Below are 144,179 nucleotides of genomic sequence, written 5' to 3' on the forward strand. Positions count from 1 at the left end.
CATAAAAGCTCCTGTTGAGTGTACGCTCAGACCAAGGTCTTCCTTAAGAGGGCCACAGCTGGGGCAACTGAGTTGAGTTGATAAGAGTGTTCTTAAGTGAGGTATCCTTGGACATGATTGTTACTTAGCCAGTTGCGGGCTACCAAAAGTCCAGATCTGTGGTACTGGCTTGATCACAGTAGGACTGGTGAGGTTAAGGTATTGAACGAGAAACTAGAGTGCAGGAAACTAATAATAATAATGACATTTTTATATTTGGGTAATATTTTGATAATGTTATGGGTTTCCCTGTTCATATAGACAGGGTTTGAAATCCTGTGTGGGTAATCTTTGTAAAATCATTCTGTGTGGGCGAGGTAGGTTGACTCTGTGTGGGTAACCATTCAACGATGTTCTGTGTGGACATCTGACCATTCCTGGGTGGATGGTTATTTAGTAATGTTCTGTGTGAGCATTTCATCACTCCTGTGTGGGTGATCATTAAGGTTCTGTGTGAGCCTGAGAGAAATAACAATTAGTAGATAAGTTAATGATATGCAATGGTTTAAAATAGTTAGGTACATATGTGAAAGCTATAAACCAAATCCACCGATAGAAGTAAGAAAATATTCCTGCAGGTGATAAAAATGGATTAAGTGAAATAATATATAGACATTTGCATAATAAGATGATTGAAATTTGGATAATAAGTATTGATATAATGTTATCTTGGGGTTCTGTCCATCACTGCACATCATAGAATATCTCGGGGTGGTATTGAGAGCGGGATGTTAGCAGCAAGTCTATAGTTTCTGGGATGCTGGACTTTTCCGTGGTTTCTGGGAGGATAGAGAGCCATTTAGAATTCCATTACAGTGCTGGGCAGTGTCTGGGTAAGTTCCGTTTTTTCCCCCGCTGGGAGAATGTTTGTGTGCATGGATAGGTGGATGTGAGTACCTAAGAATTTCTAACATTCTATATGGATTCTGTGAGGAGTATGAAAATCTGATGTATTGTATGTGTGTATAATAGATTACTAGAGATTTAATAAAGTAATACTGGGAATATAATGAGATGTAACTTAAGCAACCCATACATACAGTAGACATACGTAGGTTCAGAGTTGGTCCCTTTGATGGATCATTTTATAAAGATGGTTTACACATTATTAAACTCTACAAAGTCTGGGCAATTGTCTCAGAAACTGATTGGAGTGTGTCCAGGCACGGCGCAATGATTATTTCTCTCCCGGGGCTAAGGGAGGGCTTGACCAATACGTGCGGGTGCTAAGAAAAGTCGATTTTCATGATTTCAGAGTTAAAAGGAAGTTCTCGCTTTTTCAATAAAAGCAGATATGGCACACAGCACATTCGATGTAAATGTAGTTTTTAATTGAATTTGACCAAAGAATATTCAACAAAATAGCTATAAGCCTAATACAAGTGACCACAAGGCAATGACAAAAACGTCAGAAATGAAATGAACAATATCCAAAGTGCAGCCACAACGAGAAGTGCAATGCATTTAACCTATGCCTGTTAACTGTGGACACACTTGTAAAACGAATTGGCTATCATCACAATCTTAGGGATTATATTTCTATTGCAAAAATCATTGTAGGCTGACAATATGCTGCGTCTTCTTGTTCCATCCAGATCAGCGCGATTGAATCATGTTCCCACCATCGGACAGGGGCACTCTGTCAATAAATAAAAGGCCTTTCAGTTACTCACCAAGTGTTGTTTTATAGAAGGACGATGCGGCTTTTGTTGTGGTTCAGTGCAAACGAGTCTATAATCTTCTGGACATCCAGGGCCTTGGTTCTCTCTGCTTGTATGGACATGGCAGACAAGGGTTCTGAGTCGAGGGTTTAACCCAGTATTTCATTCTGTATATCATGATGCGTGTACTTAGCATTTCTAGTATTATCTGAGATTTTCTGTGCAACTGTTTGTAGAATTTGCCTATGACCTGTAAAAGTTCAAGGAAGTTTCCGTGGTTGACAGCTGAGCAATTGGGGGAGAAGGGCCTTGGTCAGGGAGGTGACCAAGAACCCCATGGTCACTGACAGAGTGAGCCCGGACTTGAACCCAATTAAACATCTCTGAAAACACCAGAAAATAGCTGTGCAGCAACACTCCCCATCCAACCTGACAGCTTGAGAGGATCTGCAGAGAAGAATGGGAGAAACACTCCAAATACCAGTGTGCCAAGCTTGTAGTGTCATACCCAAGAATACTCGAGGCTGTAATCGCTGCCAACGGTTCAAAGTACTGAGTAAAGGGTATGAATACTTATGTAAATGTGATATTTCAGTCTTTTATATTTAATACATTTGCACCAAAAAATAAATAAAAATATTTTGCTTTGTCATTGTGGGGTATTGTGTAGATTGAGGGGAAAAAACAATTTAATCAATTTTAGAACAAGTCTAACTTAATAAAAAGTCAAGGGGTCTGAATACTTTACGAATGCACTGTACATTTTTATAGACTTGCTAAAGTGCAATTTTCACAAAAATGTTTTACTGCTGTGACTCCTAGGAAGATTTTAACCCACTTATCTTCAACATTTCTCCCAAGTTTTCACCATTTTTTTTTTTTACAAAGTTGCACTACCCAAAAGGTAGGCTATTTAATTGGTGGAACGACCCAGCTAATACCTAGTGCACGTGTGTAATGTCAGAGCAATAAGGATTACAAGCTGTCACGACTTCCGCTGAAGTCGGTCCCTCTCCATGTTCGGGCGGCGGTCGACGTCACCGGTCTTCTAGCCATCGCCGCTCCACCTTTCATTTTCCATTTGTTTTGTCTTGTTTTCCCGCACACCTGGTTCACATTCCCTCATCAGACTAAATGTATATTACCCTCTGTTTCCCCCATGTCTGTGTGTGGAATTGTTCTTTGTGTAGGGTGTTACGCTACAGGCTGGCTTGCGCTAGGTTTGTTTCAAACCTAGGTTTGTTTGTTTTGTTTAATCCGGTTCATGTTACCGTGGTTGTACTTTGTGCTGCCTCGCCTGTGCCTTTGGGCCAGGGTATATATTAAAGTTCTCCTGTTATCACCCATCTCTAGCTCTCCTGCGCCTGACTTCCCGGCAACCAGTCACTCACCCCGTTACACAATTCCACACCTGTCAATGGAGTCAGCAGGAGCGGGTGCCCCCGTTGTGGGGGTAGAGGAGCGCGTCCAGGAGCACGCGGCGATGCTTCACTATCTCGGCGCTGTCATGGACCGCGTCGTCCAGACTATGGACCGCTGGGAGAGACAGGGAGTCCCTCCAGCGCCCCCACCAGCACAACAGGGATCTCCACTACTCACCTCCCCTGCTCCCGGTCCCAGTGGGATTCGTCTCGCCCTTCCCAGGGAGTTTGATGGGACGGCAGCACGCTGACAGGGGTTCCTGCTGCAGCTGGACCTGTCCACCCGGCTCCTTCGGGACGTGAGAGGGTGTCCGCCCTCGTCTCGTGCCTCTCGGGGAAAGCCCTGGAGTGGGCAATGCCGTGTGGGTAGAAGAAGATGCGGCGCTGGACCACTTCGAGGAGTTCACCCGCCGCTTCCGGGCAGTCTTCGACCACCCGCCCAAGGGTAGAGCGGCAGGTGAACGTCTCTTCCACCTGAGGCAGGGGACAAGGAGCGCCCAGGAGTTCGCCCTGGACTTCCGGACCCTGGCCGCCGGAGCGGGATGGAACGACAGGGCCCTGATCGACCACTATCGCTACAGCTTGCGCGAGGATGTCCGACAGGAGTTGGCCTGCAGGGACACCACCCTCACCTTTGCCCAGCTGGTGGACCTGTCCATCCGGCTGGATAACCTGGTGGTCACCCGCGGACGTTCAGACGCGGTTCTGTCGGTTCCATCTCCCAGCACCACCGCTCCGGTGCCTATGGAGCTGGGGGGTGCTGCGCTCAGGGAGGCCGGAGGGGGGGCCTTCACATGCACCATCTGTGGCCGAAAGGTCACACTGCCGGTCGGTGTCGGGTTGGTTCCTCTGGGGGTCGAGGCAGCAGGCAGAGCGCTCTGGCGTCATCCCAGGTGAGCTTGCACCATTCCCACCCAGAGCCCTCTGTTGCCCACCTGTTTTTGCAAGCCAACTTTCCTGAGTTTTCCCCGCATTCCCAGCATCAGGCGCTCGTCGATTCAGGCGCGGCTGGGAATTTTATCGACAGAGCACTCGCCCATAGTTTAGGGATCTGTCACGTCCTGACCAGCAGATGGAGCTAGTGTTTTAGTTTTGGTCAGGACGTGGCATGTTTGTGTTGGGTATGTTTGTATTGTTGATTGGGACTTCCAATTGAAGGCAGGTGTGTTGAGTTGCCTTTAATTGGAAGTCCTATATAGGTGTGTGTGTTTTTCTTTGGGGTTGTGGGTGGTTGTTTTGCACTGCGTTTTTAGCCTGCAAACTGTTGCTGCTGTCGTGTTCATTATTTCCTGTGGATGCTTTACTCTTTTTTTGTTAATTAAAATATGAGTATCCACAACTCCGCTGCATTTTGGTCTTCCCTGCAACACAACGAAGGATTTTGTGACAGGATCCCCATTGTTCCAGTGGTTAGGCCCTTTCCAGTTCACGCGTTGGACAGTCGACCATTAGGGTCCGGCTTTATCAGGGAGGCCACCACTCCTTTGGTCATGGTGACGCAGGGGGGGTCACAGGGAGAGAATCAGTCTCTTCCTCATTGACTCTCCTGCGTTTCCCGTGGTGCTAGGCCTTCCCTCGTTAGCCTGTCATGACCCCACTGTTTCATGGCAATGGAGGGCTCTCACGGGGTGGTCGCGAGAGTGCTCGGGGAGGTGTTTGGGGGTTTCCAATGGTGCTACTATGGTGGAAAGTCCAGACCAGGTCTCCACCGTGCGCATTCCCCCCGAATATTCCGATTTGGCTCTTGCCTTCTCTAAGAAGAATGCGACTCAATTACCACTCCATCGTCGGGGGGGATTGTGCAATAAACCTTCAGGTAGACGCCGCACTTCCCAGGAGTCAGGTGTATCCCCTGCCACAGGCGGAGACGGCGGCTATGGAGACATATGTCTCCGAATCTCTGCATCAGGGGTACATTCGGTCCTCCACTTCACCCGCCTCCTCGAGTTTCTTTTTTGTGAAGGAGGGAGGTCTGCGCCCGTATATTGACTATCGAGCCCTTAACCAGATCACTGTGAAGTACAGTTACCCGCTACCTCTCATGGCCACAGCGATTGAGTCAATGCACATGGCGCGCTTCTTCACTAAACTAGATCTCAGGAGCGCTTACAACCTGGTGCGTATCCGGGAGGGAGACGAGTGGAAGACAGCGTTCAGTACCACCTCAGGGCATTATGAGTACCTCGTCATGCCGTACGGGTTGATGAATGCTCCGTCAGTCTTCCAAGCCTTTGTGGACAAGATTTTCAGGGACCTGCATGGGCAGGGTGTAGTGGTGTATATCGATGACATTCTGATATACTCCGCTGCACGCGCCGAGCATGTGTCCTTGGTGCGCAAGGTGCTTGGTCGACTGTTGGAGTATGACCTGTATGTCAAGGCTGAGAAATGCCTGTTCTTCCAGCATTCCGTCTCCTTCCAAGAATACCGCATTTCCACCTCAGGGGTGGAGATGGAGAGTGACCGCATTTCAGCCGTGCGTAATTGGCCGACTCCCACCACGGTAAAGGAGGTGCAGCATTTTTTAGGGTTTGCCAATTACTACCAGAGGTTTATCCGGGGTTTTGGTCAGGTAGCAGCTCCCATTACCTCACTGCTGAAGGGGGGCCCGGTGCGTTTGCAGTGGTCGGCTGAGGCGAAAAGGGCTCTTGGATGGGCCAGCTCCCGTGCTGGCCCATCCGGATCCCTCTTTGGCATTCATGGTGGAGGTGGACGCGTACGAGGCTGGGATAGGAGCCGTGCTCTCTCAGCGCTCGGGTACTCCACCGAAGCTCCGCCCCTGTGCCTTCTTCTCGAAGAAGCTCAGCCCGGCGGAGCCAAACTATGATGTGGGAGACCGGGAGCTGTTGGCTGTGGTCAAGGCGTTGAAGGCGTGGAGACATTGGCTTGAGGGGGCTCAACACCCTTTTCTCATCTGGACTGAATCCTCATCTGGACCACCGCAACCTGGAGTACATCCGGGCAGCGAGGAGACTGAATCCTCGTCAGGCAAGGTGGGCCATGTTTTTTACCCGTTTTGTTTTCACCCTTTCTTTCAGACCAGGTTCCCAGAATGTTAAGGCAGACGCACTGTCCCGGCTGTATGACACAGAGGAGCGGCCCATGGATCCTACCCCCATACTCCCGGCCTCCTGCCTGGTGGCGCCGATAGTATGGGAGCTGGTGGCGGACATTGAGCGGGCGTTACGTGCAGAGCCCGCTCCCCTCCAGTGTCCCGCTGGGCGTCTGTACGTTCCATCTGCTGTCCGTGACCAGTTGATCTATTGGGCCCACACGTCACCCTCCTCTGGTCATCCTGGCATCGGTCGGACGGTGCGCTGTCTGATTGGGAAGTACTGGTGGCCCACCTTGGCAAAGGACGTGAGGGTTTATGTTTCCTCCTCCTCGGTGTGCGCCCAGTGTAAGGCTCCTAGGCACCTGCCCAGAGGTAAGTTACACCCCTTACCTGTTCAATAACGGGCTTGGTCGCATCTGTCGGTCGATTTCCTCACCGATCTTCCTCTCTCACAGGGTAACACCACGATCCTGGTCGTTGTGGACCGTTTTTCCAAGTCCTGCCATCTCCTTCCTCTGCCCGGTCTCCCTACAGCCCTACAGGCTGCGGAGGCCTTGTTTACACACGTCTTCCGGCACTACAGGGTGCCTGAGGATATAGTGTCTGATCGGGGTCCCCAGTTCACTTCGAGGGTCTGGAGGGCGTTCATGGAATGTCTGGGGGTCTCGATCAGCCTTACCTCGGGTTTTCACCCCGAGAGTAATGGGCAGGTGGAGAGAGTGAACCAGGATGTGGGTAGGTTTCTGCGGTTTTATCGTCAGGACTGGCCGGGGGAGTGGGCGGCATTCGTGCCCTGGGCCGAGATGGCTCAGAACTCGCTCCGCCACTCCTCCACTAACCTCTCGCCCTTCCAGTGCGTACTGGGGTACCAGCTCGTTCTGGCGCCTTGGTATCAGAGTCAGACCGAGGTTTCTGCGGTGGACGACTGATTCAGGCGCACGGAGGAGACCTGGGACACCGCGCATGTTCACCTCCAGCGGGCCGTGCTGCGCCAGAAGGCCATCGCAGACCATCACCGCAGTGAGGCCCCGGTGTTCGCGCCGGGGGACTGGGTCTGGCTCTCGACCCGAAACCTGCCCCTCCGCCTGCCCTGCCGGAAGCTGGGGCCGCGGTTTGTGGAGCCATTTAACCTCTCTAGGGTCGGCGGGACGAAATCGTCCCACCTACGTAACAGCCAGTGGAATCCTGTGGCGCGTTATTCAAATACCTTAGAAATGCTATTACTTCAATTTCTCAAACATATGACTATTTTACACCATTTTAAAGACAAGACTCTCGTTAATCTAACCACACTGTCCGATTTCAAAAAGGCTTTACAACGAAAGCAAAACATTAGATTATGTCAGCAGAGTACCCAGCCAGAAATAATCAGACACCCATTTTTCAAGCTAGCATATAATGTCACATAAACCCAAACCACAGCTAAATGCAGCACTAACCTTTGATGATCTTCATCAGATGACACTCCTAGGACATTATGTTATACAATACATGCATGTTTTGTTCAATAAAGTTCATATTTATATCAAAAAACAGTTTTTTACATTAGCATGTGACGTTCAGAACTAGCATACCCCCCCCCCGCAAACTTCCGGTGAATTTACTAAACATTTACTAAATTACTCACGATAAACGTTCACAAAAAGCATAACAATTATTAAAAAAATTATAGATACAGAACTCCTCTATGCACTCGATATGTCCGATTTTAAAATAGCTTTTCGGTGAAAGCACATTTTGCAATATTCTGAATAGATAGCCCGGCATCACAGGGCTAGCTATTTAGACACCCAGCAAGTTTTACACTCACCAAAGTCAGATTTACTATAAGAAAAATGTTATTACCTTTGGTGTTCTTCGTCAGAATGCACTCCCAGGACTTCTACTTCAATAACAAATGTTGGTTTGGTCCCAAATAATCCATAGTTATATCCAAATAGCGGCGTTTTGTTTGTGCGTTCAAGACACTATCCGAAAGGGTAAATAAGGGTTACGCACACGACGCATTTCGTGACAAAAAAATTCTAAATATTCCATTACCGTACTTCGAAGCATGTCAACCGCTGTTTAAAATCAATTTTTATGCAATTTTTCTCGTAAAAACGCGATAATATTCCGACCGGAAATCTGTGTTTAGGTTCAGAGACGAACGAAAATAAAAACATGGGGTCGACTCGTGCACGCGCCTAAGCCCATTGTCCTCTGATAGAGCACTTGCCAAAAGCGCTAATGTGTTTCAGCCTGGGGCTGGAATTACATCATTCAGCTTTTTCCCGCCTTCTGAGAGCCTATGGGAGCCGTAGGAAGTGTCACATTACAGCAAAGATCCTCAGTCTTCAATAAACAGAGTCAAGAAGCTCAAGGAATGGTCAGACAGGCCACTTCCTGAAAGGAATCTTCTCAGGTTTTTGCCTGCCATATGAGTTCTGTTATACTCACAGACACCATTCAAACTGTTTTAGAAACTTTAGGGTGTTTTCTATCCAAAGCCAATAATTATATGCATATTCTAGTTACTGGGCAGGAGTAGTAACCAGATTAAATCGGGTACGTTTTTTATCCGGCCGTGCAAATACTGCCCCCTATTCCCAACAGGTTAAAGTCCTAAGGAGACTGAACGAGGTTAGTTACCGGTTACAGCTTCCCCCCGATTACCGTATTAACCCCTCGTTCCATGTGTCTCTCCTCAGGCTGGTGGTGGCTGGTCTGCTCCAGGAGTCTGAGGTGCGGGAGGTTCCTCCGCCCCCTTTGGACATCGAGGGGGCCCCGGCGTACTCCGTTCAATCCATACTGGATTCGAGGTGTCGGGCGAGGGGCCTTCAGTACCTCGTGGACTGGAAGGGGTACGGGTACACAAGCATGGCGTAAAGAAAGCTAATTTGCATTCCTTCTAAGTAAATCTATCAAGAAAAATAAATGGATACATACTGTACATACACAGCTGACTATCAAAGCCATCTTATTAACCACATTACGAAAATGCAAAACAGGGAGATTCCACTGATGACGAGTGGAAGGTGTGGCTGGGAAGAGAAGAATCTGGGCTTTTGTGATGGGCTTCACTTCTCATGCACACACACTAACGGTATACTCACTTCTCCTCAATAGGGTCTGGCTCCAACAGATACACTAGATGGCATCGAACATCTCATTCCAAAATCATGGGCATTAATATGGAGTTGGTCCCCCCTTTGCTGAAATAACAGCATCCACTCTTCTGGGAAGGCTTTCCACTAGATGTTGTAATATTGCTACATCGACTGCGAGCCACAAGAGCATTAATGAGGTCGGACACTGATGTTGGGCGATTAGGTCTGGCTCGCAGTCGACATTCCAATTCATCCCAAAGGTGTTCGATGGGGTTGAAGTCAGGGATCTGCGGAGGCCAGTCAAGTTCTTCCACACCGATCTCGACAAACCATTTCTGTATGGACCTCGCTTTGTGCACAGGGGCATTGTCATGATGAAACAGGAAAGGGCCTTCCCCAAACTGTTGCCACAAAGTTGGAAGCACAGAATCGTCTAGAATGTTATATGCTGTAGCGTTAATATTTCCCATCATTGGAACTAAGGGGCCCAGCCCGGACCATGAAAAGTAGTCCCAGACCATTATTACTCCTCCATCAACCTTTACAGTTGACACTATACATTGGGGCAGGTAGCGTTCTCCTGGCATCCTCCAAACCCTGATTTTTCCATCATTTACATTTACATTTAAGTCATTTAGCAGACGCTCTTATCCAGAGCGACTTCAGACTGCCAGATGGTGAAGCGTGATTCATTCCAGAGAATGCATTTCCAGAGTCCAATGGCGGCGAGCTTTACACCACTCCAGCTGACGCTTGGCTTTGTGCACAGTTATTTTGCCTGTGCTTAGCTTTATTATGTTTATTTTCATCCTACAAAACTCCCTAGTCCTTGCCGATGACAAGCACACCCATAACATGGTTCAGCCACCACCATGCTTCAAAATGTGAAGTGGTACTCAGTGATGTGTTGGATTTGCCCAAACATAACACTTATTTCTGTTTTTTATTTTGTGTTTCTGTTTTTTATTTCGAATACATTTGCTAAATAAAAAAATACAACGTTTTTGTTTTGTCATTATTGGGTATTGTGTGTAGATTGATGAGGGGGAAAAAACGAATTAATCAATTTTAGAATAACGTAACAAAATGTGAAAAAAGGGAAGGGGTCTGAATACTTTCTGAATGCACTGTATTGAATTTTCCATGTGGTCTACATTAAACGACACTTGTTTAATATAACAGGCTTTTAAAATTAAATATTGGTGCACAATTTCTACTTAAAATACCAAAATGTACAGAAAAGGCACTCTTCATGTAGTGACCCAGTTATTGCTCATTGCTCTCAAAAGTATTCAGAAATTTAAGTGGCAGACATTCTTTTTGTTTTTTGTTCATTGGAGGGCTACAGGTACAATATCAAAATGTTATATTCCGTTTAGATCATATTTTCCATTCATTATTTCACACATATACAGTATATTCTTGTTGTACCTGTGCCACAAAACATTTAAAAAAGGTACATAACTACAATTGATCATTTTTATCCTATTACAGATGAAGTAATAATAAAATTCAGTATGTACAGGAAAAGGAAACACAAAAGGAAGTGGATCTCCACCCCCAACTACCCATTCCAATTCTCCCAAATCCACCCAGCCAACATGTCTCCATCGAACATTTTAGGTGTCAACTTTCATTCCTTGAATGTATTTCTCAATTTAAACCTTTGGCCACGAATAATGATTCAAAACGAAAGTACATTTTCTGCTGTTTTATTTGTTGAGCAAACAAAAGTGCTGGTGTACTGCCAGTTGCTAGCTAGACAGTGAGATTAATTATATCTGTTAATTGACATGCAAATACTAGCAGCTAGCAAATACTAGGAGGCTACCTATTTCCCTCTCCCATTGGTCTTTGTATTCTTGTAATCATTTAGCTATGTGTTCATAATAATTTGTTTGTGTGTAGAACTTTACACTCGTACCCATATACGGGTTGAAAATGACACATTTGGGCACTAATACACAGGGGCGGAAATCCCGGGGGGGACGGGGGGACACGACCCCCCCCCATCCTGGGAAAAATATGATTTGTCCCCCCCAATATATCTTGTCGCTGATTGCGCCACCGAAATGTAAAGGTAATTTACGATTGAGCCGGTTATGCAGCGTTTACCGGGAATGTAGTCTCCGCCAATGTGGAAACATTGCCTTTAACTTTCAATCACGCTGTAGCATTGAACACGGATTGAATAGAGCCCCAAGTGTCTTTTCTTGTCAGGCGGCAATGGAAACAGTTATACATTTAATCACTGATGCTTACTTGCATCAATTTTCCCTTCATCATCGTGGCATGGCCTGCTTGTGCTCTGACTTACATGCTCTGCTAGCATTCTCTTTTTTTGCCTTTCAAAGTTTGCCTCATTAAATGACCATATAAAATACTGGAAACAGAGGGTATGATGCTTATGAGTTTCTGTAGATAACTTTTTGAATGTCAAATATCTGTAACAAAAATAGAAAATACATAAATTAAAAATAAGGCATTTATGGATAATCTTTTTTGTATTATTATGTGTTTCAAAACATGTGCAGGAGCTCATGTGAAATTAACCATTTAAACACATTTCAAATTACAGGATGTGCACATGCTAACAGAAATAATTGAGGTGGGTAGCTAGCTAAGTGTGTCATTGTAGCAAAGTAATTATAAGCAACAAATCAGAACTCTTAAACGTTTTGTTCATCTTTGTTCTTTTATCTATACAACAGGCTATCATTGATTTTGGCCCAATAGGGCTGACATATTACCTCTTTCAGAGTTTTCCGTTTTGATATGGTTATTTGGCCTAAAAACCTTTGGGCCTGCCAATAGAAAAAAAACTAAAAAAACAACTCTGCACCCATGCCCAGACTGGGGAATGATGTTTGGGTGTGCTGCTTTGAGAGAAGAAAAAAAAAGTATGTGACAAAAACAAGCTGAGGATTGATTATAAATATCGTTTGACATGTTTCTACGAACTTTTATGGTACTTTTTGGATTTTTCGTCTGTCTGTTGTGACAGGCAAAACGCGCCAACAAAACGGAGGTTTTTGGATATAAAGAGGCACTTGATCGAATAAAACAAACATTTATTGGGTAACTGGGAGTTTTGTGAGTGTAACCATATGAAGATCATCAAAGGTAAGTGATTCATTTTATCGCTATTTCTGACTTTTGTTACTCGTCTACTTGGCTGGTTACTGTTTGTAATGATTTGTCTGCTGGGCGCTGTTCTCAGATAATCACATGGTTTGCTTTCGCCATAAAGTCTTTTTGAAATCTGACACCGTGGTTGGATTAACAAGAAGTTAATCTTTAAACCGATGTATAACACTTGTATGTTTCATGAATTTTTATAATGAGTATTTCTGTTTTTGAATTTGGCGCTCTGCAATTTCACTGGATGTTGGCCAGGTGGAACGGTAGCGTCCCACAACCCCTAGAGAGGTTAAATGCTGGGCGCTTAATGTTCCTGCCAGCCTAGAGTGTTGCACTCGCAAATGCTTCACAATTTATTTATTTGTAGGCTATAGCCTTGAAATAAAAGGCAAATAAAATAGCCTAAATCATTCATTTTTGTTCCTTCTTAGGCAACCTGTCTGGCACCTGATCTTTTTAGGAGTGTTTGTATGCTGTTTAATACGACATGTAGCCTATTTGAAATGTTTATTAAAATATTTTCATTCAAATCATATGGTTTCATTTCAATACATCCAAATGTTAGGTCTAGGTAGTTACAAAAATAGATGGGTGTTGGTTAAATTGTGATTTTAATGAATGGAGCGAATTTGGAGCTGCAGTTTTTTTTCCTGTGAGCCAGCAGCGGTTTTTAGTGGAGAGGTTGGAAAGGACATGGAGCGCTGGAGTGGTGATGAGCGATGAGTGGGATTTTGGCCGCTCACATATTCTGATCTTGGCACTCCTCCACCATTCTAAAAATATTTTGGAAGCTATTGAAATATATGTATTAATGTACCACAATTATTCTATTACATAGCCTACGCCTCTATTTTGGAAGATATTGTCTTTATGGCCAAAATTAACCTACTTGCACTTTTTAGTCAATTTTGGTACTGGAATAAAGGTTTCTGATTAATATCGATGTCACATATGCCGTTTTCAGCAAGAGAAGTCAGTTCTCGAGTTCAGTCCTGCTTTAATGTTTCCCATCAATACCTCTGTAACCCACTATACCAGTTTTTAAAGTTTCCCATCAATATCTCCTTTCCAACCTTACAGAATCCTAGAAACATTCTACAAATGTCCTCATCAGAAGTGTCAAATGGCACTATATGCATCTCAGTATTCTTAAATGGATCTTACACTGTCTGTGCAGATCTGAACATACAGGATAAGGGAAGCCAAATGTCACAATACTTTCAAATATAAGTATGGGTAAAGGAAAGTATGCTATTTTAGACCATTCATAAGGAAAATTTATCCTTCCCTGTGGCTCAGTTGGTAGAGCATGGTGTGTGCAACGCCAGGGTTGTAGGTTCGATTCCCATGGGGGACCAGTACAAAAAAAATATATAAAAAAAGAAAATGCATGAAATGAAAATAAAATGTATGAATTCACTACTGTAAGTCGCTCTGGATAAGAGCGTCTGCTAAATGACTAAAATGTAAATGTAAAAGAATTCTCAATTTACAGCAGTGAGACAGATAAGCACAGCATGATATACACACACAATGCCAGATATCTCATGTCCTTGATCTAAAGCATTTCAGCTTTGGGTCCTGCTGTAGAGACCACATTGTCCACATCTCTGTGGGATTCAGTTTATGCACCACCATGAGCTCCCTGTAAATGCAGGGGTTGAAGTGTGTCACCCCCTGTTTGAGCCCAAAGGTCTTGAAGCCAGAGTGGTGTGTCAGCGTGATGTTCATCTTCTGTAGGCACAAGCCCACAAAGACATCATCAATGGGGAACAGGTCAATGCTGGACGCTGCCACTTCCAGACTCAGCACAGTCTGATTTGACATCAGGTAGCCCCCACCCCCAGCGTATAGAGGATATGGCTTGTTGGGGTACATCTCCACTGGTATGAAATATTTACTTTCTTTGTCCCGGACTGGATAGCCAGACATGATGTTCCCAGCATACAGTTGCTCAGAGGGCTTGTTGTCCTTAACATATTCCACCAGATTGCTGGTGTGAACAAAAACATCATCGTCCCCTTTGAACACATAGTGTGCCCAGCGGCACTCCAGGCTGAACCATTTGAGGAAGTGGATCTCCTTTAGGGTCAGGTTGAAAAAACTGTCATCAAAATCCCACTGCAGGATGTCCCCAAACTGTCTGCTCTCCCACTCCAGTACCTGCTGCAGCGGGTAACCCTGTATTGTGTCTGAAGACTTACCTACTAGGAACAATAGTTTCACATTTTTACCCTGAACATATCCCTTCTTCCCCCATGTGTTCCGAAGTGCAGACCTGCGATCAACCTGGATGGCTGTGGACTTAACGGCCAGCAGGAGAAAGAGGTCATTCTGACAGGGTGTAGGAGACAGCAGGCGGGAGAATGTCCTGCAGTGTTTGTACATGAGGAAGTTACGGTGGGTAGGTGGAATAGAGGATGAAATGTTGTTCACGGCGTCATTCAGGGAGCACTTGATAACATCCACAGTGGACTGTGACTGCGTGGCAGAGGGAGAAGTGTTCCAGTGCCTGTCTGTGTGGTTCATGCGCAATAGTCTGAGGACGCCAAACAACAACACAGTCCCAATGACAAGGGACCATCTACTGCGGCTTTGGATTCTGAAGAGGGTCCTCATGGTTCTGAAAAAGAATTGCAAGCACACCACTTTTTAGCCACAAGGAGACAGATTTGGAACTGGTATATGAAGTAGGCCTAAAATAGGCTACAAGTGGCACAGTTTATTTTGTCTCATACCAGAAGTATATATGTTATATATTGTTGTGCCTACGACAAGGAGTGGATACCTCAGAGGCTTTCTCAAGCACAGAATAATACACCTACAGTTGAAGTTGGAAGTTGACGTACACCTTAGCCAACTACATTTAAACTCAGTTTTTCACAATTCTTAACATTTAATCCAAGTAAAAAATACCCTGTCTTAGGTCAGTTAGGTTCACAACTTTATTTTAAGAATGTGAAATGTCAGAATAATAGAATAGAGAATGATTTAGTTCAGCTTTTCTTTCTTTCATCACATTCTCAGTGGGTCAGAAGTTTACATACACTGAATTAGTATTTGGTAGCATTGCCTTTAAATTGTTTAACTTGGGTCAAACGTTTTGGGTAGCCTTCCACAATCTTCCCACAATAAGTTGGGTGAATTTTGTCCCATTCCTCCTGACAGAGCTGGTGTAACTGAGTCAGGTTTGTAGGCCTCCTTGCTCACACACACTTTTTCAGTTCTGCCCACAAATTTTCTATGGGATTGAGGTCAGGGCTTTGTGATGGCCACTCAAATACCTTGACTTTGTTGTCCTGAAGCCATTTTGTCACAACTTTGGAAGTATGCTTGGGGTCATTGTCCATTTGGAAGACCCATTTGTGACCAAGCTTTAACTTCCTGACTGATGTCTTGAGATGGTGCTTCAATATATCCACATACTTTTCCTACCTCATGATGCCATCTATTTTGTGAAGTGTACCAGTCCCTCCTGCAGCAAAGCAACCCCACAACATGATGCTGCCACCCCCTTGCTTCACAGTTGGGATGGTGTTCTTCGGCTTGCAAGCCTCCCCCTTTTTCCTCCAAACATAACGATGGTCATTATGGCCAAACAGTTCTATTTTTGTTTCATCAGACCAGAGGACATTTCTACAAAAAGTACGATCTTTGTCCCCATGTGCAGTTGCAAACCGTAGTCTGGCTTTTTTATGGCGGTTTTGGAGCAGTGGCTTCTTCCTTTCTGAGCGGCTTTTCAGGTTATGTCGATATAGATCTCGTTTTACTGTGGATATAGATACTTTTGTACCTGTTTCCTCCAGCATCTTCACAAGGTCCTTTGCTGTTGTTCTGGGATTGATTTGCACTATTCGCACCAAAGTACATTCATCTCTAGGGGACAGAATGCGTCTCCTTCCTGAGCGGTATGACGGCTGCATGGTCCCATGGTGTTTATACTTGCATACTATTGTTTGTACAGATAAACGTGGTACCTTCAGGTGTTTGGAAATTGCTCCCAAGGATGAACCTGTGGAGGTCTACAATTGTTTTTCTGAAGTCTTGGCTGATTTCTTTTGATTTTCCCATGATGTCAAGCAAAGAGGCACTGAGTTTGAAGGTAGGCCTTGAAATACATCCACAGGTACACATCCAATTGACTCAAATTATGTCAATTAGCCTATCAGAAGCTTCTAAAGCCATGACATCATTTTTGGAATTTTCCAAGCTTTACATACACTAAGTTGACTGTGCCTTTAAACTTCTGACCCACTGTAATTGTGATACAGTGAGTTATAACTGAAATAATCTGTCTGTAAACAATAGTTGGAAAAATTACTTGTGTCTTGCACAAAGTAGATGTCCTAACCAACTTGCCAAAACTATAGTTTGTTAACAAGAAATTTGTGGAGTTGTTGGAAAACGAGTTTTAATGACTCCAACCTAAGTGTATGTAAACTTCTGACTTCAACTGTATATGTGGACAATATACAGGCCTTAGGGCAGCTAGGAAATGTGTGTGACTTAACCTTCTCAAACAGTATTTGATTACCCCTGCCCTATGCATGCTTAACAACCCAGCTAACAATTCTAGGGAGACATTATGTAACGTTACCCATAACGTTCCCCTGATGTTTGAGTGTCCAGTTTTCTGCTAGTTTTGGGAACATTCTGTTATTTATCAAAAACTTCCTGAGAACCTATTTTGCATGTTCTGGGTAAGTTCTGTTTGACATTAAGAGAATGGTCTATTGGAAACAGTCCTTGCACATCACAGGAACATTCATTTTGAAAATGATAGGTAATAACTTAATGAGACTCTTAAGGGACCGTTCTCTAAATATGTGGGAATGTTTGTTTTTGGGGAATTGGTGTCTACATGTCAGCTAGGCCTAGTTATTTCTACTAGTCTGTCTTGATTCCTTATAAAACAACAAAATATAATGTATGATTTAATAAATTGATAACAATTAATCCTATGAGCTCGAGCAATTTGGTTTCTTCTCATTTGTATTATACAAGGAGTGTGTCTAATCCTGGATGCTGATTGGTTAAAACCGCTTTTCGGGCAGTTGTCTATCCTGGTTGCAGTCTCTGTTCAGCTATCACATTCCACTCCTTGACATACCTGTCTTTGGAAAATGCCAGGAGTGGCAAGGAGTGGAATGTTAACTAACCACCCCAGAGGGTGGGCCTGGCTGCCAAGAGGGTGTGCCTATGTCCTCACAGTGCCACCCATGACTGCACAGCTGCCCAGTCATGTGAAATCCCTAAATTAGAGCCTAAGGAATTTATTTCAATTGACTGATTTCTTATATGAACTGGAATTCAGTAAAATCTTTCAAATTGTAGCATATTGCGTTTATATTTTTGTTCAGTATATTTCACAACTACCACCGGCAATGATGGCGAAATGCCTATTCCCTGTCCCATGCCCTTGCTTTTGGCTAGCATTTGGTTTGACCCACTGTCATCACAACCAATGTCACTGCTACACAGAGAATATACTAATCGTCAGTGACAATAATTTGGCCCAGGTGGTGACCTTCTTTCCCAGTCGGGGTTCTGCTGAGGTCCTGCTCCTAGTCTGCTTTCTGACAGATACAGCATCACCTTTGTGTGTGTGTGTGTGTGTGTGTGTGTGTGTGTGTGTGTGTGTGTGTGTGTGTTCTATGTGACATGATTTGTGTTATGTCCCAAATCTCTACCTCAGGGGTTCAGCTCGAGAACCACATGAGGAATTAACTGTCCAACGACCCAAATTAAGAACAAATAGTATGATACAGTTGAAGTGGGAAGTTTACATACACCTTAGCCAAACGCATTTAAACTCAGTTTTTCACAATTCCTGACATTTAATCAGAGTAAAAATTCCCTGTCTTAGATCTGTCACGTCCTGACCAGTGAAAAGGGTCATTTGCCATAGTAGAATGGTCAGGGCGTGGCAGGGGGGTTGTTTTGGGTTTGTTTTGGTTCTAGGGGAATTTGTTCTAGTTTTCTATTTCTATGTTTCGTTTTCCATGTTTGGCCGAGTATGGTTTCCAATCAGAGGCAGGTGTCTTTCGTTGTCTCTGATTGGAAGCCATATTTAGGCAGCCTGTTTTCCTTTGGGTTTTGTGGGTGGTTGCTTTCTGTTAAGTGTGTGAGTATACCTGACAGACCTGTTTGGCTGTCGTTAGTTTTTCTTTGTGAAGTGCTTCCATTCAAAATAAAAGATGAGCACTCAACACGCTGCGCCTTGGTCTGTTCACTACAACGCCTGTGACAGGTCAGTTAGGATCACCACTTTATTTTAAGAATATGAAATGTCAGAATAATAGTAGAGAGAATGATTTAGTTCAGCTTTTATGTCTCATCACATTCTCAGTGGGTCAGAAGTTTACATACACTCAATTAGTATTTGGTAGCATTGCCTTTAAATTGTTTAACTTGGGTCAAACGTTTCGGGTAGTCTTCCACAAGCTTCCCACAATAAATTTGGTGAATTTTGGCCCATTCCTCCTGACAGAGCTGGTGTAACTGAGTCAGGTTTGTAGGCCTCCTTGCTGACACATGCTTTTTCAGTTCTGCCCACAAATTTTCTATGGGATTGAGGTCAGGGCTTTGTGATGGCCACTCCAATACCTTGACTTTGTTGTCCTTAAGCTGTGGGACCTTACACAACCGTTCAAAAGTGTGGGGTCACTTAGAAATGTACCTTGTTTTAGAAAGAAAATCACATTTTTTTGTCCATTAAAATACCATCAAATTGATCATAAATACAGTGTAGACATTGTTAATGACTATTGTAGCTGGAAACTGCTGATTTATGGAATATCTACATAGGCGTACAGAGGCCCATTATCAGCAACCATCACTCTTGTGTTCCAATGACACATTGTGTTTCCTAATCCATGTTTATCATTTTAAAAGCCTAATTGATCATTAGAAAACTATTTTGCAATTATGTTAGCCCAGCTGAAAACTGTTGGTCTGATTAAAGAACCAATAAAACTGGCCTTCTTTAGACTAGTTGAGTATCTGGAGCATCAGCATTTGTGGGTTCGATTACAGGCTCAAACAAAGCACTTTCTTCTGAAACTCGTCAGTCTATTCTTGTTCTGAGAAATTAAGGCTATTCCATGCGAGAAATTGCCAAGAAACTGAAGATCTCGTATAACGCTGTGTACTACTTCCTTCACAGAACAGCGCAAACTGGCTGTGGGAGGAGTGGGAGGCCCCGGTGCACAACTGAGCAAGAGGACAAGTTCATTAGACTGTCTAGTTTGAGAAACAGATGCCTCACAAGTCCTCAACTGGCAGCTTCATTAAAAAGTGCCCACAAAACACCAGTCTCAACGCCAACAGTGAAGAGGCGACTCTGGGATGCTGGCCTTCTAGGCAGAGTTGCAAAGAAAAAGACTGGCCAATAAAATAAACGATTAAGATGGGCAAAAGAACACAGACACTGAACAGAAGAACTCTGCCTAGAGGCCAGCATCCCGGATGATAAACAGGAGAGTTTGTCACGTCCTGACCAGTATAAGGGGTTATTTGTTATTGTAGTTTGGTCAGGACGTGGCAGGGGTGTGTTTGTTTAGAGTGTTTCGGGGTTTGTTGGGCTATGTTCTGATTTAAGAGGGGTGTTTGTTTAGAGTGTTTCGGGGTTTGTTGGGTTATGTTAGTTCTAGTATGTCTATTTCTATGTGGTGTTTGTTGGGTTGACCTTCAATTGGAAGCAGCTGCTCCTAGTTGCTTCTAATTGAAGGTCCTATTTAAGAGGGGTGTTTTTTCTATGGGATTTTGTGGGTAGTTGTTTCCTGTTTAGTGTTTGTTGCACCTGACAGGACTATTTCTCGTCGATGTTTGTTATTTTAAGTGTTTACGTTTTTCTTCGATGAGTATACACATTCCCGCTGTGTTTTGGTCCAATTCATACGACACCCATGACAGAGTTTGAATGATGAAAGTTGAACAGAGGACCTCAATCTCTGAGCAATAAACACTTAGACAAACATTTTAAAAAACTGTTACACGGAACCCAAACCGGCTGTGCGCGTGTGCCATCGTGCATAAATGTATTTTGTCCCCCCACGCCAAACACGATCACGACACGCAGGTTAAAATATCAAAACAAACTCTGAACCAATTACATTAATTTGGGGACAGGTCGTAAAGCATTAAACATTTATGGCAATTTAGCTAGCTAGCTTGCACTTGCTAGCTAATTTGTCCTTTTTAGCTAGCTTGCTGTTGCTAGGTAATTTGTCCTGGGATATAAACATTGAGTTGTTATTTTACCTGAAATGCACAAGGTCTTCTACTCCGACAATTAGTGTACACATAAAACGGTCAACCGAATCATTTCTAGTCATCGCTCCTCCTTCCAGGCAATTTTCTTCTCTAGACTTTATATTGCGATTGGCAACTTTCATAAATTAGGTGCATTACCGCCACTGACCCCGTTCGTCTTTCAGTCACCCACGTGAGTATAACCAATGAGGAGATGGCATGTGGGTATCTGCTTCTATAAACCAATGGGGAGATGGTTGAGGCAGGACATGCAGCGCGATCTGCGTCACAAATAGAACTGACTTCTATTTTAGCGATTGGAAGCGCAGACGCTCGTTGGCACACGCGAGCAGTGTGGATGCAATAATTGAATAACATAGATTTCTACATTTATTTTGCAACGCTCGCGCACGCGATGCGAGTGGTGTAGTCAGGGTATTAGGCTATTTTCTGGCAATTGTGCTGTTATTATGTGCCAGATCTTAAGACTACAAACCGTTATAAATGGCCCATTTGGGAGATCGACTTGTCATTTCAATAGGCATAGACTACAAATTAAAATCTGAGTTTATGATTGTAATTGAATTTTGCCATGGTTTGCTTAGATAAAGGCAGTTAGCCTATAGCCCCTGATAAGCTTACACCTAATTTCAGATTACAGTAGCCTAGACAAGATGTAGGCAAGATGTAAACTGAACGATTTAGCAGCTTGCTTAGTTCAAATTGACAGACTAATTTATTCAACATGAATAGCGAGACCATTTCTGTGTTAAACACACAAGTAACTAGCAAGTTTGATAACTACAGTAGTGGTAACCAAGTAAACAGACTTGCTATTTGCTAACCAGACCATCAGTCCTAGCTTCAGCTTGCTAATATGAAAATCGAATTCAACAATATTAATACTGTTTTAATTTCGACTTTTGGTTTCAAAAGCAGCTCAAATAAAACATGTAAAATAAACTATAGGCATTGAATTATACCATGCAAATATACCAGGAGAAATAAGGAAATAAATCAAAAAAACTGGTAGGCTCTATCAGACATTATACCACAGGTATCACAAAACATGTATGTTTACTGTTCTAATTACGTTAGTAACCAGTTTATGATAGCAATACGGCACCTCGGGAGTTCGTGGTATATGCCCAATATCTACCATGGCTACGGGTTGTATTCAGGCACTCCGCGTTGCATCTGTAACATCTGCTTCCAATTTACTCTCAAACACGTAGATCCCCTGAACGCAGCCCACTCTCCAGATCCCAATCACCTGTTCACACACCTGTATGTCATTATCACACACTATTTAGTTCAGTTCTTTGCACCCCATCATTGTGAGGTATCGTTTGTTTTGTGACACTTCTATTCGGGGCCCTGGTTTTCCCCCGTAATTTACTCCTCCCGTGTATGATAGATAGTTTTTGCCTGCCTCACTAACGACACCTTTAGCCTATCGGATTTCCTGTAATCAACCTATCGCCTGATCTCCCAGACGACGTTACTAGCCTTTTCCCTGCCTGTACTGTTGCCTTTTGGGACCACCTGTGTATGACCTGCGGCCTGCCCCTGGACCCAGCTCCCTTCCTCCTCCTGTGGCCCTTTACAATAAACACCTGCTGCGCCCTGCGCTTGAAACCAGCTCTCAAGTCTCCCATCGTGTCCATTACAGCATCGTGCATAAGAACAGTACTTAGTCATAGTACAGTATATTGGCCATATGCCACACCACCTCCTTCCTTATTGCTTAAATATACAGCACCAACTACATAAATATCTGTTAGGGTCCATTATCTGCTAACTGGACAAAAAAAAGTATGCTTAACCATTTAAAAAATGTTTTAACTCAAAACAACATGGTTATTCACTTACTTGTTATTAAAAGAAGACGCAGTTGGACAATCAAAACGTTCGTGAGAATTGAAGTGTGCGTCAAACATCCATAGCACAGTCCAAGAGGTTGCGCAAGCAATGCTTGTACATCTGTCACTAAAACGCTAAATGTATAATTTGCTTGATACCGTTATGTATGCTAGGCCTACTATACCCGCGTTTTTAAGAAGTTATGCTATTCGTCTAGAGAATCGTTTGGAATTTACTTAACTATACTATATTCAATGGTTACCAGGTTCCAGTTGCCTACAGTCTGGAACGGAAGTTGCCGTTATAGTCAAATTGAGCAGACCAGAACCGAGTGCCTTTGACGTGAATGTGCTTCCTGAAAGCGGAAAGGAAGTTGCCTTTATAGTCACATTTAGCAGACCAGAAGGGCGTGCCTTTGACGTTAATGTGCTTGCTGAAAACAAGGCCACTCTAGCACACTTTGGTAATCTTTTTAGTGAGCTTGCTGAAGACAAGACACTAGATTCTTACATACTTATTAGTGTGCTTGCAGAAGGAAAAAACGATAGATTTCTTACATACTGTACTCATTATTATTATTTATTTTCTTTGGCTCACTTTAAGATACTAACACAAAACAAACTTTCATTTACTTTTTTATTTATGTTTCAGATTATTTTGTGCCAAGTAGAAATTAATGGTTTGCTTTGCTTTATCTTGGCCAGGTCGCAGTGGTAAATGAGAACTTGTTCTCAACTGGCCTACCTGGTTAAATAAATTTGAAAAAAAGGTATATGATGTAGTTTGTAAATAATCTAGTTTGAGAAACAGACGCCTCACAAGTCCTCAACTGGCAGCTTCATTAAATAGTACCCGCAAAACACCAGTCTCAACGTCAACAGTGAAGAGGCAACTCCGGGATGCTGGCCTTCTAGGCAGACTTCCTCTGTGTTCTTTTGCCCATCTTTTATTTTTATTGGCCAGTCTGAGATATGGCTTTTTCTTTGCAACTCTGCCTAGAAGGCCAGCATCCCGGAGTTGCCTCTTCACTGTTGACGTTGAGACTGGTGTTTTGTGGGTACTATTTAATGAAGCTGCCAGTTGAGGACTTGTGAGGCGTCTGTTTCTCAAACTAGACACTAATGTACTTGTCCTCTTGCTCAGTTGTGCACCGGGGCCTCCCACTCCTCTTTCTATTCTGGTTAAAGACAATTTGTGCTGTTCTGTGAAGGGAGTAGTACACAGCGTTGTACGAGATCTTCAGTTTCTTGGCAATTTCTCACATGGAATAGCCTTAATTTCTCAGAACAAGAATAGACTGACGAGTTTCAGAAGAAAGTGCTTTGTTTGAGCCTGTAATCGAACCCACAAATGCTGATGCTCCATATACTCAACTAGTCTAAAGAAGGCCAGTTCTATTGCTTCTTTAATCAGAACAACAGTTTTCAGCTGGGCTAACATAATTGCAAAATAGTTTTCTAATGATCAATTAGGCTTTTGAAATGATAAACATGGATTAGCTAACACAACCTGCCATTGGAACACAGGAGTGATGATTGCTGATAATGGGCCTCTGTACGCCTATGTAGATATTCCATAAAAAATCAGCCATTTCCATCTACTTTGTGCATGACACAAGTAATCTTTCCAACAATTGTTTACAGACAGATTATTTCACTTAATCACAAATCCAGTGTGTCAGAAGTTCACGTACACTAAATTGACCGTGCCTTTAAACAGCTTGGAAAATTCCAGAAAATGATGTCATGGGATTAGAAGCTTCTGATATGCTAATTTGTGTACCTGTGGATGTATTTCAAGGCCTACCTTCAAACTCAGTGCCTCTTTGCTTGAAAACATGGGAAAATCAAAAGAAATCAGCCAAGACCTCAGAAAATAAATTGTAGACCTCCACAAGTCTGGTTTATCCATGGGAGCAATTTCCAAACACCTGAAGGTACCACGTTCATCTGTACAAACAATAGTATGCAAGTATAAACACCATGGGACCATGCGGCCGTCATACCGCTCAGGAAGAGAAGACGCGTTCTGTCTCCTAGAGATGTATGTACTTTTGTGCGAAAAGTGCAAATCAATCCCTGAATAACAGCAAAGGACCTTGTGAAGATGCTGGAGGAAACAGGTACAAAAGTATCTATAGCCACAGTAAAACAAGTCCTATATCGACATAACCTGAAAGGCCGCTCAGCAAGGAAGAAGCCACTGCTCCAAAACCGCCATAAAAAAGCCAGACTACGGTTTGCAACTGCACATGGGGACAATGCCCCTGTGTGAAAAAGTAATTGTCCCCATACACTGAATAACTGGTTGTGCCAACTTTAGCTGCAATAACTGCAACCAAACACTTCTTGTAGTTGTTGTTCAGGAACATCGCCGTGAGGTATTTTTGGCACACCCTTCAATGCTGAACTGCTTTAACTCAGCGACATTTGTGGGTTTTTGAGCATGAATTGCTCTCTTTAGGTATTCCCATAACATGGGTTTAGGTCTGGGCTATGACTAGGCCATTCCAAAACTTTACATTTGTTGCTTTTCAGCCATTCTGATGTAGACTTGCTTGTGTGTTTTGGGTCATTGTCTTGCTGCATGAACCAGCTATGCTTCAGCTCACAGACAGATGGCCTGGAATTCTCCTGTATAATTCTGTGCCAAAAGTAAACTGATGACCTGGAATAAAATAAAATAAAATGTTTAAGCACAGGCCATTGTCTCCTCTAGTTCCTATTGCTTTTATAATGTTAGCAAAATATCAACAAGTGACTGAATGTTTGAAAATTATATATGACATTAGAATTATGAATGAATCAATTGACTTGGAGGATCATCTTCTCACATAAGCTTTTATCAACAGATTAGTGGTTAAAGATTATACATCTTTATGATTCTGGCAATGTTGACGCATGGTTCATTTTCAGAAATCTCAAACCTATAGCAATAATTATTCAAATTGACACAAACATGAAATTATGTCTAATAGTACATTTGTTTAAAGTAACGAGCATTACAAACCAGAAACATAAGACAGATATTGTGCACATCTCACCAGCTGTTACTTCCAATCCCAAGGCTGTGTTATTCCCACCCCACTGGCAGGTACAAAAGTAACATTGCGGTAGTTCTGTTCTCGGTATATTTAATAGAAATGAAATTACAGTTGATAAATGGTAGAGGACATATGCAAGTTGTTTGCCATAACATATGGTGTCTCTAGCGATCTGAGAAAATGGAGAAAAAAAACTAAAATTGTTACTCTCTGCCCGGTTAAATATAAGTCTGCTTACACAAAATATGTTTCTGTATACATGAGTTTTCATAGCACAAATATATGTTATAATGTAACAGAGACAGAGTTTTTTTCATCGAAGAAAAAACGGTGTGCTTATGACGGTTGTTATAGACTGTTTGCAAAGACAAAGGATAAAAAGATATTGCGATATACCTTGCTCATCAACTGATATTGGTTCCTACTACTAGCTGCACAGTAATACAAACAAATGTGTCACATTACAGTACTGTTCTTACTGGATTATCACAACGTTTTACACCAGTATAATGGATCTATAGTAAACATTGTGAAACTTCAATCTTCTCTTGCCTGGAGCTGTGAAACTGGTTATGTGACCTTTATACATGGTCTAGAATGTTCTCTTGCCTGGAACTGTGAAACTAGTCATATGCAATCTCCATACTTGTTCTAGATGGTTTCTTTCGCCTCAAGAAAACTCACACCTATTTAGGTGATGTAAGGGTCCTGTGTGTAGCTGGTGTAGAGAGTCAGGGGCAGGACAGCAGAATTGAGTAATCAACGTACTTTACTCAAAAAGACAAATATACAAAGTAATATCACGAGCCCACAAAGACGGACCGAATTACAACAAAAAATCACTCACAAACACAACATGGGGAACAGAGGGTTAAATAATAAACAAGTAATTGGTTGAGTGAAGCCAGGTGTGAAAGACAAAGACAGAACAAATGGAAAATGAAAAGTGGATCGGCGGTGGCTAGAAGGCCGGTGACGTCGACCGCCGAACGAACAAGGGGAGGGACCGACTTCGGCGGAAGTTGAACAATTAAAAAATGTAACGAGAGCCGCACACTCTAGGAGCTCAAATGCAATAATTTAATAACCTAATAGCCAACGTTTTGACAGACAAGCGGCCTTCATCAGGGTATGATGACAAACACATACCTAACATCACTCGTTTATATAGTGTCAAAGGACACACAGGTGTCTGTAATCATCAGTGTTGCCCACAAATGTTCAGGGTAAGTTGCTAGAGGCAGGTTGATATGTTGCTAAAAGTTGCTAAATGACGTTGACATGTCATTGCGTAAGCCAACAATGATTTGCAATTTGCTGATATTGCTGCTGGCCTGCTGCTGCCTGTGCACGAGCTGAGCGCCTGCCGTCACTCACAATGCACTTTTGCAGCCAGGCACGTGTTTGTGACTGAGTGTGTGACATAGAAAATCGTTTGTGTCATTTAGAGGGAAAATGTGTGCATTTTAGCATTTGAGTCACTTTACAAAAGTTGCTAAAAGTTCCAAATATATTTTTTTAAAGTTGCTAAATTTGTTGCTAGGTGCTGTTTGAAACAAAAGTTGCCAGGGTAGTCTGAAAAGTGGCTAAATCTAGCAACAAAATGTCTAAGTTGGCATCACTGGTAATCATGGCCGGGTGTGGCCTGATATCATTGGTTAATTCTTAGATATAAAAATTATGTGGGTAAGACAAAGCACGAATCAAAAGTACGAATCTCGGAGCATCGTAGCACCATTAGGTACAACTCAACTTACATATATTTTGAAAGCAAACAACTCGATTTCGTCCCTACATTATGTCGGCTTTGAACATGTCACCCTCCCTAGGAGAGCGGGTGAACTCGACTATTTATTGTTAAAACGAAAGGCTGCCTGGATCTTTAATTTAAAAGATCCTTGCTCCCTTCGGTCTCAATGTAGACTTTGATCTGAAGCCATTATTGATTTTGCTATTGTAAATGTTTGTAGGCCTATGCAGCCAAATTGTATCTATGATCGTATGCTTTCCATTCATGTTTTTGGTATGTTATTTTTACATCTGAGAATTAACCAATGATATCAGGCCACACTGGCCATGATTACAGACACCTGTGTGTGTGTCCTTTGACGCTATATAAACTAGTGACCCTGCAGTGTTTGTCATTATACCCTGATGCAGACCGCTTGTCTGTCGACACGTTGGATATTAGGTTATTACATTATTGCATGTCAGAACTATAATTGTCATGTCAGAACTATACCTATCATGTAGTGAGAAGGCACTGCAAAATGTAAAAAGCAACATTTGTTTTTGTCCATACAATCTACGTCAGCTGCTCAAACAATTCTGTATCCAGAGTATCCACCTAAGCGTCATAGCATGAGTTTCTTTCTACCTCAAAGCTTCAAAACACACTAGCAACGCTGTGTATTCCCACCAACAGACCCAAACCACCAATGCCCATACACACTTCCATGTTGGATCCTCCACTATTCTTGAACCATTTATGCTACAAACCTCAAATCAACGTTGACATGTGCAGACGGTCAACTTAGATTGCTTCAACACAGCTTTTTGCTACCATTCATACTGAACTATGAAGCTTGTTGTATCCCCATTCATTTCAATGGCGGAACTGCCACAGAACTGTCAGAATGTTCAAACTAAAGCTATTAACACAAATCAACTTCCAAAACGTACAGACTGACCCAATTTAGATTGCCTGAAAAAAATACTTTTGAAAGCATGTACACTTTTTGTACTACAACAATATTAAATGAGCTCCCAATGCATTAATGGTAAAAAAAAATAAAACATTCTAGACCCATCTCTTTCACCATTTAAGCTATCAACACCAAATCAACGTTGAGACATTCAGACTGAGCCAACTTAGATTGTCTACATTCCGATTTTGTATCATATTTATACTTTTTGAATTATAACGATTTTAAATTGGCATAAATTAACATGGATTTGAACCACAAGGTTTGAATGAGAACCACAGGAATACAGTGGCAGTTATTTAAAATGGTCCTGCTCCTTGGTCAATTAAGCAACACGACAAACTTTAGAACTTTAAGTAAACTATAAACGAACAATAAAATTTTTTTATAATACATTTAAAAAAGAAAATCGCCCGAGGTTCCTTGATATTAGGGAGTTTTTCCTGGCCACTGTGCTTTCGCCTCTGCATTGGTTTCTCTTTGGTGTCTAGACCGTGTAACTGTAAAGCACTTTATGTAAAAAGGGCTTCATGAAATGCATTTATTTACTTGGGCTTTACTGAGGGGACAAAAAGTTATTGAATCTTGTCGTGCATTCTGAAATGTATTTTTTTCTGTTCCTCGTATCTATTGATCTGCAACATGCATGTTGTAGCACAGGGATCATCAACTACATTCAGCTGTGGGACAATTTTTTCCTGAGCGAATGGTCAGGGGGCTGGAACATAATTACAAATCATTTGTAGACTGCAAATTGACCGCAAGAAACCCAAACAGATAAAATATTTGACTAAAACAGCAATTTCAAACCTTACATGTGTGGGGATACTTTGAAACAGATTTCCAAAATTGTAAATCACTTGGAGCTGATTTGCTGTACTTTTTATAGTCTTATGTCCAACAATAAAACAAAAATAAATAAAATGCTTTACTTAGAAAACGTTGGGCCACATAATATCAGCCGCGGGTCAAATTCGACCCATGGGCCGCCAGTTGGGGAACCCTGTTGTAGCATGTCTGTCATTCACCATGTCCATAAGAGCATTATTCATTTGGACATTTTGGCCATTAGCAGACACTTGTCCAGAGCGACATACAGTCAGGGCATTAAACTAAGGTAGGTAAGACAAGCGCATATCGCAGTCATTATTCATAAATAAGGTCATTTCAACAAACATCCTTTCCATTTTTTCTTTATTTCAATAGATTTTACACTATCTTGCTGGAACCAAAACATTTGACTATAGTAACATAAAATAGCACAAACTATACGCACAAAGAAAACAGAAAAATGGTTACATCAAAACTAAAAATCCAATGAGGGTCTTGTCTTTTACTCTCTCTCTTTGCAAAGTAGATGGGATACTGCATTTCTGATGGCAAAGCAGTCTCAATTCATTACCTGGGTAATATTCAATAGTGCACACTGTAGCGAAACGTTTTGCAATGTTAAACGAAAACAAGCGTTTCTTATTGGACAAGTTCAGTTAGTCCCTTCCGTTTCGGCACGTTTGCTTCCTAGTGAATACGACCCTGGCGGCAGTCCTTTTAGGGACCGACCATTCAGCATCGCATGTTGGCCACAGCCCTCATCGTCAAGCTCTCTACAAGGACATAATAGGGCCCTGTTCCAATACTTTAACAAATGCATCGTTCCTTCCCCCTTCCTTGAAGAAATACCTAATCTGACATGGCCGGATTGGGGAAAGCTACGTGATAGAACTGTTGCTTACACCTACCAAATTGTGTTAGATCAGAAAGTAAGTAGGGAAGGGTTTGTTATTAAAGTATTCGAACGGGGCTTAGAACACAAGACTGCTTTCTGTACAGCAGTCAATCCTTTTGGCCTCACCTTTTAAAAATGAAAAAAAGTAAAAACTTCAAACAATTTAATTCATGTATATAAATAAAATTAGTTTTAAGTTTACATTTTAGCATTATATATGAAAGTCTGTTCAGCAGAGACCACTTTACAGCCTTTAAAAGTTTATTTTTAACAGCTCTGGAACATAAAACCTTAAGCACGATGGACTAACGACAAGGCAAAGTGTTTGGATAAGCTGTGTCTGCTCAGCTGACCCAAGTGCTTATATATTTTTCTCTTATCATCAGTCAGTCAATGTCAACGCATTTCATATAAATAAATTACATTTCTCAGCACAATTCCATTCTCTTGGGCACAACCATGACCCCATTTGAGGACAACTTGGATTTTTGTCTCATGTGCAGACGATTTTTTGTGTTTTTCGGTATAACTAGAAACATTCAGTACGTTATCGTTTATTAATAAAAACTTTTTTTTTTTTCATGCAAGATGCTCAAAGGTTATTTCTCTGATAGGAACTGGTAGTGACTATTAAACAGAATTACTGTATTACTGGTGTATAGTAACTTTGCCATACCTAATGAAATTTTCATCGGTAATAATGAAATGTTTTACTTTACCGGAAGAAGTGCAATCCTTAACTGATGATAAACAATTTAACAAACTACATTCATAAATATTTTTCCATTGGTGTGCATGAAACCAGTGGTCCTTTCTCAGGGGAAAAGTTGTACATCTTAACTATTCAATTAATAGATCATTTGTTATAATTTCATCCTAAATATCATTGGTAACTTTGTCTATTACATCTTAAGTGTTAAAGTTACACCTTTACAGAGGCTGCTAAGGAAAATTGTCATAATCACGACAAATAAGAAATGTTGAAATCTGCTTTACAATCTAGTGATGTGTGCAGTGTTCTAGAAAAAAAGTAAACTTAACGATTAGATAATTTACAAAAATACAGAACTTTAGTAATTGCAACTTTATGTTGCCACAGCAACAACTTAATATTGTTATGAAATACTAGAGTGAAAAGTACATATTTTTAAAATTATTTTTTGGGTAAAATGTCACCTATACAATTAACATTCTTGTTTTCTTTTCTCTTTTTTTGTTGAACAATAGAAGCAATTCTAAAGCCTTGCTCATTACTGTAATGCGATGAACTGTGTTGATGACAAGGCAAGGGAGATCCAGTAGCATTCTATTGGTGGCTTTTTAAGACTCCACCCCCTTGCTCCTGATCTGCATCTCATTGGCTGACTAAAGAGACCAGACCTTGTAGGGACGCACAGCTCAATAAATTACATTCATTTCAAAATAGAATAGGTTACATCATTCTGACTCATTTGACAAAACAATAAAATACGATAACTTACCAAAAAATATCTTCAATCACCTTCCACACCAAAAATTACATTAAAACTGTAACTTTTTAGAAGAAAATCTCAGTGAACGTGAACAAAAAGAAAGAAAAAAATAATTCTAAGACCAGTGCCATATTATTTTGTTAACCAAAGGTGTCTCGTTGTGGATTGTCTGTGTTGATCAAGCACCATGAAAATATATGTCATGATTCTGATCTTTTTTGTTGAACACACATACACAAGGTAAATAATTGGTTGTGTAGTATTAAGAAATGTGATTTAGAGTCAAAATACATACATCTCATAAAACATATTAGGTAATAACGTGGAGGTTGGTTTAAAACAATGCTAGTACACAATTAACTATATCATGGCATAAAATAACGGATTGTTCTGGTGACACACATACCTTGATGCTTAACATCATAAAATAAATCATAAATCATAAAATAAATGTGAATACATTGCTGCTACAACCATGAATATAAACTCTCAAAGTATGAGACATGTTACATACATTACACACACACACGTCACAATTTCCTGTATTCTCAATCACTTTTTCCAATGTAAACTACTAAAAACCTATGGTAAGAACAAAATATTACATCATGAAATATTTATTAAACATTCTACCAAGCTATCTTGGTTAGTTTATATATTTTCTTTTCAGAAAGTTACTTTTTGTCGTGTTAAATATATGCTTACAATAACACTAGGGTACTACTTTAACCATGGCATCTGCATGAAAAGTGAATAGTCTTTTCTCTAAATAGGTCAACATACTTTTGGGAACTTTGCTTGAACCATCCTTTTGTATATTCTTATTTTTTCTTTGACAAAGTATGTTTCTCCAGATGCTTGTTGTTTTAAAGTTAAAGGATTTTTAGGCACTTCTACAGTTTTTCTCAAATAGAAACAGGATTCTCGGTGATAGCAGGGTGACGACTGACAGTCACAGATAGCCCTCCAGTCAAAAACTTCAAGTCATCTCACGACAATGACTAGCATCTTCGAACGCACCTTTTTTTTGTTGAGTCGTAGCACTTGTTTCACCCCTAGCCGATCTCACCCTTATCCCTCCTTCTAGCCCCACCCCTAACTCCCCCAAAGGCCTTGTCCCTGTGGTCTTGACTTTGGGGCCTCTGGTGGACTTACAATCTGTCTGTTGCAGACTGCTGGCAGATGTCCATGGCGTGGCCCATCAGGCTGAGGCTCCCTCCTGCCATATGCTTTCAGCCACCCGCAAGCTTTCGTTAAGCCCTTGGCACACAAACCGGAGCCATAAAGGCTAGTAGCACTCCCTGATGCCCAGTATAACTCTCCCCAACACCGACCCCTGTGAGGCTCCCACCCAACCAACCACATTCACAAATACAACCACAAGCCAATGTCAGCACCCATCCAAAAGTAAAACAGAAAATTTAACAAAGGAGAAGAAATTGAAATTCTAGGTTATTTTTCCCCCCCAGACGTGCACAAAAACGAGGCCCGACTGCACGTTTTGGCCACGAAGCTGTTCCACGTCTGTTTCCTTGCAGACCGACTCCGATCGCTTCTGTCCGTCAATCTGTCAGTCGCGATAACTTTCGTTTGGCAAGCCGTTGGTTTTCCAGAGATTAAATGTTGGCAAGTGGTTCATATGGAGCACATACCACACCGTTTTAAAGGGGTGGTGGTGATGGGGGGTGGGGGAGCACGTTCAAATCATCGTTAAGAGGACAGTCATTGAGTAAACATTAGCCTATAGTCTGCCCTAACATTTGTCTTTTTAAAAAGAATTAAAACAAACAAAAAGTAAAACAATCCCTTCTAGCTTGGTCTGGAGCGCCAGTTGCAACCAGGGGCTTCTCTGTGACTCTCCTGTTTAAAACAATTAAGCACTTTTGACAATAAGCACTAGCTCTCTTATAGTGCAAATAAGGTGTTTTCAAAGGGTGAACATTTGTGCAGATCGAGGTTCCGTTTTGAAAACAAAATATAAAAGGACCCATATAACTTTAACAGAGAAAACAATAGTTAAAATGAACTCATCACCATCTCTCCACTAAGTGTATGTCGTTCAGTACATATCATTTTTTTGTCATCATTTTCATGGCAATAGTTTCCTAGCAATACATATACATCTTTTTGTTGTGTGTATCTTATGGTTAATTGGTAGTATTACACTCTTAGCATGCAGGTTGCTGTAGTGGAAGGGGAAGGTAGTATGTACAGAAGGGCTGTTTTGGGCTTTGTAGTGCAGCTTCTTGACACTCCATTTCTTTCCTGACAGTTACTTCAGGATAATCTGTGGGAGAGGTGAAGAAAAAGAAAAATGGAGAACAAAAACATTAGTTCATTGTCTAAACTTTTTCAAATGATTGGCTCCATCTCATTTAATCTTTCCGTGATTTCTCACATCTGATCCCCTCTGATCCCCTCGCCTTCTTCTCAACCATATTGGAGGAGAAGATCCAAGTTCCCTCTGACCGAGAAGAGAGGATGCAAGGAATCCAGGAAAGATTGCACAAGAGCCAGATTGTCGTTGTAGGGTGGTTAAAAAGCCAATCCCTAACATACACTACATGACAAAGTATGTAGACACCTGCTAGTAGAACATCTCATTCCAAAAACATGGGCATTAATATGGAGTTGGTCCCTCCCTTTGACGTCAGGTCTCCATGCAGGCCAGTCAAGTTCTTCCACATCAATCTTGACAAACCATTTCTGTATGGACCTCGCTTCGTGCACGGGGGCATTGTCATGATGAAACAGGAAAGGGCCTTCCCCAAACTGTCACCACAAAGTTGGAAGCACAGAATCGTCTAGAATGTCATTGTATGTTGTAGCGTTAAGATCTCCCTTCACTAGAACTATGGGTCCTAGCCCGAACCATGAAAAACTGCCCCAGACAATTATTCCTCCTCCACCAAACTTTACAGTTGGCACTATGCATTCGGAAGGTAGCATTCTCCTGGCATCCACCAAACCCAGATTCGTCCGTCAGACTGCCAGATGGTGAAGCGTGATTCATTACTCCAGAGAACACGTTTCCACTTCTCCACAGTGCAATGGCAGTGAGCGTTACACCACTCCAGCTGACACTTGGCATTGTGCATGGTGATCTTAGGCTTGTGTGCGGCTGCTCGGCCATGGAAACCCATTTCATGAAGCTCCAGATGAACAGTTCTTGTGCTGACATTGCTTCCAGAGGCAGTTTGGAACTCGGTAGTGACGGTGGCAACCGAGGAGAGACGATTTTTACAAGCTACACGCTTGAGCACTCGGCAGTGCCGTTCTGTGAGCTTGTGAAGCCAACCACTTCACGGCTGAGCCGTTGTTGCTCCAAGACGTTCCACTTCACAATAACAGCACTTACAGTTGATCAGGGCAACTCTAGCAGGGCAGAAAATTGACAAACTGACTTGTTGGAAAGGTAGCATCCTATGAAAGTCACTGAGTTCTTCAGTAAGGCCATTCTAATGCCAATGTTTGTCTATGGAGATTACATTGCTATGTGCTCGATTTTATACACTTGTCAGCAACGGGTGTGGCGGAAGTAGCCAAATCCACTAATTTGAAGGGGTGTGCACATACTTTTGTGTATATAGTGTATGTAATGTAGATCCTGCAAGCTCATAATAAGTCATTTTAATGACACGAGTGGAGTCATTTGACTTATGAGCAAAAAAAATGATAAAAGAAAAGAAAAAGCTCAATGTTATATTGATGTTGTGTGATGTCCCGTTGGCTCCTAGTCGCTTACCGCTGGTTACCCAGACAGAGGCCCTCTCCAAACCCCTTGCCTCTACCCCCCTAGGCACTTCCGTAGATCCAAGAATACTAGATGGGTGTAAGTAATATCAGAGGAAAAGGTTGAGCTACATCTATCAAATTCTTTAAAATATACAAAATAGGTCAACTGTTTAGGTGGTAGGGTCTAGGGGTCGTTTTTGGACAGGACCACAGAGAGCAAATTATTGGCTTATCATGGCGGTGAAAGGCCTCAGTTAGAAAGCAGACAGACAGATGACCTGGCGGAAGCATAGAGGACCACCATGATGCGCTGTACCAGCTACGGCATTGAAATAATGACGTTTGCCTTTTAGACATTTTATTTCCATGCGTTACAGATCAATGCTAGCAAAGGCAAAAGGTCACTTCACACACAGAGGCTGGAGATGCATGCATGCTGGGAAATGGAGTACACAGATATCACTGATGAGGACAGAAGTAACAACAGATAATCAGTAAAATGGAGTGAGTGAATGGGTCATGATGGACAGAAAAAAGGAAATGACAAGTCAGCGGTGGATGCCTGGCCCACCATAAAAGAAAAGCCAACACCAGATGATGTTGTGCGTGACACTTGATTGCTTTTTGTGCCTATGATGGCACTTTACGGAAATCCTTATTGCAGACAGCAGCCCCAAAGGGGACATAGTACAATCATCCTGCAAATATGTGAACCAATGTCTACGCTAATTACTTTTTCTAACCAATGTGACAAAACCCACAACTGTATTTCCCAATTCAGCCAGAAGAGGGAGCCCCCACATTCGTGTCAGGGCAGTGAGAGGTTTGACCTGCAGGTACTTATGATCAAGACTATTGTCTGTGGGGCTGACGCCAATTAGTCGAAATGTAAAACAATTTATGCTTGATCTGAAAATGTGGTCGGAGGCTTCATATGGAGGGTGTGACGCAACTGCGGAGCCTCCAGACGCATCCAGAGGCCAAACTGAGCTCTGCGTCGCATCGTCATGCGCCTCACAAATTTTGTAACAATGTGGAGGGCTCTGCATAGCTCCGCATTGACATGATTGGTTGACGGTAGGTTGGGGCGGTACATCCTGCAGAAAACAAAACTCACTTCCTTGACAACAGCTCTGCACTGCTCCGTGAAGCGCAAAAAGTATGAATGCCCTGACTTCTGCTGAGGCTGTATCAACGTAAATGCTGCATGGCCAAGGCCAATGCCGGATTGACCATACGCCCAGATGCACAATGCACTTCTCACCAGAATACGCTCTCTCCCGCCAATTTGTGCACATTCATTATTTCATAACTTGATTGTGTGAATTGTTTGCATTTGATTATTAGTGTATAACAATTCTCCATTACATACAGTACCAGTCAAAAAGTTTGGATACACCTACTAATTCAAGGGCTTTTCTTTATTTTTACTATTTTTTACATTGTAGAATAACAGTGAAGACAAACTACGAAATAACACATATGGAATCATGTAGTAACCAAAAAAAGTGTTTAACAAATCAAAATATATGTTATATTTGAGAATCTTCAAAGTAGCCACCCTTTGCTTTGATTACAGCTTTGCACACTCTTGGCATTCTCTCAACCAGCTTCATAAGGTAGTCACCTGGAATGCATTTCAATTATCAGGTGTGCCTTGTTAAGTCAATTTGTGGAATTTCTTTCCTTCTTAATGCGTTTGAGCCAATCAGTTGTGTTGTGACAAGGTAGAGGTGGTATACAGAAAATATCCCTATTTGGTAAAAGACCAAGTCCATATTATGGCAAAAACAGCTCAAATAAGCAAAGAGAAACAACTGTCCGTCATAGCGCTTGAAGGTCAATCAATGCGGAAAATTTCAAGATCTTTGAAAGTTTCTTCAAGCGCTATGATGAAACTGGCTCCCATGAGGACCGCCAAAGGAAAGGAAGACTCAGAGTTACCTCTGCTGCAGAGGACAAGTTCATTAAAAGTTACCAGCCTCAGAAATTGCAGCTCAAATAAATGCTTCACAGAATTCAAGTAACAGACACATCTCAACATCAACTGTTCAGAGACCGTGAATCAGGCCTTCATGGTCAAATTGCTGCAAAGAAACCACTACTAAAGGACACCAATAAGAAGAAATGACTTGCTTTGGCCAAGTAACTCGAGAAATGGACATTAGACTAGTAGAAATCTGTCCTTTGGTCTGATGAGTCCAAATTTGAGATTTTTGATTCCAACCGCCGTGTCTTTGTGAAACGCTGAGTAAGTGAATGGATGATTTTTGCATGTGTGGTTCCCACCGTGAAGCACGGAGGAGGAGGTGTGATGGTATGCAGGTGCTTTGCTGGTGACACTGTCTGTGGTTTACTTTGAATTCAAACACACTTAACCAGCATGGCTACCACAGCATTCTGCAGTGATACGCCTTCCCATCTGGTTTGTGCTTAGTAGGACTATCATTCCTTTTCAACAGGACAATGACCCAACACACCGCCAGGCTGTGTAAGGGCTATTTTACCAAGAAGGAGAGTGATGGAGTGCTGCATCAGATGACCTGGCCTCCACAATCACCCGACCTCAACCCAATTGAGCTGGTTTGGGATGAGTTGGCCCGCAGAGTGAAGGAAAAGCAGCCAACAAGTGCTCAGCATATGTGGAAACTCCTTCAAGACTGTTGGAAAAGCTTTCCAGGTAAAGCTGGTTGAGAGAATGCCAAGAGTGTGCAAAGCTTTGATATGTTTAACACTTTTTTTGGTTACTACATGATTCCATATGTGTTATTTATAAAGTTTTGATAACTTCACTATTATTCTACAATGTAGAAAATAGTACAAATAAAGAAAAGCCCTTGCATGAGTAGGTGTGTCCAAACTTTTGACTGGTACTGTATATCACCAGTAGTACATTTACTGTTAATTCCTATAATTTCTTATCTACAAAGTTTGTTACTTTGGTTATGGTCATTTCTGTTAATGCATTCAATATCATTATTCCAGTCTTCCTGTTTTCATTGTCAGAGTGGACACATTGTTTGCAGAGTGCACAACCTATGCTACACTTGTAAGAAACAAGTTTTGGTTTATTTGATTCCATTTACCAGTTTTTTTCAATTGAATTATTGTCTTTTGTTTGGACCGCTCCTGTCAACGTTGAGTAAGGATGCGCACACATAGATGTAGACGTATAGGATAGCTGGCCTGCATGCAAATGTAGGCATATACATGTGCCCATTTGGGGATCTGATAGTATTTCTGATTGGCTTAACGCACCACCACTAATGACCTGTGGAGCTTCTCAAAGTAATGTGTTCTTCAGCTCAAACAGCAAGCAAACAACATCTGTTTTTACATCCATTGAGAATTACAATAGTTCCTTAATGCATTTGAAAAATCTTTCCTGCTCTCTCCCTTTCGATTATCACCCAGCGTGAAAGTGAAAAATCGCATCCTCTGATTCAGTGGAAACGTCATAAAATAGGGCTACCTGATTACAGCTTATCAGTGCTGGAGTTGGACTGAAATAAGTTCCGGTACTCATTTTGTGTGCTGGTACTGTTTATATTTAGGAGCTCCACAATTCCTTTTAGCTAATATTCTATAAGAGGAACAGGAGCTCAAGCAGTAGAAAATGTGAGGTGTCGGTAATCAGCTCCGGTGAGCTCCTGCCCAAGTCAAGCTCTGCTTCTTATCCCTTGTGCAAATAGCCTACAGCTGTGTCTGTCCCGAGCTCACTGGCGTGGGAAACTGAGGGCCCAGAATATTTTATACAGTTAGCTAGCGTGAGCTTCAGCCGGACCCAAGTTAATACAATGTTTCAAGTTAGTTGCAGTCAGGCCATGCGTAGCCAATGTGATTTATAGGATATTTATTTTGATCAGGATATTTTCTACCTGCAGGTTGCAATAGTTTTATTTGTTGGCTTTATGTAGGCTATTTTTACATAATTGGAAATGGCAATATAAGTTACTTTTTAGGCTTGAATCATTTTCATTTAGATAGAATTTTGATTAACCACATGACTTTGACAGTGACTTTCACGAAAATGTGCATATGAAAACCATAACTGGGAAGCAGATCGGTAGAAGTGGTAAGATAAAATGGCATGCCACATAAAAAAAACGATGCCGACTCCCTTCGTGTAGACTATCACCGGCAACTTCAGGAGAGTAATGGCAGAATCTGCGAAAGCCAGCAGGAGGAGAATAGGGTCAGGTAAGTTTTTTTTTTTCTTCTTCTGGCTATCTAGATCTCTGTCGCCCTCTTGAGGCATTTGTCTTATTTCATCAAACCGTAAGCTTAAAGCATCAGACAAGCTCAATGCATTTAGTTGATTTTATTAAAACACAGGGCTTGTCTATATATGGTAAAATAGAACCAACGATTTTCGGTTAACCAAGATTTTCTTTTGTTGGGGACAGCCCTAATTGTCTGTATTTCAAGATGACCTTTAGAAGCTAAAAACAGACTACGTCGATGAACGGTTAAAATCATCGGGTAGCATATTAAATCGCTACATGTTGAATCAGCACCGTTCGTCAACACCCAGCAGGCCAATATCAGTTATGGTGTGTCCTGTCCTTTAAAGGTCCAATGCAGCCATTTTAATCTCTATATCAAATAACTTCTGGGTAACAATTAAGTACCTTACTGTGATTGTTAATTAAATAAAAGAAATAGCACAAAGCAGTCTTGGAGAGGTCTGAGTGGGGATGGAAAAACAAATGAGCTATTTAATGGTTTGGAACTCTTCCTTATTGGTCTAACATATATTACCAGGCAGGCCAAAACTCCATCCCACCAAAACATGCTGAAATTTCAGCTAAAAGGGCATTATCATCATCTTCGCAATGTCACAGTATTATTCCAACCTCATAGTGTGGAAATATATAGAAAACACAGGAAAATCACATTGACTGCACTGGGCCTTAAAAAGAGAGTCCACTTCACCTATGTCAAACACGCTACGCTGTTTCAAACCAAACTATTAAAAATCTTACTGTGAAAACACAATGTATATGATATATTATAGATAGACAACTCATGTAATACTGTAGCTGGGTTGTGTCTGGACTGTGACGGCATATACCCTGAATCCCTATCCATTGCTTACACCTATGCACTCCGCTCAGATCCACACAAGTGCATAGGGGCTAGGGGTTGATTTGGGATTCAGGTTAGTCCCCCATATGGAACACTTTTCCCAGTATAGTGCACCACATCAGTGATTAGGGCCCAAACGGCTTTATGTGCACTGTAGGGAATAGGGTGCCATTTGGAACGCCCTCTGGAGAGGCTACAAAATGGCGATGGGTGTGTGTTTCTAAGGTAATCATTAAAAATCCTTAAGGGCAAAGTCATATTTCTCCCTGGTCATGGTCCAAAAACAGAACAATATCAAGGAAATTGCTAGTCATGAATGATAAATAGCAAGTGGGACTGCTTATTGAGTTTTGAGGAAAATGGTGGAGAGACCTATCCGCAATAGTAGACCTACAATAATAAAACATCATAGGCAGCAATAATAAGTCATGTGCCAGTAATATTATTAGCGTGGTTGGTCATACAGACTAGATGCTGGGAGGAGAATCAGTATAGAGAGAATATTTTTTAGAATATCAATTGAAATTCTAGAGTCTTGATTAAAGGCGTCTAACATGTTAAAGTTTCAGTGCCTTCAGAAAGTATTCACACCCCTGGACTTTTTCCACATTTTGTTATCACCGCCTAAATTTAAAATGTATTAAATTGTGATTTATGGTCACTGGCCTACACACAATACCCTATAATGTCAATGTGTAATTGTGTTTTTCTGTATTTTTTTTAATAAAAAAATGAAAAGCTGAAATGTCTTGAGTCAATAAGTATTCAACCCCTTTGTTATGGCATGCCTAAATAAGTTCAGGAGTAAAACATGTGCCTAACAAGTCACATAATAAGTTGCACTCTGTGTGCAATAATAGTGTTTAACATGATTTTTTAATGACTTCCTCATCTCTGCTTCAGTTCTTGAGTGGCCTGCCAAAGCCCAGACTAGAAGATTTCTGTTCAATGTTACTCCCCAACTAACTTAAGAGACCTTGAAAAAAATCTGCACAGAAGGGAGAAAACCCCCAAATCCAGATGTGCAAGATTGGTACATACCCAAGATGACTCAAAGCTGTAATCGCTACAAAAGGTGCTTCTACAAAGTACTGATGCAGGGGTGTGAATACTTATGTAAAGGAGATATCTGTATTACATGTTCAAAAAGATTGCGAAAATAAATATAAAACATTTTCATCCATTTTGAATTCAGGCTGTAACAACAAAATGTGGAATAAGTCAAGGGGTATAAATACTTTCTGAACGCACTGTATGATGTGTAAGAGTACATTTTCTGGTCCATTTTTTGACCAAATAAAGCCTGGGATTTAAAATATAATGATGTGAAACCAACAGAAAATCAACCATCCCTTTCTACACTGAGAATCTCTCAATATAAACCAATTTGAGGGAACAGTGTGAAATAATGAACATTCACCGGCAACCGGAAGTCTTGATGATCATGGAACGACGTCATCCGTCCAATACATTTCTGGGAAAGCTCACTGACCACTGAGATGTAAATCAAATCTCATCAAGCCTGTAACGTGGCCACCGCTCAAAGCCTTGCTAAGTGGGTTTAATGGGAGACTGATTGTTTGCTGCGGGCACTCCACCTGGCAGTGCACTGTAATTGTCAGGTTTAATAAACGAGGTTGTGTGTGTGTGTACGTCACCCGACTTACGCACCCAACTGCAACTTCCCGGCCCCTGCTGATACAGAGGCATGCGTCTAGCTAGTAACTGTGCTTATCTGGAGCCATTTTAGGTCTTTCTGGAGGCATCGTCCTGTCTCCTGTAACACTAATATAGCAGAGGTGGCCACCCTGGATCGACAGTTTCCTCAAGGCTTTCGTCCTCACCCATCACCGCCAAGCCGAACAAGGAGTCAGAGAGTGAAGCTGCGTTTTCTGACAGGAGCCAACATGGTGGATGGAGATGGAGTGGCTAGGCTTTTTTTAGGTGGAAAAAAAAGTGTATGTGCGTGCGTGTGTCACGAAACATACAGGTGATGTTTCTAACGCAGGTGAAGAGGGAAACTTGACATCAAAGTAAAGTGGATGAAAAACAATATACATGCAAAACAAAAACTAGGATCTAATGCAACACAAGACAACTATTATTTGCAAATGTGAGAGCTCTGAATAAGTGCTTCACTGGGTCATTGTGTGACACGCCCAATAAATTACTAAACATATACTTGTACAAAACGTACAGCAGTCCTCTGAAATAAAAGCCAACACATTCTGACACCTGTGGCAGACATTGAAATATACCACAGTAGCAGACTAGACTAGAGCATGAATGAGTTTCCCTGTTGGGACAATAAAGTTTGAATTTAATTGAAGGATGTTGAGGTTGGGCTCAGCCATAGAGTTGGATAGAGGGCACACTTGGCCCAAAGCCTGTTTTAACATAGGCAGCGCCATTGAGGGCTTTCACCATTTTGAAGTAGTCAACTCTTCTGCAGTCATAGAAGTAAAATAAGAAATTGACTACTTTAATTGAAATGATAGTAGATCAGCTCGATGGACTATGGTCGTCAAGCACTTATTTAGAGCTCTGGGACTGTATGAAAGAAAGCTTTAAAATGAGCAAACCTGATTGGCTGGCGCTGCTGCTGCGTAGGGGACACTTGTGGCAGGAGTTGTTGTTGCAGAGATAGTAGCAGGCGTAGCACTGTACATCATGGGTACTTTTTCAGGAAGGGGGGACCATGGAAGCAATGAACAGGTAGGCAGTGTGGTAACCATGGCAACGTGTGTTGATTGTTTGGTTGTTGTGGTTTTTGGGCATGAAGCATATTACAGAGAGGGGCGAGCCAACGTTAGCCCAGCGGAAGGCGTGCACATCACAATGCAAAAGCGAGAGAAAGCATGGGAGAAAAGAGAAAGAAAGAGAAAAACCTGAATTACAATCAAGGAAATTTGGCCCGACAATCAGTTGTTCCCAGAGGACTGAGTGAGATATGATGAGTGCTATTATAAGATTGAGATTAACTAGAAAACTATTAGAGCCCCATCAAGATCGAGAGCTTTTCTACCAATTGTGTTCACCCTCTTTCTATTTGTCTCTGGGATCAACACAGCACAGTAAACAATACAATATCTACTTTTCAACAAACAATTCATTTGGAATGCATTTAAAAAATATATATACTAATACTGATAATGTTAAGAATAACACTTCACATTTCATAATTAGGGTATAAGACAGTAAGTAGCTAATTAACAATCACCTCTTACCGGGGAGTTCAAATTGACATGTAGGACTTTGCAGCACTTTGTGACGCTTTTCAGTAAAAACAATCAATCATGCACTCTAGCCCAATGTTCTACAACCGTGCCTCTCACTGTGTCACAACATCCATGAACTTTGTGTCACCTGTGAGTGCTTACATCTCCCGGCCTGTTCCCGTTCTCCCCCCAATTTAAAAAGGCTCCATGGTGAATTTTCCCCTAGGTACAGATCTAGGATCAGCTTCTCCTCCCCCAATCCTAACCTTAACTATTAGTGGAGACCCAAGATCAAAGTCTAGGGGCAACTTCACCCTAAACCTTTAAAAGAATATGTGAGAGAATGAAAAAGGGACAGGAAGGAACCTACCAAGGCTGCTAGCAGGAGTCATGCACAAGACTGACCCTGTGTGATCATGCAGTGGAAGAGAGTGAACAGAGGGTTAATAAGGGAAGGAGAAAAACATGTTAGAGAAGAAAGACAGAGATTTTGGTGGTAGCCTGGTCCCAAATCGGTTTGTACTGTATGGCATGCCATTGACCATAGGAGCCGGCAAGAGAGCACAAACAGATCTGGGACCAGGCTAGAGATTTTGGTAGCTAGCTATATAAACAACATGCCTTTAAACAAATTTCACAAGCCTGCAATTGGTATAACTGGACTGTGCAGTTTGACTCCATTTGTAGTCTTATGCCATACTTTATGCTACACATCCAGGCTGTATCACATCCGGCCGTGATTGGGCGGCGCACAATTGGCCCAGCGTCATACGGGTATGGCCGTCATTGTAAATAAGAATTTGTTCTTAACTGACTTGCCTAGTTAAATAAAAGTCAAATAAAAAAAAAGAATGTCTGGTCTGTAAATAAATGATGAAAAAATGTGTTCTGGAGGGGGTGGGAAGGTAAGGTCACACATTCTACAAATGAAACTTCTTCAGTGTCAGAGGTTAATTAGCCTCAGATCGCAGATGTGTGTGTCATCTTGCCAACTCCTATGGTCTCTGTCACAGCAGACACATGGCGTGACAATGGCAATAGGAGCTGGCAAGACAGCACACACATTTCTGGGATCAGGCTAGAGAAGGTTAAGGGCTGGATGCTTGGGCCATGCAGTGAGAACGAATCAGACCTGAGTTCAAATAGTATGTCTTCTTTAAAATGACTTTATGCGTTGGATCTGGAGTGCCAGATGGGCAGGGTTTGCACTTTTGGTTCAATAAAGCACAGCTAGAGTTTTCATAGAGAAACCGATATTAATTGAACTCATGTGTGGTGTGTACACAGCATTCTGAACAAGCTTCCTACACTAGGAAAGGAGAGGAAGGGTGTAAAAGCCATGGAGGATAATAACACAACCATATCTACATGTACATACTACCTCAAATCAGCCTGACTAACCAGTGTCTGTATGTAGCCTCGCTACTTTTATAGCCTCGCTACTTTTATAGCCTCGCTACTGTTTTTCACTGTTGTTTTTATTTCTTTACTTACCTATTGTTCACCTAATACCTTTTTTGCAAGTAAGCATTTCACTGTAAGGTCTACCTGTTGTATTCGGCGCACGTGACAAATAAACTTTGATTTGAACACTAAAGAAAGGAGTAGGTAGGGAGGGATAGGGGGTTAGGGAAGGTAGTCTCATCCACAAGTGGCTTAAAGGGATTGTTTGGGATTTTGGCAATGAATACCTTTATCTACTTCTCCAGAGTCAGATGAACTCGTGGATACCATGTGTATGTCTCTGCGTCTAGTATGAAGGAAGTTAGAGGAAGTTTAGCGAGCCAATTGCAACTGGCGTTAGCGCAAGCTTAGTGCAAAGACTGGAAGTCTGCCGTTTTATAAGTAGGCCATAAAATGCCTAGTGTACTTAATATAATCATACAGCAATATATCCCATCATCAGCCACAAAAGAGTTTTACCGCTGTGATCAAAGGATATCCATGCCTCTACCTTGTCCTGGCACCTGGCTGCAATTACACATTTATATGAGAAGCGAGCATACCGTGGCTGCATTCCGAATGGCATCCTATTCCATATCTAGTGCACTGCACTATTTTGAACAGGGCCCATATCAACTTGATTTCCACTTGAGGAAAAGCGCTTGAGCGCTCTGTTGGTTTAAAGAGGGACTGGCCTCAAACTTTTGGAGAAAATATGGGGAATATCTTATTTCCTCACAAGCTCACCTGGTGAAACCTTTTAAGGGTTATATACTTGAATTTTGCCCTTTGATGCTTTTATGGGGAAACGGAAAGTTGGGGAAGCTCTATCCAGTGTGTGTCTACATGCTACATGGGTGTGTATCTGTGTACAAAAGTGTGTACAAACGTGGTGTGTGTGTGTGTACATAAATGTGTATAGGTGTGTGTGTGTGTGTGCCTACATACTATGTGTGTGTGTGCGTGTGTATGAACATGTGTTGCGGGCGGGTGTACCCCCTACCTGTGGGAAAGCCACAGAAAGCCGTCTGCTGCTGCAGCTGTGCGTTGGCCAAGGCCTGCTGGTAGTGCAACATACTGGGGTGAAAGAGTGAGCTGGCCCCGTTGCTCTTCTCAAGTGCTGGTCTCTTTGGTAGCGGCTGCAGGCAGCCGTGGGGGAACGCCTGTACGGGAGGGACGAGGAGACGTTAGATACAATGAGGCGGAGGCCTCAAAAATGACTACATTCACATGACTATTCTCTATACTATAACACGAGAAATCACACTGCTGCTCGTGGTCTTTTGTGGCTACTAGCTACAAAACAGCACAAAGTTACGACAGAGACGTCACAATGGCAACTTAGGTTTAAATAACCACATGGGGACAATGAAGGAACTACACACGATATCTAGCAAGGCAATTATAAAACAATGATTTACAGTACAGTAACAAACTAATTGATACTTGGGAATTAACATTCTCATTGTTGTTATACGATCAATCAAATGTAAAGCATACTAAAATAATAACTACAAGAATCATATTAGTGGATATTAATTGCATAATACAAATACTTGGGCATTTAAAACAGCAAAAAGCCAAATTAAAATTATTGTGAGTTGCTACAGTACATTAAAGAAGCTACATGCAAAGCAAAAGGTGAAAGGTCAAAGTACCAGTTCTACAGTTGCCTCGAGGGGTCGCTTCATTGCTTTGGCAGTCGACTGAGTCTTTAAATAGCAGGCAGCGAGCACATGATGGCAGTGGGCCAATGGGAGTCAAGCGTATTAACATACAGGTAACAGCAAGCAGAGGTGCGTCATGGGGGACAGCATTGCATTGTGGATAGGTGAGAAGGAAAAACAAAACAAAATAATCTGAATGCAGTATACCACGTACAAAACAATAGGCATGCACATAAACAAAAAATAGTTTGTTTGTTTAAAGAAACATATCGCTAAAGTTCTGAATTAGTACGAAAGCAAAAAAAGCATCTACTATACCTTTGGTTAAAAAGTTTAAGAAATACAAAGATTTTCAAATGTACTTATGAAGTAAACAAACTATTTGGATAGCAGTTATTAGTTCTGTAAAGCTAGCTACTTCTTTACAAGTAAATCAGCTATCTAATCAATCTATGTATCAAAATATCTTGGGGGTATTATTGATATAAACACAATCGACATTCAGTTGGGCCAAATCCTAACTTGAGATCTGTGCGCATAAGTCAACATTTTTCATAAATCTCCCTTTGACATCGTGATTTACGTGAAAGTTTGAGTTATGTTCGCAGACCTAAAAAGGTAGGATTCAGCCTCTTCTGTAAACACACTTGTACACTATCTGCTGTATGGAATATTGTTGGCTCTGTATTCGGTGCTTTGGTGTGTCTGGCCACCATGACAGAATAGGATGTGAGTGCAACATACATTTTTCACCGAAAAACCCTAGTCTTTGCTCTAGCCCTTACTATTGTGTTCATAGAGTTGAAAGGACTGGATAGGTGAAAGCAAACATATTAGAGGGCTAGGATGGAACCATCACCGTCGCTTAAACCTATCCAGTCCTTTTAGATCTGGGAAAACAAAAACAAGATAAGGGGCTAAGGGAATGGGCTACTAGGGACTAGATGTTCTCAGCAAGTGAGAGTTTCTGCTCAATGGACAATGGAGAATCAAAAGTATTGTTGATTGGACAATAAAGGACCACATGTCTTGTTGATTGGAATTATTAGCTTTTACAATAAAAGCAGTGCAATTTGGAACCAATGAACATTTCATGGAGACCATTATGACCAATGGTTTGATAGAAGATGCCCTATGGCAGACAATGGTAGAATGGACAATGTTTTGGAAGCTGGTCAGTCACATCCATTTCAGTCATGGGGTAGAAAAATTCTGATTTAGGTGGTAAAAGCAAAACTATTATTTTTCTTTCCATAACTGCACTAATACATGAGTGAACCCAAATGTGTAACTTGTTAGTGTGTGGTTAATGGGCAACTTTGGAGAGGTGAAAGTCAAAATGTGAATTGTAACAATATCTGTTATTAGGAAAGTCATCAGAATGTGGAGCTCTGTTTATTCTACATTCCTCTTGGATTCTACAGTAAAAAAAAAATAATGGATATTAGCTCAATGCAACAACATTTAAAGAAGATTTAAAAAATGACGTTTGTTTGTTTGCAAGCCTTCTGAATGAAACCAAATCGATGACATTGCACAAAGGAAACAGCAAACATCGATGGGACAACCAAGGCACTTATGATTACTAGACCATGCACAAGCCTTTCCTTTACGTGTAGGATAATACTAAGATTTTTCGGTAACACTTTACATTAAGGTACCTTTTATAAAGGTATTAGGTATTTTATAAAGTGTTACCATCATCCCAAATGAATACACCTCAGATTCGGTGTTAGATTCAGACTGAAATGTTATAGTTAATGGAAGCAAATGGAGGAGGGGGTAGAAATATTCTGTTTTAATTAAGGGGGGGGGGCAAGCAAAGATGACAGCATTCAACTTGCGACACGACAGGCTATGAAGACAAAATGGAGAAAAATGAAATCAAATGATAGTCTCAGTGTAACTGCAGACCGTAAAACTCAACCACCTCCACCTGTTGTTTATAATCTTATGTACTATAAACTTCGTTCTGATGGGGTATATTTCCAGATGACCAAATCTTTGGGGAATGTAAGCTCATGATACATGTATTGTTGGTACAGCTCCGGGCACTAAAAAGTTACACGATGCATGAGCAACATGGCACTCTAACTCCTTTTGATAGTTTGTCACAACAAACTGTACTATGGTACAACTTTTCAGTGCCCATAACTGTATCTAACTTAGGACAAGAGTCTGGTCGAGAGGTTAATCCTCTCGCTTCCGGAACCATATGCTTCCCCCTTCGGCAGGGATTCGGTTTTTGCTCCTATCCTGTCATAAAAATGATAAATATACATAAGTTCTCCTTTATAAAAAACTAAAACCGTATCTAACTTACTGTACCTTGTGTCAATACATTGTAATGGCTTTATAGTACATGATACATTTATTGTGAGAATTGCAGTGGGGAAATGCTCCCATAGAGCTGACTAAAAAGCTCTCTGTCCTCCGGTAAACCGTAAGCCCTGTCGCCCCAATATTTTATCTCACGTCACACCAGCTTAAGGAAACAGAGCGCGAGTTGTCAAACTCATAATCATGGCTTCAGCACTGGATGACGTGTGTTTTCCTATTGTTTATGTCCTTTGTCTTTTAAACCATAACTGTGCTCGAGTCATCTTTTCACCTAGTATCAGTGGAGGTGCGGTTGGGTTTTTAGAGCAAGCAGCGATGGACGAGCAAGCTGATGAGACGAAAAGCATGCTGGACGATGCCATGGAATCAGACAGCAGCGTGAGAGCAGTGACAGCACAGTGTGAGTGACAGCGGGCAAGACAGAGCCAAGTTCACCCATTCAACAGCGACTGACTCGGGCCAATGTGGACACGAAGTATAGTGAGAGGGGAGGGAGGGTCACAGCCTCGTGAAAGTCCTATTGCCAAAACCTGCTCCTGCCTGCCTGTCTCTCTGCCTGCCTTAGTGAAGGGGGAGGGTCCAATAATGAGGGAGTGGACCAATGGCGTCGCATTCTCATCCATCTCTCTTGATTCAATTTGTACTAATCTGCAGAGATCTACACTTATCATTGAGAGGAGGGTGGGCATCGTCTTTGTATGTATGATCAAGGGTGAAAAAAAAAGCTCCTAGCCTGAAGCTAATAATAGACTTCGTCCCAAATGGCATTCTAATCCCTATATAGTGCACTACTTTTGAACAGAGGGCTCTGGTCAAAAGTAGTGCACTATATATGGAATAGAAACCATTTGGGATGGGCCCTGGTCAAAATTAGTGCACTATATAGGGAATAGAATCCATTTGGGATGGTCCCCGGTCATAGACTGTTGTGGTCGTGTTATACATTCACTTTACCTTCTCTAAAGCCTGATAACTATAGAGCCTATACAATGACCTGAGGGTGGGTTGAGTGGTCACATTTCCGTGAATTGTATAGAAGCGTCCATTATAGTATTCTAGGAAGATGGTATATCAACTGTATGGAAAAATAAAACAGTGCTCCACATTTTATGTACTTGTGTTCTTTTGTAGATGTGTAAAGTAGAATTTTTAAGATTTAAGTTTGTGTACTTTACCAAACTAATCGTCTATAGTTGATTACATATTGTAAACATTAGAACAGATATTTTTTGATCTGGCCCTTTGTCAGGTGTGCTGTCTGACATTGCTGGGGCTACAAAAGTTTTGTAATTTTCCCAAAAGTCCCAGGTTTTCCAGAAATTACCGTTCAAGGATTTCCTCCTGATTTCAGGAATATTTCAACCAGGATTTTGGAAAACCAGGGAATTTGGAAAAGTTAGCAGATTTCTGCCACCCTACTCTAGTGTATGTGCTGTGAGGTGCTCACTACTCTACACTACAGGCTGTGAGGGGGGCGGAGGGTCTCACCATGGCGGCAGCTTGTGCGGCCACGGCTGTCTGGTTGGCCTGGTGCTGCGCAGCCTTGATCTTGGCCTGCAGGTGGGCCGGCGGGTGGAAGTACTTGCACTTCTCCCGGGAGCAGCGTGACTTGATGTAGTCCATGCACACGGTCACCGTGTTGTCGCTGGTGTCAATCATAGGGCTGTCGCTGGGGTGAGCGAAGCGGCAGTCCGTCTCGCCACGCGCGCAGTTGCCCCGCTGGAACTCCCGGCACACCTGGGAACGAGGGTGGGGTGCACACGGACAAACAGACACACACAGACAGACACACACAAATATTGGCTTAATATATCATACAATATAATACACATACCAATAACATAACAACAACTTATCATTGGGTTTATAACTATGGACTGAATAATGAACAGATTGATGTGTTTATCTATTCAGAGCCTGGGCGTAGTCAATCACAGGGGGCTTCACTCACAGCCTGGGATGTAAAACAACACCGCACACTCACTAAGTGTGGGGAGAACACTCACGCACATGTGCACGCAAACACACACTCAAATCCACACACACACACACGCAAAGACACACAAAGCAGAGAGAGAACACACACAGCCCCTCTACAAACACGCGCAGAAGGCGGTAAACAGTCTCACTTAGCGTGGGGAGTGTCCCCATTCCTCAGTGGAACGCGGCCTCTCATTAGCAACCACATGGCTCTGTTGCTAAGTGACGGTACTTTGAGATAAACACACAATACACCTACACTCCGAGGTCTGTCTGTGCTTGCCATCCTTCCAAGGCTATTCTTTGTTTTCATTACGACACAGTGGCCTGGGTGCTTTGTTGTTGTATAAACAAAACCCCCATTGAAATAACCTCATCTATCTTAAGTAGATTTAAACAACGGCGAGGTCTAGAATTCTTGGCCAGCGCTCAAGTTCTTAAAGTCATCTATTCTTTCAAAGTCAAGGTGTGTGGAAAGGGAGTATGTAAAATATACATGTTATCTCTCTGATGGGTGAGGTTAGGACTAGGTAAAATAAGATCTGTGTTAAAAGGGGTAACTTCTACCTCAACCTAGGTGGGTAAGGACGATGTCGTGAGATAATTATGGAGAGGCTTTCCCAACACCTCGTAGGGCAAACTCTCTTGATTCCTTGTATCGTCACTGCCCAGAGGCCGGCTCTCCTAACTCCTGGTATTGTAATTGGTTAGTTGGTGATGTCTCCTAACTACTAATATACTAGGACTTCTGGTATTGTTGTTGGTTAGTGGTGGTGTACCTCCAGCTTGTCCGTGCGTAGCAGCTTCTGGTTGGAGGAGGAGCTCTGCATGGAGCAGGGAGGGCTGCCGGGAACGATGATACTCTGGGTGCTGGGCTGGAGCATCTCGGTGGGCATCATGCCCATGCTGTGGGTCATGTGGGTCAGGTAGGGAGCATAGCTCAGACCCGGGCTGGAGCCCAGGCCCTGGCTAATAGGAAACGACTGCTACCAAGGAATAGGGGGTGAGGTGGGGGGAAGAGGGGAGACAGAGAGGGATAGAAATGTTAAAGTGGTGAGAGAGAGAGAGAGAGAGAGAGAGAGAAATAATCAAGTAGTCCATTACTCACCATGGTAGGCTGCATGGTCGTGCCAGGGAACATGAAAGGCATCTGTTGAGCCAACATGGCTGCTGCCGTCTTCTGTTGTATGAGGTTGTTGCGGCCGTTGATCTCGAGCTGAGTCTTGAGGTGGGCCGGGGGGTGGAGGTATTTGCAGTTCTCTCGCGTGCATCGGCCCTGAAAAATACAATAAAAAATACATTAACACAAGTTAAAGAAAGACCTTGTTAAAGACCTAGATTATGAATAAACCCTAAAGACAGGTCAGAGGTTAGGCATATGCAGACAGACTTCAATACATTGAATACTGAGGGGCAACATTGATATTCACAGCTGATGCTTTGCAGCGGCTAATGGGGATCCTAATATCAAAACATACGGGGAGTCGTGTGTATCGGCCTCAGCAACCCGGCGGGGCTGCGCGTAGCTAGCTCAGAGGTTTGAGCTCGCTAGCTAGCTAGCTGCTTCAATAAAGGATCTTTAAAACCTTACAATGTGTAGCTTTGGCTTCAACGTGTTTTAGCAAGATAATGACGCCAAAGACAGAACAAGGCACCAGATATTTTACTGGATGTAAAAATCTGAAGCATCCGGTATCTATCTTCTGCTGTTGAAATGCCTCACCTCCACACCACCAGGCAGTAAGGGGAGAGCAGTGACCTAATTAGCTGAGCGCCAGCTCCCCAGTCACAGGTTCATGCTGAAATAGGACAACCTCCCTACCAGTCCACTGACAAACCAGCATACAGCCAGCCACTCTCCATGCACACACTGTCTAGCTAGCTCTGACCTAGAGCTGCGTTTACTACTGCAGTATGGCACGTGCTCCCTCAGATTTGTCCTGTTTTAATTGCTAAACTTCATTTAAGAACACATTGTTTCATAATTTTTTATACAAATTTCTATCAGCGGTATTTTGAGGAAGGTGTCCACTGACTGGACAAGGCAAAGAGAATTAGGCATAATGATTATGGCTCTAGAATGCAGGAAAAAGCTGTTTCAGATGTTTGAAAAATTCTAAATTCTCAAACTTCCAGAAAGGAGTACCACCCCCCTCCATCCTCGCATACTTCGTGCCCCTTCTAAAATAATGGGAACACAATGCCTCTGCTTTTAGCCAAGGCAACATGTCAGAGAAGATGAAGTGGACCGTACTTTTGATGACCAAATATTTTTCTTCACATCACATGTCAACATCAATTCTATAAGGGTGGTTGTAAATCTGAACCACGCTTTACGGTTCCCCCGTTTCAACATCCAGCTTATTGTTCCGGTCACGAACGATAGCAGACCTTTAATCAAGGAGGGGTTATCGGACACCGGGGAGTTCGCAGAGCAAATAACGTGTAATCACGCTGGTCAGCCGGGTGTTGTCAGCCCGATACAAAATTAGAAACCTGATGGAAAGTGCCTGTTTTTTACCCCACTGTGATAAAAAAACACCAGTGGGAGCATCAAACAGAGAGCAGGCATTCACACGGATGTGATTTGGGATATGAAGTTGAGCTGAGCTGAGCCCAACAAAGCTATATGTGTGAAGCTATGCCTTATTTATGTAAGAAACTAGCTGTAGCTAGATATAATATGATTATAAGTACTAAACCCATCATACAATCATCTCTAAGACAAGTCTGGGGCAAAGTAGGCTACACTTAACAACAAACACCGATAGATAACTATCATCATGAGACTAATACGGAGTTATTTTTTGAGTCGGTGGATTAAAAACAATAGGCCTGATATAAAAGGAATGCAATCATGCACCATCCTTCAAAGAACTCCTATATTTCAGGATATGATCATCATTTTCCCTAGTGGAGGGGCACAGAGGTCTTGGTTTAGTGTGGGGGAAGTCAAGTCGCCAGTCAGATGGGGTGCCACAGGGCTGCACTCTACGCCCCCTTCAGTTTCTACAGCTAGTTTGTGCCAGTGCTGCACTGTACTCCCGCTCAGTTTCTCCACTGGCGCATAATAGTGCTATTGATATCCCTCCTCCGCTTTACTCCATCCACAGCCAAAGAGTAATGTTATCGCTGCGCCTCGCAGCCAAGAGCCTGAGAGGTGTGAAAACCAATCAAAGCCTCTCTCACTGACGCCGCTCTGGGCAGACCGATTCCATGGCGACTGCTGGGAGGGGAAGAGTGATGGGGGATGCGGTGCTGCTGAGGCTGAGCTTTGGATGCCTTCCCTGTGACTGTGAGGATAGCCTGAAGGGCATTAGATTGTCAGGGGTCAAAGCACTATCGCATGAGTAGGGCCGTGACCACCTGGACCAAACCCCAGAACCTAGTTATAGCCTATTTTCTGTGGTCAGGAAAAACTGGGTTGCTTGGTTAGAAACAAGGCACATGACAACAATGCTTTCTTTGTGACATTTTGCTGCTCGTGTCGTGATTGATTCAGTGCATTTGGTGCCAGTTTTGAGCATCTTTACTCGCCATTTGAGGGAGGAGTTAAGCAGCCATAAAAAAACACTTTGGGAGAGCGTTTAATTTGACACATTAGGAACTTATCAAATGTAGGGGGTTATATTCATAAGTGTGGGGCACAGCGGTCCATATGCTCTCCTCCTACACCGCTTTACTTCTGCTTATTAGCATTGAAGGAGCGGTGTACATTTTAATAAGCGTTATTAAATGATAATCACAGGGTCCTTTTCAGTCAGGTACTAATTAACTTAGAGCCCACCGGCTCTGGAAGTCACAGCGATGCTGGCTAGAACACTTGTGCAGTAGGTACACGTGAGATGACGCAAGCAGGGTCGGTCTGTTCAGAGGGAGTCGCGCCACTGACTCTGCAGATAAGAGACGACTAGAGGAGCGTTTCTGGCTGGCTCCCCTCCCTGAGTAGAGCTGCCGGAGAGTGCCCCGGAGCATTCCTCATGTAACAATGACAGTGCTAAAAAGCTGCCTGTCTCAGATGATGAAACACTGAGCGAGAGCGTCATTAGAGCTCGAGTCAGATGTTATCTTGCCCAGGGGGGGGGGAATAGAGAGAGGCCCAGTTGTCTTAACCACCCACCGCCCACATTCACGGAGCAAGAATCTATTCATCCTCACCATCACCTCGGAGCACGCATTTATGAAAAGGGGCTTTTCAAACCTGAGGCACATGATTACCCCGTTAAATAAGCCCATTTCAGCCGCTACATCGTTCCGATGAAATGACACAGTGGAACCCTTCTGCTAGCTGGCTCTGTTTCAAAATGTCAGCACAAAGTCAAGGATCTATGCATCTAGCTAACTGGTGATACTAGGCCTAATAATATAACAGGGTTAAGAAGATAATTATCTCTTAGGGGTTTGAAAAGCGATGACAATGAGGCAGGGAGTATAATACTACTAAATGCTATATTTGGGTGAGGTTTTTGTCTCGCCTGAGTAGCCTCGTTTCACTGCCAAAAATATAATTAAACCTTCTAGTGTTCAGTGAAATAACAACACAATGTCAAATACAGATAGCCTAGTGAAATAATGAACATCCAATCACATTAACCGTTACTCTCTCGCGGGAATTCCACTAACGGTCCATATGTTGCCAAACATAACTGCAGCTCATTCCGTTTGCTCGAAAATTGATAAATGGTTAAAAAAAGTAAGGCCCGCATCCATAGAGACACATACCAGCTCTACTGGAAGTACTGCTACTACCAGCAGTACTATAACCTGCACCTGTTGATGACACAAGCTGTTCTGCTTCCACGAGCACGTCCAATATTAGCATCAGTAATTCTACATTTGTTGTTAGCCCAGCTAGCATGGACACTGACAGTTGTGAATCTGATGCAGCTGAAGAGCTACTGCCCCCTTACCCGGGAAAGCACCTAACAGCAGACAGGGACGTTGGACCATCGAAGAGGAGCAAATATGATGAGAACTACATTGATTTGGGGTTCACTTATATTGGGCGTGTGTTATATGTGCAAAAGTACTCTTACACAACTCGATGAAACAACATTTGAGAGTGCGCTGACCCTGGTGCTAGAGGAGGTACGCTAGAGGAGGTTGAATGTGAAGGGGTACGGGACTATAAAAGGTTTGGGAACCACTGTTCTAGGGAGACTAAACCATCCTTTTTCTACCCAGTTAGAGGTCGCCCTTCCCTACCCAACAAAGTTTCTATGAACAGTCCATGTACATTATCAGTGGTTCCCAAACTTTTTATAGTCCGGTACCCCCAAACATTCAACCTCCAGCTGCGTACTCTCTCTAGCACCAGGGCCAGCGCACTCTCAAAATGTTGTTTTTTACCATCATTATAAGCCTGCCACACACACACTATACAATAAATGTACTAAACACAAGAATGAGAGTGAGTTGTCGTCACAACCCGGCTCGTGGGAAGTAACAAAAAGCTCTTATAGGATCAGGGCACAAATAATAATAAATCATTTTGCTCTCTATTTAACCATCTTACATCTAAAACCTTATTTGTTAATCGAAAATTGTGAATAACTCACCCCCAGGTTAATGAGAAGGGTATGCTTGAAAGGATGCTTATAACTCTGCAACGTCGGATTGTATAGGAGAGAGTCTCAGTCTTAAATCATTTCCCCACACTGTGGCTGTATTTAGTTGTTTTCATGCTCGTGAGGGCCTAGAATCCACTCTCACATAGGTACGTGGTTGCAAAGGGCATCAGTGTCTTAACAGCGTGATTTGCCAAGGCAGGATACTCTGAGCGCAGCCTAATCCAGAAATCTGGCAGTGGCTTCTGATTAAATAAAATTTTCACAGAACCGCTTGTTGCAATTTCGATGAGGATCTCTTGTTCAGATATCGGTAAGTGGACTGGAAGCAGGGCATGAAAGGGATAAGGAATCTAGTTGTTTGCATCAAACGTTTCAGGAAAGTACCTGCGGAATTGCGCACCCAACTCACTCAGGAACTTCGCTATATGACATTTGACATTGTCCGTAAGCTTAAATTCATTTGCACACAAACAAATCATACAATGATGGAAAGACCTGTGTGTTGTCCTTGTTAGCGCAGACAGAGAAGAACTCCAACTTCTTAATCATAGCCTCAATTTTGGCCCGCACATTGAATATAGTTGTGGAGAGTCCCTGTAATCCTAGATGCAGATCATTCAGGTGAGAAAAAACATCACCCAGATAGGCCAGTCGTCTGAGAAACTCATCATGCAAGCAGTCAGACAAGTGAAAATTATGGTCAGTAAAGAAAACTTTAAGCTCGTCTCTCAATTTAAAAAAACGTGTCAATACTTTGCCCATTGATAACCAGCGCACTTCTGTATGCTGTAAAAGTGTTACATGGTTGCTGACCATATCATTGCAAAGTGCAGAAAATACACGAGAGTTCAGGGGCCTTGCTTTAACAAAGTTAACCATTTTCACTGTAGTGTTCAAAACATCTTTCAAGCTGTCAAGGCATTCCCTTGACAGTAAGAGCCTCTCGGTGGATGCTGCAGTGTACCCAAGTGGCGTCGGGAGAAACTGCTTGCACGCGCGTTTCCACTCCTCTATGTCTCCCTGTCATGGCTTTTGCACCATCAGTGTACAGATGCCAACAGATCTTGACCACCAAAGTCCATTTGATGTCACAAAGCTGTCCAGTACTTTAAAAATATCCTCTCCTGTTGTCCTGGTTTCCAGAAGTCTTCCTTAATTGACCCCCCCATAAATGTAACGGACATATACCAGGAGCTGTGTCAGGCCTGCCACGTCTGTTGACTCGTCCAGCTGTAACGCATAAAATTCCCTGGCTTGTATGCGAAGCAGTAATTGTTTCAAAACATCTCCTGCCATGTCACTGATGCGTCGTGAAACAGTGTTGTTTGATGAAGGCATTGTCTGTATAGTTTTTTGGGCCTTTTCCCCCAGCATTGTCCCAGCCGTATCCACGGCAGCAGGAAGAATGAAGTCCTCCACAATAGTATGCGGCTTGCCTGTCCTAGCCACTCGGTAGCTCACCATATAAGGCGCTTCTAGCCCCTTCTTATTAATGGTATCTGTTGCTTTTATACATGTGTTACTACTCGAAAGTCGTCTTAATTCTCGCTCCAAAAACCCCCGTGGCTTACTTTTCAAATCGGCATGTTCTGTTTCTAAATGTCTGCGCAAGAGTGAACGTTTCATTGAGTTGTGAGATAGTACTTTTGCACATATAACACAGTGTGGCTGAGGAAAGGTACTACTCCCAATATAAGTGAACCACAAATCATCCTATTTGCGCCTCTTCGATGGTCCAACGTCCCTGTCTGTTGTTCGGTGCTTTCCTGGGTAAGGGGGCAGTAGCTCTTCGGTTGCATCAGATTCACAACTGTCAGTGTCCATGCTAGCTGGGCTAACAACAAATGTAGAATTACTGATGCTAGCAGAAGGAATTCCTGCAAGACTGTAACGGTTAACGCGATTGGATGTTCATTATTTGACTAGGCTACCTGTATTTGACATTGTGTTGTTATTTCGCTGAACACTAGATGGTTTAATTATATTTTTGGCAGTGAAACGAGGCTACTCAGGCGAGAAAAAAACTCACTCAAATGTATACCCAGATTAATCCCAGGGGGACAGAGATGAACGCCTGTTATTCATGAAGAGATTAGGATTATGCTCACTTAACCCATTTAGGCGTGTCCCCTTGGAGGCTAACTAATTACACATAATAATTGCCCATGCATACTACCTTACATCCCACTGCTGGCTTGCTTCTGAAGCTAAGCAGGGTTGGTCCTGGTCGGTCCCTAGATGGGAGACCAGATGCTGCTGGAAGTGGTGTTGGAGGGCCAGTAGGAGGCCCTCTTTCCTCAAGTCCAAAAAAGTATCCTAATGCCACAGGGCAGTGATTGGGGATGCTGCCCTGTGTAGGGTGCTGTCTTTCGGATGGGACATTAAACGGGTGTCCTGACTCTCTGTGGTCACTAAAGATCCCATGGCACTTATCATAAGAGTAGGGGTGTTAACCCCGGTGTCCTGGATAAATTCCCAATCTGTCCCTCATATCATCCCCAGCTTACAATTGGCTCATTCATCCCCCTCCTCTCCCCTGTAACTACTCCCCAGGTCATTGCTGTAAATGAGAATGTGTTCCCAGTCAACTTACCTGGTAAAATAATGGTAAAATAAAAAAAAAGTGAATCCAAAGTCTTTAACACTGAGAAATTGGGGTTTTGCATGTTGTGATTGAATCATGGCACTTTTCCCTTGTCGTCATATTGGGGTAGTCAAATGGAGCCAAAGTTGTTTCCCCCAAGAATCTCAATAATAAACTAGCGTAGTTAGTCTCTTCCCACAGCTGCTGTGAGTTTGGGGCAAGCAAGACTAGTACTATACTGCTGTTGCTTTAGCATTGTGCTACATTACCAGAAACAGAATGACACTGCTGTCCTCGACGAGGCCTTGGTGAGGAAGGAAAAACATGTACCTTTAAGGCAACACTGTGGCTGCCTGCTGCTGTATTGGCATGCCCTCCCCCCCCAGCCCTCATCCCTGCCTAGAAAAAAAAAACTCAGACCCTCCCACCTTCTCAATCAGCTGTGCCCTGAATCGAGACAGAGATGACTGCGTGTCTGTGGGTGGCACAGCACAGAGGGCCACTTTACCAGGGGCAGCAGAATGGCGCTTCAGTTGAGGCCTCCGCTAACTACTGGCCATTTGCATTTTCCTTTCAATGGGGCTCTATTCTGCCTCGCCCGAGACAGAGGTTCATCGTCTCTCCAGCCGACAGAGGTGCAAAAAAAGAAAAGAAAGTAAAGCTAGACCCTAATTCAGGGAAGGCTGGGTGTCCTTCCTTGTGTCACTATATATGTTTTATTACATTTTGCATCTTATATTTAACTCTGCATTGTTGGGAAATGACCTATAAGTAAGCATTTCACTTTTAGTCTACACTTGTTGTCTTAGAGGCATGTGACAAATTAAATGAAATGACATTACATCTATATGGCTTCGGGGGAGAGAGATGATATTAGTGAATGAGAGGGGGCTTTAGTTATGGAGGGAAGTGATGGGGTTCTCTCTCTCTCTGTGTGACTAGGGTCAGACACAAGCTACTCATTCAGCCTCAGGAGAAAGGTGCTGTACAGGGTTCACATAGCTGAAACCCACATTATGACATTATCACCATCCTGACAGCCAGGATCGATGGCCATTGGGAGAAGAGTGACAGACGAGAAGGCCATTAAGACCTAATGCCATTTCAATCAAGAAGAGTTAGAGAAAAAAAAAAAATGAGGCACTGGTGAGACATAGTGGAACACCACGGGCTCTCTCGCTGTATGTTAGTTCATGCGCTAAACATTATTTATTCATGCCTTTGCGTTTCCAGAAACATCCACAACACCTGAGATGACTGCACCTTCGGAGAAGCTCTGACAACACAAAGTCCTTTCTCTTTATCCTTTAGTTCTTCTCCCCGGCGACAAGGGGAGGGCTTTGATCGCTGTGAGAACTGACACTAATTTCTATGACAAGAAGCCAGGAATATCTGTAATCCCCTTACACCATATCAGAGGGGCTCGTGTCTCCACTGCCCTGACCGGATGGCCTCGTCTCTTCCTTTCAGTCTGTCTCTCTCTGCGCCTCTCCATCTGTCCGTCTTCCTCTCCCTAGGTCTCGCTCTCCATCTCTCGTTCTCTCTCTGGGCATTAATGGCTGCTGGCATGTCAACCTTATTCCCAGTCAAGTGTGACATTTTAGCGAAACCTTCTGCAATGAGAGAGAACCCAACAGGACGGGCACTTACAGAACACGTTAAGGCCCAGAAAAAGCAGGTCCCGACACCGCTCTGGAAGAAAGCGGAATGGTTCTCGTTGCTGGATGCACACAGACAGGAGGTCCCTTCATCCTCCTTAGGGGTAGTAGTGTCCCCTTTCTGGTGCCCTATTCCACTTAGGCCCACTGTAACAGGTTCACCTTAGCCATGAATACTACTCAAGGTGCCATGACATCCGTAAGCAGTGCTGGCCACCCTAGCTCAAGTTGAGGCATTCAACTCCATGCACACAGGTCTTCTAAAAGGAAATAAGCACTAACTGAAATGCTGTACTTCCATACTGAAATGATATCCTATGGCTTTTAATCTTGACATTTGAGAAGATGAACTATACCCATTAGCGTTTCCTTTAACTTAAGGGTTTCTTACACTATAGAAATAGTCAAAAGTACAATCGAAGAAAGAACGGTAGATATATCTGTAACAAACCTTGCCCATTTTGTGTCGGCCTACATGTCTGGCGAGTCTCATCATAAGGCTATTATGCGTCAACACAAATGAGAGTCACCATTAACAAAAATAAATTAGGGAACAAAGGACTTTGTTTTTGCTTTTTGTCTCACACACGTCTCCCGAAGCATTTACCCGCTGCCTACTAGATTCCAGTGTTGGCTCGACGGTAATTACATATGCCTTTGTTTCAACACCCGTAATCCTAGAGATGGGTAAGCGGTGCTACCGCTGACACGCCTGAGATTACCACAGGAGTGTGGCAAAGAGCCTCCTAAGCCTCCTGGCTTTCCACTGCAGAGGAGAGAAGAGCGAGAAAGAAGGAGGGAGAGTGAGTGAGAAAGATAGGTGGTGATAATTCCCCCCCTCCTGTTTTCTCAGACGCAGACACACACACACTGTCATCTGTGTAGGGACGCTCCTCAGCAGGGGTCCCTCTACCACAGGCCCACACACAAAAACACACATACACTCCCAAAAACACATCTCCATCTGGGGAGAGGGCGTTGTAGAAAAATGTGGCAGGCAGTACTGTGTGTGCATCAGAAATAGAACACTAACTCATTCTAATTCTTTGACTGTAACATCAATGAGAGTGTATTCAGAGTGAGGTGCTGCCTGGAACATTGAGCACGCACACAGTTTCTGTGAAAGACGAGGAAAGAAAACAGCTTGAAAAAAGCAGGGTGGCTCTTAATACAATGATGAACCTTGCGATACAGCAGAAATATACACACTTCATCTTTCTGACTAAAAGCAAGTCTAACTTATGCGCTTGTTGACAGAGGACTGTCTGACATTATATTGTTGTGGACCAGTTATGAGGGAGCGTCCAGACCTAAGAGCGAGGGAAAGTTCTTTGTGTGCATGTATATTACAGAGTTCTGTGTGTGTTCTGCTTGCCTGTCAACATAGAGAGAGATAGGAGTTGTGTGTGTGTGTGTGTGTGTGTGTGTCTGTCTGTCTTCACTGCTCTTACTGCAGGTGCCTCCCAGGTCTATGCTGTAGCCCAGTAGGCTGGGCTGGTAATCCAGTGAGCCGTGCCTGCTCCAGTTAATCTGATCATCTGTGACCTGCTGAGACATGAAACCCACCCTGTTGAGCTGCACTAATCCGACGACACACATACACACAGGCGTGCATACACGTACCATCCCAATCTCTGTGTTGACAGGCCGAGGTACAGGACAGAGGCAATATTCCTTACAACTAAGCCTAACTGTCATGAGCACTCAGTCCATTTCAGACACTTGCATACCAGTTGTAGATTGGCCTATTCGTCACTGACACCTTCTAGGAGGAAAAGGATTGTAGAATAAGTACTGGCCAACGTCAAACTGCAATTAGAGAAAAAAATTGCAGCCGGAAAGTAATTAGATCCCTTGATTTATTCCACATTTTCTTAAGTTACAGCCTTATTCTAAAATCGATCTACACGTTTTTAGACATTTTTGCAAATGTATAAAAAAACTAAATCTACATAAGTATTCAGACCCTTTACTCAGTACTTTGTTGAAGCACCTTTAGCAGCGATTACAAGCCTCGACTCTCCTTGGGTATGACGCTACAAGCTTGGCACACCTGTATTTGTGGAGTTTCTCCCATTCTTCTCTGCAGTTCCTCTCAAGCTCTGCCAGGTCAGATGGGGAGTGTCGCTGCACAGCTATTTTCAGGTCTCTACAGAGATGTTCGATCGGGTTCAAGTCCGGGCATTGGCTGGGCCACTCAAGAACATTCAGAGACTTGTCCTGAAGCCACTCCTGCGTGGTCTTGGCTGTGTGCTTAGGGTCGTTATCCTGTTGGAAGGTGAACGAACCTGCACCACAGTCTGAGATCCTGAGCACCCTGGAGCAGGTTATCAAGGATCTCTGTACTTTGCTCTTTTCATCTTTCCCTCGATCCTGACTAGTCCCCCAGTGCCACCACAGAAGAACTCTGGAGCTCTGTCAGAGGGATTATCGGGTTCTTGGTCACCTCCCTGACCAAGGCCCTTCTTCCCCGATTGCTCAGTTTTGCCGGGTGGCCAGCTCTAGGAAGCGTGTTGGTGGTTCCAAACTTCTTTCATTTAAAAATGGAGGCCACTGTGTTCTTGGGGACCTTCAATGCTGCAGACATTTTTTGGTACCCTTCCCAGGTCTGTGCCTCGACACATTCCTGTCTCGGAGCTCTACGGACAATTGCTTCGACCTCATGGCTTGGTTTTTGCTCGGACATGCACTGTCTGTCAACTGTGGGACCTTATATAGACAGGTGTGTGCCTTTCTAAATCATGTCCAATCATTTGAATTTACCACACGTGGACTCCAATCAAGTTGTAGAAACATCTCAAGGATGATCAATGGAAACAGGATGCACCTGTGCTCAATTTCGAGTCTCATAGCAAAGGGTTTGAATACATATATAAATAAGGTATTACTGTTTATTTTTAATTAATAAACATTTCTAAAAACCTGTCATTATGGGGTATTGTGTGTAGATTAAATAAATGTTTTGCTCATCAATTTTAGAATAAGGCTGTAAAGTACATGTGGGAAAAGTCAAGGGATCTGAATACTTTCCGAATGCGCTGTGTACGGTTGTTTAGAAACACAAACACCCCACGGGATTCAGTTCCAATCTGTTAGCTAGATGCTAGTTATTTCTTAGTTTTTTTAATTTTACTGAAAATGGTAGGGAAAACATGGGTATGAGTGTTTCCTGACATATACCTAGCACCTCTGGGACTGAGCAGCTCCTCTTTAAAGGCATCCTGAAGGACCTGGCCAAGGAGGGCTGTACACGACCTCCAGTATGCCTTAGTCTCCAACCTGGATTATACAATATTTGCACATTATTCTTTTTTAAATTCAAGCTCTTGATTGTTGATCATTGCTAGACAGCCATTTTCAAGTCTTCCCATAGATTTTTAGGCATATTTAAGTCAAAATTGTAACTAGGCCACTCAGGAACATTCAATGTCATCTTGGTGAGCAACTCCAGTGTAGATTTGGCCTTGCGTTTTAGGTTATTGTCCTGCTGAAAGGTGAATTCATCTCCCAGTGTTTGTTGAAAAGCAGACTGAACCAGAATTGAGTCTAGGATTTTGCTGGTGCTTAGCTCTATTCTGTTTCTTTTTATCTAAAAAAACTCCAGAGTCCTTGCTGATGACAAGTATACCCATAATAGAATGCAGCAACCACCATTCTTCAAAATATGAAGAGTGGTACTAAGTGATGTGTTGTGTTGGATTTACCCCATACATAACGCTTTGTATTCAGGACATAAAGTTAATTTCTTTGCAAAAATTTTTGAATTTTACTTTAGTGCCTTATTACAAACAGGGTGCATGTTTTGGAATATGTGTACTCTGTACAGGCTACCTTCTATTCACTCATTTAGGTTAGTATTGTGGTGTAACTACAATGTTGTTGAGACATCCTAAGTTTCCTCCTATCACAGCCATTCAACTCTGTAACTATTTTAAAGTCACCATTGGCCTCATGGTGAAATCCCTGAGCGGTTTCCTTCCTCTCCGGGAACTGAGTTAGGAAGGACTCCTGTATCTTTGTAGTGACTGGGTGTATTGATACACCATCCAAAGTGTAATTAATAACTTCACCATGCTGAAAGGTATATTCAATGTCTGCTTTAAAAAAGTTTAACCAATCTACCAATGGGTGCCCTTCTTTGCGAGGCATTGGTCTTTGAGGTTACATTTGTGTTTGAAATTCACTGCTCAACAGAGGGACCTGACAGATAATTGTACAGAAATGAGGTAGTCATTCAAAAAGCATGTTAAAAACTATTATTATAGTCCATGGAATTTATGAGACTAGTTAAGCAAATTCTCTCCTGAACTTATTTAACCTTGCCATAAAAAAGGGGTTGAATACTTATAGAATCAAGACATTTTAGCTTTTAATTAATTTGTTAAAAAAATAAATGTTTTAACCTAATTCCACTTTGACATTATGGGGAATTGTGTGTAGGCCAGTGACACAAAATCTCAATTTAATCAATTCAGGCTTTAACACAAAATGTGGAAAAAGTCAAGTGGTATGAATACTTTCTGAAGGCACTGCAACTATCACGTTAGATGCCTTTAATCAAGACTCTAGAATTTCTATTGATATTCTAAAAAAACACCAGTCACACAAGGGAGCCTCAGCAGGTACTCCTCACACCCAAACCATAAAAACCACAAACTTTGCACTGACACTTTTTTTAATTATCTCGAATATGGAATTTGTTTAAAAAATATATATATATTTTTTTACTCTGCCTTTGTTTTACCTTTTTATGTTTTGAGTACATGCATAACTCCATAGCCAGGTAATTTTTTTCTCTTACGCACCGGCCACCATTCACCCAAGCCTGAGCCCTCGCGCTCCTTTTCAAGATTCATACATAAAACGCTACATCTTCTTTTCTCCAATCCTCTGAGGCTATTGATAGTTTGTCGGGTGTCGAGTGTTTCACAGTGATGTAAATCCATAGCCCAGACCAAGGGGGATAATGAGATAGAGGGGGTAGAGGGAGGGATGAGGTGGAGGGAGAGCAGGAGCCGATCTAGTCATCAAAGCCCCTTTCCAACACACTCAGCAAATGGATGAGCATAGATGCGTCCCAAATGACATATCATTCCCTATTTAGTGTACTACTTACCCATAGGGCTCCGGTCAATAGTAGTGCCATAGGGTGCCATTTGGGACACAGACCAGGAAATCTGTAATATGGGAGACATGGCTGACACAGTCCAGTGTGTCCAAGGTTACAGTGTTGGGTTGTGTCATGCGCCTTTTCTATTCATTCACAATTCATTGAAGGAGAATGCTGTATTAGTCAATCACTCTCAGACGACGAAGTGGCGCTTATAAACAAGACATCAGTCATCCGTATGCATTGAAATGGCACCATATTCCAGCCTCAGGTCAAAAGTAGTGCAGGTAGGGAATATGGTGCCATTTGGACACAGACACCCTGATGAAGGATGTCATCCGGTAACGTAAAGAAAGAAGCATTTTTTTCCCATCAATGTCAACTGCCCTTCAAGAGTGGCTTAGTATATTCTCGCATAACCTTAACTCATGCACTTTGGTTAGGCACCTTTTCCTCTACCCTGTGCATTTCCGTCATCTTTTTATAATATGCCACTTTTTACCCAAAGCGACTTGCATTACAGTGAGTCCATCTTTATTAAGTTTATGTGGTCCCTACGGAAACTGAACACACAACCTTGGCATTGCTAGCATCACACTTTTACCAACTGAGCCACACAGGAGTAAGAGAGTGATTGGGGAGACACCTTGTGCGACCATGACAACCAAGCGAGGACAGAATGCATACAAAATGTTTTCTGGTTGGGATAGCGTTTCCCCTGGTGACAGATTTCCCCCTGTATGGCTGAACTCAAGAGCCTCTGAGGGCTTAGAGACGCAGTGGCAGCTCCTCGGCAGGGCCGTGTTCATTAGGCAGCAAAAAACATGACAGACTGAAACAGGGAGGGACTACCTGGACTTGTACAATGAGAAATTCTCATTTTTGTTTTCCTTTGCAAAGGGTTTTAAAATGATGCATGCCCTAATGAACATGACCCAGAGGTAGGTAGCTTGCTAGGTAGGTACCGTATGTAGGCTCTCTGGTGATGTGAGCCTTCTGGCTCTCAATATAAGCCCAAGGTTGCCTCGCGCTACAGGAAGTGAATTAGAGCCCAAGAGTGATGACTCACACAAGCCGCTCAAGTGGAGCTAGCACACCTTTTATTTCTACCTTCAGCGTACACACACGCCAGAATCACCAAGCAAAACACAGCTGTATCGGGAATAGAGGGAGAGTGGGGCAGAGCAAGAGAGAGAGCACCACACCCTCTGTAGACCAACATAGGGGTGAATAGAGGGAGCATGGGGCAGACAGAGAGTTTGTGTTTCTATGAGTATTCATAAAGCCTGTCAAACAACAGAGACAATACATTTGTCTCATCTCATCATTTGTTAATGAATGTAAATGCTGAATTGCATTGGTCTTTATTAAACGATGACAAATGGAAGTACTTTAGAATCTCTGCGTCACCGGAAGAGCACTCACTCCTTTCGCTCCATCCCTCCACCCTCTCACTCCTACCTCTCCCACCTACTTTTTTCCTCCCTCACTCCTTACATCTACCACTCCCTCCCTCCTAGGATAGTTATAATGGACTAGGATAGTTATAATGGACTAGAGGTCGACCGATTAATCGGAATGGCCGATTAATTGGGGCCGATTTCAAGTTTTCATAACAATCGGAAATCAGTCTTTTTGGATGCCGATTTGCCGATTAAAAAAAATAAATTTTACACCTTTATTTAACTAGGCAAGTCAGTTAAGAACACATTCTTATTTTCAATGACGGCCTAGGAAGGGTGGGTTAACTGCCTTGTTCAGGGGCAGAACGACAGATTTTTACCTTGTCAGCTCAGGGATTAAATCTTGCAACCTTACGGTTAACTAGTCCAACGCTCTAACCACCTGCTTTACATTGCACTCCACGAGGAGCCTGCCTGTTACGCGAATGCAGTAAGAAGCCAAGGTAAGTTGCTAGCTAGCATTAAACTGATCTTATAAAAAACAATCAATCATAATCACTAGTTAACTACACATGGTTGATGATATTACTAGTTTATCTAGCCTGTCCTGCGTTGCATATAATCGCTTGCTCCAACGTGTACCTAACCATAAACATCAATGCCTTTCTTAAAATCAATACACAAGTACATCTTTTTAAACCTGCATATTTAGTTAATATTGCCAGCTAACATGAATTTCTTTTAACTAGGGAAAATGTGTCACTTCTCTTGCAAACAGAGTCAGGGTATATGCAGCAGTTTGGGCCGCCTGGCTCGTTGCGAACTGTGAAGACTATTTCTTCCTAACAAAGACAGCCGACTTCGCCAAACGGGGGATGATTTAACAAAAGCGCATTTGCGAATAAAGCACAATCGTTGCACGACTGTACCTAACCATAAACATCAATGCCTTTCTTAAAATCAATACACAGAAGTATATATTTTTAAACCTGCATATTTAGCTAAAAGAAATCCAGGTTAGCAGGCAATATTAACCAGGTGAAATTGTGTCACTTCTCTTGTGTTCATTGCACGCAGAGTCAGGGTATATGCCGCCTGGCTCGTTGCGAACTAATTTTCCAGAATATTATGCAATTATGACATAACATTGAAGGTTGTGCAATGTAACAGGAATATTTAGACTTGCCACCCGTTAGATAAAATACGGAATGGTTCCGTATTTCACTGAAAGGAAAAACGTTTTGTTTTCGAGATGATAGTTTCCGGATTCGACCATATTAATGACCAAAGGCTCGTATTTCTGTGTGTTATTATGTTATAATTAAGTCTATGATTTGATAGAGCAGTCTGACTGAGCGGTGGTAGGCACAAGCAGGCTCGTAAGCATTCATTCAAACAGCACTTTCGTGCATTTTGCCAACAGCTCTTTGCTGTGCTTGAAGCAATGCGCTGTTTATGACTTCAAGCCTATCAACTCCCAAGATTAGGCTGGTGTAACCGATGTGAAATGGCTAGCTAGTTAGCGGGTGCGCGCTAATAGCGTTTCAAACATCACTTGCTCTGAGACTTGGAGTAGTTGTTCCCCTTGCTCTGCATGGGTAACGCTGCTTCGAGGGTGGCTGTTGTCGATGTGTTCCTGGTTCGAGCCCAGGTAGGAGCGAGGAGAGGGACGGAAGCTATACTGTTACACTGGCAATACTAAAGTGCCTGTAAGAACATCCAATAGTCAAAGGTATATGAAATACAAATCGTATAGAGAGAAATAGTCCTATAATTCCTATAATAACTACAACCTAAAACTTCTTACCTGGGAATATTGAAGACTCATGTTAAAAGGAACCACCAGCTTTCATATGTTCTCATGTTCTGAGCAAGGAACTTAAACGTTAGCTTTCTTACATGGCACATATTGCACTTTTACTTTCTTCTCCAACACTGTGTTTTTGCATTATTTAAACCAAATTGAACATGTTTCATTATTTATTTGAGGCTAAATTGATTTGATTGATGTATTATATTAAGTTAAAATAAGTGTTCATTAAGTATTGTTGTAATTGTCATTATTAAAAAAAAAAAAATTTAACAAATAAATAGATTAAAAAAATATAAATAAAAAAAATAAAATCGCCTGATTAATCGGCATCGGCTTTTTTCGGTCCCCCAATAATCGGTATCGGCGTTGAAGAATCATAATCGGTCGACCTCTATAATGGACTGCAACGATATATGCGCTGCCAAATTGTGTGTCCCCCCCCACCACTCCCATCCATCTTTCCCCCCCTCTGTACACCCTTCTCTCCCTCCATGAGGTCATCTGAGTCTGGGGAAGTGTGTCGGCGTCCCAAATGGTACCCTATTCCCTATATAGAGCACTTCTTTTGACTAGAACCCATGATGCTCTGGTCAAAAGTGGTGCACTATAAGAGGAATAGGGTGCCTTTGGGATACAGAAGTTTGTAGGCCCTGGCCCTGTGTGCGCTGCCAATTAGTGTCCCCCACCTGTCGCCGCGGGTCAGTGGTGCAGGCATCTGCCGGGTGTGAAATTGCCCATCTCAATTTCATCCCTGAACTCTGCATGCCCCCCCACCCTTGCCCCTACCACCAGCAGGATCTCTAGACCTTTACCACATGACCATACACTGGTGGGGGGGCATGCTGCATATAGCCTACTGCTGGAGTATATGGTGCACTGGGTCGTATCATTAGTACATACCAGTGCAACATTTTCAAATGAAAACAATTGTTTCTTATTGGACAAGTTCAGGTAGTCCCTCCCCATTTTAGTCTGTTTGGTTTTCTAGTGAATACAACCCTGGAGTGTGTAGAACACTGTAGAACATGGAAAACACTGCCGTTGACTGAAAGGCTTCAACCTCGAACGTTGAACCAAATCACTATAATAACGACTGGTCTAATCTAGTATTTGTACTTGGCAGTTATGTAATTACGAGGTACTTTGTTCCTGGTCAAATCATTAGGCACCCTTTGTGCAGTTGGAATGGTAATCAATCTGGCCTCTGTAATCACTGGATCATTTTCCACAATTGAAACGCATGTGCACAGTGCAGACTTTGACAGATGAACTTTATGTGACAGGATAGCAAAGCAACAGTAACCATGTCGTTCCCCACGAATGATGCCCCCCCCCCCAAGAAATACATTTGAAATTATTATTATTAGCAAAGAGGTTTGGAACTCTTTCTTATTGGTCTACTGACTAATTTACCGCTTGGTAATGTCACTGGGCTATGGAACGCTGTTTGGGTCTTTGCGTGTCAAAAAATATACACGTCAAATAACACTGTGACACGTTAAACAAGCTTTTAATTTGACACGTCAAATTGACACGTCAAATAACAGTTTAATTGTAGAATGTTGTGTTGAACCGCAACTTATGGGGTAGCTGCCTAGCTTTAGCTTGGTACCTAGCTAGCACCAATACAACCAGCCTGAAAACAATGACCAGTAGAAACTGCAGTCATTTTCATTATTCTTAGCAATGATTTCGGAATCCTTGTGAGTAAGTAATAGCTAGGTAGCCACTTGTTGTTCGCCTATTGAAATTGAACATCAGTTCATGAAAATAAATAGCTAGCCAGCTACTAAACCCTATTGCCCAAAGCTAACGTTATAAGCAGCCAGCTAGCTTCATGAGGCTCGACCGGACTGGGTTATGTGTTGTGAAGCTAGCCACAATAAGGATTAGGCACAATATTTTTTAGAATTTGCGGTTTGTCTTCAAAATAAAAGTACCACATTCAAAATGATGCAGAAGTTTACAATTGGTGGAATAATGCCATATTTAGACTAGATAATGTTAAACAAGGTTGGAATGTGAAGCAATGAAATGGGGTATCAGTCTACTTGGTGACACCCACAGAACACAACTGTGAAGAGTTTACGCAAATATTAGGGTTGTAGCTCTTATCGCAGGACTGTGACTGTACAATCACCTCCCCGGTCAGCCTATTATGTGTATTGACATTCATATTGCACTGTACAGCTTTACCTAAGGATTGGGGATCAATGAAATAGGGTATCAGTCTACTCAATACCCAAGATATTTTTTCCCAACGTCCTCCTCAGAGTTATCAGACTCCAAAACATCCACGCAGTATTGTTTTCCTCTGGAATAGTGTTCAATACACATAGGTTGACAATAAATGTGGCTCAATTCACAGTTGTTTCAGAGTCCCGCAATAAGAGCTATAATGCTAATGTTCTCTGGGTGTCACTGAGTAGACTGATAGCCCGTGTCATTGATCCATAATCCATAGGCAAGGCTGTACAGTGAAATAAGCCCCCAATGCAATTCTAAAGTCTAATACATCAAGTGTGATTTCAACAGATTTTTGTGAAATTAAAAAATTGTCTTTTGTTGATTTTATATAAACATGCCAAACTCGTTTAGCAGCATGATCTATTCAATTATGGCGTAATTCTACTATTTGTATTAATTTGCATCAGTGTCAATGACAGACTTGTATTTTGAAGGCTAACTACAAAGTCCACTATTGTGGGTAATCCTTATTGTGGCTAACTTCACATAGGTGGGTGTGACCTTTAATCAAATAAGAACTGTCTTATACATTAGGGTTATTTTAGATGACACCTAGCTAGCTACTGAAACAGATGTCATTTTGCTATGTTTTTGGGGAAGAACATTGTCAGCATCCATGAGCTAGCTAGCTTTTTTTTATGACCAGCACAGTAGGTGGGCGAGACAAGTTTACCAGCATCATAGCATACGTATCGATGAATCGTTGTGACACATGAAATACGAGTGATAGTGTAATCAATGTGTAATAACTACATAAAAAATGTAACAAGTTACCTTATAATGTGACGTGCAGTCATATTCAGGTCCTGATTGGTCAACAAGCTTATTTGACACGACAAATAGTGTTATTTGACGTGTATATATTTTGACACGCAAAGACCCAAACGGCGTTCCAAAATGGTCAGGCCAAAACTCCATCTCGCCAAAACAGGCTGAAATTTCAGGTGGTCTTTTCAATTAGCTCTTACACTAAAAGGGCATTATCATAATTTGCACAGTGTTATTACAAACTCAGTGTGGAAATACAGTATATAAAACACAGGGAAATCCATTTATTGACTGCACTGGGACTTTAAGGCTACCTCACCTGACTAAAACAAAAGAGTGCTTCATTTCAAGGCTTAAATCACTCCAAGATGGCCGCCTCACTTCCCCCGACATTCCCAGAAAGTGAAAGAAGAAATCATTCCGTCTCTTATCCATACAGACAAGTCATTCACTGGGCTAGTGATAAGTAATCTACTTAGGTCTCTTCCCCGTCTGCATCATATCAGACTGTCTGTCAGCACAGCTTTAGTCTGCATTCCAAATAGCTAGGTTTTTCAACTACACTATATGTACAGTTCCTTCGGAAAGTATTCACACCCCTTGACTTTTTATACATTTTGTTGTGTTACAAGGTGGGTTGTTGTCACATTTTTTTTCTTCTTCAAGCTCTGTCGAGTTGGTTGTTGATCATTGCTAGACAGCCATTTTCAAGGATTGCCATAGATTTCCAAGATGCTTTAAGTCAAAACTGTAACTAGGCCACTCAGGAACATTCAATGTCGTCTTGGTAAGCAATTCCAGTGTATAGTTGGCCTTGTGTTTTAGGTTATTGTCACACTGAAATGGTGAATTTGTCTCCCAGTGTCTGTTGGAAAGCAGACTGAACCAGGATTTCCTCTAGGATTTTGCCTGTGCTTAGCTCTATTCGGTTTCTTTTTATCCTAAAGATCCTAGTCCTTGTTGATGACAAGCATACCCATAACATGATGCAGCCACCACTATGCTTGAAATTATGGAGTGGTACTCAGTGATGTGTTGTGTTGGATTTGCCCCAAACATAATGCTTTGTATTCAGGACAAAGTGAAATTCTTTGCTAAATATTTGTTGTTTTACTTTAGTGCCTTATTGCAAACAGGATGCATGTTTTAGAATATTTATATTCTATACAGGAGTCATTCTTTTCACTCTCTCATTTAGGTTAGGTTACTTCACCATTCCCAAAGGGATATTCAATGTCTGCTTTTACATTTTTTACCCATCTAGCAATAGGTGCCCTTATTTGTGAGGCACTGGAAAACCTCCCTGGTCTCTGCGGTTGAATCGGTGTTTGAAATTCCCTGCTCGACTGAGGGACCTTAGGGATAATTGTATGTGTGGGGTACGAGAGTCATTCAAAAATCATTTTAAAAACACTAGTATTGCACAGAGAGTCCATGCAACTTATGTGACTTGTTAAGCAAACGTTTTTAATTAATTTGTAAAACACTCTAAAAACATAATTCCACTTTGACATTATGGGGTATTGTGTGTAAGCCAGTGACACAAAAATCTAAATGTAATCCATTTTAAATTCAGGCTGTAAAACAACATTTGGAAAAAGACAAGGGGTGTGAATACTTTCTGCAAACACTGTACATCTCAGTGGAGTTGGGTTGCGACAACTGGGCGGAATGTACCTCCGACTACATCAAGTCCCTGTCAGTCGATACGAGGAAACAATCAATGGTTGTATTTGACGAAAGGTTTATTTAAAGTATGTATTTCAGCAAACAATGAAAGGCACGCAGCAACAGAGGACAAACAGGTACAGAGTAAGGGTTTAAGAATATACATTTTTACTCGTGTCGATAGACAGCGACTCGATGTAGTCGGAGGTTCAGTCTGCCCACAGTCGTCTCCGCTCAACTCCATTGATGTGATGTACATCGTAGAGTTGAGACAAACTTGGCTACTTCCCAAATGGTCAAAAGTAATGCACAAAATAGAGAATAGGGTGCCAATTGGGATGCAGCCCTAGTCTCCTTTGGTAAACCTCAAAAGACCTCATAGCAGCTCTTACATCACATGGCTTTCAGTTGATAGCTTGTCTCCTGAAGATGAGTCAAACTGGTATGTCCACTAAGTCTACATTCGTACACTAAGTCACTCAAGGACTCTCTTGGGATATAGGCCTGCTATATAAAGCCATGATTGAACATAGTGTTTTGTCTGGATTAAAAAGAGGCTTAGATGGTGGGCGTGGCAGGGGTGAGGCAATGGGCGCGGTCGACTTGTCAGCGTGGCTGAATTGTCAAGAAAATTCTACACATGAAAGAACATGTTGCAGTTTAAGAAATTCCTGCAATTCTATGCATTTTGCCATGGCTAACGCTGTTATTTTCCTCAAACATAAAATCCATAGTGCTAAATTAATTGTTTTTGGAATATTCTATTCTCCCTGACTGAATGATATATACTGCTCAAAAAAATAAAGGGAACATTAAAATAACACATCCTAGATCTGAATGAATGAAATAATCTTATTAAATACTTTTTCTTTACATAGTTGAATGTGCTGACAACAAAATCACACAAAAATAATCTATGTAAATCCAATTTATCAACCCATGGAGGTCTGGATTTGGAGTCACACTCAAAATTAAAGTGGAAAACCACACTACAGGCTGATCCAACTTTGATGTAATGTCCTTAAAACAAGTCAAAATGAGGCTCAGTAGTGTGTGTGGCCTCCACGTGCCTGTATGACCTCCCTACAACGCCTGGGCATGCTCCAGATGAGGTGGCGGATGGTCTCCTGAGGGATCCCCTCCCAGACCTGGACTAAAGCATCCGCCAACTCCTGGACAGTCTGTGGTGCAACGTGGAGTTGGTGGATGGAGCGAGACATGATGTCCCAGATGTGCTCAATTGGATTCAGGTCTGGGGAACGGGCGGGCCAGTCCATAGCATCAATGCCTTCCACTTGCAGAAACTGCTGACACACTCTAGCCACATGAGGTCTAGCATTGTCTTGCATTAGGAGGAACCCAGAGCCAACCGCACCAGCATATGGTCTCACAAGGGGTCTGAGGATCTCATCTCGGTACCTAATGGCAGTCAGGCTACCTCTGGCGAGCACATGGAGGGCTGTGCGGCCCCCCAAAGAAATGCCACCCCACACCATGACTGACCCACCGCCAAACCGGTCATGCTGGAGGATGTTGCAGGCAGCAAAACATTCTCCACGGCGTCTCCAGACTCTGTCACATGTGCTCAGTGTGAACCTGCTTCATCTGTGAAGAGCACAGGGCGCCAGTGGCGAATTTGCCAATCTTGGTGTTCTCTGGCAAATGCCAAATGTCCTGCACGGTGTTGGGCTGTAAACACAACCCCCACCTGTGGACGTCGGGCCCTCATACCACCCTCATGGAGTCTGTTTCTGACCGTTTGAGCAGACACATGCACATTTGTGGCCTGCTGGAGATCATTTTGCAGGGCTCTGGCAGTGCTCTTCCTGCTGCTCCTTGCACAAAGGCGGAGGTAGCGGTCCTGCTGCTGGGTTGTTGCCCTCCTACGGCCTCCTCCACATCTCCTGATGTACTGGCCCGTCTCCTGGTAGCGCCTCCATGCTCTGGACACTACGCTGACAGACACAGCAAACCTTCTTGCCACAGCTCGCATTGATGTGCCATCCTGGATGAGCTGCACTACCTGAGCCACTTGTGTGGGTTGTAGACTCCGTCTCATGCTACCACTAGAGAGAAAGCACCGCCAGCATTCAAAAGTGACCAAAACGTCAGCCAGGAAGCATAAGAACTGAGAAGTGGTCTGTGGTCACCACCTGCCGAACCACTCCGTTATTGGGGGCGTCTTGCTAATTGCCTATAATTTCCACCTGTTGTCTATTCCATTTGCACAACAGCATGTGACATTTATTGTCAAATCAGTGTTGCTTCCTAAGTGGACAGTTTGATTTCACAGAAGTGTGATTGACTTGGAGTTACATTGTGTTGTTTAAGTGTTCCCTTTATTTTTTTGAGCAGTGTATATTATAAAAAAATATATAGGTCCATTATCTTTTCTACATACTTTATATGTGTTTTTAGAATACACTTTCTCCCTCCGGGAAAGTTGTATTTTTTAAGCCAAAAAAGGTGGAAAATTGTGTTCTATTAGGACAGTACAGATATTTTCCTTTTTGGGGTGAGACCATTAGTTAAGCACTGCTAGTTAAGCAGGAAAATTAGGCTTTTGCAGCCTGAACGGAGGATACTTTACGTATGAGCCGGGCTACGGGACACACTAGTGTTTTACATCAATCCTAGACAATAGTGCAGATCTAGCGGCCACTATTGGCTGCCTAGGCTAGCTCCATCCCAAATGGCACCCATTCTGCATTGCCCTAAAGCTTACCAGTCAAATTAGTTGGTGGTGGTTGTACCTCACATTACATTTTTTAAGGCCAATTAAAAGGAGGCTTGTGGCTCATTAAAGGGACTCTATCCTCTCTGAAGACAGCTGTGGCTGCCTCTCTCCTAGCTGCTCCCAGAGTGGTTACATTCTGTATCACCAGATCCCAAGGCTCACTAAACACAACGAGGAAAACAAAGTACCTAGGTGGAGTGTAGGTCATTGTACAAATAGTTGTAATTTAGACCCCCCCCCCCAAAAAAATACTATTTCTTTAACCTAATTTTAAAGTTGTGTAATAAATAGCACACTCAACTTCGTAACTAATACGTTTTCCCATCAAGAGGTTAAATATATAAAATACTATAAAAGTGACTATAAAAAGGGACAGGGTTGACTGTAACTGGGTTGACGATTATCTTAAAATCAGCCATTACTCCCATTGTGACAGGGGGGATGGAAGCTTGTGTGCAACATCAAGGGGAAATTGAATGCAAGCTTAAAGATGCATTCTCAAACTTTTGTATAATTTCAGCCAGTAGTTTTGAAAGTGGTGCTTACGAGCCAAGTGGTCCACGTTTTTTGTGTACTAAAAAAAAACAAATCAAAAAAGTTCCTTGGACGCGTACAAGATTTGCAGATGATCTTGCAGGTACAGCGAAAAGCTTGTTTCTGTCCCGAAGCCACTCCCTGCGTTGTCTTGGCTGTGTGCTTAGGGTTGTTGTCCTGTTGGAAGGTGAACCTTTGACCCAGTCTGAGGTCCTGAGCGTTCTGGAGCAGGTTTTCATCAAGGATCTCTCTGTACTTTGCTCCGTTCATCTTTCCCGCGATCCTGACTAGTGTCCCAGTCCCTGCCTCTAACAAACTGAGGAGTGGCTTCCGTCTGGCCACTCTACAATAAAGGCCCGATTGGTGGAGTGCTGCAGAGTTGGGTGAATCTTCCTGAAGGACAACCATCTCCACAGAGGAACTCTGGAGCTTTGTCAGAGCGACTATCGGGTTCTTGGTCACCTCCCTGACCAAAGCCCTACTCCCCAATTGCTCAGTTTGGCCGTGCGGACAGCTCGAGGAGGTTCCAAACTTCTTCCATTTAAGAATGATGGAGGCCACTGTGTTCTTGGGGACCTTCAATGCTGTAGACATTCTTTGGTACCCTTCCCCAGATCTGTGCCTCGACACAATCCTGTCTCGGAGCTCTACGAACAATTGCTTTGACCTCATGGCTTGGTTTTCACTCTGACATCCACTGTCAACTGTGGGACCTTATCTAGACAGGTGTGTGCCTTTCCAAATCATGTCCAATCAATTGAATTTACCACAGGTGGACTCCCAGGACCGGTCCTGGGAGCCATCATTAGGTACACCTGACATCAATCATTACGTGCACCTGCACGTCATCATGATAGTCACCTGGACTCCATTACCTTCCTTATATCAGTCACTCCCTTTGGTTCTTTCCTCAGTCAGTATTGTTTCTGTGTTTATGCGTAGACACCACTGTTATGTCTTGTTTCATGTATGTTGTTTTATTAAACATTGCACCTGCTTCTCGACTCTGTCTCCGTTACATATAGCTTGGAAAACAAATGTGACTCTGGATTACACCATTAGGGCTATTTTCCAAAATAAGTTAAATACACTTCGTGTTTTGTTTCCTTGCCGTCCCAGCCATAACAAAATCCCGTAAAAAAAGAGGGGGAAAAGGCACAATTCAAATGTGCATTAGGCTCCATTTCAGATCAATAAGTAATGACAATGGCAACGTCCCAAATGGCACCCTGTTACCTACATAGTGCTTTACTTTAGACAAGAACCCAATGAGCCCTGGTCAAAAGTAGTTTACTCCATAGGGAATAGGGTGCCACGTAGGAAGCAGACAATGGCAAAGGCCAAGCGTGTAGCGAGCTTCCGGCCTGCCTGCCTTGCACTCACTGGATCTCCCCTTGGTCTGCTGCAGTGCCTGCTTACCACAGCCCACAGTGGATGGATGGTGCAATTAACAAGTGTGAGAGATACTGTAGAGGGATACATTCTGCAGAAGAAATTATTCTAGGAGAAAGCATTTCTCAGAGAGCATGTTGTTTTATCAAAGGCGAGAGAATGATTTAGAGCCAGTGAGGGAGGACTTGGTAAAGCCGCTGTCCTACAGACAGTTTTTTTAATGCTCTCAGTCTCCCATTATTGGCTTGCTTGTAATACTGGGTCACTAACACCCTATGCTGAATCTTTGGATGACATCATGTGGGGGAAGAAATCAATACAAAATGGCTACGCTTTAGTTCCCAATAACAGACTAAAGCAGCCAATGCTTCAACGGCCTAGACCAGTTTTACAGAGGTCAGAGCTGGGGCTGTGCTATGCCAATGGTCTGACTTATTCTCACAGCATAATTTGTTTAGGAAGTCCATTCCAGGACTGTGGTTTCCAGCCCACAGAGACTGTCACTGGTCCTGCACTGCGCTATACTGCACTGTGGAGACTAGCAGGCAGGCGCGGACACACACACACACACACGGGTCAGAGCAGTGGCCCATTTAAGAGGGAAACACTGGCCTCATATCCACTGCAGCAACCGTCTGCGACAGCTAGACCTTCGCCTCGTCCTATCAACTGTTGGTCTGGGATCACAAGATGGTAGCAGGGAAGAGTGACGTCACAGGGACCAAATGAAGTCCGGAGAGTTTACGGTGTGGAGGGGATGCCGAGAGGCCTCTTTTAAGAGGGGGCTGCTGCCTGCGGGGATCATCAAAGCCTGGCCTCGTCCCTACCGGTAGCGCTAGCCCTACCGTTAAAGCTCAGGTCAGCAGCCAGCGCTTCTTTGTTGCTGTGAATGACCCCAGGGGATCACTAGCTTTACTATGCTTTGCTGCCTGCTGCGCGGCATACATTCCCCCCGTCCATGCATGTTTGCTCTGGCGAGGGTGTGGCCGAGTTTCGGGGATTACCCTGAGGAATGCATGTTCCTCCAACCCCCCACTCCCTAAAAAGTCTGCATTTTTTTTTAAAATTATTTTTACATTTTTAGTCATTTAGCAGACGCTCTTATCCAGAGCGACTTACAGTAGTGAATGCATGCATTTTTTTTTTTTGTACTGGCCCCCCGTGGGAATCGAACCCACAACCCTGGCGTTGCACACACCATGCTGGCGTTGCAAACACCATGCTCTACCAACTGAGCCACAGGGAAGACCACAAGCTTATATCCACCTGAGAAGTCAAGGCGAAGCATTCCTTCCTCGAACACAAACGTAGCAAATAGGCGTGGTAGGATTTCGATCTAAATTCAAGATCTAAGATCTAAATTTAAAAATGAGATTCAAAAAAGTGTGTTATACTATATCCATGTTTCCGCTGCCCAGATCATGTACTGAAGCATGAGGGAGCGGCTGCTGCACAGAGCTCAAAGATGTCTGTAAGTTTTTGGTTGAATTGGTTTAAATCCAGCACCAGGCTTCCTGCCTGACTATACACGCTGTGTGCACCGTAGGCCTTCCAGCCAGAGCACTCTCATACCTCCTCTTCCCCGCAAATCCATTTGTTTACAAACACTACCATTTTCACATTTCATAAGGATTAAGATGTTCTTACAGAGGAGAGAAAACAAGGGCATGTTCACGCCGAGGGGCTATGTCTGTGTCCCAAGTGGCACTATGTAGTCAATAGGGTGCCATTAGAGACTCAACCTGTTTATTTGACAAGAGGAAAACACATAACAATTACTACTAGTGTAGCTAACTGCTTCTGTATGAAAATTCTGAAATCTGTTAGGCTGAGGCAGCGTTGGAAAACAGGTTGGTTGTAAACGCTCAAGAAGTAGCGCTGATGGTGAAGATAACAGGCATGGAGGCGAGGGAGGAATAATCCAACACCTCACAACAGCATTCTGCTAGCGCTTTAAGAATCAAGCGCAGTTTTGACTGTTAAATCCCAATGAATATGATTATATGGATAGGGGGGACCTGTTCCTAGATCAGCACCCCTACTCTGAGACACTTATTCAATTTGTCCACTCGTTTTCATTCTAAGGAATCCCTTCTTGGTACCCATCTACACACAATACCCCATAATGACAAAGTGAAAACATGGTTTTTAGAAATGTTAGCAAATGTATTAAATGACATACAGAAATCTAATTTACACAAGTTCACACCACTGAGTCAATGCGTTGTAGAAGCATCTTTGGCAGCGATTACAACGGAGTCTTTCTGGGTAAGTCTTGAAGAGCTTTACACACCTGGATTGTACAACGTTTGCCCATTATTCTATTCAATATTCTTCAAGCTCTGTGAAATGTGTTGTTGATCACTGCTAGAGAACCATTTCCAGGTCTTGCCATATAGTTTCATGAAGATTTAAGTGAAAACTGTAACTTGGCCACTCAAGAACATTCACAATCTTCTTGGTAAGCAACTCCAGTGTAGATTTGGCCTTGTGTTTTAGGTTATTGTCCTGCTGAAAAGGTGAATTCACCTCCCAGTGTCTGGTGGAAAGCAGACTAAACCAGGTTTTTCCTCTAGGATTTTGCCTGTGCTTGGCTCCATTCCGTTTATTTTTTATCCTGAAAATCTCCCCAGTCCTTAATGATTTCAAGCATAACCATAACATGATGCAGCCACCGCTATACTTGAAAATATGGAGAGTTGTACTCAGTAATCTGTTGTATTGGATTTGCCCCCAAATACAAAGTGAATTGCTTTGCCACATTTTTTGCAGTACTACATACAGGATGCAGGTTTTGGAATATTTGTTCTGTCCAGGCTTCCTTCTTTTCACTCTGTCAATTCAGTTAGTATTGTGAACTACAGTAACTGTTGTTGATCCATCCTCAGTTTCCTCCTATCACAGCCATTAAATTCTAACTGTTTTAAAGTCACCATTGGTCGTATGGTGAAATCCCTGAGCGGTTTCCTTCCTCTCCGGCAACTGAGTTAGGAAGGACGTCTGTATCTTTGTAGTGACTGGGTGTATTGACACACCATCCAAAGTGTAATTAATCACTTCACCATGCTTAAACCTCCCTGGTCTTTGTGGTTGAATCTGTGTTTGAAATTGACTGCTCGACTGAGGGAGCTTACAGATAATGTGTGGGGTACAGAGATGAGGTAGTCATTCAAAAATACAAAATAATGTTAAACACCATTATTACACAGAGAGTGAGTCCATGCAACTTATTATGTGACTTGTTAAGCACATTTTTACTCCTGAACTTATTTAGGCTTGTCATAACAAAGGGGGTGATTACCTATAGACTCAAGACATTTCAGCTTTTAAATTTTTTATTAAATTTGCAAAAATGTCTAAAAACATAATTCCACTTTGACATTATGGGCTATTGTGAGTAGGCAAAAAAAAGTCAATTTAATCTATTTTAAATTCAGGCTGTCACACAACAAAGTGTGGAAGAAGTCAAGGGGTGTGAATACTTTCTGAAGGCACAATGTCAACGAAGACTTCCAATCTCACAATGAAACAATTGAGTCGAGTCATAGGCAGTTGATTGAAGAACAAACATTCATTTCCATAATGAGTGAGAAGAGCCCTGAATCCATGTCTGTGCCCAAAATTGTCACTGCGGACATGTCTAGGGGTGTAACAGTACACGTATTCGTACCAAATCGTTCGGTACGGGGACCCCGGTTCAGTCCGCACTGTGAACCCAAATTAATACATTTAAAAAAATATATACACAAAATAAAAACACTTGGCCTATAGGCTATCTGAGCTGAAAAACACATTTCTGCCTTCCATTAAAACAACTAGAGCTTATGCGTACATTGTAATCAAAATTCTTATCTGAATTGGCGCATTTAAAACTGTCCTTTTTTATGCGCAGCTGGGAACTAGTTCTGTATGATGGCGAGTGGTGGGGTCGATAAACCAGGAGGATTTCATCAATGTTTGAATCTCCAGTTTGGGAACATTTTGGCTCCCCAGTAGATTACAATGGCGATGGACAAAAATAGTATATTGCCACTGCTCAACGAGAATGGCCTACGTAGCTGCCAAAACCTCAAACATGTTGACACATTTACACTGAAATCACCCCATTAATCCTACCACCGGAGCAAGACAGAAACTCCCCAAAAAACACCACAACTTCGTCTTCCCACTGCAATCAAGCAGTGGATTCTGACTGGGACAAAGAAGTTATCAGTGTTAGGTATGTTTATAGCCACAGATAAGCACCCATTCTCAGTGGTTGAGAAGAATAGGGAAATTTGAGCACCTCGTAAAAGTGCTCAAGCCACCTTACGAACTTCGCCCTCTCGCATCCATTTCAGTAAAAAGGTAGTAGACTACCCACCACTATAAAGCCGAAGTCGTCAATGAATTGGCCAATGCACCCTGTATTGTGCTTACTACAGATGGATGGACCTCCATCACATTACCCCAGAGTGGGAAATTTAAATTACTGCGCTGGAATACCAACACTTTGGATTTTCTTAAATAATTTTAGTTTAACTACAGTAACGGTTGGCATTTCATTTTCCCGCTATACCGAAACATGACCCCAAAACCAAAACTGCAATATTTACCGAAACGGTGGGTTTGTTAAACTGTTATACCCCTAGACGTGACAGTAACAGGTGGCACTCAACAACAGGCTATTCACTCACAGCCATTATGACTCTGGTATTTATGTTTTCATAGTCCTTTGTTGCTGTCCCCCAACCCCTCCTCCACGGTCATGGTTCCCTTGGTTAGCATCTTGGACAGTAGTCTAACTGTTGTCAGGTTAGTTCAAAGCAAACCAGTAGCCTGTCACAAAGCGTGATAAAAGGAGTAAGTGAGCCAACTTAGGCCAATTCTGAAATCAAAACCCGATAACCGTTGTCACGAAGGTGGCTTACCTTTTAGCCAGGTAAATTGCTATGGCAACACATCCTTCAGCTCTAACCTGCTCTGGGGTAGGCTCACTCCAATTTGTGTCTGTTCGCTCAAACCAAACCTATTTTTAAACCCCCAAATTATTTTAAGGGATAGTTTTGCGTACAGTAATGATAACATATTGCGATGGACACACAAAGTGTCTATGCGACACAGAACTTCTGTCCATCGGGAGAGAAAAGCAACTGAAAGGACGCACGCAATCCACGAGACAGTACGAATTGCTGAGAGCAGCAAGACAAAGTCACGGCGGAACGGTGAATGTAACAAACGATGCCTGTGACAGAATTTATTTATCTTGCACTTCTTGTTAATGCAAAGCACACAGAGGAGGGAGAATGCAAAGCCTGCTGTTCAACCTGCCTCTGCAGGTCAAACCTGCCAGTGTTTATCTGGGCTCTGCTGCCAGTGGCCTGACTGACCTCTGTCTCACTGCTCTGTCCCCGCCCCAGAGGACACACTGTTTCAACACAGATCGTAGCCTTGCAGTTTGTTTCTTCATATCTGACCCTCTGGCATCTCAGTATCTATTTTACACTTCATATGAAGAATAACACCGCATTTAAATGTCAGTGACAAATCAAACGTTTCAATGCAGTTTGCATCTCGACAGAACGTTGGCGAACACCCGGAGAACGGACATCAGGTCCTTACGCGGCACGATTACAAATCGATCCCAATTGGAGTCAGCTGTAAACCCATTAAGCTGTTGCAGGGTTTGACGGAGCCGGGCAGCTGTAATAGACCGCCAGTCAATTGGCCGATTACTCTGCAATAACTCAAAGGGGCTTTACAAATAACAAGGGGGTTGCCAAGAAAACAGCTGATGGCCCCATAAATACAACGCCATTTTCAACAGCGGGTTGCCTCTAAATGATGTAGAGCTGACAAGACTCATGTAGTTATAGAGTGGTTACTGGGTTTGGTTCTGAACTGAAGCAGGCAGAATTCCACACATGCCAAGGAGGTGGTGATCCTTACAGATGATGACATTCACAATTTGCAAATGAAACGTATATAGCATTTTGGCCCTAAATCTTGCTGGACAGAGATGTATCATGTAGAATGCGCATTGCTCGTAACTCACACTCTTATAGGGTCAGCGACAGTGGGAACAGCACCAGAAAAATAGCAGACCCCCAGTGAGTTCTCAGTATTGGTATCACGTAAAAAGCGCATCTGACTCTTATGTGTGAAACTCAAGCCTCCACCTTTGACCCAAAGCATGACCTTGAAGACCGTGTTATAAACACTGCATAACCTTATGGTTGGTGTCCCTTTAAAATTGCAGCAATAGCTCACACTTTCATCTAAAAAGCTGAAGGCATTGTGACGTATGACTATTGTTCGGCAAGATACCTGCTCCAGTTTTTCTGGTCATTCATCATTGTCACTGGGTAGGTTTCGTCGCAGCTACTGCTACCACTGTCTTAAAAATAAGGGAGCCTGCACTCCCCCGTCCCCACTGCAGTAGTTCGCTGTGTAATGTTATGCAAGGGTTCTTAGCAGGTTTTTGTCAGGTTCTTTAATCTGGAAAGTTCAGGGTTTTATCTGCATTTTATTTTTTATTGATTCACTGTTGAATTATTGGATTACGAGGCAGCATGACTCCAGTATCGGCCTAGGTCTTCTCAATGTCTGAAACAAAATGTTTACACAGTGAAGGAAAAAAAACCTGGATAAATAAATATAAAGCATAAATCCTTGAATGTGCCAGGTAACACTATCTGGATAGTCCCAAGTAGATGGTTTGTAGATGTTCAATAAGTGTCAACAACATTTCAACAAACTATCCCACCAACCCTAACCCTTATCCTAAACTTAACCCTTAAGCTAGCCCTTACCCTTATTCGAAACCAAACCCTAACCATCGCAAGCATTTGCTTATCTACAGATAGTGTGTTTATCGTATGATTATCTGTACATCATCTATATGGGACTACCCAAATAAAGTGTGACCACGCACCATACTCTTGTAGTTTTATGCTATTGCTAATACAACAACTTCTAGCATAAGCTAAATATTCAACATGTCGTTTTATGTGTAACAGCTGACACAGTCTAGAAATAGAACCATCGGACACCTCTACACCGATCAGACATTGGTCACTAGTATAAAGGATGGACGTGGAATGGTAACAGAGCTAAAAGTATTAAAAAACCCACCCACAACAGGCGGCAGAGATCACGACAGAAGACCTTGGACATTTCGCTCTATAGGTCAAGCTTGTCTGACTCTGGCATTGCATGGAGAACTGACACACTAATTCGATTGCCTCCTACCATCGTAACGGCAAAATGTTAAAAATCAGGTGTACTTACATGATACTGTGGTATGAATGATCTATAGCGCATGCAGTTTACACATTACCTGCTCCAGATTGAGTCCCCTCATTACAAAATTGTTACATAATAGGCCAAGCTAATTTGCTTGGATTGAAAAGATATGCTACCTTAACTGACCCTGAGCCTTCAACAGGCTCTTTTAAACATACTATAACTAAGGAGTTGTTTAACAATGATTAGGCCTACAGCAAGACATATCTATTCAAACCAGGGCAAAAGTGAAGCCATTCTGAAACAAAAACTGGTTGTAGCAAACTTAAAGGGTCTTCACTCTGTAGTGCCCAATTTAAATACAGTAAATCTGTCCCAATTTAATGAGCAAAGGATTTGGAGAGCGATACCACAGAAGCCCTTAGAATAGTGGAGTCAAACTCAATCACCATAAGGGCCATATTGAAAAAACAACAAATTCGCGAGCCAGATAAAGCCTGTTTGTATTTAGATTTTTTTTTTGCATATAACTGCGACCCAAATTGGCCATTCTTTTATTTGAAAAAGTATGCCCCTTTATATAATGTCCATTAAAAACATACATAGTATGCTGTATAGAGCGTTTTAACATTAAACAAAAGATAAATCATATTTGTCCAGCCTTTGCTGCTATGCTTGCAGAGGTGCATAATATGCTACAACCCTAAAAGTATTTCAAAACTGCAAATAACAAAAACGTACCTAGGTTGTAGATTTTTTGGCGCTGCATGGATCACAGGTAGTTGAAAGCAGCTGTATGTTGCTGTAACAGGCCTACATGTTTATTCTTTGCATGGTGTTTTGTTGCAGGTTTAGTTTATTCATTGTCAAGCTTTCATTTTAGTAGCCTAGGAGTGGCATGTGTCCATGCACTTTCCCTCCGCTGCGCACTTTGGGAGCGTATCAAACTGTTGACTCATCATACTCACGTGTGTCCGAATTTATACTCGCATGTGAATCCTTTATCTAATAACTTTTTGACAACCAATATGACATTGTCTGTAGTACAACAATGACCCGGGTTCCTACAACACGCTTAAAAAAATCAGTCAGTACCATTAAGAACAACAGTTGGGGATGCTGCAAATGTTTAGTGATGATATGATACAGCACTCTGGCGGGCTCATGGATGGGTGTGTGTGTGTATGGGTCTCTGGGAGGAGGTGTGTGTGGCAATGTACTGCCTTTGGTGCACAGCTCGGCCTGGATAGAAATGTGTCACGGGCCGGATCCTGCCGGGCGGGCCTTGTTTGACACATGTGCCTTAGAATAAATATATCCCCTCTATCTCTGCTCTGCATTCCTTACCTTTAGTGAGTCAAAGCAGGCAATCACCCTTCCGTTCTCCACCTGGCAGCTTTTGGGTGGGTGCGCAAATTTGCATTCCTCGTCACTCCGCGAACATGTCCCTCTCTGGAACTGCCGGCACACCTCCAGCGTCAGCCATTTTGTGTCTCGCATCGAAGCAATATTTAAAGCCATAGCAATGCCGGGGTGGGGTAAAGCTAGCCACTTGTTTAAGGAGAAGCTATACTCTAATGGCTCTTCAGTGTGCTAGAAAAACAACTAAAAGTGTAGCAAAAAAATTGTGTGGATCAGTGAAAGTCGTTTGCCCTTGCGGACTTCAGAGCAGCAGAGTTGGTGGACTTGCAACCCGGATGTGGTCGCTGCTTGGGAGATGGCGGCTATCAGAGAAGCTGTCAATCAAGAGACGTCGCTCGTCAATCAGTTAGTCCCAGGTGCAGGCCACTGACAGGGCAACGGGGGCATGCTCAGAGACAGGCTGGACTGACGGTAGTGGGAAGTAAGGGGTGGCGGGGGAAGAGAATTGAAACTGGTTCTATTTCGAGGGCGATGGCACTGCCTGGGCGAGAATATTAAGTGGGTGCAGACGTTAGGTTGGGTATTGACTAAACTTGTCCGAATGAGTCAGTCAGCACTCTGTTTTGGCAGAGTGGCCAGACAGTTCCCCCAACCTCTGCAGTTAAATCTTTCTGCTTGGGTTTCTCTAGTGCAGCGATGTAGCCTGAAAAAAATGAGTTGGTAGGGCAGGGGCTGAGGTTGAGCTAACTTCTGTCACAGCGAGGGAGGGAATGTTGCAGGCTCGGTGGAGGAGACGTGCAGGCAGGCAGCTCAAGTAAGAATGTCGAAGGCACTTTCTGTCGACGATCTGAGAGAGAGAGAGAGAGAGAGAGAGAGAGAGAGAGAGAGAGAGAGAGAGGTTATTTTCAGAGACAGTAGCTAAACAACTGACTGAAGCAACAGTCTGCTTTTTTATTTAAAGCTAAAACACTTTTCTGGGGGCAGCATTATTTCCCCAAAACTCCTTTCAAGAAGAGTGAACAATCAATTAGAAAACTCTAGAAAAATAAATAAAATAGCAATAAATCCACTGTTCACAAGATAAAGCTGTGAATGTTCTTTAACAATACAGACCCATTGGCAAAAGTATTCAGAGATTTTTCTCCCATTGTAATACTTGGGTGGGCCGCTAAATAGGAGATTATTTCATGCATTCATTTGGGATGGAAAAACGCTGTCAGTGTAAACTTGAACGACTAAACCAGGCTATGTAGAAATTAGAAAAAATTACAATAAATGTAGCAATATTATATTATACGCAAGCAAAATAACACAGCATTAGCCATTGCAAAATGCATAGAATTACAGGAAACTAGCTTTAAAAATCATCAACAAATATATTTCAACTCGATGGAGAAATTTGTAGAACTGCAGAAAATTTGCTTAAAAAAAAGGGAACGTTTCTATACACCGGCAAGATGAGGAACTCAAAGATTTAACCTGTTAGGGCTAGGGGGCAGTATTGACACGGCTGGATAAAAAACGTACCCGATTTAATCTGGTTACTACTCCTGCCCAGTAACTAGAATATGCATATAATTATTGGCTTTGGATAGAAAACACTCCAAAGTTTCTAAAACTGTTTGAATGGTGTCTGAGTATAACAGAACTCAAATGGCAGGTCAAAACCTGAGAAGATTCTGTACAGGAAGTACCCTGTCTGACCATTTCTTGGCCTTCTTTGTCATCTCTATCCAAAACAAAGGATCTCTGCAGTTACGTGACACTTCCTACGGCTCCAATGGGCTCTCAGAAGGCGGCAAAAAGCTGAATCGTGGCTTTGCAGGCTCTGGTTGAAAAAAAGTAGCGCGTTTGGGTAGTGGCTGGTTACAGTACTGTGAGACTCAGGCGCGTGCCCACGTCGACCGAATGCTTTGTTTTCTTTCCTCTGTTTACCTAAACGCAGATTCCCGGTTGGAATATTATCGCTTTTTTACGAGAAAAATGGCATAAAAATGGATTTTAAACAGCGGTTGACATGCTTCGAAGTACGGTAATGGAATATTTAGACATTTTTTGTCACGAATTGCGCCATGCTCGTGACCCTTATTTACACTTCGGATAGTGTCTTGGAACGCACGAACAAAACGCCGCTATTTGGATATAACGATGGATTATTTTGGACCAAACCAACATTTGTTATTGAAGTAGCAGTCCTGGGAGTGCATTCTGACGAAGACAACAAAGGTAATCAAACTTTTGTAATAGTAAATCGGAGTTTGGTCGGGGCTAAACTTGGTCGGTGTCTAAATGGCTAGCCGTGATGGCTGGGCTATCTACTGAGAATATTGCAAAATGTGCTTTCACCGAAAAGCTATTTTAAAATCGGACACCTCGATTGCACAAAGGAGTTCTGTATCTATAATTCTTAAAATAATTGTTGTGTTTTTTGTGAACGTTTATCGTGAGTAATTTAGTAAATTCACCGGAGGTTTGCGGGGGGTATGCTAGTTCTGAACGTCACATGCTAATGTAAAAAGATGGTTTTTGATATAAATATGAACTTGATTGAACAAAACATGCATGTATTGTATAACATAATGTCCTAGGGTTGTCATCTGATGAAGATCAAAGGTTAGTGCTGCATTTAGCTGTCTTCTGGGTTTTTTGTGACATTATATGCTGGCTTGAAAAATGGGTGTCTGATTATTTCTGGCTGGGTACTCTGCGGACATAATCTAATGTTTTGCTTTCGTTGTAAAGCCTTTTTGAAATCGGACAGTGTGGTTAGATTAACGAGAGTCTTGTCTTTAAAATGCTGTAAAATAGTCATATGTTTGAGAAATTGAAGTAATAGCATTTCTAAGGTATTTGAAAATCGCGCCACTGGATTACACTGGCTGTTGCGTAGGTGGGACGAATTTGTCCCGCCTAGCCCAGAGAGGTTAAAAAAATTTGGTGCGCAGACAGGCCGATCACGCTCATTGCCACGCCCCCTAACATGCCCACCACCTAAGCCCCTTTTTGATCTATAACAAAAACCCTGGTATTGATGCAATAACAAGATTATAATCAAGTTTCGGTGGAAACAATATCATTCTAATCCATTATCAGGAATTGCGTCAAGCCCTCCAAATCAGCTTAAGCTATAAGAAAAATGTTCTCAATTTCATTGTGTACAGTTCTAACTTTAACCCCAGTTGTTAGTGCTCTAGCAGACTTTACCAGCGGTGGAAAAAGTACCCAATTGTGATACTTGAGTAAAAGTTACCTTGTAGAAAATGACTCAAGTAAAAGTCACCCAGAAAAATACTGCTTGAGTAAAAGTCTAAAAGTATTTGGTTTTAAATATACTTAAGTATCAAAAGTAAAGCTAATTGCAAAAATATCCCTAAGTATCAAAAGTAAAAGTATAAATAACTTCAAATTGCTTATAATAAGAAAATCAGATGGCACAATTTTCTTTTTTCTTTACGGATAGCTAAGGGCACACTACAACACAGACATCATTTACAAATGAAGCATTTGTGTTTAGTGAACTAATTGGAACCCTTTCCTTGAAAATGTAAGGAGTACTTTGGGGTGTCATGGAAAATGTTTTCTTTAGAAATGTAGTGAAGATAAAAGAAAAGTAGTCAAAAATATAAAAAGTGAAGTAAAACACAGATACCCAAAAAAAAATAAATTTTTTTTAAAATACTTATGTAGTACTTTTTACATAAGTACTTTACCCCCAAAACTGAAGTTTGTGCCCTAGAAATGTAGGGCCTAAGCCAAACACTGAGAAATGGTATAGCAGGGTTTAGCCACATAATAACCAGGAGAATAACAGAACTGTCAAAAACGCATTGATATAGAGACGTCTGGCGCCCTGTTTTTAGTGGCGTGTGTGTGTGTGTGCGCGCACCCTTGTTTGTGTGTGGGGCTAGGTAGGAGGAGGCTGGCTTGAAGTGTCGTGTAAGCCAACAGAGGGCGGTTGGGAGGTTATTCAGCTGCCACTTGGTCTGAGTTCCCAATGATTACTTTACGTCATTGTGCGCCAACTCGCCCGGCGCAGCCCTCAGGCGTGTTGAATACAAAACAGAGCGGAGAATGGCAACGACCCCTGTGCAATGAGACAGCAAGAGTGCAGTAAGCCAAGCCAGTGCGGGACAGGAGGGATAAAGCCCCCGGGTCCACCCACCCTGTCGAGTAATGCCGTGACGAGAGCCGCCAGCTAATAGAAAACGTGCAGCGCAGCAGTATTCCGGGAAGCCATCCAACAGGCAGAGCGAGAGAGACCAAGACAGATGCATGTGCCAGACACGATTACGCCACTGCCCGGGTACCTAGAGCGCCTCAACACCCACCAGACACGACCAGTCAAATTAGACGGCGGATCATTGATGTGGCCAGTGGATGTTCAATTCATAGAGAGATAATATAGGTCTCACAGCTCTCGCTCTGCATCTGTTTTCAGGCACTGTCCTCTGTCTACTGGGGTTGTGGAATGGGGGAAAAGGACTCACTAAAACCAAATTAAAAAAAAGGGACATAGCCTAGCCTTTACCTTGCTTTTTGAACCCATTACAAACCGACTACCGCGCAGGGAGCCTGTTACCATTAGAACATCTGGAAATATTTTCTGGTCATAACTGGGAGAGGGAAGTGGGGGTGGGGCAGGCGAACGAGGGAAGGCTGTAAAAACCTGCAGCTGCTGTTTAAAATTCCCTTCATTTTTTCATATCCCACAGATCCCTCCATTCAAAGGCATGGGGCAAAATAAGTACAACAACACTAGCATATTGAGCATACTGCACTCCACAATGAACAAGAGACATTGGTCAGACATTGGTCAAACAAATAGACCTGTGTGCAAATCATAGTCAAAACTTTGAGGGAGTAGCTTTAGTGGTCATGAAAGAAAGCGAGTCCAGACAGTAAAAGCCATGGCAGCAGCCTACTGTAAGATAGATGGTCTATCTTTGATAGCTTGGTTCGATATCATGGGCAGTTGTCACATTCAGGTCTGCTTCAATATAAAGTTTGAATTAAAACAATTAAGAAAAAACATCACATTTCCATATCTATGACTATAACCATGCAACAAGCTGCTGGTGCCAAGTTAAAGTAGGCCTAACCATCATCAGCCACGATGCTCCATTTCTGGACCTGGAAACCAACATATAGGCATACTTTACGGGCTAATTTACAATATTATAGGTCACATTCTCATGAAATAATCTTTAGAAATTAATGGTAAATAATGTAGTGTGTCATTTTGGAGACACTTTTATTGAAACAAGAATAGTATGTTTCTAAACACTTCTACATTAATGTGGATGGTACCATGATTACGGATAATCCTGACTGAATCGTGAATAATGATTAAGTCAGACACACAAATATCGCACCCCCCAAAACAATGCTAACCTCCCCTGTTATTGTAATGGCGAGAGGTTAGCATGTCTTGGGGGTATGATATTTGTGCATCTGTTACTTTCTCATCTAGTTTAGAAACATATTCTATTCTTATTTACACTAAAGGTGACACTGCGTGCTAGGAACATACTACCCTTTTACTACTTTAATACAGACAGATGAATTTCTCCCAATACTTTTGGTCCCCTTAAAAATGGGGAGATAATGTACAAAAAGTGCTGTAATTACTAAACTTTTCACTCGATATGGATGAAAATTACATGCTGACCACACGAGCATTGCAAAATAAATTGACACAAACATGTTATTCAAATCATTGCACCCACACCGCTCGCGCGCCCGCCCGCCAACGAGCGTCTGCCCTTTCAATCGCTAAAATAGAAGTCAGTTCTATTTGCGACGCTGAACGGGTTCAAGTCCTGCATCTCCCATCTCCTCATTGGTTTATAGAAGCAGATACCCACGTGCCAACTTCTCATTGGTCATACCCACATGGAAAGATGAACTAAGGTCAGTTGTGGTAATTCACCTTATTAGTTAGTTGCCAATCGCTATATAAAGACCAAAGAAGAAAAGGCCTGGAAGGAGGAGAGATGACTAGAAACTATTTTGTCTGTGGATTAATTGTCGGAGTAGAGGACTTTGTGCAATCCAAGTAAAATAACGCAACGTTTAGAGCTCCATTTTTATAGAATGGTCTGCCTACCCATGTGAGACACAGACTCAGTCTCAACCTTTAAATCTTTATTGAAGACTCAATAAAGAGTCTTCAATAAATGACTACACTCCTATGACTGAGTGTAGTCTGGCCCAGGAGTGTGAAGGTGAACGGAAAGGCACCGGAGCAACGAACCACCCTTGCTGTCTCTGCCTGGCCGGTTCCCCTCTCTCCACTGAGATTCTCTGCCTCTAACCCTATTACAAGGGCTGAGTCACTGACTTACTGGTGCTCTTCCATGCCGTCCCTAGGAGGGTGCGTCACTTGAGTGGGTTGAGTCACTGAAGTGATCTTCCTGTCCGGGTTGGCGCCCCCCCCTGGGTTGTGCCGTGGCGGAGATCTTTGTGGGCTATACTCGGCCTTGTCTCAGGATGGTAAATTGGTGGTTGAAGATATCCCTCTAGTGGTCTGGGGGCTGTGCTTTGGCAAAGTTGGTGGGTTTATATCCTGCCTGTTCGGCCCTGTCCAGGGGTATCATCGGATGGGGCCACAGTGTCTCCTGACCCCTCCTGTCTCAGCCTCCAGTATTTATGCTGCAGTAGTTTGTGTCGGGGGGCTAGGGTCAGTTTGTTATATCTGGAGTATTTCTCCCGTCTTATTTGGTATCCTGTGTAAATGTAAGTATGCACTCTAATTCTCTCTTTCGGAGGACCTGAGCCCTAGGACCATGCCTCAGGACCTCATGGCCTGATGACTTCTTGCTGTCCCCAGTCCACCTGGTCGTGCTGCTGCTCCAGTTTCAACTGTTCTGCCTGCGGCTATGGAACCCTGACCTGTTCACCAGATGTGCTACCTGTCCCAGACCTGCTGTTTTCAACTCTCTAGAGACAGCAGGAGTGGTAGAGATACTCTGAATGATCAGCTATGAAAAGCCAACTGACATTTACTCCTGAGGTGCTGGCCTGTTGCACCCTCGACAACCACTGTGATTATTATTTGACCCTGCTGGTCATCTATGAACATATTGGCCATGTTCTATTATAATCTCCACCCGGCACAGCCAGAAGAGGACTGGCCACCCCTCATAGCCTGGTTCCTCTCTAGGTTTCTTCCTAGGTTTTGGCCTTTCTAGGGAGTTTCCTAGCCAACGTGCTTCTACACCTGCATTGCTTGCTGTTTGGGGTTTTAGGCTGGGTTTCTGTACACTTTGTACACTTTCTGTACACTTTGAGATATCAGCTGATGTAAGAAGGGCTTTATAAATACATTTGATTGATTGATTGATTATATCCCTGGACAAATTAGCTAGAAACTGCAAGCTAGCTAGCTACATTTCCATAAATGTTTCATGCTTTGGCCGGTCTCCAAATTATATAATTGGTTCAGAGTGTGTTTTGATATTTCAACTTGATAAATTCAGGGCAGCAATATTACAGAGAGCAGTAGCAACATATTTGCAGTTCTACATGTCTAAAGTTATATCTTTAGAAAAAACTGCAGTAGAAACGATGCGTATGATAATCCCGTCTCATTTTATATGCAAGACGCTGCACCGCAGAACAATCTGAAATGTATCTCTCGGCCCACTCATTATCTCAGCCAATCATGGCTAGCGGGAAGGTTGTCTTTTTCTTTGGCTAAACCAACTAGGCTCTTAATTTAAAAACTTTATTCGTATGTACAGATGGCATAAAAGTTGGTTATTAAAGGCACATGAAAGTTCACATGTTCGGGGAAGGCATTTCTGCCAAAAAACGTATTTCAATAAAAATAAAAATATGTACGTTCAAACGGCTCTCCTGTGAAGTCGTGACTTGAGACATACGCCTAGTTTCCTGAATCGGGTTACATATCGGCCCAACCCTAGTGTGTGTGGTAAAACACCATCCTGTCATCTCGGAAATTGGCCCACTTTAGAACCATACTGCAAATATGAAATGAGATGCATTCTCTCTCTGACACCAAGCCTGCAGTCTCAAAGGCAGGATTTCATTCCACAGCATCTCCCCGGGGACAAGTGAGTCGCTATGAAAGAACCAGGTAAGAACCATGTCAGACGTGACCTTTCACTATTAATACCTTTTTATTTTTAGAATCATCTGCCCGAAAAAAAAAAAGGATGGTCTCATTTTATTAGGGGTGCAAGACGGTTAAAGGATACTGTTCCTGGCAGCGAAATTACTTAGCCTCACCTGGGTTTGTTTTACTAGTTGGTACAAAGTCAAATGTATGTGTTACAGTGTAATATACTACGCCACTGTATAATTCAAAATTTAATAGGCCTTAAAGGGAAAATTCAGGATTTTGGCAACGAAGCCCTTTATCTACTTCCCAAGAGTAAGATGTACTTGCGGATAGCATTTGTATGTCTCTGCATGCAGTTTGAAGGAAGTTGCTAACTAGCATGAGCGCAATTGCTAACTAGTCTATGGATATGCTAGAATGCTAGTAGATACAGTACCATACATAGACTTTGAGTCATTATGCTAACACTAGTTAGCATTGGCTCGCGAAATTACCTTTAAATTCCTTCATACTGGATGTAGAAACATTTTCATGTGTTTTTAATTCACAGATAGCCATGGGCACACTCATATCATTTACAAAACGAAGCATCTGTGTTTAGTGAGTCAGCTATATCAGAGGCAGTAGGGATGACCAGGGATGTTCTCTTGATAAGTGGATGAAATGGACCATTTCTTGTCCTGCTAAGGAGCATTCAAAATGTAATGAGTACTTTTGGTAGTCAGGGAAAATGTATGGAGTAAAGTACATTATTGTCTTTGGGAATGATGCTGGGTCAGTTTAAAGTTAGGATTGTGAATTTAATCACCAATCGTTTATATATCTTTTTATACGTTTCTAATTGGCTCAGAAAACATTTTTTGCTACCAAAATCATGACAAAGGATGAATCATCATCATCATCATCATCATCATCATCGTTTAGAAGCCAAGTATTTCTCAATTTCCTGGCATCAGCAATTCCCACAAATCAATGTGTTATTTGAATAACTGTCTGGGTTACAGTGTAAGCTGGGGCAAAGTTGCAAAATGCTCTAAAGCTTTTATTGTAATGGAATTTTGCTAAAAGATTAAAACAAAATTACAACAGTGTCGTATTTCAATTGTGTTATGACCCCATATCAGGGTGAGATAGATAAGAAAAGCAGAAAGACATTTATAAATATCAGATTACCAGTGTAACATTTTATTGGCCTACTCTAACACTCTTCTTTCCTGGTTCAGAAAATACAAAAACACAGCTAAGATACCTAGTAGCCTACATATCATGAAGAATGGCCTTAAAAAAATAAAAAATAAAAAATCTGGTTACTTGAGCGAGAGAGAGCTCATACAGCCATATGATATAGCTTAGCCCTAGCATATTACTGAGCCCCGTGTTTGTACTGTAGCCTGGCCTAAGATTGCCCATGTACAGTATATAGGCTACATATACAGTGCCTTAAGAAAATTCACAGCCCTTGACTTTTCAGCCTGAAAATGTTGATTTTTAGTCACTATGCACACACACACACACACACACACCATAATGTCATAGTGGAATTTGGTTTTTCAAAATGTTTACAAATGAATTAAAATGAAAAGTTTAAATGTCTTGAGTCAATAAGTATACAACCCCTTTGTTATGGAAAGCCTAAATAAGTTCAGGAGTAAAAATTAGCTTAACATTGCATGGACTCACTGTCTGCAATAATAAAGTTTACAATTATTTTTGAATGAATACCTCATCTCTGTACCCCACACATACAGATAATTGTAAGGTCACTCAGTTGAGCAGTGCATTTCAAACAGATTCAACCACAAAGACCAAGGAGGTTTTCGGATGCCTTGCAAATGTAACCTTCATTTAACTAGGCAAGTCAGTTAAGACCAAATTCTTATTTACAATAACGGCCTACCCCGGCCAAACCATGACGACGCTGGGCCAATTGTGCGCCACCCTATGGGACTCCCAATCCCAGCTGGATGTGATAAAGCCTGCAAAGAACACCCATTGGCAGATGTGTAAAGAAAAAAAATGTAAAAGCAGACACTGAATATCCCTTTGAGCATAGTGAAGTTATTAATTACACTTTGGATGGTGTATCAATACACCCAGTCACTACAAAGATACAGGAGTCCTTCCTAACTCAGTTCCCGGAGAGGAAGGAAACCGCTCAGGATTTAATCATGAGGCTAATGGTGACTTTAAAAACAGTTAGAGTTTAATGGCTGTGGTAGGAGGAAAATGAGGATGGAGCAACAACATTTTAGCTACTCCACAAAACGAACCTAAATGGCAGGGTGAAAAGAAGGAAGCCTGGACAGAATAATAACAACCTGTTTGCAACAAGGCACTAAAGTAATGCTGTAATTAGATATATATGTATTTAATTTTCAATAAATGTGCAAACATTTCTAAAAACATGTTTTTACTGTCATTATGGGGTAAAAGACAAACAAATATTTAATCAATTTTGAATTCAGGCTAACACAACAAAAAGTGGAATAATTCAAGGGGTATGAATACTTTGAGGCTAGCCTAGCAGACACACCTCCAGGAAAGAGTGCTGATAATGACGAGTGGAGGGACAGATGGTGCGCAGATAGGTAGGGCCAAGCGACACCCTTGTTGTGACCTGCACAGATTAGTCCTGTATGCCCCCGCCCAGCTCTCTCTTGGTGCTTCCAGGACAGATTGATGTGCGCAATGCTCAACAGTCAAGCTTTTTTTGGCTTTCCACTACAAAATAAAAAAATGACATAGGCAACAACAAAAATATCCCACTTGGTACACTGAAATGACAGGCAACCTTTAAAAACTGTAGTCAATCGCTCTGTCGCTTGAAAAGAGGCAGGCAAAGCCATCCAGTAAAAGTGCAATGTTTTACCAAAGAGCAGCTACCCTAACCAGCCAGGAAAGGAGACCTAAGAGCAGGCCAAAGATTTGTGGGAACTGGGGAACGCTCCATGTTACGACAAGACCTTGATGGATTACAGTTACCAAGGCCAGCTGGCCAAGCATTATCTTGGTCATCTCCGAATTTGAATGAGACCAGGCCAGTGCAGGGTTCTCTCAAGTGAAAGTCATTAGCTTGACCTCTGAATACCACCCATGTATCCTATCAGTTGTGTTAGTCTCTCCTGGATGTTGTCAACCTGAGAGAAAGGCCTAGTCTACACTTTGCATTGTTTTCCAGCCTACAAACGATCTTATTAAAGCACCAGCTAGGTGTTAAACAGCAGGTCTACAACAACCAAGCAAATGAATACCTGCTCTTTTGAATTTATTACAATGCAGACATGGCAATCCACCATATATTTGCATATGGCCAAGAGGAACACAAGTAGGCCACATTTTCCATGGCAGCAGAGTGCGAGTGTGCTTCAGTGTAATAAAAGCGAAAATGTCCAACGATTGGTTGTGGAAAAACAAGAGTAATAGTGTTGTTTTTTATGATCAGGCTAGTTAAAAAACGATTTCTGTCGTGTTTACCATCCTAATAATAATGATTCTAAAGAGCATATTTGACGACGGTATTTTGTTCTGAATTTCCATATGGTCAACTGCCGTATCGTGCAATCCATTTGCTGAAAATTCCATCAAAAATATAGCCTTGGCTACTTATTTGATCTGCAGATTTCTCTTAAAAATATCTTGTTAAACTCACAAATTAAAAGTGCATTCACATCACAAGGGAACGTATTTAAATAAGCTTAACTTGTATATCACAATTTCCTGCAAGTCTACACAAATGTCTTACCAATGCATATTTTCGAAGCTCAACTCATAGGCCTGCTATTCAAATATCAGGCTAGGATAAAATGGGTGTAAATTAAAGTATGCCATCCTGCAAATTGATATTGGCATTAGGTACAGCTCCTGGAGCTTCAAATTATCAAATGTCATTAGCGTAAGGATAAATGAGTGACACTAGCTAAGCAGAGGTTAGCGGACTAAGCTAAGCAGGGCAACTGGGAAGAGGCAAAGCAGAGAACATTTAACAAAGTCAGCAGAAATGTGTGCCTCATATCCTAATTGCCTTAACTAAAACTCGGTGACCGCAATGGTCATCTCATGCCACTGACACAGGGAACTGGCCTATAGGATATTTAACCAATCCCCTGCCCCGATTAGCCCATCTACAGCTCAATATAGATCTGATAGCCAATGAGAGGGCTGGATTTGAAGTGTATGTAGCCTGTGACAGAGAGGAGACCTATTTGCTGTGACCGTCATGGACTTTCCTGACTAAAGTACTAAAAGATGTAGGTGCAACTGTACATTCACACAAAAGTTACTCAGGAAGAAATGTTGTAAAACTTATATCATCCAACTTCAGATAATGCTCTAACAACCCGTCTGTCTTTTAAAATTGAGCATTTAGCTAGCATTTAGACTTTTCAGTAGTTCTGGAAAAGAAAACAACTCAACTGTCAAGTTATGACTCATGACCAACTAGCAGGCTAATTCTCAAATGACTTCCAATGTGGCCTGTTCATTTTAAAGCAGATGCATCCTTTCACTGAAAAGCCATGCTAACGTGAGGGCCAAATGATTCAGCTTTCTTTTCACAGCACACACACAAAAATCAGTGCTTGGACATTTAAGAGATAATTTTCAAGGTAACGTAGATTGTTGTTAATGTTTAAAAGGTCTGGAGGAATTTTTTTTTCTAAAAGCTAAAAATTCCCTAAAAGCTCCCAAACCTTTAAAAAGGCATGGCTAATTACCTTTCTGTGTCAGCAGTGACAACTCACGTGTGAATCAATTTAGGGAGGGAGTTGCCTTGCAGCCCTGTGGCCTTGCAGCCCTGTGGCCTTGCTAATAAAGAGCCATTTCATGTCTGTGACGTTACTGTTTTTTGTTGTTTATTTTTGTAACAGGAAGGGCTGAACGGTCTTCCATTTCAGAAAACACCCACTTCCTCCTCCACTTCCCCCCGCGACTGCCAACTGTTAGACAGACACCGTTCTAGTGTTTTCCTGCTTGTTTCCAGGCCGCACCGGTCAACATGTACAGCTCCCTCCCATACTAACACACTACAGAGCAGTGGATAAAGAGCTTACTGTGGAGTGTGGCTGTGGACCTCCTATGTGATAATAAATACGTGGGACCTCCTTAAAATAGTAAGAAGCCCAAGCAAGGCTAATTAGGGAGCCAGCACTCAGCTCTGTGTTTCATGTCCACCTCCAGTACAAGAGAAAAATATTTTAGCTACGCCTATGAACTAACTGCATTGAAATGGCAAACAATATCCTGGCATAAAAGTAAAGTTTGAAACAGCCTATGGAGCAGACTACACATAACTGACAATTATTTCTCTCTCTGGCTAGTCCACGTGCTCTGAACTTCATGGAGAGAGATGTCTGCATAATTTTTCTGCATCATGAAGGGAAGGGAAGGGAGAGGCACTGTCTGTCTGTGGTAGTTCCCCTCGTCATCAACAAGTCCCAATACAGGCACTCAAGCGGCCGTAACCCGCAAAAGTGCTTGTTAGACCATATCAGCGAGCTCCCCTCACTCTCACGCATTTGTGCTCCCCCTCTTTCCCTCTCTGTAGCTCCCTCTCCCACACACACTCTCTTTCTTTCCTCCCTACCCACCCAGGATGGTATGCACCATACTGCAGCAAACTACTTGAAAAAAATAGATCAGAGAGACGTTCTTCCCACCTCGTTTTTTTGCTGAGTCCCGTATAGCTCTGTCGTGCCTCTCTCTTTAAGCCTCAGCATAGATAGAGACACCAGGTGCAGCTGCTATGCCTCGGAGTAGTTCCCCTGCTTCAGCGTCTGGAGCTAATGACCACGTGAACTGTTGTCATTCCCTGCGAGGAGCTGCCGAGTGCTGCAGCAGCCAGAGTCCCATGCCTAGACAGGGATTTTTTTCTCTTTCTCTCTCAGCCACGGAGGGGAGCGGAGCAGGCAGACAGGAAGCAGAGCAGTGTCTGCTCAACTATCTGGCAGAAACACTTCCAGCCATCCCCCACAGCCAGCCCCTTCCTGCCTGCCTGCCCAACCGCCTCCAGCCAGGTCCGCCCACTCACGGCGCGGCCCAATAGGAAAAGGGATATCAGGTCATAGAGCTTTTCTGGTTGGCTCGCAGGGTACTGACTGGCAGAGGCAGGCAGAACTCAGAACAATCCAATGACACAGACACTGCTGGATCTTAAAGGTATTTCCCCAATTTCATGCCCAGCTCAACTGTTACAAGCCTTCCATCCCCCTTTTGGGCATTCCAAAGGACACAACATCTAGTCTACTAGGCAACCAACATGAAAACAGCACATCCTCCTCTGTATCAATATAGGTAAAACAAAAACACAGAGTTTATATAATAAAGCTAAATACCTGTATGTAACCTATTTATAAAGTAGTAGTCTATTTTAAAGGAGTATTGTTTTTTTACACCTGTCTGATGTGAAAGGATCTGATGTAGAGCATAAGCTCTCCCCACCTGCACTGTAACATGACATAAGCTTTGCAGCATCCCCTCAGGAAAGAGAACATTGTCTCTCCTCTTCTCCCCACCCCACCCTGGTGACGACACACACAGCAGCCTATTTACTATCACGTGAGACCAAGTGGATGGAGCGATGGCAGCACAGAACTGATGAGTCAGAGCCCCGGCTTCATGATTTTTCGATTCCAATACAACACAACAACTGTATTCTCTCCCCTTCTCTATCCAACTCTCCCTCTTTTTATCTCGCTCACCCTCTCCCTATGTGCGTTGAGCTCCCACTCCCATACATGGACTGAAGATTATGTGGTAGCCTGAGTGCTTTATCAACAACATCAATGAGGCTAGACATGCTCTTTCCAGTCCACTGCCAAATAAACCTGATAACCCTCAAGGCTAGCTCGGACAATAACACCTAGTGCTCTTAAAAAAAAGAAAAAAAAAAGAAAAGAGGAACAGATGTTTGTTTTTTTCCACCACCCAAATCGGTGGTGTGGTGTTAATCTATCCTCCGAAACAAAGTGAATTGTGTATCCTACCTCAGCAGTTGACAGGCTAAAACAATTATGTTAGCGCCATCCACAAACGTCATCTTTGCATGCGAACCACCCATAGACCGTAATAGGGGACCCAAGTTACAGGGTCGTATTCATTAGTGAGCATCGTAGCAAAAGGTTTTGCAAACAAATGTAAACAAGCATTTCTTAGTGGACAAATTCAGGTAGGTCCCTCCAGTTTCAGCCTGTTTGTTTCCGTTTGGTTTTAGTGAATAGTGATATAGAATCAGTTGGTGCTCCACTCTGATCCCTATGCTGAGAGAAGATGGGGGGGGGCTGGAAGTGACAGTTTGCAAACTGTCACGATACAGCTATGCTTGACAACACTAGAAAGTGCTTCAGACAGAGGTGGAGAGGAGATGACTGCAGGAAAACATAGCCTAGGAGCCTACTGGGGAGCAAGTGGTCCTAAACGAAGTCCAATATTCTACCTAATCCAAATCACTTTGTAACGATGGGATACTAGCCATAAAGAAGGTAATGTTGCAGAAATAGATTTCCAACAAAAAAACAAAGGCCTTGCGGACAAACAAGTCAGGCTACTTCCTTCCCACCATGGTATCCCCTCCCTAACCTCTGTCCTGGTTCACCCTTGAGCCCAACTGTGATATTAAATAACAGGCTATTAACTCCACAAGTGACTTTCCAATGAGTATGCTAAAGAAACAAAAACAACCAACACAGATATACAAAGGTATTTTTTGATAAAACAGGGTTAAAAAAATATAAAATAGGAGGAAAGTTTAGAATTTTTGGGGAATTTTTTTTGCCCTTGTTTTAAAAGAAATTTACAAGAGAATGTAATGAACTTTATATTGCATTTTAGCACGAAAACATTGTTAGGCTAAATTCTTATCCTGTTTTCATATAGCAATATTCTATTTTTTTAATTGCACTGTTGAGGAAGCTTGCAAGCATTTAATTGCGCCATTTGACAAACACTGATTTGAATTTGATTCGATTTTTATAGCCTATGGCTAAAAGAGGCAAGCACACCAATCGTCCACATAAAATAAAAGGTGTGGTATATCTCCATTTCCAAGATTTTAATAAAGAAAATAATGGAAACCAGTGAAAGCTCAATGGGAAGCTCATGGGATGCTGCCTTCCTGTAGTTGGCTGTAATTAAATAGCAAGAGGCAGAGTTGTGTTTCACTTTGAACCCCCTGGATGAAGGGCTTTCTGCCGACCAATGAATACATGCCTGAATAAAATGTACAGAACACTACAGAATAGAGTGAAATGAGATAGGTTTACCCTACATCCGAATGCAGCTATGTAACATCGTTCAGATGACTGACAATACAAAGAGGCTCCATCTTGTTGAATTGTTCATTTGCCCCTGCTATGTTGCAGAGCTTCAAGTCTCAATCAGCAGTGGGTTTCCATGGCTACCTAAGATGGACAAAACAGATCCATGGATAGACCTATATATCCTCTGTGAATCTTATCAACAGTTCTTTGCAATGCATATTCATTTCAGGATCTCTCTTTTTGTAAGACACAATAACCTGCTATTTGAAGGCTAGGCTATACCATTAACTACAGATTTCTAAAGTCCATTGCCTAGCAATTCTCCAGGACACTGAGCAAAATAACATTTGTTAACCCGATTAAAAAATAAAATAAAAAATTATATATATATATATATATATATATATATATATATATATATATATATATATATATATATATATATAAGAAATCGGGGCTCGGCTATTGCATTAGTTTGAAATCTAGTCTGAAATCTGTATTCTGCTCTGCAAACGGTAGCCTGTCTGCAGTGCACACATGAACATCAGAACATGGAATAAAACAATTATGAGTCACACATGCATAGCCTAACTGTTTATTGAGCCTTACTAAATCATCCTCGATCAGCATCAATCATCTTTGGCACATTAACACACAAGCATAGCCTACTGACCTTCACTCACACTGTACAAGAAAACTGTGTGAGTGAGTTTTTGTATGTCTAACTCATAAAATATATGTTAAATGTCAAAGTTATATAACCTACATTATGTTTACTTAACCTACAAAATGATGTATGTACTGTTACTGAGGCTGATTATGTCTGCAACACACTGTCATTTTGCACCTGAAAGAGCCATCTAGGAGGATGCGCAACCTATCCTAGAATTGAATAGATTACTTTTCTCTCCCCCTTTAAAATTGGACCATGACGTGGCCATGGAATTTAATTTAGGTAACTAGCTCGTTTGCATCGGCTTTGGTATGGCAACATTGGCTTGCCAAAGCCAACTATAGTTAGCTAGGTACAACGACTATCTAGTCAATAACAACATAAATAACATTAGTGACACTGACAGCCACCTGAAGCTTTGACAGCTCAATAACATGTTCGCATGCCGTGAACTTAGGAAACAGTTCTAGCCAATAGTTGGAAGCTACCTCGTAGGGGCAAATTAGTGCTAGCTGACAACATTGGCTAACTGAAGCAATATTTTCAACAAAATCTGTCAACTCACTTTGAAACCCTCCGAGATGCTCGCTAGCTAACGTTAGCTAGCACTCTTGTTGGAGTAGCTGCGGCAAAACGAACTAACGTTAGCTCGCGCCGGTAATAACATAGCTAGCAATCTATCCATGTTGGCAACCACATTCACAAAGCCAAGCACAGGGTGGCGAGGTAAACAAACTGGCTAGTTAACAGAAACTAAACAAAATCGTAACAACCCAAGTAAGAATTTAGCTAGCTAGCTATTCTATGCTAGCTGGCTACCTGCTCACCTGTCGCATCCAGCTGTACTGGTCACGGCGCGCAGTCAAGAAACGTTCATCGGCCCACGCGGAACTACTCCCAGGAAAGGTAAAATAATATTGAATATCAAGTTGCAAACATTCTAGTCGGAAAATAAAAATAGAAACTCGGTAAAGGCAGAAATTACTTTTTCTCACCACTAACTACTTTACAGTAAGGCTATCGTGTTGCACAAGCAACAAGCTCTTTTGCAGTTCAGTCACAGACAGAAGGGGTAACCCAGACACGTCACAGGGGCTAAAAAGCTGAAGCATCCGTTTAGAACGTTTTCTCTTCACCAAATATGGTAGTCAGAGGAAGTCCTGTGGCAGTAGGAGAGGATGGAACAAGGTGAAATTGGTCTGACGTTCTTCTAATTCTCTCATCGATTAAATATCTGATCTCAATGTATTTTTCTGTTTCCAAAACTATAATCTGTTACGAACACAGTGCACTAAGTTTTATAGACTTGACGCTTTTCCAAAGTTTAAAATTGCGTTGTTTAGAAGGGGTGCAAGGTCGAATTGAGTTTGTGCACACGCGCACTTTACAGAGGCGTTCCCTAACGGAAATATACAAACGCGCGAATGGGATCTCGCGAGCTCGTGCTTGGATTTGCCCACCTCCTTGCTTGTTCTGCCCCCAATGCTTCATTTGCTCCCGCTGTAAACGACACAGATGAAATATCTTAAGTTAGTTATAAATATCTTTGGTTCAGGGATGGCCAAAGAATGGTAAAGAAGGACTACAGGGGGTAGTGGTATTATTATGCATTGCATGTATTAGCACTCAATTTAGTTTGCAGTAATTCAAATTTTCACAATTATTAATGTCAATTGAATTTGTTGTCCAACAAATTGAAATAGATTATGTTTAGATAAATATCACCATCATCCTACCAATAGCTGTACTTGGTATGGTCCAAAATGAACGTCAGCAGCACAGAGAAGGGCAAGGGGTTCGCTTGTTGCCTAGGAAACAACTGTGAATCTCCCGGGACAAAATATGTAGCTAGCTACTGTGGCTACAGATTTTAATAAACAAGAAGCTCTTCCAGTGCCACTGAGATTGATATTCAGGATTTTTGCAAATCATTTAATATTCATCATTTCGTAATGTAGTGTAGTTAATCGACACTGAGCTCAACACTGATAAATCAAAAAATGAAAATCACAGCCCATCTTCTCTGCAAAACTGTAGGTGTTGATTAGTTATTAAAAAGATATTGGTTATCAGAGCACTTTTATTTTTTCATAATTGTTTTAGTTTCTGTACAGTTTATTGACTGAGGTTCTATTTCTCTGTGTTGAGTATTTTTTATTTTATTTTACACACACAGCCTACACACAAACACACACAATCCCCCCACACACACACAATCACACACATGCACACACAGACACACACACAAGTTCAAGTCCTTTACTTTCCATTTGCAAGTATTAAGTAATACATACATTGGAATTTTTTGTTGGAGCTCTCTCGCATATAGGACAGTACGTACTAATTCAGTAAAAATATAAAAAGAACAACAATTTAAAAAGTGCTAAGTGGTAAGATCATTAAAAACTGTCCAGTCATGTGCTAAAGTGCTACAAATAGGATGAAAACAGCTCAGGTTGTTTGGTTTAACCACATAATTAGGAATTAGAATACTAGAATGGAAAATAACCTTGTTATGATGGTAATAAAGGTCAGCCATTTTTGTCAGGGGGTTGGTCAACCATGGTTTGCCAGTGCTGTGATAAGATATTGTGTAAAATAATGAATTTGAAGGATTTATCTACATTGTATGGTTGTTAGCTAGTTAGCCAGCCAGTTTAAGAGGAATTATTTCATAAATGTTTCAAATTAACTTCCAATATGCCAACATTCCATACAAACAATGCAGTCAGTCCACAGCCAAACACTGGCTGAACTCAATTGATGATAGGATTTAAACAAGTTGTAAATGCAACAAGAAAACAAAAATGTAGACATTTATGGTCTGTTTACATATATTTTAGAGGCTATTTATACAGAAAATCTGTATTAAACCCATATAAACTGTATTTAAATTATATTACAATATTTTAGGTTGACAAATATTCTATTACACAATTTCTGATCTATCACATACCTTACTTATTTTTCTGCTAAGTAAAATCAGGATTATGTCTATACTGTCATTCATACAGACTGGTTTGGATTTCTCCCTGACCAATATTGCTGCCATTTTAACTGCATTCTGGTACTGCGTTCTGGGGTTTATGACATAGCCCCTAAGATCTCTATGGGTTTAACACAAACACACACACGCACACCTGTGTGTGTGTTCTTGTAGTCACAGTAAGGTTTTGACCTGTAAGGCCTCGCTAAAAATGGACACCTCTGTCACCTCTGCTCCTTTTCCCTTAAGTCAGCATATTCCTCATGCTCAGATGCTCTGCAGAAGCACCCACTTGTTATGATATTTTGCAATATTGCCAAAGCTGGATTTAGCATCCATCTGCTACACAAACACTAACTGCCCTCAGCAAGTAGCACAAGTCAGGGAGGACCATGTCAAAAATATTAATGGAATGAGCAGGGCATGGATTTGGCTCCTCTGAGTCCTGCCCATGCCATGCTTAGCCTATTGAGTGAATGAACAATGAGCCAGCTAGCGCTAGCCTGCACTGTGCTCAAGGCCAAAGGGCCAGCATAGTGAAATATGTGTGAATGCTAACCTAGCACAGATGAAGGGGGAACATTGACTCATCTTTAGGGATTGTTGTAACGCCCTGGCCATAGAGGGGTTTTTTGTTCTTTATTTTGGTTAGGCCAGGGTGTTACATTGGGTGGGCGTTCTATGTTCATTTTTCTATGTTTTTGTATTTCTTTGTTTTGGGCCGTGTGTGTGTGTGGCTCCCAATCAGGCACAGCTGTAGTTCGTTGTTGCTGATTGGGAGTCACACATAAGGAGCCTGTTTTTCCTTTGGGTTTTGTGGGGGGATTGTTTCTATTTAGTGTCTTGCACCTGACAGTACTGTTTGGCTGTCGGTTTTGTTGTATAGTGTTCTTACGTTTATTAAAACTCAAGATGAACACTAACTCTGCTGCACCTTGGTCTACTCTTTCCACAGACAGCCGTTACAATTGTCAAGGGCATGCTGTACAACTGTATAGTAAAGGCATGCTTTTTATGGTTAAGAAAATAGAATGAATTATATGGGCAAAACACTGAATATTCATCAATTTAAGAAGGTTATGGAATAGTAGCCGACGGCGACACTATAATGTCCCATGCGGGTCTCGAACCCAGGTCTGATAGAAAACTTACTAACTGTTCCAATAGGCTTAACCCACTAGAGGGCGATCAAAACTATCTTACCTAGATAAAGATCGCTACACTATCCCCTCCATTCAGAAGAGCATGTCCCTACATTTCCCTATAGCGTGTCCTCCATATACAAGCCCCTCTGACGGCCACACGGCCACCAAATTCCACTTCTGACACCAATGTAGCAAATGGTGCCAGTGCAATGCCATTGAAACTATGTGAGGGTCCCATGACGATATTTTAAGTCTTACACAATGTCTGCTCATTATTTGTTGTGTAAACAAAATTAGAAAAATCCTTTTGAGAAAGAGTCATAAGCTGCTTATCAGGCCTGTGCTATTGCTTGGCAGACATCTTGTATTGTCCTGAGCATCTTGTCAACGTTATCTTTGTTATGTTGTTGTCAGTTTGTATTGATTGACGATACATCGCTATTTGGTTATCAAGCATATCTTAGATAATTAGGCACCACAGCAAGTGACCACAGCAAGTGACCGTCTCTGCCATTTAAGTAAGCCTAATTCACAAATGGGACCTCGTTACTTATCAGTTTGTCATTGGAATTTCCTTAGCAAACAGAGCAAGTCAGTGGCTGTGTCCCAAATGGCACCATATTGCCTTTATAGTGCAATACTTTCGCATGGCACCCTATGGGCCCTGGTCAAACGTAGTGCACTACAAAATGGAAAAGGGTGCCATTTGGGACGTACACAGTGTCAGATATGTGGAAAGTCTTTTACAGTAGTGCTAGCGTTTGAGGGTACTAGAGTAAGATGTAGTTTGATTCTGCTGACTGTGACCTCTCCCTTACATACCCTTACATACACAGCCTGTTACTTCTAATGTGCACTCTTAGAAAAAAGGGTTCCAAAAGGGTTCTTCAGCTGTCCCCATAGGAGAACCCTTTTTCGTTCCAGTTAGAACCCTTTTGGATTCTTTGTAGAGTCCGATATGGAAAGGGTTCTACCTTTAACCAAAAGAGTTCATCTACCTGGAACCAAAAAGGGGTTTTCAAAGGGTTCTCCTACGGGGACAGCCAAATAACCCTTTTAGGTTCTAGATAACACCTTTCTTTCTAAGAGTGTGTGTGTATTCAGTGTGTGTGTGCGTATGTGTGTGCGTACGTGTGTGCGTACCTGTGTGTGTACGTGTGTGCGTGCCTGTGTGTGTCACAAGTTAAAAGGTTTCACAAATAATGTGTCACGTCCTGACCAGTAAAGGGGTAATTTGTCATTGTAGTATGGTCAGGGTGTGGCAGGGGGTGTTGTTTTTGTGTGTTTTGGGGTTTGTTTGTTTCCAGGGGATATGTTCTAGTTTTCTTTTTCTATGTTCATTTTCTATGTGTGGCCGAGTATGGTTTCCAATCAGAGGCAGGTGTCTTTCGTTGCCTCTGATTGGAAGCCATACTTAGGCAGCCTGTATTTTCCTTTGGGTTTGTGGGTGGTTGCTTTCTGTATAGTCTGTGAACCTTACAGAACTGTTGATTGTCGGTTTGTTATTTTTGTTTAAGTGTTCACTCGCTTTAATAAATATACGAAGATGAGCACTATACCCGCTGCGTTTTGATCCCCTTTCATCGACGCTTGTGACATAATGTGCATAGAAACCTTGTCAGTTAAGGATTTCATGGCAGTGGAAAAATAACTCTTTATTTTGACACAATGTGCTGAATTCACCTCTGAAAACTCAAAATGGGGCTCATGTGCTTTTACTTAAGTGGAAAGTAAAGAATGTCCGACAATGGAAATTAACAAATACAATCCTGACCTTTAACCCCAGAGATTGACGATAGCACTTAAATGGTTGAATATTTGATATACACTGCTCAAAAAAATAAAGGGAACACTTAAACAACACAATGTAACTCCAAGTCAATCACACTTCTGTGAAATCAAACTGTCCACTTAGGAAGCAACACTGATTGACAATAAATTTCACATGCTGTTGTGCAAATAGAATAGACAACAGGTGGAAATTATAGGCAATTAGCAAGACACCTCCAATAAAGGAGTGGTTCTGCAGGTGGCGACCACAGACCACTTCTCAGTTCCTATGCTTCCTGGCTGATGTTTTGGTCACTTTTGAATGCTGGCGGTGCTTTCACTCTAGTGGTAGCATGAGACGGAGTCTACAACCTACACAAGTGGCTCAGGTAGTGCAGCTCATCCAGGATGGCACATCAATGCGAGCTGTGGCAAAACGGTTTGCTGTGTCTGTCAGCGTAGTGTCCAGAGCATGGAGGCGCTACCAGGAGACAGGCCAGTACATCAGGAGACGTGGAGGAGGCCGTAGGAGGGCAACAACCCAGCAGCAGGACCGCTACCTCTGCCTTTGTGCAAGGAGGAGCAGGAGAAGCACTGCCAGAGCCCTGCAAAATGACCTCCAGCAGGCCACAAATGTGCATGTGTCTGCTCAAACGGTCAGAAACAGACTCCATGAGGGTGGTATGAGGGCCGGGCGTCCACAGGTGGAGGTTGTGCTTACAGCCCAACACCGTGCAGGACGTTTGGCATTTGCCAGAGAACACCAAGATTGCCAAATTCGCCCTGTCCTCTTCACAGATGAAAGCCTTTTCACACTGAGCACGTGACAGATGTGACAGAGTCTGGAGACGCCGTGGAGAACGTTCTGCTGCCTGCAACATCCTCCAGCATGACCGGTTTGGCGGTGGGTCAGTCATGGTGTGGGGTGGCATTTCTTTGGGGGGCCGCACAGCCCTCCATGTGCTCGCCAGAGGTAGCCTGACTGCCATTAGGTACCGAGATGAGATCCTCAGACCCCTTGTGAGACCATATGCTGGTGCGGTTGGCCCTGGGTTCCTCCTAATGCAAGACAATGCTAGACCTCATGTGGCTGGAGTGTGTCAGCAGTTCCTGCAAGAGGAAGGCATTGATGCTATGGACTGGCCCGCCTGTTCCCCAGACCTGAATCCAATTGAGCACATCTGGGACATCATGTCTCGCTCCATCCACCAACGCCAAGTTGCACCACAGACTGTCCAGGAGTTGGCGGATGCTTTAGTCCAGGTCTGGGAGGAGATCCCTCAGGAGACCATCCGCCACCTCATCAGGAGCATACCCAAGCGTTGTAGGGAGGTCATACAGGCACGTGGAGGCCACACACACTACTGAGCCTCATTTTGACTTGTTTTAAGGACATTACATCAAAGTTGGATCAGCCTGTAGTGTGGTTTTCCACTTTAATTTTGAGTGTGACTCCAAATCCAGACCTCCATGGGTTGATAAATTGGATTTCCATTGATTATTTTTGTGTGATTTTGTTGTCAGCACATTCAACTATGTAAAGAAAAAAGTATTTAATAAGATTATTTCTTTCATTCAGTTCTAGGATGTGTTGTTTAAGTGTTCCCTTTATTTTTTGAGCAGTATATATATGTTATTGCATGTCAGGTATGCAACTGCAAAGTATCAGCCTATGAGCATGGATAACAACACAACAAAATCCTATGAATCCCATCTGTAGTGTACTTTTCTGTTGTGTGTTACAAGAAATAAGTACATGAATGGCCTCATGGTATTATAACAGGGAGTTATTGTAAATACTTTGTTAAATTCATTTGAAGGTAGGTTTAAGGTTTCCTCTTCATCTCAGAAAGCCCCCTAGTGACAACTAGACCACCTACTAGGCTACCAGCTAGTGAGAGGAATCCTTTGTACTGGAAGATATAGATTCATCACAACACCTTCAATATCCATATGTTTGACATTGAAATTAGAGTTTGATCTTCAAATATTATAATGAACAAAAATAGAAACACAACATGTAAAGTGTTGGTCCCATGTTTCTTGAGCTGAAATAAAAGATCCCAGAAATGTTCCAAAATGTTCCAAAAGCTTTTTTCTTTAAAATGTTGTGCACAAATGTATTTACATCCCTGTTAGTGAGCATTTCTCCTTTGCCAAGATAATCCATCCACCTGACAGGTGTGGCATATCAAGAAGCTGATTAAACAGCATGATCGTGACACAGGTGCACTTTGTACTGGGGACAATAAAAGGCCACTCTAAAATGTGCAGTTTTGTCACACAACACAATGCCACAGATATCTCAAGTTTAGAGGCAGCATGCAATTGGCATGCTGACTACAGAAATGTCCACCAGAGCTGTTGCAAGAAAATGGAATGTTAATTTCTCTACCAACGTCATTTTAAAGAATTTGGCAGTACGTCCAACCGGCCTCACAACCACAGACCATGTGTAACCACGCCAACCCAGGACCTCCACATCCGGCTTCTTCACCTGCGGGATTGTCTGAGACCAGCCACCAAGACAGCTGATGAAACTGAGGAGTATTTCTTTCTGTAATAAAGCCTTTTTTGGGGGGAGAAACTCATTCTGATTGGCTGGGCCTGGCACCCCCATTGGGTGGGCCTAAGCCCTCCCAGACCCACCCATGGCTGTGCCACTGCCTAGTCATGTGAAATCCATAATTTATTTATTTAAATTGAATGATTTCCTTATTTAATGAACTTTAACTCAGTAAACTCATTGAAATTGTAGCATGTTGCGCTAATATTTTTGTTCACTATATATTCTACTACAGTACACTCCAAAAATGTTATTTGATTGTCCCCATATGAGAACTCTTTTTGGTTCCAGGTAGAACCATTTTTGATTCCAGGTAGAACCTTCTGTGGAAAGGCTTCTATGTGGAAAGCAAATAGGTTCTACCTGGAATCAAAAATGATTTTTCAAAGGGGGACAGCCGAATAACCCCTTTAGGTTCTAGATAGCACCTTTCTTTCTAAGAGTGTACTACACAGCATATGAGAATGTAAAAAAGACTCAAAACACATCGATGAGAGACAAAAACATCAGGAGTAGTTTTATACTGACAGTGGCAGGACTGTAATAATGATGAAGAAAAACTGCCTATGCCTGAGTCACGCTCATCCCTAAGGGTCTCCCGATCGATTTCACTGCAGAGGAGACTTTACCCTAGTTTTGCATATACCCCTCTGTGCAGCTATGTTTTCAGGTGATGAATTGTAATTGTATGGGTATGGATAGACAATATAATTAAAAAGAACACAGAACAGGAACATAGACCATATAATTAAAAAGAACACAGAACAGGAACATAGACCATATAATTAAAAAGAACACAGAACAGGAACATAGACCATATAATTAAAAAGAACACAGAACAGGAACATAGACCATATAATTAAAAAGAACACAGAACAGGAACATAGACCATATAATTAAAAAGAACACAGAACAGGAACATAGACCATATAATTAAAAAGAACACAGAATAGGAACATAGACCATATATTTAAAAAGAACACAGAACAGGAACATAATGTACAGTATCTCAATATCTAAATATCAAAATGAACATTGTATGGTTCTCCATAACTGAAATACAGCACCCGTGAATGATGGGTAGCACCTCTCCCATTTGACATCCTGATATACAAGCCTGGACTACACCGGCTCCGACGCTTGTCAGATGTGGCAGGGCTTGCAAACAATTACAGTCCCACTCCAATTTGCATACCGCCCCAACAGATCCACAAATGATGCAATCTCTATTGCATTCAACACTGCTCTTTCACACCTGGACAAAAGGAACACCTATGTAAGAATGCTATTCATTGACTACAGCTCAGCGTTCAACACCATAGTGCCATCAAAGCTCATCACTAAACTAAGGACCCTGGGGCTAAACACCACCCTCTGCAACTGGATCCTGGACTTTCTGATGGGCTGCCCCCAGGTGGTAAGGGTAGGTAACAACACATCCGCCAAGCTGATCCTCAATACGGGGCCCCTCAGGCGTGTGTGCTCAGTCCCCTCCTGTACTCCCGGTTCACGCATGACTGTACGGCCAGGCACTACTCCAACACCATCATCAAGTTTGCCGATGACACAACAGTGGTAGGGCTGATCACCGACAACGACGAGACAGCCTATAGGGAGGAGGTCAGAGATCTGGCCGTGTGGTGCGAGGACAACAACCTCTCCCCCAACGTGATCAAGACAAAGGAGATGATTGTGGACTACAGGAAACGGAGGACCGAGCACGCCCCCATTCTCATCGATGAGGCTGTAGTGGAGCAGGTTGAGAGCTTCATGTTCCTTGGTGTCCACATCACCAACAAACTAACATGGTCCAAGCACACCAAGACAGTTGTGCAGAGGGCATGACAAAACCTATTCCCCCTCAGGAGACTGAAAAGATTTGGCATGGGTCCTCAGATCCTCAAAAGGTTCTACAGCTGCACCATCGAGAGCATCCTGACGGGTTGCATCACTGCCTCGTATGGCAACTGCTCCTTCTCCGACCGCAAGGGACTACAGAGGGTATTGCATCCGGCCCAGTACATTACTGGGGCCAAGCTTCCTGCCATCCAGGACCTCTATACTAGGCGGTGTCGGAGGAAGGCCCTAAAAAAAGAGTCCAGCCACCCTAGTCATAGACTGTTCGCTCTGCTACCGCACGTCAAGTGGTACTGGAGCGCCAAGTCTAGCTCCAAAAGGCTTCTTAACAACTTCTACCCCCAAGCCATAAGACTCCTGAACAGCTAGTCAAATGGCTACCCAGACTATTTGCTTTGTTCCCCCCACCCCCATTTTTATGCTGTTGGTAATCTCTGTTTATTATCCATGCATAGCCACTTTACCTCTACCTACATGTACATATTACCTTAATTACCTCAACTAACCGGTGCTCACACACATTGGCTCTGTTCCGGTACCCCCTGTATATAGCCTCGATATTGTTATTTTACTGCTGCTCTTTAATTATTTGTTACTTTTATTTCTTATTTTTTTAGATATTTTCTTAAAACTGCATTGTTGGTTAAGGGCTTGTAAGTAAGCGTTTCACTGTAAGTGTCACGACTTCCACCGAAGTCGGTTCCTCTCCTTGTTCGGGCGGCGTTCGGCGGTTGGCGTCACCGGTCTTCTAGCCATCATCGATCCACTTTTCATTTTCCATTTGTTTTGTCTTGTTTTCCTACACACCTGGTTCTCATTTCACTTATTTAGTGTTGTGTATGTAACCCTCTGTTCCCCCCATGTCTTTGTGTGGTATTGTTTGTTGTAAGTGCTTGTGCACGTTGTTTACTGGTGCGTGGTCGGTTTTGTACCCATGTTGGTTATTTCTGTATGCCGTTGGTTTTGTAATTAAACTTACCTAATTCTGCTCTCCTGCGTCTGACTTCACTGCCACCAGTTACGCACCCCTTACAGTAAGGTCTACACTTGTTGTATTCGGCGCATGTGACAAATAACATTTGATTTGATTTTGATTTGATTTGGAGCCGTCTTGATCAGTTAACTCAGACCCACCTACATCGCCATTTTTCTGCCCCTCAACAGAATGTTTCCTGTGTAAATTGTAGGCCCTAATTGAAATCGTCCTTGTTTCCATGAGGTAAGCAATGACGTGGAAACAACGCTGAGTCAACCAGTGTGCGCCCAGTGGGTAGGAAGGAAGGTTGCATTTCTGAACTATTCAAACAGGGCCTAACATCAGACAGCAGGATACAGCATTCTATCCTCAATCTCTAGAACTAGAATCCAATCTCTAGAACCATAATCCAATCTCTAGAACCATAATCCAATCTCTAGAACCATAATCCAATCTCTAGAACCATAAAAAGAAGAAGCTGCAAACAAAACAACACGCTACCGATCTCTTATGGCAGGCAACTCAATACAGTATGCATTGTGCTTTACATATGATGCATGCTGTCAAGGGAGGGTTATTGAGGTCATTTGAGGAGGTGTTGAGCAGGATCTAGAACTGCACTCTATCCCCATGATTAAACAGTGGGCATAAAGTAGATTGGGTCTCTACTATAGGGTGGTATTCATTGGAAAACGAAAACAAGTGTTTATTACACATTGACTCTGTACCGGTACACCCTGTATATAGCCTCTCTACTGTTGTTTTACTGCTGCTCTTTAATTATTTGGTATTTCAATTATTTACTTAACTTTAGTTTTTCTTGAAACAGCATTGTTGGTTAAGGGATTGTAAGTAAGCATTGTCACTGTCACTATATTCGACGCATGTGACAAATACTATTTGATTTGATTTGATTAGGTGTGGTGAAACGGTTAATGTGTGATTTTGTGTGTTGTACTTAGTCAATTGAAAATGTGCTTAAAGTTTTGAAAAAAACAGCCTTTTTGATGATCTGAGTTTTGTAATAAGCGTTGTGAAATTTGAACACAAACTTGTGAAAATAGTACCAAAGCGATGTTTAAAGAGTTTAAGGGGGCCATACAGGGCAGAAGTGAGAGGTGTGTGTGTGTGAGTGTGTTTTCATGTGTTATGTGCATTTGTGTGTGCGTGCATGCGTGTTTGCATTTGTGTTTGTGTGCATGTGTTTGTGTGCATGTGTATATGCGTTTGCGTTTGCGTGTATGTGTGTGTGTGTGTGTGTGTGTGTGTGTGTGTGTGTGTGTGTGTGTGTGTGTGTGTGTGTGTGTGTGTGTGTGTGTGTGTGTGTGTGTGTGTGTGTGTGTGTGTGTGTGTTGTGGACATCTATCCTCTGTCAGTCACTTTGATTGATTGAGCCTAGCTCACCTGGGTATTCCACATCCTAGTTTTGCTATTCATGTGCTTTCCCCTAATCACTGTCTAAGTAATGATGGATTTGCGATTTCCCCATAGTCATTCCTTATGCTCCAACGATAGCTGATTTGCTGTGAATGTTGAATTCTTGTCAAATGGCACCCTGTTCTCTATATATTGCACAACTTTTGACCATGGCCCATAGGTAAAAAAATAAATAAATATTAAAGGTAAAAAAAAAAGAGCATTTCTTATTGGACATTTCTAGGTTGTCCTTCCCTGTTTCAACAAATTTTCTTCCGTTTACTGCGTGCTGAACATGACCCTGGAGAATGAATTCAAGAACAGTGTCACAGCAGATGAGTTTCAAGTATGGCTGCCTTCCTCCAGGCTGTTCTTCATACTTTTTGTAAGACCTCCTCTTCTATGCAGGTGTGTGTGTGTGTGTGTGTGTGTGTGCACGCTTTAACTCCGTATGTGTGTGAGTGTGTGTGTGCGCGCGCATGCTTTAACTCAGTGTGTGGTGTGTGTGTGTGTGTGTGTGTGTGTGTGTGTGTGTGTGTGTGTGTGTGTGTGTGTGTGTGTGTGTGTGTGTGTGTGTGTGTGTGTGTGTGTGTGTGTGTGTGTATTCGTGCCTGTGTGCGTGTGTAATGAGTACTGACATTTACAAGATGCTAGCTGGGCAATTAGACTGGTGTAATTGGAGGAAGACACTCTCCCTCCCCCAAAATGTTAGTGAAAAATGACGCATGCTAATGTCAACAAAGTGAAGTCTGTATTGTTTTTGTCGCAGGGTCGTTAGTGGAGCGAAGTGTCTGCTCTCAGTGTGGCACCCTGATGCTGCATGGCCACCAAGAAATGTCACAACACACAGCTCAGAATCAGGGTCTACAGTATATTACCGTGAATTCATTTGATTGGGTAAGCACTTTGAGCTCAGGAAAACCAACTTTTAAATCCAAGAAACAGGCAATATGTGTACTTGTCACCATTATCAGTGCCCACTTCTGATAGAAGTCAATAGTAAGCTATACAAGACACAAAAAAATCTGTGGCCGTTGTTGAGTTCCCCTCTCTTTCCCAAAGAGGTTCCATCCACAATGTACAGTAAACCTCTTTATATTATGAATGTATCAAGGTTGCATTAATCGTTGAGAGCCTGGAAGTGACTGTGCTCCAAAACCCCACTTCTTCTGTTCCTCTAAGTGTCCTAGATGGCACCCTATTCCCTATCTCGCGCATTGTTTTTGACCAGAGCCCTATGCATATCAAGGCTGTGAATGTTACACTGGGTGGAGCAGGTGAACCAAAGTGCAGACTCAGACGAGGAGACAGGGATAAGGTAACCAAGGTATTTATTGAAAAGCAGGGGGAGATGGGGTGCAGGCCAGGGGGAGCTTGGGCGGGTAGCAGGGAACTAGGCATTGAGGCTGCGGGGGGGCAAGGGGAGCAGGGGCAGGGTAAGCAGGTCCGAAGCGGAATCCAAGGAAGCAGTAGAGTGGGGGTCCAGGGCTGGGAAGCAGGACTGACAAGATGAGGGACTGGCGACAGGGACCAGAGTCAGAGCAGACAGAATGAGCAGAGGCTACGATCTGGCAACGTGGAAGTGGCAGGACTGAGTATTTGTAGAGGTCTTGATTATGGAACAGGTTGCAGCTGGTAGGGATCTGCTCTGACTCCAGCACACCTGTCTCTACTCACACAATCACATACACACACAGAGAGAGAGAGAGGGAGAGAGCACTGGGGGAGTGGCGGCAGGTTAAGGAGACACAGTATGAGAAGTAGAGGGCATGGCAGGGGCAGATGTAACAGTGAACCCTGCTTAGCAGTCTCCACTTGGCCCTCAGGATTTAGCTTATTTTTAAATATTCAATAAAGCATTAGGATCGGAGAGAATTCGGCTAATTACAATCTGTCGACGTCGCGCTCACTCATGCTCACTCTGCTCAGCCAAACAGCACACTATGATGTAGTACAGTTTGACAGCAAATACTGACTGGCGACATGGGTTTTTGTGAATGAAAAATTTATGGACGAGTGGCTGAGGTTATGCATAATGAGTGTGTGTGTGTGTGTGTGTGTGTGTGTGTGTGTGTGTGTGTGTGTGTGTGTGTGTGTGTGTGTGTGAGAGAGTGAGTGAGTGAGAGCACGCTTGTATGTGTGTGTTTGAGTGCACGTGTGTGTGCGTCTCTGTGTGTGTGCTTGAGTAGATGACTACTTATATGCCATGCACAGTCTGAGAGACAATAATATACAGTTGAAGTCGGATGTTTACATACACTTAGGTTGGAGTCATCAAAATTCGTTTTTCAACCACTCCACAAACTTCTTGTTAACAAACTATAGTTTTGGCATGTCGGTTAGGACATCTACTTTGTACATGACACAAGTAATTTTTCCAACCATTGTTTACAGACAGATTATTTCACTTATAATTTACTGTATCACAATTCCAGTGGGTCAGAAGTTTACATACAGTTGACTGTGCCTTTAAACAGCTTGGAAAATTCCTGAAAATTATGTCATGGCTTTAGAAGCTACTGATAGGCTAATTGACAAAATTTGAGTCAATTTGAGGTGTACATGTGGATGTATTTCAAGACCTACCTTCAAACTTGCTTGACATCATGGGAAAATCAAAAGAAATTAGCCAAGACCTCAGAAAAAAAATTGTAGACCTCCACAAGTGTGGTTCATCCTTGGGAGCAATTTCCAATTGCCTGAAGGTACCACGTTCATGTGTACAAACAATAGTACGCAAGTATAAACACCATGGGACCACGAAGCCATCATACCGCTCAGGAAGGAGACGCGTTCTGTCTCCTAGAGATGAACGTACTTTGGTGCGAAAAGTGCAAATCAATCCCAGAACAATAGCAAAGGACCTTGTGAAGATGCTGGAGGAAACAAGTACAAAAGTATCTATATCCACAGTAAAACGAGTCCTATATCGACATAACCTGAAAGGCCGCTCAGCAAGGAGGAAGCCACTGCTCCAAAACCGCCATAAAAAAGCCAGACTACGGTTTACAACTGCACATGGAGACAAAGATCGTACTTTTTGGAGAAATGTCCTCTGGTCTGATGAAACAAAAACAGAACTGTATGGCCATAATGACCATCGTTATGTTTGGAGGAAAAAGGGGGAGGCTTGCAATCCGAAGAACACCATCCCAACCGTGAAGCACGGGGGTGGCAGCATCATGTTGTGGGGGTGCTTTGCTGCAGGAGGGACTGGTGCACTTCACAAAATAGATGGCATCAGGGGAAGGGAAATTATGTGGATATATTGAAGCAAGATCTCAAGACATCAGTCAGGAAGCTAAAGCTTGGTCGCAAATGGGTCTTCCAAATGAACAATGACCCCAAGCATACTTACAAAGTTGTGGCAAAATTGCTTAAGGACAACAAAGTCAAGGTATTGGAGTGGCCATCACAAAGCCCTGACCTCAATCCTCTAGAAAATTTGTGGGCAGAACTGAAAAGCATGTGCGAGCAAGGACGCCTCCAAACCTGACTCAGTTACACCAGCTCTGTCAGGAGGAATGGGCCAAAATTCACTCAACTTATTGTAGGAAGCTTGTGGAAGGCTACCCGAAACGTTTGACCCAAGTTAAACAATTTAAAGGCAATGCTACCATATACTAATTGAGTGTATGTAAACTTCTGACCCACTGGGAATGTGATGAAAAAAATAAAAGCTACTATTATTCTGACATTTCACATTCTTAAAATAAAGTAGTGATCCTAACTGACCTAAGACAGGGAATTTTTACTAGGATTAAATGTCAGGAACTGTGAACAACTGAGTTTAAATGTATTTGGCTAAGGTGTGTGTAATTTTCCCAATTCAACTGTACCTGTCTCAAGGTGCTCCATCAGTTTGAAATATTGATGGTACTGCGGCTGCAAAGCTGCTGCAATAGGTTACATGGACAGTTACTATGACTAAGGGAATGAGAGAGACAGAACCAAAGACTATGTGGGAAGGACGATGTGCAAGAAATAGACTAGTGACATGAAATATTACAGTAGAGTGACCTTCATCCCTTTAAGAATAGAAAAAATCTCCAATCGATCTCTAATGTAATGAGAATAGCTCAGTGAATAGAACAAACACCATTTTTTTGTGGCTTTAAGTATGAAAATAAAGTATGTTCTCACAATCTAGCTCTCTATCCACATTACTGTGAGGATTGATGTTGCTGTGCATTCCATTGCTCACTGAATACAATAAACATAAATGAAATCAAAATAAGGTATGTTCTCTCACATAACTGCATTGATGTAGCCACGCATTTAAAAGGTCAGTGAATGGAAAAATATTAACATTTTCACAGTCATTAGTGTGTATTAGTCATCCATCAAGACATCTGTCACGTCCTGACCAATATTTAGGTATTATTTCTATTATATTTGGTCAGGACGTGGCAGAGGTATATTTGTTTTGTATTATGGGGTTTTGTGTGTGGTGTAGTGGGGTGTATTAGTTTGGTATAGGTTCTAGGTTTGTTTTTCTATGTGTAGTTTTGGGTGCTGGACTCTCAATTGGAGGCAGGTGTTTCTAGTTGCCTCTGATTGGGAGTCCCATAAGTAGGTGTGTGTTTGTTTGGTTTTCGTGGGTAGTTGTTTTTGCACTGCGTGTTGTGTGCCTGCAAAACTGTTCCTGTCGTGTATATTGTTTTCCAGTGGATGCGTTACTCCTTTTTTGAATTAAAACATGAGCACCCATATTCCCGCTGCAGTTTGGTCTATTCAACACGGCTCTTTTTGTGACAACATCATTAAAGTCCAGCAACTACTGTAGTGTATTACTGTTTTTCTGGTAATATGCAACAGGTGATGTGGACCAATAAAATGGCTATATTTGATTTAAAGCTAAATGTACACTCTTGCCGCCACATAATTCTCTAGTTTTTCAATAGACATAATATAGATACAGTATACAGACGCTAGTGGATACAGTATGTATGCAATGGATATAGTAGCAAATGCTTGCAGTATCTAATGATGCATACAGCACCTTCAGAAAGTATTCACACCCCTTGACTTTTTCCACATTTTGTTGTGTTAATTAAATTAAGGTTTTGTTTCACTGGCCTACACTTGCCACATAATGTCAAAATGGAATTATATTTTTTGATATGTTTACAAATTAATTAAACATTTAAAGCTGAAATGTCTACAAAACATGCATCCTGTTTGCAATAAGGCACTAAAAGTAAAACAGAAAGAAATGTGGCAAAGAAATTGACTTTATGTCCTGAATACAAAGCGTTATGTTGGGGCAAATCCATCACAACACATCAATGAGTACCAGTCTTCATATTTCCAAGCATGGTGGTTGCTGCATCATGTTAGGGGTATGCTTGTCATTGGCAAGAAGTAGGGATATTTTTAGCATAAATGGAATAGAGCCAAGCATAGGCAAAATCCTAAAAGAAAACCTGGTTCAGTCTGCTTTCTAACAGACACTGGGAGATTAATTCACCTTTCAGCAGGACAATAACCTAAAACACAAGGTAAAAAAATACACTGGAGCAGCTTACCAAAACGTCATAGAAAGTTTCTGGTGAGGCCTAGTTACATTTTTGACGTACTGTGGGGGAAAAAAGTATTTGATCCCCTGCTGATTTTGTACGTTTGCCCACTGATAAAGAAAGGATCAGTCTATAATTTTAATGGTAGGTTTATTTGAACAGTGAGAGACAGAATATATCCAGAAAAACGCATGTCAAAAATGTTATAAATTGATTTGCATTTTAATGAGGGGAATAGGTATTTGACCCCCTCTCAATCAGAAAGATTTCTGGCTCCCAGGTGTCTTTTATACAGGTAACGAGCTGAGATTAGGAGCACACTCTTAAAGGGAGTGCTCCTAACCGCAGCTTGTTACCTGTAAAAAAGACACCTGTCCACAGAAGCAATCAATCAGATTCCAAACTCTCCACCATGGCCATGACCAAAGAGCTCTCCAAGGATATCAGTGACTAGATTGTAGACCTACACAAGGCTGGAATGGGCTACAAGACCATCGCCAAGCAGCTTGGTGAGAAGGTGACAAGATTTGGTGCGATTATTCGCAAATGGAAGAAACACAAAAGAACTGTCAATCTCCCTCGGCCTGGGGCTCCATGCAAGATCTCACCTCGTGAAGTTGCAATGATCATGAGAACGGTGAGGAATCAGCCCAGAACTACACGGGAGGATCTTGTCAATGATTTCAAGGCAGCTGGGACCATAGTCACCAAGAAAACAATTGGTAACACACTACGCCGTGAAGGACTTAGATCCTGCAGCGCCCGCAAGGTCCCCCTGCTCAAGAATACATATACATGCCCGTCTGAAGTTTGCCAATGAACATCTGAATGATTCAGAGGACAACTGGGTGAAAGTGTTGTGGTCAGATGAGACCAAAATGGAGCTCTTTGGCATCAACTCAACTCGCCGTGTTTGGAGGAGGAGGAATGCTGCCTATGAACCCAACAACACCATCTCCACCGTCAAACATGGAGGTGGAAACATTATGTGTTTTTCTACTAAGGGGACAGGACAACTTCACCGCATCATTTGACGGGGCCATGTACTGTCAAATCTTGGGTGAGAACCTCCTTCCCTCAGCCAGGGCATTGATAATGGTCGTGGATGGGCATTCCAGCATGACAATGACCCAAACACACGGCCAAGGCAACAAAGGAGTGGCTCAAGAAGAAGCACATTAAGGTCATGGAGTGGCCTAGCCAGTCTCCAGACCTTAATCCCATAGAAAATCTATGGAGGGAGCTGAAGGTTCGAGTTGCCAAACGTCAGCCTCGAAACCTTAATGACTTGGAGAAGATCTGCAAAGAGGAGTGGGACAAAAACCCTCCTGAGATTTGTGCAAACCTGGTGGCCAACTACAAGAAATGTTTGACCTCTGTGATTGCCAACAAGGGTTTGCCAACAAGGGTTTTGCCACCAAGTACTAAGTCATGTTTTGCAGAGGGGTCAAATACTTATTTCCCTCATTAAAATGCAAATCCTTTGATAACATTTTTGACATGCGTTTTTCTGGATTTTTTTGTTGTTATTCTGTCTCTCACTGTTCAAATAAACCTACCATTAAAATTATAGACTGACCATTTCTTTGTAAGTGGGAAAACGTACAAAATCAGCAGGGAATCAAATACTTTTTTCCCCCACTGTAAATCACCTTAAAAATATATGGTAGGACTTGAAAATGGCTGTCCAGCAATGATCAACAACCAGACTTTGAAGAACTAAAATAATAATAATGTGCAAATATTAAAAATATACTTTCTGAAGGCACTGTATATACATTTAATCGATTGATGTGAGAAATAGAGCAGATACTAATCAAATCAAATGTATTTATATAGCCCTTCTTACATCAGCTGATATCTCAAAGTGGTGTACAGAAACCCAGCCTAAAACCCCAAACAGCAAGCAATGCAGGTGTAGAAGCACAGTGGCTAGGAAAAACTCCCTAGAAAGGCCAAAACCTAGGAAGAAACCTAGAGAGGAACCAGGCTATGAGGGGTGGCCAGTCCTCTTCTGGCTGTGCCGGGTGGAGATTATAACAGCACATGGCCAAGGTGTTCAAATGTTCATAAATGACCAGCATGGTGAAATAATAATAATCATAGTAGTTGTTGAGGGTGCAACAAGTCAGTAACACAAGAGTAAGTGTCAGTTGGGTTTTTCATAGCCGATCTTTGAGAGTATCTCTACCGCTCCTGATGTCTCTAGAGAGTTGAAAACAGCAGGTCTGGGACAGGTAGCACGTCCAATGAACAGGTCATGGTTCCAGCAGGTCTGGGACAGCATGTCTGGGACAGGTAGCAAATCCGGTGAACAGGTCAGGGTTCCATAGCCGCAGGCAGAACAGTTGGAACTGGAGCAGCAGCACGGCCAGGTGGACTGGGGACAGCAAGGAGTCATCAAGCCAGGTAGTCCTGAAGCATGGTCCTAGGGCTCAGGTCCTCCGAGAGAGAAAGAAAGAAAGAGAGAAAGAGAGAATTAGAGAGAGCATATTTAAATTCACACAGGACACCGGAAAAGACAAGAGAAATACTCCAGGTAGCCGGAAAGTAGAGCATTGCAGTAGTCCAACCTAGAAGTAACAAAGGCATGGATTCATTTTTCTGCGTCATTTTTGGCCAGAAAGTTTCTGATTTTTGCAATGTTACGTAGATGGAAAAAAGCTGTCCTTGAAACAGTCTTGATATGTTCTTCAAAAGAGAGATCAGGGTCCAGAGTAACACCGAGGTCCTTCACAGTTTTATTTGAGACGACTGTACAACCATCCAGATTAATTGTCAGATTCAACAGAAGATCACTTTGTTTCTTGGGACCTAGAACAAGCATCTCTGTTTTGTCCGAGTTTAAAAGTAGAACGTTTGCAGCCATCCACTTCCTTATGTCTGACACACAGGCTTCTAGCGAGGGCAATTTTTGGGGCTTCACCATGTTTCATTGAAATGTACAGCTGTGTGTCATCCGCATAGCAGTGAAATGTGACATTATGTTTTCGAATGACATCCCCAAGAGGTAACATATATAGTGAAAACAATAGTGGTCCTAAAACGGAACCTTGAGGAACACCGAAATTTACAGTTGATTTGTCAGAGGACAAACCATTCACAGAGACAAACTGATATCTTTCCGACAGATAAGATCTAAACCAGGCCAGAACTTGTCCATGTAGACCAATTTGGGTTTCCAATCTCTCCAAAAGAATGTGGTGATCGATGGTATCAAAAGCAGCACTAAGATCTAGGAGAACGAGGACAGATGCAGAGCCTCGGTCTGACGTCATTAAAAGGTAATTTACCACCTTCACAAGTGCAGTCTCAGTGCTATGATGGGGTCTAAAACCAGACGGAAGCGTTTCGTGTACATTGTTTGTCTTCAGGAAGGCGGTGAGTTGCTGCGCAACAGCTTTTTCTACAATTTTTGAGAGGAATGGAAGATTCGATATAGGCCGATAGTTTTTTATAATTTCTGGGTCAAGATTTGGCTTTTTCAAGAGAGGCTTTATTACTGCCACTTTTAGTGAGTTTGGTACACATCCGGTGGATAGAGAGCCGTTTATTATGTTCAACATAGGAGGGCCAAGCACAGAAAGCAGCTCTTTCAGTAGTTTAGTTGGAATAGGGTCCAGTATGCAGCTTGAAGGTTTAGAGGCCATGATTATTTTCATCATTGTGTCAAGAGATATAGTACTAAAACACTTTAGTGTCTCCCTTGATCTTAGGTCCTGGCAGAGTTGTGCAGACTCAGGACAACGGAGCTTTGGAGGAATACGCAGATTTAAAGAGGAGTCCGTCATTTGCTTTCTAATGATCATGATCTTTTCCTCAAAGAAGTTCATGAATTCATTACTGCTGAAGTGAAAGCCATCCTCTCTTGGGGAATGCTGCTTTTTAGTTAGCTTTGCGACAGTATCAAAAATAAATTTCGGATTGTTCTTATTTTCCTCAATTAAGTTGGAAAAATAGGATGATTGAGCAGCAGTGAGAGCTCTTCGATACTGCACGGTACTGTCTTTCCAAACTAGTTGGAAGACTTCCCAGTTTTGTGTGGCGCCATTTCCGTTCCAATTTTCTGGAAGCTTGCTTCAGAGCTCGTGTATTTTCTGTATACCAGGGAGCTAGTTTCTTATGACAAATGTTTTTAGTTTTTAGGGGTGCAACTGCATCTAGGGTATTGGTCAAGGTTAAATTGAGTTCCTCAGTTAGGTGGTTAAACCTGTTAAGAACAGACGTTCCGCTAGCGGAACCCCTAGCCAACAGCCAATGGCATCGCACGGCGCGAAATACAAAACCAACTAAAATACAACAATTTAATTTTCTCAAACAATCAACTATTTTCGTCATTCCACTTTCTGGCGCCTTCTGAGAGCCAATGGAAGCCTTAGAAAATGTCACGTTAAAGCAGAGATGCTGTATTTTTGATAGAGATGCCCCAGAAGGAGAACAAATTGTCAGACAGGGCACTTCCTGTATGGAATCTTCTCAGGTTTTGGCCTGCCATATGAGTTCTGTTATACTCACAGACACCATTCAAACAGTTTTAGAAACTTTGGAGTGTTTTCTATCCAAAGCCAATAATTATATGCATATTCTAGTTTCTGGGCAGGAGTAGTAACCAGATTAAATCGGGTACGTTTTTTATCCGGCCGGGAAAATACTGCCCCCTATCCCAAACAGGTTAGCTGATTTTTGTCCTCTGATGTCCTTGGGCAGGCAGAGGGAGTCTGGAAGGGCATCAAGGAATCTTTGCGTTGTCTGAGAATTTATAGCACGACTTTTAATGCTCCTTGGTTGGGGTCTGAGCAGATTATTTGTTGCGATTGCAAACGTAATAAAATGGTGGTCCGATAGTCCAGGATTATGAGGAAAAACATTAAGATCCATAACATTTATTCCATGGGACAAAACTAGGTTCAGAGTATGACTGTGGCAGTGAGTAGGTCCAGAGACATGTTGGACAAAACCCACTGAGTCGATGATGGCTCCGAAAGCCTTTTGGAGTGGGTCTGTGGACTTTTCCATGTGAATCACCAAAAATGTCCGATAGGAATTCAGGGAACTCAGTGAGGAATGCTGTATGTGGCCCAGGAGGCCTGTAAACAGTAGCTATAAAAAGTGATTGAGTAGGCTGCATAGATTTCATGACTAGAAGCTCAAAAGACGAAAACGTCGTTGTTGTTTTTTTTTTTGTAAATTGAAATTTGCTATCGTAAATGTTAGCAACACCTCCGCCTTTGCCGGATGCGCGGGGGATATGGTCACTAGTGTAACCAAGGGGTGAGGCCTCATTTTACACAGTAAATTCATCAGGCTTAAGCCATGTTTCAGTCAGGCTAATCACATCAAGATTATGATCAGTGATTAGTTCATTGACTATAACTGCCTTTGAAGTGAGGGATCTAACATTAAGTAGCCCTATTTTGAGATGTGAGGTATCACAATCTCTTTCAATAATGGCAGGAATGGAGGAGGTCTTTATACTAGTGAGATTGCTAAGGCGAACACCGCCATCTTTAATTTTGCCCAACCTAGGTCGAGGCACAGACACGGTCTCAATGGGGATAGCTGAGCTGACTACACTGACTGTGCTAGTGGCAGACTCCACTAAGCTGGCAGGCTGGCTAACAGCCTGCTGCCTGGCCTGCACCCTATCTCATTGTGGAGCTAGAGGAGTTAGAGCCCTGTCTATGTTCGTAGATAAGATGAGAGCACCCCTCCAGCTAGGATGGAGTCCGTCACTCCTCAACAGGCCAGGCTTGGTCCTGTTTGTGGGTGAGTCCCAGAAAGAGGGCCAATTATCTACAAATTCTATCTTTTGGGAGGGGCAGAAAACAGTTACTATATGTTGATGTTGTTATTGTTGTCATGTTTTCCATCGCTCTCTCTGGCCAGGCACAACACCAGTGAGGACGGGGTGGTGGGTGGCAGGTCAGTGTGAGAGAGGAGCCAGGAGCGAAACCGCCCACACACCTCCCACAAGCCCTGCCAGACCTGTCAGTCATACACACACACACACACACACACACACACACACACACACACACACACACACACACACACACACACACACACACACACACACACACACACACACACACACACACACACACACACACACACACACAAACACATGCATGCACACCACACCCACGCACACACCTACACACATTGAACTTATATGGTGCCAATTTCTCTGTTGATTTTCTTCTAGTATTAATGCTATAGGAGCATCATAAAATCTACATGCAAAGTTACCATTCTAGCCTGTGATACCTGGTACATTAATGACAATGTGTTACTTGTGATATGTAGACCTATCATCATTTAAATGAGGCTTAACCACCGAGTGTTTTTCAAGTTAAGTGTTGTAGGATCAAATATTGAATTGTATCTAAAAAGTCCAATAGTTAAATGTTGCTGTTTAATTTTCCTAAATAGAGTCTAATTAAATATACTGTTTCAGATACACACAATAGTATAATTCTACTATTGAAAGATGTTTATAGCGAGCTGCAGAAAGCTTCAGTGAACACTTCCATGTTGACTGTTCCCCATCTAGTGGGCAATTCTGGTACTTCTTGTATCGTATTGTAAGCTCTCGTTCAGGTGTCCCCAATAACATTCAGACTTGGGACGATTTTTCCTTGAGGGGATGGTCAGGGGGCCTGAACAGAGTGCAAATTGTACAGTGCAAATTGACTGCCTCTCTATTTATGCGTGGGATTATTTGGGAACCACAGGAGGCTGCTGAGGGGAGGACGGCTCATACTAATGGCCAGAACGGAGTGAGTGGAATGGCATCAAACCCATGGAAACCAGGTGTTTGATGTATTTGATATCATTCCACTTACTGTGCTCCAGCCTATTCCAAGACCCCGTCCTCCCCAATTAAGGTGCCACCAACCTCCTGTGTTGGGAACAGATTTCCTAAATTCAAATCTATTTGAGCTAATTTCCTGGTGATTTTACAGTCTTCTAGTCCAAGAACAAAATTACTCCAAGAACAAAATGTTATTTATATATAAAATGGCACCGGAGGAGATGGCTGACATTTTACGGGCTCCCAACCAATGGTGCTATTTTATGTGTTTTTTCACTTTGTAACTTATTTTGTACATAATGTTTCTGCCACCGTCTCTTATGACCGAAAAGCTTCTGGATATCAGAACAGCTTCTGGATATCAGAACAGCGATTATTCACCTCGAACTGGACTAAGATCTTTTCTTTAACAAGTCGGACGCGAAAGATTTACTCCAGATACCGGACCAGGCCCAAATCCCTGTCATTCACATGAAGAAAAGACGCCGATACAGGGGATGCAGGTCCGGGTGCCTTGTGAGAATTTGTTGGCGAGTGGATAACACGCCTCTACCAGCCATCCTATTGGCCAACTTGCAATCAGTGGAGAATAAACTGGATCAATTTAAGACTATCCTACCAACGGGACATTAAAAACTGTAATATCTTATGTTTCATCGAGTCGTGGCTGAACGACAACATGGATAACATACAGCTGGCTGTGTTTATGCTGCATTGCAAGACAGAACAGCTGCCTCCGGTAAGACAAGGGGTGGCGGTCTGTGTCAATTTGTCATTAACAACTGGTGTGTGAAATGAAATATTCAGGAAGTCTTAAGGTTTTGCTCACCTGAGGTAGAATATCTCATATCCAGATGTAGGCTACACTATTTACCAAAATCATCTATCTATATTTTTTGTAGCTAGACCATAATTCTATTCTCCTGAATCCTGCTTACAAGCAAAAGCTAAAGCAGGAAGTGGTCAGATGATGCAGACGCTAAGCTACTGGCCTGTTTTGCTAGCACAGACTGGAATATGTTCCGGGACTCATCCGATGACATTGAGGAGTATATCGCATCAGTCACCGGCTTCATCAATACGTGCTTGATGGTTCATCGGAGGGCATTGCAGAATTTCTTATTAGCTTCCGTGTTAGAGTCCAGCTCCTTGAAAGCGTCAGCTCTACCCTTTAGCTCAGTGCGGATATTGCCTGTAATACATGGCTTCTGGTTGGGGTATGTACGTACGGTCACTGTAGGGACGATGTCATCGATACACTTATTGATGAAGCCAGTGACTGATGTGGTATACTCCTCAATGTCATCGGAGGAATCCCGGAACATATTCCAGTTTGTGCTAGCAAAACAGTCCTGTAGCATAGCTTCATCACCTTAGCTTCCTCTGATCACTTTCTTATTTACTGAGTCACTGGTTATTCCTGCTTTCGTTTTTTCTTGTAAGCAGGAATCATTAGGATAGAATTATGGTCAGATTTGCCAAATGGAGGGCGAGGGAGAGCTTTGTATGCGTCTCTGTGTGTGGAGTAAAAGTCTCAAGTTTTTTTTTCCTCTGGTTGCACATTTAAGATGCTGATAGAAATGAGGTAATACGGATTTAAGTTTTCATGCATTAAAGTCCCCGACCAATAGGAGCGCCACCTCTGGATGAGCGTTGTCCTGTTTGCTTATGGCTGTATACAGCTCATTGAGTGTGGTTATTGCCTCTGTCTCGTTGAGATGAACATACTTTGGTGCAAAAAGTGCAAATCAATCCCTAAACAACAGCAAAGGACTTTGTGAAGATGCTGGAGGAAACCGGTACAAAAGTATCTATATCCACAGTAAAACGAGTCCTATATCGACATAACCTGAAAGGCTGCTCAGCAAGGAGGAAGCCACTGCTCCAAAACCACCATAAAAAAAGTCAGACTACGGTTTGCAACTGCACATGGGAACAAAGATCTTACTTTTTGGAGAAATGTCCTCTGGTCTGATGAAACAAAAACAGAACTGTCTGGCCATAATGACCATCGTTATGTTTGGAGGAAAAAGGGGGAGGCTTGCAAGCCGAAGAACACCATCCCAACTGCCAGGCACAGGGGTGGCAGCATCATGTTGTGGGGGTGCTTTGCTGCGAGGGACTGGTGCACTTCACAAAATAGATGGCATCATGAGGACGGAAAATTATGTGGATATATTGAAGCAACATCTCGAGACATCAGTCAGGAAGTTAAAGCTTGGTCACAAATTGGTCTTCCAAATGGACAATGACCCCAACCATACTTCCAAAGTTGTGGCAAAATGGCTTAAGGACAACAAAATCAAGGTTTTGGAGTGCCCATCACAAAGCCCGACCTCAATCCCATAGAACATTTCTGGGCAGAACTGAAAAAGCTTGTGCAAGCAAGGACGCCTACAAACCTGACTCAGTTACACCAGCTCTGTCAGGAGGAATGGGCCAAAATTCACCCAACTTATTGTGGGAAGCTTGTGGAAGGCTACCCGAAATGTTTGGCCTAAGTTAAACAATTTAAAGGCAATGCTACCATACACTCAATTAGTATATGTAAACTTCAGACACACTGGGAATGTGATGAAAGAAATTAAAGCTTAAATAAATAATTCTCTCTACTATTATTCTGACATTTCACATTCTTAAAATAAAGTGGTGATCCTAACTGACCTAAAACAGAACATTTTTAGTCTGAGAAAATGTCAGGAATTATGAAAAACTGAGTTTAAATGTATTTGGCTAAGGTTTATGTAAACTTTCGACTTCGACTGTGTAAATGCCTGGAATATTTTAAGTTTGAAGAATCTCTTATACAGTGGGTTAAAGTTATTTATATAAAAAAAATTTAACCTTTATTTAACTAGGCAAGTCAGTTAAGAACAAATTCTTATTTACAATGACGACCTAGGAACAGTGGGGTAACTGCCTTGTTCAGGGGCAGAATTACAGATTTCTACCTTGTCAGCTCGGGGATTTGATATAACAACCTTTCGGTTACTGGCACAACGCTCTAACCACTAGGCAACCTGCCGCCCCATAGTAACCCTAGGTGTAAAATAGTAAATAATGACTATTTCTCAGAAAGTATTAAACTGTCAGGCTATTAAAATCAGATCTAAAAATATTATCAAGGGCCTAGAAATCCAGGGGTTAAAAATAAAGGTGTCATTGTAAGCTAATGATTCATGTTTTCTTTAAATCCATAATTTGGATCCCTCCACAGCCTCATAGAGGATCTAGATAATTTTTCAAACCTCTCTGGATTACAAACAAATTATGATATTATGTTTTGGATCACAAAAAAATCACAACTTTTACATTATTGTGTAGTTTACCACTGAAAAGGTCTGACGGTGAAATGGACAAGCTTGATATTCATATCTCGAAAGTGATCTCACTACAATACATTTTAATAGAAAGTTACCAAAAATAGACAAGTCAAGTTTTCATGCATTAAAGTCCCCGACCAATAGGAGCGCCACCTCTGGATGAGCGTTGTCCTGTTTGCTTATGGCTGTATACAGCTCATTGAGTGTGGTTTTAGTACCAGCATCGGTTTGTGGTGGTAAATAGACAATTACCAAGAATATAGTTGAAAACTCTCATGGTAAACAGTGTGGTCTACAGCTTATCATGAGATACTCTACCTCAGGCGAGCAAAACCTTCCTTAGATTTCCTGAGATTTCGTGCACCAGCTGTTATTTACAGATATACATAGACCGCCACCCCTTGTCTTACCAGATGCCGCTGTTCTATCCTGACGAAAAAGCGTAAAACCTGCCAGCTGTATGTTATTCATGTTGTCGTTCATCCATGACTCGGGGAAACATAAGATATTACAGGTTTTAATGTCCCGTTGGTAGGACAATCTTGATCATAGGTCATCGATTTTATTTTCCAATGATTGCACGTTGGCCAATAGAAACGATGGCAGTGGGGGTTTACTCGTTCGCCTACGAATTCTCAGAAGGCAGCCCGACCTCCGCCCCCTTTTTCTCCATCTTCACGCAAATGACGGGGATTTGGGCCTGTTCCCGAGAAAGCAGTATATCCTTCGGACTCATCAGACTCGTTAAAGGAAAAAGCTTCTTCTAGTTCGAGGTGAGTAATCACTGTTCTGATGTCCAGAAGTTTTTTTTTTTGGTCATAAGAGACGGTAGCAGCAACATTATATACAAAATACGTTTAAAAAAAAGTTGTTTAGGAACACGTAAAACGTCAGCCATCCTCTCCGGCGCCATTAACATTTGTTATGCCTGAATTCGACCCAAAACCAACAAGGAAGTCTACTGCAGTGTTGATTGAAAGCAGTTATATGAAATCAATCAGTAGGCTATGTCAAGCAAAGCTCTTAACCGTACTAACCCGCTCTTAATTTCTATACAGTTCAACTAGCCATAAATTTGGCATTTGAACTGTGCGTAAGATTTCCTTTTTTATATCCATTCCCATGTATAGATATTTCACCTCATGATTGCTGTTTTTGTCTAAATTAACAAAGCAAACATAATTTTATTAACTGAAATACACATTAAAATGAAACAACTTAAAATAAAAAGAGGTGAACAAAATGCAAGAGCAGAGAACTCAGGAACAGTGGTTGAATGACAAGAAGCATGTGCCACATCTTTGGGTTTACTTGAATACAAGTAAACCCCCAATACCTGTCCATCTACAGTATCTATACCAATTCTATCTCCTTGATGAGACATATGATATAGGATGCATCTCATTGTTTTCTGTTCTTCATCTTTACTAAGGGGAGAATCCTATCTTCCACTTTGGTAACAAAATTCAACTAAAAGTTAGGATTTGCCCCTAATATTTTTTTTTTAAAAACAGGACAGGTGAAAGCAATATGGAGGATTCCTACCTGGAAAGTACTTTAACCTGTCCAATTTCTTTCCCATTACTGCAGATGAAGGAAAGTAGCGGAGGAGATGAAGCCATATGGGGATGCACTCACGGTATGAATTTTGTTTTTAACACATAGTGCTTGAGCTGCAGGGGGCAATATTGCTCTTCTCTACAGATTTCACTGCACTATAATCCCACACAGCTCTTGAGCTGTGAGGGAACAGTCGAGGTAAATCTCCCTTCACTGTATGGGAGTGATACGTTTCTTGTAGGCTATACCTGGAACTGGAAAAATGACTGATAACCACTCAAACACAAAAAAAGACTAATTTAAATATAGTTGACCTTACTCACTCACTCACTCACTCACTTAAAACAGAGAAAAACACTTGACAGGTAGTCAATTGTGTAAACTAAACACTGAGTGTACAAAACATTAAGAACACCTGCTCTTTCCATGACATAGACTGACCAGGTGAAAACAGGTGAAAGCTATGATCCATTATTGATGTCATTTGTTAAATCCACTTCAATCAGTGTAGATGAAGGGGAGGACAATTGAAACAATTGAGGCATGGATTGTGTATGTATGCCCTTCAGAGGGTGAATGGGCAAGACAAAAAAATGGAAGTGCCAGACGCACCGGTTTGTGTCAAGAACAGCAAAGCAGCTGGGTTTTTCACATTCAACAGTTTCTTGTGTGTATCAAGAATGGTCCACCACCCAAAGGACATCCAGCCAACTTGACAAAACTGTGGGAAGCATTGTCTACATAGGCCAGGGGGGGTGCAACTCAGTGTATACTGTTGGAGTGAAAACTGATTATTTCATTTGAATTACAGCAGAGATTGAGGGTGTTACAGAATCCCCCTACCGAGGGTGCTACAGGACGGTATATCATTGTGTTGTGTGCACATTTGTTTATTTTCTCTCTGGAGCAGCGCTGTCTGGCTCTCACTCATCTTCACCGTTTCTCCCCCTCACCTGAGAGATTGATATGTTCTCCAGCTCATGTCTTCAGCCAATCGGACAATAGCCATGTGTCTCACTCCTGTGCACTCTCTAGCCATGCAGTCTATCTAGGCCTTGATTGGTTAGTAGCCTAGCGCATTCTCTCCAAGGGAGTAAATATTCCCCATACCGAACGGTCTTTTTCCATTCTGTGAGTGTAGGTGGACTTGTATACATGGGATGCTTGAGAACATGTACATTTGTATCACTATTGTTATGCCTGTTGGACGTGTTACTGGCGTGTTTACTACATACAGTGCCTCCAGAAAGTATTCATATCCCACATTTTGTTGTGTTACAGCCTTAATTGAAAATAGATGAAATTTTTTTTTTCTCTCATCCATCTACTCACATATGACAAATGGAAAACATGTTTTTAGAAATGTTTGCACATTTATTGAAAATGAAATACAGAAATATCTCATTTACACCCCTGAGCCAATAATTTGGAGAAGCACCTTTCTGAGAAAGTCTCTAAGAGCTTTCCACACCTGGATAGTGCAACATCTGCCCATTATTTTTTTCAAAAGGATTCAAGCTCTGTCAAATAGGTTGTTGATCGTTGTTAGACAACCATTTTCAGGGCTTGCCATAGATCTTCAAGTACATTTAAGTTCAAACTGTAACTTAGCCACTCAGGACATTCACTGTCTTCAAAGTAAGCAACTCCAGTGTAGATTTGGCCTTGTGTTTTAGGTTTTTGTCCTGCTGAAAGGGGAATTAATCTCTGTGTCTGGTGGAAAGCAGACTGAACAAGGGTTTCTTCTAGGATTTTGCCTTATCCTGAAAATCTCCTCAGTCCTTCACGATTACAAGCATACTCATAACATGATGCAGCCACCACTATGCTTGAAAATATGGAAAGTGGTACTCAGTAATATGTTGTATTGGATTTGCTCCAAACACAACACGGGAACTTCTTGATGCAATTAAAGCCTTTAAGTCCGGGAAAACTCCAGGGCTGGATGGCATACCAGTTGAGGTATACCAACCATTATTAGTATGTTTTAACCACTCCTATAAAAATTGTAGATTATCAGATACCCAACAAGAAAGTATGATTTCATAATTACTCGAACAGGACCCAAGTGGTAAATGTAAAGATCCAGTCCATTAAAAAATGTTGAGTCCCCTTACACTTTAGTGTTGTGATGCAAAAATTCTAGCAAAATGCAAAGCGCATAGAATTAAAAAGGTATTGTCGGATATTATTCATCCTAATCAGACAGGTTTTTTACATGGAAGATACATTGGAGATTATATAAGACAGGTACTGGAAACAATACAACTCTATGAAAAATCTGGGAAACCAGGCCTACTATTCATAGCTTTTGATAAATGGATGGTTTCTCAAATGACTGCCTCGCTTGGTTCACCAACTACTTCTCCGATAGAGTTCAGTATGTCAAATCGGAAGGCCTGTTGTCCGGACCTCTGGCAGTCTCTATGGGGGTGCCACAGGGTTCAATTCTCAGGCTGACTCTCTTCTGTGTATACGTCAATGATGTCGCTCTCGCTGTTGGTGATTCTCTGATCCACCTCTACACAGACGACACTATTCTGTATACCTCTGGCCCTTCGTTGGACACTGTGTTAACTAAACTCCAGATGAGCTTCAATGCCATACAACTCTCCTTCCGTGGCGTCCAACTGCTCTTAAATGCAAGTAAAACTAAATGCATGCTCTTCAACCAATCGCTGCCCGCACCTGCCCGCCTGTCCAGCATCACTACTCTGGACGGTTCTGACTTAGAATATGTGGACAACGACAAATACCTAGGTGTCTGGTTAGACTGTAAACTCTCCTTCCAGACTCACATTAAACATCTCCAATCCAAAATTAAATCTAGAATCGACTTCCTATTTTGCAACAAAGCATCCTTCACTCATGCTGCCAAACATACCCTCGTAAAACTGACCATCCTACCGATCCTTGACTGTGACGATGTCATTTACAAAATAGCCTCCAACACTCTACTCAGCAAATTGGATGCAGTCTATCACAGTGCCATCCGTTTTGTCACCAAAGCCTCATATACTACCCACCACTGTGACCTGTATGATCTCATTGGCTTGCCCTCGCTTCATACTCGTCGCCAAACCCACTGGCTCCAGGTCATCTACAAGTCTCTGCTAGGTAAAGCCCCGCCTTATCTCAGCTCAATGGTCACCATAGCAGCACCCACTCGTAGCACGCGGTCCAGCAGGTATATCTCACTGGTCACCCCCAAAGCCATTTCTTCCTTTGGCCGCCTCACCTTCCAGTTCTCTGCTGCCAATGACTGGAACGAACTGCAAAAATCTCTGAAGCTGGAGACTCTTACCAACCTCACTAGCTTTAAGCACCAGCTGTCAGAGCAGCTCACAGATCACTGCACCTGTACATAGCTCATCTGTAAATAGCCCATCCAATCTACCTCATCACCATACTGTATTTATTTATTTATTTATTTATCTTGCTCCTTTGCACCCCAGTATCTCAACTTGCACATTAATCTTCTGCACATCCTACCATTCCAGTGTCTAATTGCTATATTGTAATTACTTTGCCACCATGGCCTATTTATTGCCTTACCTCTCATATCCTACCTCATTTGCACATGCTGTATATAGATTTTTGTACTGTATTATTGATTGTATGTTTGTTTATTCCATGTGTAACTCTGTGTTGTTGAATGTGTCGAACTGCTTTGCATTATCTTGTCCAGGTCGCAGTTGCAAATGAGAACTTGTTCTCAACTAGCCTACCTGGTTAAATAAAGGTGAAATAAAAAATAATTAAATAAATAAAGTATTACTGTAATGCATATGCAGCTGAAGTCGGAAGTTTACATCCACTTAGGTTGAAGTCATTAAAACTCGTTTTTCAACCACTCCACAAATTTCTTGTTAACAAACTATAGTTTTGGCAAGTCGGTTAGGACATCTACTTTGTGCATGACACAATCAATTTTTCCAACAATTGTTTACAGACAGATTATTTCACTAATAATTCACTGTATCACAATTCCAGTGGGTCAGAAGTTTACATACACTAACTTGACTGTGCCTTTATACAGCTTGGAAAAGTCCAGAAAATTATGTCATGGCTTTAGAAGCTTCTGATAGGCTAATTGACAAAATTTGAGTCAATTGGAGGTGTACCTGTGGATGTATTTCAAGGCCTACCTTCAAACTCAGTGCCTCTTTGCCTGACATCATGGGAAAATCAACAGAAATCAGCCAAGACCTCAGAAAATAAATTGTAGACCTCCACACGTGCAGCCGTCATACCGTTCAGGAAGGAGACGCGTTCTGTCTCGTTGAGATGAACATACTTTGGTGCAAAAAGTGCAAATCAATCCCTAAACAACAGCAAAGGACTTTGTGAAGATGCTGGAGGAAACCGGTACAAAAGTATCTATATCCACAGTAAAACGAGTCCTATATCGACATAACCTGAAAGGCTGCTCAGCAAGGAGGAAGCCACTGCTCCAAAACCACCATGAAAAAAGTCAGACTACGGTTTGCAACTGCACATGGGAACAAAGATCTTACTTTTTGGAGAAATGTCCTCTGGTCTGATGAAACAAAAACAGAACTGTCTGGCCATAATGACCATCGTTATGTTTGGAGGAAAAAGGGGGAGGCTTGCAAGCCGAAGAACACCATCCCAACTGCCAGGCACAGGGGTGGCAGCATCATGTTGTGGGGGTGCTTTGCTGCAGAGGGACTGGTGCACTTCACAAAATAGATGGCATCATGAGGACGGAAAATTATGTGGATATATTGAAGCAACATCTCGAGACATCAGTCAGGAAGTTAAAGCTTGGTCACAAATTGGTCTTCCAAATGGACAATGACCCCAACCATACTTCCAAAGTTGTGGCAAAATGGCTTAAGGACAACAAAATCAAGGTTTTGGAGTGCCTATCACAAAGCCCTGACCTCAATCCCATAGAACATTTGTGGGCAGAACTGAAAAAGCGTGTGCAAGCAAGGACGCCTACAAACATGACTCAGTTACACCAGCTCTGTCAGGAGGAATGGGCCAAAATTCACCCAACTTATTGTGGGAAGCTTGTGGAAGGCTACCCGAAATGTTTGGCCTAAGTTAAACAATTTAAAGGCAATGCTACCATACACTCAATTAGTATATGTAAACTTCAGACACACTGGGAATGTGATGAAAGAAATAAAAGCTTAAATAAATAATTCTCTCTACTATTATTCTGACATTTCACATTCTTAAAATAAAGTGGTGATCCTAACTGACCTAAAACAGAACATTTTTACTCTGATTAAATATCAGGAATTATGAAAAACTGAGTTTAAATGTATTTGGCTAAGGTTTATGTAAACTTTCGACTTCGACTGTGTAAATGCCTGGAATATTTTAAGTTTGAAGAATCTCTTATACAGTGGGTTAAAGTTATTTATATAAAAAATATTTAACCTTTATTTAACTAGGCAAGTCAGTTAAGAACAAATTCTTATTTACAATGACGACCTAGGAACAGTGGGGTAACTGCCTTGTTCAGGGGCAGAATTACAGATTTCTACCTTGTCAGCTCGGGGATTTGATATAACAACCTTTCGCTTACTGGCACAACGCTCTAACCACTAGGCTACCTGCCGCCCCATAGTAACCCTAGGTGTAAAATAGTAAATAATGACTACTTCTCAGAAAGTATTAAACTATCAAGAGGAGTAAAACAAGGTTGTCCACTATCGGCACATCAAGCTATTAAAATCAGATCTAACAATATTATCAAGGGCCTAGAAATCCAGGGGTTAAAAATAAAGGTGTCATTGTAAGCTAATGATTCATGTTTTCTTTAAATCCATAATTTGGATCCCTCCACAGCCTCATAGAGGATCTAGATAATTTTTCAAACCTCTCTGGATTACAAACAAATTATGATATTATGTTTTGGATCACAAAAAAATCACAACTTTTACATTATTGTGTAGTTTACCACTGAAAAGGTCTGACGGTGAAATGGACAAGCTTGATATTCATATCTCGAAAGTGATCTCACTACAATACATTTTAATAGAAAGTTACCAAAAATAGACAAGATCTTGCTACCGTGGAAAGGAAAATGCCTGTCTATTTGTGGAAAAATTCCCCTAATTCAATCTTTAGTCATATCCCAATATTTGCTCATGGCCTTGCCTACACCTAGAGATTTGTTTTTTAAATTATATTTCATTTTATTTGGAATGGCAAGCCAGACAAAATTAAATTGGTGTAACGCCCTGGCCATAGAGAGGGGTTTTTTGTTCTTTATTTTGGTTAGGCCAGGGTGTTACATTGGGTGGGCGCTCTATGTTCCTTTCTCTATGTTTTTGTATTTCTTTGTTTTGGGCCGTGCGTGTGGCTCCCAATCAGGCACAGCTGAAGCTCGTTGTTGCTGATTGGGAGTCACACATAAGGAGCATGTTTTTCCTTTGGGTTTTGTGGGTAATTGTTTCTGTTTAGTGTTTGCACCTGACAGGACTGTGTGGCTGTCGGTTTCTTGTTTTTGTCTAACGTGTTCTTTCTTTAATAAATTCCTGAAGATGAACACATCCTCCGCTGCACCTTGGTCTCATTTGAACGACGGCTGTTACAATTGGCCTATTTATAGAATGAATATGAATTCGGAGGGCAGAAATTATTCAATATTAAAGCATTAGACCTCTCACGAAGGCTTCAGTCATACAAAAGTTATACTTAAATCCAAACGGGTTCTCTAGCAGATTAGTAAAAATGGCTCACCCCGTGTTCAAGAACGGCATTCTTCACAAAACTATGAAATAACACATATGGAATCATGTAGTAACAAAAAAAGTGTTAAACAAGTCAAAGTATATTTTATATTTGAGATTCTTCAAAGTAGCCACCCTTTGCCTTGATGACAGCTTTGATCACTCTTGGTATTCTCTCACCCAGCTTCATGAGGTACAGTAGTCACCTGGAATGCCTTTCAATTAACAGGTGTGCCTTGTTAATTTGTGGAATTTCTTTCCTTCTTAATGCGTTTGAGCCAATCAATTGAGTTCTGACAAGGTAGGGTTGGTATACAAAATATATCCCTATTTGATAAAAGACCAAGTCCATATTATGTCTCAAATAAGCAAAGAGAAATGCCATCATTATTTTAAGACATGAAGGTCAGCCAATTTGGGGAAAAAAGTTTCTTCAAGTGCAGTTGCCAAAACCATCAAGCGCTATGATGAAACTGTCTCTCATGAGGACCACCACAGGAAAGGAAGACCCAGAATTACCTCTGCTGTAGAGGATAAGTTCATTGGAGTTAACTGCACTTCACATTGCAGCCCAAATAAATGCTTCACAGAGTTCAAGTAACAGACACATCTCAACATCACTGTTCAGAGACTGCGAATCAGGCCTTCAAGGTCGAATTGCTTCAAAGAAACCACTACAAAAGGACACCAATAAGAAGAAGAGACTTGCTTGGGCCAAGAAACATGAGCAATGGGCATAAGACGGGTGGAAATCTGTCCTTTGATCTGATGAGTCCAAATTTGAGATTTGGACGCCATGTCTTTGTGAGACACAGAGTAGGTGAACGGATGATCTCCACATGTGTGGGTCCCACCAAGAAGCATGGAGGAGGGGGTGTGATGGTGCTTTGCTGGTGACAGTGATTTATTTAGAATTCAAGGCACACTTAACCAGCATGGCTACCACAGCATTCTGCAGCGATACACTATCCCATCTGGTACTATCATCTGGTACTATCATCTGTTTTAAAACAGGACAATGACCCAAAACACACCTTCAGGCTGTGTAAGGGCTATTTGACCAAGAAGGAGAGTGATGGAGTGCTGCATCAGATGACCTGGCCTCCACAATCCCCCGACCTCAACCCAATTGAGATGGTTTGGGATGAGTTGGACAGCAGAGTGAAGGAAAAGCAGCCAACAAATGCTCAGCATATGTGGGAACTCATTCAAGACTGTTGGAAAAACATTATGAAGCTGGTTGAGAGAATGCCAAGAGTGTACAAAGCTGTCATCAAGGCAAAGGGTGTTTACTTTGAAGAATCTCAAATATAAAATGTGTTTTGATTTGTTTAACACTTTTTTTGTTACTACATGATTCCATATGTGTTATTTCATAGTTTTGATGTCTTCACTATCATTATACAATGTAGAAAATAGTAAAAATTAAGAAAAACCCTTGAATGAGTAGGTGTGTCCAAACGTTTGACTGGTGCTGTATATTTACCCAACAAATATATGTGGAGTGGAAATGATGCAGACAATTACATTGATTGAAGCCACAATCTATCTAGAATCTTAAAGCTGCTCTACCCCCTACAAAAAACATTCAGGCTGTAACACAACAAATTGTGCGAAAAGTCAAGGGGTGTGAATACTTTCTGAAGGTACTGTATGTGCTACAAGTAGAAATGAGCTCTTTTTGCCATTGATGTTACCTATTTGGGTGTAGCTTCACTGTGTTCACTGAATGTCATTAGGTAACGTGTGTATTGTTAGCATGAGTGCCGTTTGTGAATTTTGTTACTATGTAATACATGGTTATTAGATACAGTCCTTTGCTCAAATTGTTCTATTCATTATCATTCCTTCATGCATAACTTATCCCATTCTACTGCACTCTGCACATATCGATGCAGTGTATTTATATCCTGTGTAGCAGATTCATAGTCTCTGTACGTTTACAGAACAATCCCCATGTTCATCTTCCTCAGTGTATTTAAATAAAGTTCCTGTGTGTGTTAACTCTTGAGCTACTTGAATCCCCTCTAACGGGGGGCGGTGTCAGTGGGTCACAAACCAGTAAAATACATAGAGCCAGGACGCTATCTTTGGGTCCAGGTCGGGATACTGTAAAGCGATTTGTGACAACTGCTGATGTAAAAATGATTTTATTATACATTGTATTGATTGATTGACAGATGGAAGTTGTGGTTGGGGATTATGAGGAACAGACTGTTTTAGAGGGTGTAACCAAGGAAAATCCTGTTTTCATACCTTGGTCTTTCCGCAAGGCCGTAGATTTATCAACTGGTGAAAGATATACTAGAAAAGCAGGAATGGACATTTCGCTAAAAGGTGACTTCTCTAACCTGTGACCACACACACACACACACACACACACACACACACACACACACACACACACACACACACACACACACACACACACACACACACACACACACACACACACACACACACACAAACTCCCTTGGGGCAGTGAACCAGGAGGATAAAGAAAAACAGGATTCCATTTCGCTGTGTAGCAAAGGAAAACCAAAACAGAAGTGCTGACGGCTCCCTTCACTCAAACCCGATGGGAGCATTTATCACATTGGTGCCGCAAGATAGAAATCTGCTTTATTTATTCAGGTTGATGGTTCATCCTCATTTAAATGATAAGGAATGCATTGTTATGCTGGTTTGATGCCGTTTCCTATACGCCAATCAGGATTTAAGGTCACAGTCTATTAGACATGAACAATATTGGTATATTAGGATTCATAAAAGTTGAGCATTTGCAAATTGTTTGCTACTCCATGGAGGAACACTCTTTAGCTCCCATCTCAAAACAGGGCTCAGAGATAGGTTTCCTATAATCTGCCTTCCTCCCATCTCCTCAACACACTCGGTGTATTACTGCACACACAGAAATACAGTGCACATTTTGTATACGTACAGACGCGCACACACACACACACACACTACCGTTCAAAAGTTTAGGGTCACTTAAAAATGTCCTTGTTTTTGAAAGAAAAGCAACATTTTTGTCCATTGAAATAACATAAAATTGATCAGAAATACAGTGTAGACATTGTTAATGTTATAATTGACTATTGTAAGTGGAAATTACAGATTTTTTATGGAATATCTCCATAGGTGTACAGAGGCCCATTATCAGCAGCCATCACTACTGTGTTCCAATGGCACGTTGTGTTAGCTAATCCAAATGTATCATTTTAAAAGGCTAATTGATCATTAAAAATCCCGTTTGCAATTATGTTAGTACACCTGAAAACTGTTGTTCTGATTAAAGAAGCAATAAAACTGGCCTTTTTTAGACTAGTTGAGTATCTGGAGCATCAGCATGTGTGGGTTTGATTACAGGCTCAAAATGGCCAGAAACAAATAACTGGCAGCTTCATTAAATAGTACCCGCAAAACACCAGTCTCAACGTCAAAAGTGAAGAGGCGACTCCGAGATGCTGGCCTTCAAGGCAGAGTTGCAAAGAAAAAGCCATATCTCAGACTGACC

The 144,179-nt window shown here is 42.2% G+C and overlaps 2 protein-coding genes across 14 annotated transcripts; both read right to left on the reverse strand.

Moving 5' to 3' along the window:
- Positions 1 to 10,377: 10,377 nt before the first annotated feature.
- On the reverse strand, positions 10,378 to 22,888 carry LOC106575107 (N-acetyllactosaminide beta-1,3-N-acetylglucosaminyltransferase 4). The gene is made up of 2 exons (XM_014151311.3): positions 22,532 to 22,888; positions 10,378 to 15,029 (listed from the first exon to the last, which is right to left on the reverse strand). The coding sequence occupies exons 1-2, from the start codon at positions 22,597 to 22,599 to the stop codon at positions 13,952 to 13,954; spliced, it is 1,146 nt and encodes a 381-aa protein (XP_014006786.1). The 5' UTR covers positions 22,600 to 22,888; the 3' UTR covers positions 10,378 to 13,951.
- Positions 22,889 to 29,447: 6,559 nt separating this feature from the next.
- On the reverse strand, positions 29,448 to 105,104 carry LOC106575106 (muscleblind-like protein 2a). 13 transcript variants are annotated; one of them, XM_014151301.3, is made up of 11 exons: positions 105,013 to 105,101; positions 104,845 to 104,908; positions 86,995 to 87,856; positions 52,048 to 52,215; positions 51,719 to 51,925; positions 50,448 to 50,696; positions 46,611 to 46,664; positions 45,956 to 46,115; positions 43,880 to 43,915; positions 42,874 to 42,968; positions 29,448 to 33,755 (listed from the first exon to the last, which is right to left on the reverse strand). In XM_014151301.3, the coding sequence occupies exons 3-11, from the start codon at positions 87,166 to 87,168 to the stop codon at positions 33,741 to 33,743; spliced, it is 1,158 nt and encodes a 385-aa protein (XP_014006776.1). In that variant the 5' UTR covers positions 87,169 to 87,856; positions 104,845 to 104,908; positions 105,013 to 105,101; the 3' UTR covers positions 29,448 to 33,740. The 13 variants fall into 13 exon arrangements, with proteins under 13 accessions (XP_014006776.1, XP_014006777.1, XP_014006775.1 ...); XM_014151302.3 differs by having other exon boundaries at positions 51,719 to 51,922; positions 104,845 to 105,103; XM_014151300.3 differs by lacking the exons at positions 104,845 to 104,908; positions 105,013 to 105,101 and adding an exon at positions 100,747 to 101,043.
- Positions 105,105 to 144,179: the final 39,075 nt, after the last annotated feature.

The sequence above is a fragment of the Salmo salar genome, chromosome 17 (assembly GCF_965601325.2).
Source record: "Salmo salar chromosome 17, fSalSal1, whole genome shotgun sequence".
Lineage (NCBI taxonomy): Eukaryota > Metazoa > Chordata > Actinopteri > Salmoniformes > Salmonidae > Salmo > Salmo salar.

Coding starts and splice junctions, on each gene's coding strand:
- LOC106575107 (XM_014151311.3), bottom strand. CDS start 22,599: ATGTTTGACGCACACTTCAATTCTCACGAACGTTTTGATTGTCCAACT. Junction 15,030..22,531: donor GCGTCTTCTTTTAATAACAA/GTAAGTGAATAA, acceptor ATTCTTTTTCAG/AACCATGAGGACCCTCTTCA.
- LOC106575106 (XM_014151301.3), bottom strand. CDS start 87,168: ATGGCTTTAAATATTGCTTCGATGCGAGACACAAAATGGCTGACGCTG. Junction 51,926..52,047: donor CGACCATGCAGCCTACCATG/GTGAGTAATGGA, acceptor ATTCCTTGGTAG/CAGTCGTTTCCTATTAGCCA. Junction 46,116..46,610: donor TCGAGGCAACTGTAGAACTG/GTACTTTGACCT, acceptor CCTCCCGTACAG/GCGTTCCCCCACGGCTGCCT.